Source organism: Larus michahellis, chromosome 4, assembly GCF_964199755.1.
Source record: "Larus michahellis chromosome 4, bLarMic1.1, whole genome shotgun sequence".
Lineage (NCBI taxonomy): Eukaryota > Metazoa > Chordata > Aves > Charadriiformes > Laridae > Larus > Larus michahellis.
The window spans coordinates 93401353-93519983 of NC_133899.1; the positions used below are offsets into that span (position 1 = coordinate 93401353).

The 118631-nt window shown below is 45.5% G+C and overlaps 4 protein-coding genes across 9 annotated transcripts; all 4 read left to right on the forward strand.

The window, feature by feature from the left end:
- Window positions 1-4327: 4327 nt before the first annotated feature.
- SCT (secretin) lies at window positions 4328-8101 on the forward strand. The gene is made up of 5 exons (XM_074582514.1): window positions 4328-4416; window positions 4768-4872; window positions 5162-5266; window positions 6429-6530; window positions 7584-8101. The coding sequence occupies exons 1-5, from the start codon at window positions 4328-4330 to the stop codon at window positions 7693-7695; spliced, it is 513 nt and encodes a 170-aa protein (XP_074438615.1). The 3' UTR covers window positions 7696-8101.
- A 2561-nt stretch (window positions 8102-10662) lies between these two features.
- On the forward strand, window positions 10663-25898 carry CDHR5 (cadherin related family member 5). Its single transcript, XM_074582515.1, has 14 exons — window positions 10663-10741; window positions 10958-11136; window positions 12049-12099; window positions 12452-12544; window positions 12670-12768; window positions 14132-14242; window positions 14605-14781; window positions 15185-15275; window positions 16836-16933; window positions 17695-17901; window positions 18946-19062; window positions 19900-19972; window positions 22541-22692; window positions 25314-25898. Exons 1-14 carry the CDS (start codon window positions 10663-10665, stop codon window positions 25896-25898), a joined length of 2112 nt encoding a protein of 703 aa, XP_074438616.1.
- Window positions 25899-41392: 15494 nt separating this feature from the next.
- On the forward strand, window positions 41393-68349 carry BUB1B (BUB1 mitotic checkpoint serine/threonine kinase B). 5 transcript variants are annotated; one of them, XM_074586627.1, is made up of 25 exons: window positions 41393-41504; window positions 41685-41707; window positions 42626-42788; window positions 44905-44964; window positions 45211-45355; window positions 46281-46477; window positions 46581-46759; window positions 46878-47071; window positions 49028-49122; window positions 51327-51553; window positions 51841-51950; window positions 53519-53616; window positions 53903-53955; window positions 54380-54490; window positions 54694-54778; window positions 55171-55273; window positions 56349-56635; window positions 57570-57760; window positions 59858-60004; window positions 60177-60289; window positions 60572-60733; window positions 61456-61598; window positions 62546-62717; window positions 63094-63200; window positions 66848-68349. In XM_074586627.1, the coding sequence occupies exons 3-25, from the start codon at window positions 42646-42648 to the stop codon at window positions 67035-67037; spliced, it is 3312 nt and encodes a 1103-aa protein (XP_074442728.1). In that variant the 5' UTR covers window positions 41393-41504; window positions 41685-41707; window positions 42626-42645; the 3' UTR covers window positions 67038-68349. The 5 variants fall into 5 exon arrangements, with proteins under 5 accessions (XP_074442728.1, XP_074442723.1, XP_074442727.1 ...); XM_074586622.1 differs by lacking the exon at window positions 41685-41707 and having other exon boundaries at window positions 41407-41504; XM_074586626.1 differs by having other exon boundaries at window positions 41413-41707.
- A 9220-nt stretch (window positions 68350-77569) lies between these two features.
- PAK6 (p21 (RAC1) activated kinase 6) lies at window positions 77570-117069 on the forward strand. Of its 2 annotated transcripts, none has more exons than XM_074586636.1 (12): window positions 77570-77768; window positions 89291-89616; window positions 89937-90137; window positions 90778-90842; window positions 99968-100176; window positions 104583-105200; window positions 107726-108217; window positions 108478-108611; window positions 111719-111845; window positions 112010-112135; window positions 112800-112934; window positions 114926-117069. In XM_074586636.1, the coding sequence occupies exons 5-12, from the start codon at window positions 99973-99975 to the stop codon at window positions 115091-115093; spliced, it is 2004 nt and encodes a 667-aa protein (XP_074442737.1). In that variant the 5' UTR covers window positions 77570-77768; window positions 89291-89616; window positions 89937-90137; window positions 90778-90842; window positions 99968-99972; the 3' UTR covers window positions 115094-117069. The 2 variants fall into 2 exon arrangements, with proteins under 2 accessions (XP_074442737.1, XP_074442736.1); XM_074586635.1 differs by having other exon boundaries at window positions 77586-77768; window positions 90016-90137.
- Window positions 117070-118631: the final 1562 nt, after the last annotated feature.

A 118631-nucleotide genomic window follows, 5' to 3' on the forward strand; every position in this document is an offset into this window, starting at 1 on the left:
AGTAGATAAATCAGGTTACCTAGTTCATCTTCTTCCAGTCCCCAGAAGCTTTTACCCTGCTGTTAACTCACCCTCTGCTGCCATCATGGGGCCACCTCGTCACCACAACCTCTTCTGCGTGCCTCTTACCTAGACCCGTTCAGATTCTCATAGCGAACTGAGTTTGCCCCAGAGTTTGGGGGCCTCTCAGACCCACTGAGGTTATCTGCAAAGGAAAGGAAAACAAATTAGTCATTTTTAGCTCCCTATATGTTATTTAGCCATTTTTTTATAAACTTTTTTTCCTCCTTGCCTTGCTCCTACACGGTCATTCTCAGTTGTAGATGACAACACCACCATGAGCCCAAGCCGAAGCCAGCCACCACCGATACAGACATAAAATATGCATACAGAAAATATGAAGATTTAAATGCAAAGAACAAAAATACAAGAACTGCGGATGTCACTAATGTCACTGGGGGCTCCCAAAGCAGGGCTGGGTGCCCAGAAGAGCTTTCAGCTGCCATGGGAGAAGGACGTGACTCACAAGGCATCCGTATCCCAGGGCATGCTCTAGTGGCAGAGATTGTAGGTTGTTTGGTTGGACTCGATGATCTTAAGGGTCCTTTCCAACCATGAAGATTCTGGGATTCTGTATAGAGAGGAAGCGCACTGAATAAGGCCATAACAGTACAGCACGTTGTATCAGAGGGACGGCGGGAGGGCTGCAGGAGGAATGCCAGCATGTTGTCACAGAAAGGAGAGGGAAATGGTTGGGGAATGCCTGGATGCGTGCAGGACTGACCCACCCTGTCTCAAAGGAGGAAACGGGCTCCCCTGTCCAAGCCATGGCCGCGACACCTCTCGATTCTCCAGTCCTGGAATGGGAACCCGAGTGTCCCTGCTGTTTCTTCCCCTCCCTTTTGCAGGGGTCTGGCTGCAGCCGGCACTCAGACCCAGTGGTGCTGAGGCTTCCTGCTCGCCAGTGCGTTGGTCACTCTTCCAAGGGAAAGCTGACAGGGAAAACCAGGACGCTCCCAGCCCTCTAGTCATGGGGATACCCTCTGCTTTTCCAAAGAAAAAAAGATAAGTAGACAAGAAAAAGTGTAATATAGCTCCTATTTCTCCATCTGGAAGATAAGAAGATTTATTTATAATGATTAATCCTTCCAAGCTAGTTTATACAACATAAAGAAGGAGAGAAAGGACATAATCCTATTTTCTCCCTCCATTTCCATGTCACGTTTAGTATCAGTATTTGAGAGCAACCAGCTCCAAACCCCAGCAAAGGCAGGGAATATATTCAGGATGTTTTTTATGCATGTGTAAGTATGCTTCTTTCTTTGAAGCTCTGATACAGTCTGTTCTCAGCGGACCCTTCGCAGACATGGCTGTGAAACCACAGCTTGAACGGTATTGTCCACTCATGCAAAAGTCAGCCCTCATCCTACTGATCAGACAATGTTTGCCCTAAAAAAGCGACGCATTGTTTAGCCAAATCGCAGGTACACACATACACTCACCAACAGTTCCCGGCAATTGCAAACAAAACCCAAGCCAGGATTAAAAAAGAAGAACAGAAGATTAAGCTCCTATCGAGAGGTAATTAAAGCCAGGAGGAGAGATAATGATGACAATCATAATGAATCAATTGGTACAGGGATGTTTGCCCAACAAATTACTGTCATTGTAGACAGAAGCAGGAATTATTACAAATCAGCAGAAATACAGTCATCAAACTGCTGCGAATGACCCGATCTGGTTTAGAGAGTAATTAAAAAGACATTCCATCCTTGACGCATTATTTGCTGTTAATCATGATTACTCATATTCGTATCTTTACCCAAATAATTGCTTCTGATAAGGGCTGCAGATTTATAGGGGGCCACGGAGAGGAGTGGGCCAGTGGTGCGTCGTAGCCAGCTGAGAGCCTGGAGTGCCCCCGGTTCGGTGAGTACCGCTGTGCTGACACGGCCAGGCTGGACCGGCTGCCTCCTTCCCTCTTGCGGTTTTTGGGTGGTGGATTTCAGGTTTCCGTGATGCTTTGCTGACCCATTGCCATGAAGCCAGCCATCTCCTGAACAGCATGCTGGCAATATGTGGGGTTTTCCTCCTCTGGAGCAACCAGAGGAAAGAATGGAGCCCAAAGAGCAGCTGGACCAGAAATACGTGGTCTTTAGTTTTAGGCAGAGCACAATGGATGGGCAGGAGCAAGAAGCTGCACAAACTGGCTGCGTACCAGCCTTTTTGTAAGCTCTCCTAGCAGCCGTGCTCCTGCAGGGTGACGGGAGCCTTGATTCAACAAAGCCTTTGGGCGCAATCTGAGATTTCAGCAGTAGGATTTGTCTGCTGGAAAGATGTGAGATGCGCCCAGCTCCTGGGCTGCCTTGGTGTGCATTTCTTTCAGCTGAAGGGCCCAGCTAGCTAAGGAGTTTGCGTTTATTGAAAACCAGCATAACTGGGGAGGGCAATAAAAAGCTTGGAAGTATCTTAAGAAGGTTAAAGAGCTCTACTGCGATGACACTGAAGATCTACCTGCTTCTGGGGTCTGACTGATTAAAAAAACCAATGCAAAACATCATTATTGATACACAGGAGAAGTTCCCCAGCAGCCATTACTGTTCCTAGCAACCTCAGCAAGACAAAGTTATGTCCAGAAAGGGAGCAGACAAGTTGATCCACTTGATTAGCAGCTAGAAAGGTTATGAAGAGAGGGAAAACTCTGGAGCTAGGGACGGGGTTTAAAAATGGGCTCTTAAATGCAGTGCTCCAAGACAAATGACAGCCCAGGTTTGGCACAAGGAAGGCCAAAATGCTGTGGTGAGATCCTGGCTGGGGGTCAAGGCATCGCGTGACAGGTATTGTACAGACTGAAAGACAGGCCCAGAATCCAGGTTTCCCTTCTCTGAAGGGTGCTGTGCTCTGGTTTTGGGGGCTGTTTTCAGCTCTTTCACATCCCTCAGCTGGGAAGCAGTACTGTGGAGTCTTCTGTTTCGTTTGGACTCCAATAAGAAACTGATCTTTGAAATATCTTTCTTGTATTACTTGTTCTGTCCCCCTCAAAGCCAAATCAGGCAGAAAAACACAACACTAAAGCATCAGAAGTGTGTGTGAGATGAAGCTTATGGCTCCTTAATCACACAAAACCTCTCACCCGTCTGCTCTGCAACCCCCATTAAATATTTGTGCTGTGTCTTACAGCGAATAAATTTCTGTATAAATCCCCCAGTCTTCTCCTTCCTCCTCCTCTTGCCTCTTCTCATCTTCTCACCAGCAAACAGTCCCAGAAGGGCAGCTAGAAAGTGTTTGGGAAACTCCGACAGTCCTTTAATGCTCTTTGTACTGTCTAGTTTCAGACTAAAATAAAGCCGAAGTGGGAGGACTTTGATTTTGAGTTAGCAAGTCCTATCTGAGAGTTTGCAGGACAGCAACTAAGAAAGCAAGGTTTGCTTCCTTGCAGGAGGAAGGCAGGTATATTATAAATTACAGATATGGCTCCTGTGTAATCCCCGGGGAGACGTGAGCACCCTCTTACAAAGGCACATACACAGCTCTGCAGGCACAGGGCTGCACAAAGAGCCTGGAGATAAAAGGCAAAAACATGCAATGGCTTGTGATAAACAAAATATGCTTCCCTTGTCTTTTTATTTCAGTGAGAAAACAAAATATAAGGTTCTGCTGTTTCTAAAACGTGTATTATTTCTTTTTTCCTTCTCGGAAGATTACAGGACAGGCAGATATTGGCACACACAGGAGCTTTTCCCTTCCCCTGTGTGTAGATGAACTTTTTTTTGGTACATGCCTTTTTTTTTCTGAAAAAAAAAAAAACCCGAGCAGGTTTCTCCTGGGCATCCTCTAGGTACACTAATAACTGTCCGTGTGGGATGTTTTCATAGGGGCTTTAAATCCTCTCCCTGAAGGCTCAGCTCTCAGAGACTTACAGTAGAATGGGGTTTATTCCCTGGTGTCGTGCCGCTGGTGGGTTAACTCACATGATACCTCCCCGTGTACTCGAGGCGTATTGTACTGACCCACGGCAAAACTCCAGCACAAGCATTTCACACAGCCAACCTCGGAGCCACGCTCTGGGGCTGCAAGGTGGTGCTGGTGACAGGATAACAACCACAAACAACTCCAACCGACGGGCAACACGAACGGTTTGAATTGTTCATCTTTTGTATTATAAAGAAGTACTGTCTTTGCTGGTAGGAATTCCTGCCTAATTTAGTTATAGTGGTGTTATTTATATAGCTATGTCTTCTGTGTGGCAAGTGAACTGTACCAGACAGAGAGCAAGGTCATTTGTTCTGCTGCTCAGAAAACCTTGTGCTTTAATTCAGGAGAGAACATGGTTTCCCGGATGACTGGTCTGTGGCAACTAATTCTTCCCATGATTATCCTATCACACTTGTCAGCATCTCTTCCATCCCGGGAGAGGTAAGCATTTCTTCTGCCTCTGCTTCCTTTTTCTCCGTGGCGCTTTGTTGAAAGAGCCTGCTAGCTATAAAGTCAGCCTTTTATCTGCCTTCCAGAACTCGCATCTGCTTGGCTGTTGGATTTTTTTTTTCTTCCCTAAATTGATTTAGTTAAATGACTGCAAATGTCGTAAACATTTTTCTTGCTTAAGAATGGAGACATTGATTTGACTTAATTCAGGAGAAAAATCAGGACGCCAAACAGATCAAACTACAGTAAAAAAAGACACTCTTGAGTCTGTTTTCCTGCTAGGTACTTCTCCGGTCTTCAAACCATCCCTTTTCACCTCTTTCTTCTCTCCTAACCTCCCAGGACTGAGAGACATGCTGATGGGCTCTTCCACAGTGAGCTGAGCAAGATGAATGGCAATGCCTACGTGCGGCAGCTAGTCAAACACCTGGTGGGCCTCAAGGAGAGGTAAGGACCAGCCAAACCCACACTCCTGGGGCATGGAAGTCTCGAGCAGGAGGTGGGATCCCAGCAATGGGGGGGATGCCCCTGCGGCTGAGCTGTCTCCAGCTCCAGAGCCAGTCTGAGCACTGGCTTCATCCAGAAGATGCCCAAGATGAAAGGAGCCAGAAGAGAAGAAGGGGAGGGATACAGGGGTCCTTGATGGTGGGAAGAGAAAAATTTCTGTGTCTTGTGATAAGCCCCACATCACATGGCTGGGAGGAGCAGCCGTTGCACTGTGTTTTCCCTGACGCAGGTCCCAGCGGCACTCAGATGGGCTGTTCACCAGCGAATACAGCAAGATGAGAGGGAACGCTCAGGTTCAGAAATTCATTCAAAATCTCATGGGCCGCAAGCGCAGGTAAGAGCTCTGTTTCCTGGGGACTGGGAAGGCAGCTTGGGCCATGCAGGCTGCAGGGAGGCAGGTCTCAGCTCCGAGGAAAGTGGGGTGGCACGACCAGTGGTTCGGAAAACCCAAGACAAGGGCAAGCGAGCTGGAGCTTGGTCTCCTCCCGCTAGGCTGTGCCTGGGGCTGCTCTGCAGTAGCAGAGAAATCCCATCAGCCTGCCTCGCCGGTCACCGCAGGCGGAGCAGGACACAAACCTTCCCACCGAGGCCATTTCTAAGCATAAACCGACATTTTCTGTTGCATATGCGTATCAAGTTTAATCCATAGGACACAAAACTTTCATCAGATCACAGCCTGGGATTTTTTATTTGCATTTTGATTTAGGCTTTTGGGGGAAGTTGTAGGTGATTTACCTACTTCAAATAACTACCAGAGAAAATGTTTGTAGATAAATGGGCGCCGTAGCAGAAGGAGGAAGACTCGTGGGTTTCATAGTCCCCACCCATGGCTCTGACTGCCAAACTGGGCAGGCTTTACAGATGATCATATATATGGCAAATATGAGGTCTTTCATCCAGCCAAAATATGGGACCAGTAGCTCCCACTGAAGCCACGTACGAGCACATCATCAGTTACAATATGTGGTGCACTGCGATACCGCTCACATCTGCTGCTGCCCTTGCTGCTGGTATGTTATGAAGGGACACCGTTGCCTGGAGGGGTTTCCTTCAAGCTTGGTCGTTTCTTCAAGGCAGAGACACAGCACATCGATTCCCTCCCATCTGTTCGGGGGGCTTTGATATTTTCTGGGACATGCACCACTAACAAAATCCTGGCAGATGCAGTAGATTTTTAATTTCCAAATGCTGGAAAAAGGTATATATCCATGGACGGAAGGACATGCCAGTACCGTGTAAAGAGGCAGAGTGCAGTGCATGTTAAAACTTGTCCATTTGCCAGTTGGAAAGAATCTGAGCCTGATTTGAAGAGGATACTTCTTTTCCTTCCTGCACATCTACGGTGACAGTCAGCAGGTTAACAGAGCTCGGACCATGGGACAGGTCGGTGCGGGGGTGAACCTGCCTTCCAGACAGCAGTGCTGCTTTACAGCTGTGGTGGTTACACTATTTGGGTTTTTTTTTAAATTACTATTATTTTTATTTATCTAAACCAGCTCTCCAGGCCCAGTCAACACAGATGTGCAGGGGAGAGAGAAAGAAAACAGCCATGAGGAACTTTGCTTTATGTGGTTGTATGAGAGCTTTCTGAACACCAGGTAGGTAGGACAGATTTGGCACCTCTGTGGCCCTGATCACCACAGTACTGAAGCCAAAGGAGGACTTCTGGTAACTTGTAAATGCCCTGGTTTTGCCCCAAGTGCAGAAATCTGAGGTAATGCATCAGATAAGAAGGGCTCAGCTGAGATCCTCAAAAATATCCTCAAAAAGGGAAGGGTGGAAGATTTATTAAATTGTCCGTATTTCAAGATCACTTCTGCCTCATCCCCCATCAGGTTGTGAGGCACTGTCTCGGGGACCGTCACTGCGGAATTGCAGCCCTCCACCGCACACTTTTGTACCTCCTGTCCCTCCGCCAGCCACCACGCTCCCGGGGCTGGTCTGCAGAGCTAGAAAAGCAAATGCTTTAGTCTAACTGCAAGGTGGCACGTGGCAGTGTGCAATCTCACCTGATTTCCCTGCCTGCCTTCACAGTAATCTCTGTTTCTACGTGCCAAGCCCACCTGGATTCAGTTTTGCCTTACCTAAAGCAAAGCTGGCATTGAGATTGACAGCTAAAACGTGCCAAATAAAAGCCAGTTATTAAAAATAATAAAACACAGGGAAATGAAATAGTATCTTTTTCTAATCATAGAGTTGTCATCCTGGGCTGAAACAGTTGTTCATCCCATTAGGAAACCCGATCTAACAGTTAAAATAGAAAGCCTTTGCTACCCTGTCTTGATTCAATTATTAATTCAAACAGCCGCCTCAGGATGGGGTTATCGCAGCATCTGAACATTGTCTCTTGCTAGTGAGCAACCACTTTCAATTAGACATCTCGCTGCTAAATCACTAAAATTTGGAGCAATAAGCTAGTTCTTAGTACCTCTTGTCCACATTGCCTAGAATCAATGGGGATGATAACACCAATGGGCTTGCCTGGGCATTTCTGGGGTGCCTGGCCGCAGCCAGCCATGATCTGGGTCCCTCTAGCATACATTTGCTCCTTGGAGTAGTCTTTGAATTTTACAGGGTGGCCTTGCAACACTTCCTGCAGTCCGCGCCCCCAAGGAAAAACAAACTATCGCTCGTTTTTTCCCTTCCAACAGCCACTCGGACAGCGATGCCAGGGAAGCTGCTGCAATTACCAGCCAGTACGTTTGCCCCATCTCTAAGCAGCTGGTTGCAGACATGAAGGAAGATACGGACAGTTTCGACTGAAGGTGAAGTGAAAGAAAAAGCCAAGGAGTCGGCTTTGCATGTATATAGCCTTGAAAATAAAACAAGGAAGCTACTGAATATGCTTAGGAAAAACTCTTGAGATATAAAAATAAAAATAAATATAAAAAAATAAAAAATATAAATATGAAAAAAATAAAAATAAAAATTCTGAAAAGCATCCAAACCCCTATGAAACCTCTTAGAATATCAGGAGTGAAATACATGTCAGTGTGAACTGGTGTCAGTAGATGGAGCCTGAACGAAGCACATCACTTCCACTTTGTGTTAGCATCTGGCTGCCTGCTTCTGAAGTCAAATAAAGATTTATGAGCTACGCCCGTGCTTTGGCTGCTTTGTGGGAAACAGTAATAAGGTCGGTACCATTACTAGGTTTTGGAGCATTAGGAATGCGGGGAAGTATTTTGCCAGGCTTCCCCCACCGGAGGGGGTGTTTGCCAGGCTTCCCCCACGTGAGGCCTGTCAGGACTAACTGGGGTCCCCGGCCACATCTTCTGTGGCTGGGACTCAGGACTGCTCACAATCCAGCTGCACAAAGAGGCCAGTATCAGGGCCTCCATTCAGCAGAAACTTAGCCACTGGCCAGGTTTTATTGCAGAGAAATGTCCTGAGTGCTGGGCAACACAGCTACACACTGTAAATATTGCTTCCACTCCATTCTGCCCCTGTATTTACTGGCCCAGCTTTCTCACAGCCACTAAAGACAAAGCTCCACTAGGAGGAATTTGTTCCCACCTTTTAACGAGGTTTACATATTATCCCTGGCAGATGCACCTTCTGGCAGACACTAGCCGGCAGGTTCCTTCCTCTGATAGAACAGCAACTCCACCTTTCCTGTAAAACCAACAGATTTTGAAGAAGAGCTCTAAAATAAGGAATCCTCAGCTGCAATTACATGTGCCTACTGCAAAACTGCTCAACCCATCCTGCACCATCAGTTTTTACCATTTATGATGTACCTGACACCTGGAAAGAAGCTAGACTCTCTCAAATGTTCATCTAAGCACTCATTCCCTTACAGTGATGCTGAAATACTGTTCTCGCAGACCTTGACATTTGTTTATTTTCGTCCATAGGAAATCTCTGCTAGGAAAGCAACCTCTTGAAGGACTTTTGGAAGGAGTGTTGACAGTCTGTATGTTGTTAAGCCAGTAATGGCCATCTGGCAAATGCAGCACCTGAGAGCTTTCTGAAATCAATTGGTATTTTAAAAGGAGAAGTCAGAGCAGCTGCCCCCTTTCTCCTCCTACACAATGGGCAAGTTGAAAACAATGGTGTTTCTTTGCACAAGGGAACACACATCTTGCCGTGTGATATTTAGCTTAGAAAAATTTACACAGGCTTAGAAAAAGATAGAACAAGGCAGCAGAATAGCATGCTATTGAGGCTTCAGGAAGGTGCCGAGATGTAAATAATCGGAGCCTGGATGGAGATTATGGGGAACGTGCCTACAAAAACCCTACAAAGTTGTTGGGTAACCACTGGGCTGAAGCTGACCCCAGCTGCCGCTCCTGGATCCACTCTGCTCGCCTCGTGAGGGTACCGCAGGGTGCCTGGGAATAACAAGATCGTCTCAGAAACATAACTGGTTATCTCAACCCAAGGAGCTACGCAGGGCCTAGCTCCTTCCTTTACCATCCAAACAAAAGAGCATCCAAGATGGCTTTGTCTTCACTGAAACCTTTGCCTTTTTCAGAAATAAAGTTACGACATTTGAGAAATATCTTTTTAAACTCTTTTAAAAAAATCTGTTCTTCGGGAACAACATGATAGACTGCAACTAGAAGAAACCGTAAGTCGTGGGCTGGAGAACAAAACCCGTTACGAAAAGGAATGTGGGTGTCACGGTCTCACTTGGGATAGAGTTAACTTTCTCACTAGCAGCTGGTGTAGTGCTACGTTTTGGATTTGGGATGAAAGCAATGTTGATAGTGCACTGATGGTTTTGGTTGTCGGCAAGCAGTCAAGGCCTTTTCTGCTCCTCACACCGCCCCACCAGCGAGCAGGCTGCAGGTGCACAAGAAGTTGGGAGGGGACACAGCTGGGACAGCTGACCCCAACTCACCAAAGGGATATTCCATGCCATATAATGTCATCCTCAGTATATAAAGCTGTGGAAGAAAAAGGAAGGGGGGGGACATTTGGAGTTATGGTGTTTGTCTTCCCAAGTAACTGTTACATGTGATGGAGTCCTGCTTTCCTGGAGGTGGTTGAACACCTGCTGGCTGATGGGAAGCAGGGAATGAATTCCTTGTTTTGCTTTACTTGCCTGTGTGGCTTTTGCTTTACTTATTAAACTGCCTTTATCTCAACCCATGAGTTTTTTCTCACTTTTACTCTTCTGATTCTGTCCCTATTCCAGTTGAGGGGGAGTAAGCGAGCAGCTGTGTGGTCCTAGCTGCCAGGTTGGGTCAAGCCACGACAGTGGGCCATGCAGAAAAAGACTGACTAGATAAATAAGATACAGGAGGTATAGTAGCATCATTATGCCTTTTTCCAGGAAATGATCTGACCAAAACAGATCTGGCACATCAGAAACATAAATTTGCCTACTTCCTCCCCACTGGGAGAGGCTGGAGTATACAGACAGCTTCCCGAGTGTCAGCCCTGTCCTCCTTCATGCTCACCTCAGGGGACTCGGCTCTGAATTCTGAAATGCTTTAAATATATCCTTGTTGCTACAGAGAGTTTAGGATAGGAAAGACCCGGGAACAAAGTAGCGACAGGAATTTATGCGTTATCATGTTCCGTGACTGGTTAATATTGTTTGACAAGTCATCCAATGAGGCAAAGAGGCAAAGGTTGTACCGCAACAATCCACGCCAGCCAGCCAGTGTTTTTTGCCTTCATGAAACGGTGAACGCAGAAGACGGCACTGGGAAAAACAAGGAGAGAAGAGGATCAGCTTAATCAGAAACAGGGATTTTTTTCAACAACTGGCAGGTCACCATGGCTGTTTCTTGCTGGCTCCTCACTCCTGTGCTCTCCCTGCTGCCCTTCATGACACAGGTTCCAGCACAGCAACCAGGTAAGCTCTTGCAGGAGGTCCATGAACACAGAGGAATAACCCCCACGGCAGCAGGTTGCACCATTATAGGTGGGAGACTTTGACACTCCTGCTCTGAGACAGCTTTGTTCAACGACCTTCCCTCCAACGATAACGAGAGGGGTCTCAGGTCTCACCCAACTCTGTCACAATGTGAATCCCTGGGCAATTTTCGGTATTGTTTGTGTGTTTTTCCAGGATGTTCTGTCAGTAATAACAGACCAGATGTTTATGAAAATAACCTTCCTGGCCATGTGGTGACCACTATCCATACGGAACCAGGCTTCACTGTAACAATTGATCCCAAATCCCTTGATGCCAGATTTTTCACTATACAGGGGTCTGAGCTGCAGCTGAGCCAAAGTGTGGACTATGAGGTAAGCCTTCAGCTGACAGGCTGTAAGGATGAGATGGATAATGCTGGGATGCAATGAGTTTCACCCTGGGGTCTTGGACTTCGAGGGATTCATAACCTGTTTCTAAAGGATCTAGGAAATAACTTTGAAAAATAAACCTATTTCGGTTGGGTTTGAGTTCATTGCTTGGGAGGTCAGCCCTTCCACAAGCAGAGTACAGGGAGGAGTGGGATGCATGGAATGCCTGCTGTCACCTCCCTTCAATGACTCTGTATGAATTAAAGCAAGGGGAAGTTTTAAAACCAAAAATGTGACAACTGTAATGTTCGGAGCTCCAGGACTCATGTAAAATGATCCCTGTTTGCCTGTAAAAAACACAGCTCTGAGCAGTGAGGTGATCCTGTGTGAAGCATAAAGTCAGTATAAAAGGTCAGTGTGTTTAGTTAGGTTGCTGGTAAATTATTTTACCTTCCTGGAGCCCTCTGTACACAGCCACAAGCATCCTTAAGCTGCCTTTCCCCTACTGTAAAAATCCACATTTATTTGAGCGAAGAACAGCAGAGTTAACACCCTGCAGGTGACACTGTACTTGCTGCATGGTACATTTCTGTTTCATTCAATTTAAAAAGAAATCTCTGTTTGAATTCACCTAAAGTGTGAGAAAATGGCCGATTAGCTCTGCTGCCATGTTACAGGAATCACAGGGAGAGAAGCTGGAAGATTGGTCTGCTTTGACTCCATCGTAAACATGACCCCAGCGCTGATGGACGGCTGTATAGCAAAGAAAGGAAAAGCTAGAAATGCCTGAAAGCAAGATAAAGCCCAGCAGTGTTTCTGATTCAGCAATGCGTGTGTTTGTCTCATTTACTTTAGAAAGATTTAGCACATTTTTGCTTGTCTCTACAATGGCTGGGTTTTTGTTTTTGCATACAGACAATCACCTTGCTGCTGGTGACCCTGATTTGTCAGAACAACGCTGGGCAGGTGAGTGCTCTTCCAAACACTCAGCCCTCTTACAAGGTACCGCAGGGCAGCACGTACTTCCCTCTGCTCTTCCTAGTCCACAGACCAGGGCGAGGAGACGTCCTTTTCTTTTCGGGCATACGCACTCCTCTCACAGTTCACGAGAGTGCCCAAGGCTCCGCCAGTGGGGAGGGGGGAGGGAATAAACCCACAAACGCTACACACACTATGGGCTGGCTGCAAGCCCCAGCCCCATCCAGCCCCCATCCAGCTCTGCTCCCTACACCATCCCCTCTGGTCACTCTGCAAGTCAGGATCAGCCTCTAACAGTCTCATTTTTGTCTTTGAATCTCTCACTTTACCCTTTCTGCAGAGCAATTATTTGGACATTCAAGTGACCATTCTCAACGTGAACGATAACAGCCCAGTGCTTAAGCAAACGAATATCACCGCAGTTGTTCCTGAGGTAAGCATTTTATGGAAGTGAAGAGAGCACTGAGTCACCCAGTGCTGCGGGACTAAGGAAGGGTTAGCAGGGAGAAGTCTTCAGCCCATTCCACAGAGAGAATAACCACAGCAACTTTGTTTCAGGATACAAAAGTGAATGCAATCGTTGTACCCCGTAAGGATGTAAGCGCTAGCGATGCTGACCCGGACACCATATACTATGAACTCACAACAATAGTGACGGTGAGCATCTTTGCGCTTTGGGGAAAAATTGGTAGCTCTGGAGAAGTCTTTGTGTTTAATTCAGAAGAGCTCAGCTTTGAGGCCAAGGCCACCGTATTGCATTTAGTTCTCTGACAGCTTCTGGAAGAGGTATGTCTTTTGCAAAAACCAAGCACTGGTTCGGTTAGCAGAACAGAGCAATCAACGTTGCAGGTATCGAATTCTTTTACTGCTGACACTTCTATTACACTGTACAGATTAAAATTTCATCTAGGATATTGTGAGCCATATGATCGAGGGAAGTCTTGTTGGGATGGTCTGTAAATATATCAGGAGTGACCTTTGTACCTCACAGAGTTCAGAATTGCACTGAGTCAGATAAGGAAAGAAAGATGTCCTGTTTGCCACCAGCATCCATGCAGAGTGGAGATGAGATGAGCTGCCTGAGATCACACAAAGAGTCTTTCTCAAAGCCAAAGGCAGACACCGCTTTCCGCAGGTCCCACTTTAGTGCCTTATTTGCTCTTAAGGAGTTTGCTTGATAACGTGGGCAGTGAATTGTATGCACACTTAAATTGACACCAGCCTAGAACGCAAGGGCTAGACACACCCCACCCCCCTCAAAAAGTAAATTCAAGAGAAAACCAAAATATATATTTACATTTTTAAAAAGCATTGTGGAGTGAGCAGCCAGTGTCTGACATTGTGCCTCCATTACCTCCATAACACCAGGGATTTTAAGGGCTGTGAACAGAAACCACAAATTTTTGCATTTCAGCTATGAGACTAAACTTTGCACTCACATTGATGTAAATCCAGGCGGATTTAGAAATCCAGAGGAATTCTAGTCAAGACATAAGACTAAAGGAGAATCAAAGCAAGTGCAGAAGGTTATAGATTAAGATGCAACTTGTGTTATTTCAATTTCGCTTTACAGCTGCTTCCAAAGTTCAGCTGTGCTATGGTAAGGCAAGTGATCTTGCCAGCTCTCAGATGCTGAGACATCTTTGACCTGTTCTGTGCATGGATGTGAGATTGCTTGGCCGTCACGGACATGAAATCAAGGATTGTTGGCAACCTGTTGAGTGTAGGAAATAAATGATGTAAAAGATTTCATGCAGTACCTGCTGAGCAAGTAGTCAGGCAAAGCAAGGGATCTTGGAGAATAAAACTCACAGAAACATGTACAAACGTTTCTGACAAGCCAGGCAACTCCAGTGTGTAATACCAAAGACTAAATAGATCTGGCACCCTCACGCTCTGCCCCCCTCCAGGTCCCCAGGCTTAAAGGTCCGATTGGGATGACAAACACAGCAATGAGCAGTACTTCGAACGTGTCTGTGATTGACTCTGCTAGTACGGTTTTTCCTTTTCTTCCCCCCAGGGCACAGATGGTTATTTTGCCATAAAAGGAGTTAATAACCCAGAAATTTATCTACAAAAAGCATTGGACTATGAGAAATTTAATTTGACAACGTTGGTCTTGTATGCAAGGGTAAGTTCTTTAGGAGAAACAAAATGACTTGTTTGCTCCAGTCTCTCTTAGCTGAAGGGTAAGTCTGAATGGGAGATCTCTGGGATGGCAGGAGGGAGGGTGGATACTGGGGGTGGTGATTTTGGAGCAGCCTTCCTCCCTCCATAATTACACGGTGATTGTGTCCAGCCTTACGTTCGGCCCACCTTTGTCAGTAGAATGAGATAATTCACTGCTTTAGCTAACCTCACATGAACTGCTAAACCTGAGACAGAATGGAGTCACAACAGCTAAAAGCCCTTGGCCCACTGGCTTTTGCAGATGGGTTCTTCTTTTGGCAGTGAAACCCTCATCTCATGAGTACGCTTTTCCTTTGGATATAGGACAGGCCTGTGGGCAGCCTGGAGGTGACCAACACGGCTACTGCAACAATAAACATATATATTGAACAAGCTGACACCAAACCACCCTGGTTCCTACCCTGTACTTTCATTAACACGGACAAAAGCATTTGCATCAGCAGCCGCTATACTGGGACGGTCAATATCTACGAGGTATCGGTAAGCAGGCATGATCGAACAGTGTCCTTGATGCCGTTCTCAAACAGCATCCAGATGTTATTTCCAGTGCATAGTGCCTAATAATTTCCATGAGCTCGTGCTGATCTCCAGTCATAAATGCATTCAGCGTGACAGGGAGCCTGCACCATCCCGGAAAGTGGAGGTTCCCCCCGCCAAGCAGCACTGCTTGTCCTTGTTCCTGCAGCACGTCACAGGAGAGGCAGGAGCTGGAAAACACTGTGCTCTAGGCTGTCTCACCTCTGCCCTGTTACAGCCGCCTCCCAGTTAATAAGTGCCATTTCGGCCAGGCAAAACCACCAGAGCCATGCTGGGACGGGAGAATGCTGCAACTGCTAATCTGGTGCTGTGGTGTGCTGTGTAATGCTTTGCCTTACTATCGCAGACGGAACCACTCATCCTGGAGCCGGGGCCTATCTACGCTATCGATCCTGACTACCTTTTAAATGAAAAAATCGTGTACAGTATTGTTGGTGGTGAGTAGATGTTTCATCTTCCACAAACCACGTTGCTCATGTGTCCCCTACATTACCTGCCAAGAGGAGATACCCTCTTGACACCTCAGAGTTGAGGGCCTGGGGATTTGCCCCTCTGTTTCTCCCACAGAAACATAACTAGATCCACAGAACATTGTGAATTAAGTACAAGAAACAGACTGTACAGAGAGAAAGAAAACAGGAATTACAGTCCCAGAAACCGATCTCCTTAAAATCTGTTTCACAAGGGCTGTTTTGGGGGGGTGAAGTGAGACATGTTTTATCTTTCAGCTTTTAGACTTCATTTTGCCAGTCTGGTCACACCACTTTCATACAGTCTTTGAGCTGAACCTAAAATTCTGACATCATCATCATCATAATTTTCATTCATTGTCAAGAATTATGTTTTTATCCCCCAGTACATTGCCACTATCTAATCTGGCCTATTTTAGTCTTGATTTCAAAAAGATTTCTTGAATACAGTCAACTGATTGCCCAGTCATTGACTGGACGATTTATTTCATTCCAAGGATTTCTTTTTTTTTTTTTTTTTTTTAACAATAAGGGGGTTTGAATAACTCTCAAGACAAAGGTAGATCACATTGGTCAGGTGCAGTAATCACTTACCACATCTGTGAATATCCTCCTGCTAAAGAATACATTAAAGAACCTTAAATTCCACTGGCATTTTGGATACAGTGTGGCCTCCCTACCCCACAGTCAATAGGGAACCCCAGACTGGGGGTTCCTTGTCTAAATACAGCCCCCAGTATCTCAGAGTGAGGATGAGAACTAAAATTTCTGCTTATATTTTAACATATATCCAACATAGATGTTTTTACGATTCAAACACACATAAGAGATTTAGGAAGCTGATTTCTACCCCTGCATCAATACAAGAAGGTTTCTGTGTCCAGGCTCCTTTTGTAGTCAGTAGAGAGAAATAAGCATTTCCAGAGCAGAATGCAGCTCACGTTGAGGCCAATGTTCACAATAAGTTGGATAAATCATGCACTGAGATGCCATTTTCTTTTCACAATACAGGTAACAATGTCAGGTAGAGATGTCTTCCCTTTAGATGCTTAGAGCTATTCAAGACAAATCTCCACCCAACTATTCTTCGTAGGTTGGTTTCTTGCCTTTAAAATTGGAATAATTCTTCCCTTATCTCTCCTGAACTACAGTTTGGGTTCAGTTAGGGTTTGGGTTCAGGTTAGGGTTAGGGAACTGGAGACCTTCAGTCCTCAAATGGCAGCAGAGTCTCTAGGATCTAGGCATGTAGCAAAATTTAAGCTGGCTATATCTGGGCCTAGGCCCTGGACGTGCAAAACTTTGCTGTCCTACCTCATCTAGTTGGGTTCACACACATCTTCTCGATGTCTTTTGAGTCCCTATGAATACCTGGCCAGCACTGCCAGCCCTCGGAGGCAAGGCAGGCAAGGAAAACAGCATTATGCCCTGAGGGTATTATCACTAGGATGTGAAAAAGCACGTGTCAATGAGCTCCAGGTCACTTTATGAAGGTATCTGATGACTGAATAGTCTTTCCATTTTCTTTAGGGGATCCAGACAAAGTATTCTCAGTGGATGCAGACACAGGGAATCTAACTATGAACAAAGAAGCAACTTCCCTAGACTCGTACCTACTGCAAGTCATGGTAAGTCTGATGACATTGCAGACAACAACCCAGCACAGCTGGCTTTCTAGGAAACAACAGTCCTGATGTAACGGGAATCCATTACATTAATAATTAAAGCTAACTTGGTTATGCCGTTTCTTTTGGAAGAGCCTAGTATTCGACCAGTGTCTCATACCAACTTCATGCAAAGCTCTTGCAGAAGTTCATAGGTATTTTCCCTTATGTGTGGATTGCAACATCAAACCAAGTTCACTGAAAGGGGACATCCTGCTGAGTCGAAAGTATAGAGAAGCATAACTGGAAGGCTTTCTTTAGGCATGACTGGAGCTTGTGTTACAGTAGTTAATGTAACTCAACCCTAGAGACAAGCTCCGTTTTTGGCTACAGCTCAAGAGGAAAGGAGGGAGTTGAAAAGCACTCCCTGCACATATGTACCCAGGAAGATGTGGACTCTCAGGCAGTAACTGAATTGACCCAAACCCCAAAATCTCACTGCTTTGTACTGAAGCATGGCAATTTGTCCAGACGTGGCCCTTATGGAGGGTCATATCTAGACTTTAGGGCTAGACCAAGACCGTGTGGAGGGTCAGCAGCAGAAGCAAACTAAAACACGAGGGCTCCAAACCATAAGGCCACTTGTGACAGGCTTGTCTCAAAGCTCACTGAATATGATGGAAAGAACCCCCTGGGCTGCAAAGGGCTTCAGATCAAGCCTATCCTTTTATGTATCATCACTAACAGGAAAAGGCCAGCATCTCCCTCTCTCTCTTTCTCTCCAGGCAACCCAGGTCAACAACATACAGAAATACTCCATAGCCAGTGTAGAGATTAAAGTCGTCAGTAAAAATAATCACCCACCATACTTTAAGACAAGGATCTACAATGGGACAGTATTTGCTGGTCTGGACCCGAGAAGCTTTGTCTTCCAAGCTGGTGATCCTTCGACACCACTGATGATAACAGCAGAGGATGATGATTTCCCTAATGTAAGAAACTGAAAATGCACTGCATTCTTTCTCACTGCTTCAGGCTTAAAGCACGATCAGAAAACATAAGGAAGGGGAGCTGGCGAGGGGCAAACACATGTTTTCCTCTAGCGTTCCATATTATATTTACCTGGAAATTCCACATAGATCAGAACTCCTTATGGTATGACGTAATGCGGAGAAGCTGTTGGACTCCTCTCTTCCAAAAGCCAGTCCCACCTAGATCTCTGCGGGTGAGCTGATCCACTGCCAAACAGCACGCTGAGTAAAGCACGGGGTCAGCATATACTGTGAACAGGTCCGGATCTGAATTAGGGCTGGGTGAAGTGTTCCCTTGAAGAGTTAAGGGTGTCAGGATCCCAGGCAGAGGTGTCCTCTCTCTGCCAGGCCAAGGAGAGCTATTTGTGGACTGGGAAGAGGAGCTGGTCCAAAGACAACAGACTAGCAAGGACCTGCAGTCCTGGGCTGCAAATTGTTAATCTTCCCCCTGTAAGGACTCATTTTGAGAGTGCCATTCTTGAATAATGTACTGGGAGAAGGAAAGCCATTCCCATCCTGCCCTATTAAATAAAGAAAAAAGTGATGCTTTTATTGATGCCAAGCCTTCCATAACAAGACTGGGGATCTGGTAGAGGAATAACAGCCTAGATACAAAGGAAAAAATTGTGCAGATCTCAGCAGGGGGACTATTATCCATGTACATCCCCCTTTGGCACTGTATTAAAGGCAGAACTGATCAAATTTACAAGGTCCCTTGCATAGATTTGTTTTGCTTGGGCAAATACTAAAGACACCAACACAAGCTCGGTAAGACTTGGGCTTTTTCTGGAGTCAGTGCTTTCAGAACACATTCTTGAATTCTGAGCAACAGGGTGAACACACTTGAGTTCAACCTTTCTCACCTCCTCAGTCTAGATTTATTTATGCACTACACACCTGCTTGTGCTTCAGGTGTATTTGACAAGTTCTGCCAATGGGTTGTTATGAAGACGCACGCAAAGCACAAACAGTGTAGTTTAATCATTCCGTCTTCTGGCTTTTCAGAAAGTCAACCCAAGCATTGAGTACTACATAAAAAACAGCACTGATTTCATCGCAACCAAAGATGGACTCATCTTGACAAACGTGAAGCTGGAGTCATCAAAAACTGTAACCATTGAGGTAGGACAACTTCCTTTGGTATCTTGCCAGGGTCAGGGAAGGAAGGGGTAGTTTCTAGCAGAGAAGCACCAAGAGTGGAATTCCATTAGGTAAGGGATATAATGAAAGGACAGTCCTCGACCCAATGATTTGCATTGTAAATGTATAGGGATGGAGGGAGATGAAGTGAGAGCATATTTACTCTCCACGATACAGGCTATATCCAGGGCTAGATGCAAAATTGTTTCTTCAATCCTATGGAAAATATCATTGTAGACAGGCAAAAGGTCAGATGGGGAGATTTTAGGAGCCCCCCTCCCACAGTCTGATTAACAGAAAAAGGAGGGTAAGCATGTGGGTAGGAGGCTGATGTGTAGGTAGGGGTAGAGTATGACTGCTGGCATATACCCCAGCTCTAAAGGCTAGAGCCCCAAACTTGGAAATCCCTTGGTACATCCAGTACTTTTTTTGCTCAGGTCAAAGGAAGCAGTTAATCAGACTTTCTAAGCAGCTAGATGTTCACTCTGTCCATCTGCCTGCCAGTGACAACTGGCTCCCTAAGACTTGCCTGGCACAATGCCATGCCCTATGGAGCTACCTGAACCAGCCTGACTATAGCATTGGTTTCGCTACACAGGCAGGGCAGAGAGAGGTGCCAGCACGCGCTGCTGCCTGCCCCGCACTACCTCATTCTCTGTGTACAGCACTGTGCTGCAAAGCTGTGCTCAAACAATGCACCTGGTTCTGGCCCAGGCCAGGGACTCTTCAGAGCTCTTCTTCCGCTGCCCACCACATAGCTCGAGAGTGAGTTGGAGATCTAGGAAGTTCCTCAGCTCTCTCTTTCCCATGTTCACACAGGCTGTTGGAAAAGATATGGCGAGCATGCAGCAGGCAAGCACTGTAATCATGGTGGAGGTCACCCATAACACAGGTAGGCTTGGTGTCTCTTTGTTTTCTGCTTTGTGGAGATGGCTGTGGAGTCTCTTCCATTTCTGTGGGCAAACTGGCAATGACAGGTCACCCACTGCAGTCTGGGGACCTGGGCTCAGGCCAACCCCATACCTACAGGAGGTTCCATGGTGGCTATAAGAGAGAAAAGACTCAAAATACATCCTTACGATGTGGTCACCACATGCCTCGAACAGCTTCCTGAGACTTTAAGTAGCACCATGTATGTAGTGTCTTTTCTTGTTATTCCGAAGCTAAATCTGGGGTTGCTTCATGCTCATTTGTGGGTCAGAGATAACCCAGGATGTCTTATGGCAAAGGAGGGTTGCCCTCACACCTTGGTACATCATTGTTCTTTTTAAGCCAAAAATAGAGAAAACTGCAACATTCTTTCCTGTGTTATGCAGAGCAGACAGAAGTTGGCAAACCCCCACAAGGCCTGGCTTTCTCATGAGCCAAGGCATTTTCCACTCAGGTCAGGTTCTTATACTCCAAGATTTTAAGGTCTTACCAGAAGAAATGACCCATGAGAAATTATATAGACATGACGTTACATACATAACCTTCCAGCTATCATTTGGCTTTGCTGACTCAAAAATAGCTTACGCTTCCATACTTCTTAGGAATGGCTCTTAGATCTTATAAATCAGTTAGATTTGAAGCTTACGAAGCCTTTCATGATTTGGATTAAGATGAATCAATATCACGCATTTTCATATCAGAATAGGCATATAATGCCCAGACTCCATTGGTTTCTACATGATGATTGTGATTGAAGTTCCCAGTTGAGCTCTTCCATTTCTTCACCCTCTGAACCACAACCGTCATGGGGATTTCTGGAGGAAAAAAAAAAAAGTGGGCTCCTGGGCCTAAATTTGAATTCCCTAAAGGTAGTGCCACTTCACAGCTAAATGGCTGCATAAAAACTACCTAAACCCAATTTAAGGATGCAGTCCAGCTCAGCAGAAAGCTAGTTCAGGTGTCAGCACACAGGGCTGCAAACACTCCAAACAGATGTACCAACAATTCTGTGCAACTTTTAAATGTTGCCCTTGGTATTTAAACACCACAAAATAATGATGCTCGTGATTATGCAAAAAAGTAGATTGAAATTACACTGAATGACTCAGACCCTATGGGGAGGAACTGTACTTTATTCTATACTATTGCCAACACCCAGGAATGGCCTAAAGAGAGCTGAAATTACCATTTGCCTGGCAAATCTGTAGGGTATTTAACCCTCAACTCTAAGACGTGGTGTTAGAGAATGTGCATGCAACGGGTTGGAGAGTGCTTTACTGAGCGTTCCAACATCCAGGGAGAAACTAGAGTTGTTTTTAATATCCACTCCTTCTGGGAAGTTGTAACTGTACATTGGCCTCTGGTTTCTGAGACACCAGTGCTCACAGAGATCTCAAGGTGAGTCACTGCACCAAGCTGAGCTAGCTTTCACAGAGGCACTGCGTGCTGCACAGCACAGGAGGAGTTAAGGGCGATGGAGTTTCACATAGGCTCTGTGGGCTGCGGCTCCCTAGGAGACATGATTAAGAAGCAACAAGTCACTGAGTCCTAAACCTTCAACGACGTATTAATGATAAACTGAGGGTGCAATCAAATGCAGAGGGACTACTCAAAGTCCGTTGTCATAAACAGGTCAGCAGGAGAACAAGACTGTGTTTCATTAATCGTTAAACTGTAAAGAGACTAATTTACACTACAAAATGAAACTAGAAAACTTAAAAATAAAGAATCCCACCACCACCATCAAGCAAAGCTGATTTTAACTTCCTTGAGGAAGTTACTGTCTTTCTGCTATAATGTTGATCTCTCTACAAATACGCTTATGCTGACCGGTGGCTGAACGCATAAGTCACTCCTGAGAAGGCTGGTGCATACTGCTAACCGCTACAGAAGGGCAGGAAAGCGTTTCCTGTCCTAAGGACCTTCTAATGCGTTTCCTATTCTCTATTATACTTTTTTATTTCTGATTTTAACGTGCTCATCGGTGTCAGAGGTGATGTTCTGGTTAACAGAAGCTTTGCGTTTTCACACACATACGTACAAACATACCTCACTTTTGCATGCTGGTGTAAACGAAGTGGGAAAGTAAAAGACCTACCCCTACCTTCCTTTACTCCTTGTAACATCTGCTTGCCTAATACAGTCACCTCTATATTAGCTTAGTTAAATCATGGGGTAGAAGTCGTTGTCCTGTAAATGGATGCTATTTCCACTTCACGTAACTTATTGGAAGTTATAATATTCTGTGAGCGGTCACCTTAAAAAACAAAACAAAGCAAAAACAAAACCAACCAAACAAATAAAACAAAAAACAAAACAAAAAAACCCCCAAACCCACAACCCTCTGCTTTTAGGACAGCAAACAAATAGCTTTCTGTGACATTAAGTATATTACTGCCACGTTCTGCAGTGCAGGATGCTTCTTTGCCCTGCAAAAATTGCTCAGAGCTTCTCCCACAATGAAGTGTTGTGATAAAAAAGCCAGCTGCCATTTTTAGGCTTTTGTAACACTGGTTTGTTTTTCTTACAGCTGTAATCCTCTCTGATAAGATATACAGTGCGCAGGATATGGCTATCTTAGGTGGTACATTAGCAGCACTGCTATTGATTGCCTTAATCTTCCTTGGAGTGATGATATATAAACAGTATGGAAAACCAGCCAAACACCTGATACGGAAAAAGGTAAGTGCCTTGTTCATACCTGAATTTCTTAGAGTTAGAAAGTGGGATCTGAGGAGGTTTTGAAGTATGGATGGGCTGTCCAAATACTACACATCTTTGCGTGAGGGTGACTTTTTGCAACCAAGGATGAGGAGAAGGCTGAGATACTTAATGCCTTCTTTGCCTCCGTCTTCAATAGTCAGACCAGCTATCCCCAGGGTGTTCAGCCTCCTGAGCTGGAAGATAAGGATGGAGAGTGGAACAACCCACCCATAATCCAGGAGGAAGTAGTCAATGATCTGCTTCTGCACCAAGACGTACATAAGTCTATGGGGCTGGATGGGATTCACCCAAGAGTACTCAGGGAGCTGGTGGGAGAGCTCACCAAGCCTCTCTCCATCATTTATCAACAATCCTGGTCAACAGGGCAGGTGCCAGATGACTGGAGGGTGGCTAGTGTAATTCCCATCTACAAGAAGGGTTGGAAGGAGGACCCAGGGAACTACAGGACTGTCAGCCTGACCTCGGTACCAGGAAAGATCATGGAGAGGATCATCTTGAGTGAGCTCTCACGGCAAGTGCAGGGCAGCCAAGGGATCAGGGCCAGCCAGCACGGGTTTAGGAAGGGGAGGTCCTGCCTAACCAACCTGATCTCTTTCTATGACCATGTCACCCGCCTTCTGGATGCGGGGAAGGTGGTGGACATTGTCTATCTGGACTTTGGTAAGGCCTTTGACACCGTCCCCCACAGCATTCTCCTGGAGAAGCTGGCGAATCCTGGCATAGACAAGTGTACTCTTCGCTGGGTTAAAAACTGGCTGGATGGCCGTGCCCAGAGAGTTGGGATTAATGGGGTGAAATCCTCTCGGCGGCCGGTCACCAGTGGTGTCCGTCAGGGCTCAGTTTTGGGGCCAGTTTTGTTTAATATCTTTATCGATGATCTGGATGAGGGGATTGAGTGCACCCTTAGTAAGTTTGCAGATGACACCAAACTAGGTGGGAGTCTTGATCTGCTGGAGGGTAGGAAGGCTCTACAGAGGGCCCTGGACTTGCTGGATCGATGGGCCAAGGCCAACTGTATAAGGTTTAATAAGGCCAAGTGCCGGGTCCTGCATTTCGGTCACAACCACCCCAAGCAATGCTACAGGCTTGGGGAAGAGTGGCTGGAAAGCTGCCCAGCAGAAAAGGACCTGGGAGTGCTGGTGGACGGCCAGCTTAACATGAGCCAGCAGTGTGCCCAGGTGGCCAAGGCGGCCAATAGCATTCTGGCTTGTATCAGGAATAGCGTGGCCAGCAGGAGCAGGGAAGTGATGGTGCCTCTGTACTCGGCACTGGTGAGGCCTCACCTCGAGTGCTGTGTCCAGTTCTGGGCCCCGCTGTACAAGAGGGACATGGAAGTGCTGGAGCGTGTCCAGAGGAGAGCTACCAGGCTGGTGAGGGGTCTGGAGACCAGGGCATATGAGGAGAGGCTGAGGGAGCTGGGCACGTTTAGCTTGAGAAAGAGGAGACTGAGGGGAGACCTCATTGCCCTCTACAACTCCCTGAAAGGAGATTGGAAAGAGGTGGGGGTTGGCCTCTTCTCCCAAGTAAATAATGACAGGACCAGAGGAAATGGTCTGAAGCTGCAGCAGGGGAGGTTTAGGTTAGATATTAGGAAGAATTACTTTACTGAAAGAGTGGTCAGGCACTGGGACAGCCTGCCCAGGGAGGGGGTTGAGTCACCATCCCTAGAGGTGTTTAAGAAACGTCTCGATGTGGCACTTCAGGGCATGCTCTAGTGGCAGAGATTGTAGGTTGTTTGGTTGGACTCGATGATCTTAAGGGTCCTTTCCAACCATGAAGATTCTGTGATGAATCACTCCTGAGACAATGTTTGCAAAGGTAGCATCACTTCAGTGCTGTTTGCTGTTGGTTTTGTCCCCTTTTTGGTCCCCTGCGGCTGGAGCTATATGGTAGATGATGAGCAGACATGGTAAGGAGGGGAGACTGCAGCTCCGTGGAGCACAAAATCTAGGATGAATGTGACACATATCGCAGGTACTCTCTTAAAAATATGCGTCTAGTATAAATCACTGTTCATCCTCCCTCTATAATCAATGGAGACAAAGGTCTCTTCAGATCCTATCCTAAAGCCTGGGCTTAGACAGTTGTCTGCACCTGAGCTGTTTACCTTTGGCTCTCTCAAGTCGCTGGCAGTCTGGTTACTTTGAAGTTTAAGATGTAATTCATCTGACCAGATGCTGGTCTCTGCCTTAGGATAGGACTGTCAGGAGCCTAGACCCCACTGACTACACCACAAGTCCAGAGCACATAGCTCAGGGGAATAACAGTCTTTCACCCTGAGTGAGGCGAATCCCACTCCAGAGTGATACCTCAAATGGATGGGTACAAATCAGTATACGGTGCTCAGTGCTCCTGGAAAACATGCCCATGCCTATCTGAAAAAAATCCAGAAAGGGATTTAATAAAAAAAAAGCTGTTCAAAGGAGCCATATCTTTCCCAGGCTTCAAATAGGTTTAACTGCAAAACAAGCTGAAGCTCTCCTGAGCAGGAGCTCAGTGACTTCAGCCACCCTTTCCCCCGACCCATACCCTGTTTCTTTTACTTTCACTACAATCACAAGGTGTCTCTCCTCTTGTAGTTCTCCAAGAAAATCTCTGGAGATTACCAGAACCAATCTTATGAGCAAGATGAATACCAAAATGTGAACACCGAACAGGACAAAATGTCAGAAAATGGCAGTGTCCAGTCCATGACACATGTGCTACAGCCAGCACTTTCCTTGCCCTCTTCCAATGTGGAAGAAACTGATAGCCTCCCGAAGGTTTCTATAGCTTCCACGATCATCTTTGACCAGGAAGAGAAAGAGAAAGAAATGAAAGAAGAGACTGAGCATGAGAAAGAAGTGAAGTCCATCCTCAAGACAGACAGGCGCATGGCAGACGATGGCTACAAAGCTGTGTGGTTTAAGACTGATGTGGATCCAGATGCTGGAGAGAGGGTTGAAGTGATTGAGGACAATGCATCAGATGGTGATGATGACAGTGACCCAGATCTGCAGAAGAACGACGAGGAGGAGGAGGAGGAAGAAGATTATGACAAGGACAATCACGACAGAGGGCTGGGAGTGTCCTTTGTCTCAGAGAGCTCATCACTCCCAGCTGCAGAAGTGACAGTTGACATGTCTCACACAGACACAGTGACAAAAGATGACAGTCACTTGTAATAGAAATAGGCCTGCACCCTCCTCCCCACAAAAAAAATGGGGAAATCTCAGCTGCTTTGCCAACATGAAGCCCACCTTTGTGTTCAGGGGGCAACTGGATGGGGAAATCTCAGCTGCTTTGCCAACATGAAGCCCATCTTTGTGTTCAGGGGGCAACTGGAATGCAGGACGATGAGGTTGCCTGTCCTGCTTGTCTGAATGCAGAGATTAAAGTTGGAAGAGATTACAGCTAATTCAACCTTTAGTGAGACCTTGAAATATCACTTTGTATTTTGAGTGGGGGGAACACATGTCCCATCTCTCAACCTTCCTGCCTGTTCCCCCTGGGGTCCCTTACATCACATTTCCCAAACCAGCTGCAGGTACAGCAGAGATGTAGCTGAACTGACCTGGAAGCCGTTAGCCCAGTTTGCGGTAGCAATTTAGTTACACAACCGGTGTTCGTCTCCTCTTGATGGGCAAATAAGCCAGCACTGACTGCTTGGCTGTTCCCTTTAGGGTGTTAGACTTTGACGCCAGCTGCCAGCGCAAGGCACCCTGACTCTGCAGTTGCTCATACGAGTATCCAGGAGGTCACTTCAGGGCTTGGCTCCGCTCTCTGCCATGCCAGACTCTGTCCCCAGCACAAGCAGCTGGCATGTGCCACTATGGTCCTTGCCCTGCCAGCAGCCAGGAGTTTTCATGCTCAGGAGCTGCTATTTCCTCTATCAGTGGTAAGCAAGGACTGATCACATGTTCTTTACTGAAGGACTTTGTCATCAATTTTTCTATGTCATAAAACCACTAATTGTGCAGTACTTCTTTAGCTGTCTGTCTCCTGCCTGTCAGAGAAAAGAAGAGCTCCTGCCAGCTGTTCCCAGCTCCCTGGGCTTTTTGCAGCAATGGATATCATTCCAGGGGTGCTGGATGTGGGGTTAGCATGTTTCCCATTGTTTCCTTTGTCCGACAGGGCTCAAAGTGTCCCTTTTATCACTGCTGCTGAAGGAGGTCAGCATTGCCTCCAAGTGCCAGACGGCACCGCCATTTCTCTGCTGCTCTGGTCTCAGATGCCAACCCCTTTGCATACCACCTTTCCCCATTCACAAGCTGGTAAAATACCATCTTTCAAACTTCACCTAGAGCTGCACTGCAGCCTGAGAGAGGAGGTGATTCCAGTCAGCTCTGCTCTGCTTGGCTTGAGTCCAGGCTTGAGCTAGAAAGCCTGCTGACCTCTGGATTGACTTCATGGGGTGAGACCACCATAGCGTGTTGGACCCCTCCTCCCTCAATCCTCCCTCATCTTTCAGCAATATTGTCTTCAATTATGGTCCTGTCGTAAAGCCCCAATTCAGCAAAATGAGCACATCGTTTCCAGGTAGCATGGGGAGTAAAGTGTTTGATGCTCTGGTCTAGATTTATACCTCCTGCCAATCAATCTCTTCCCCCAGCTGGTAACAAAAAGCTGGCTGAGAATATGGCTGTGTGCGTTTGCATCTTCTGATCTATCAACACTAGGTTTGTGCTGCTTTTGGTTTTCTCATTTTGGGGCTAGCTACAGAGTAGACATGGGCATTTGAGTATTCGATTTCCAGTAAAAAGCTCAGGAGCCTCTAAGACAGGGATGCAGCAGAAGGAGCTTGGGTCACTAATGTTTATCTCACTTTCTCAGCTTAGCACAACAGCACAGGATTGCAACAAGAGAAGTCTCATGGTAGAGAAGCAAAACCAATAAATAATCTTGCCTTTTCCCTACAAGCCCATCTCCATATCCCTGTCATTACTCCAGACAAACCTTGAGAGAGAGAAACCAAAGTATGGCTGCTGGAATCCACAGGTACACCAAAGCACAAATCATTTCCAAGGAGGCTTTTATCCTCTTAGTCCATACTTTATTTCTGTACATCTCCCTGTCGCAGTGTTGCTATAGCTCAGTTCTGCTCTCCTTTATCTGAGGAGAGCTGCCCTTCCTGTATGGACTTCAGGAGCTGCACTTTTGCTGGAGGTGGAGACTGAGATATGGAAAGCTTTCCTCCTTACTGCAATAAAGGTATTTGCCCAGAAATTACAAGTGTGGTTTGTCTGATAACAGAGGTCGGGGAGTGTGCCCTGTGTTTGACACGTAAACATGGTTCCTCCAGTAGCTTCGGGTTATCTCCAGCAAACATTTCCCACAGGACTGTGAGAACTCTCCAGTAGTTGCTAATTGCCAGCCCAACGCCTTCAGTCAGCAGCAAGGGTGAGGGTAAAGCCCAGCCTGCTCTCCACGCTGAAGCTACCCATAGAAAGATTGCTGATGGGTGGGCGAAACTCAAGTGTTTCTACTCTGACCCTCTCCAGCCATTTGCTTTTTGACCTCTGACTAAAGGTCCAAAAGCGTGCCACCAGCTTGCTGTGCACCAAGAATCAGCATTTATGATGGTTCAGTAGTGCTAAGGGCCCAGATGTTTAGGGATTGTTTTGGCAGTGCAGGATTGCGTCCCAGGCCAGTGGCTGACATAACCCAGCTTACACGGAACAAAGGATGATCTCTGTGGAAGCAAAGCAGAAAGCTGGACTAAGAAACAGACATCACACTACTGCAGCAGCGAGTGTCCCCCATCAGAGAGGCAAAGGGAACCGACACAGCACTGTGCTTTCTAACCCATGTGGGTACGGGAGGAGACTGGAAAGGACAGAGGAGGTTTGAGAGAAGGAACAAAGCGCAGATAAAAGCAACCTGGTGTTCACCAGCCCCTTTGTCCCAGTTTTCTGCAATTGGGACCAGTGCTTACCAGAACCCAGTTACTGTTATCCACAGCTCTATTACATGGGTTGCAATTGGCCGATCCTGCCTCAGGAGCTTTGAATTATTTTAAGCATAATGACCTGAAAAGTGACTGACTGGCATTGGGAAGAATTGCTGATTGCCAGATCCCGCCTGCCTTCAATGAACCAGGAAAAACATTTCTGAGAGAAATGCTGACACAGACAGGCCTGTTTACTGAAAGCAAGGGACAGGCTCAAATCAGTCCTGGTGCAGCTGGATGTGTGCAGTCAGGTAGTACTGGTCTGGTATCTATAGCAGCATGGGGAATTTGTCCCCACCAGCTGTTACCAAAGATGATGCCACCATGGTGATGAAGGGACACAGACATACGCACACACAACTCCCCTAGACCAGCTGCCCCCTAAATGTGCAAGAGCAGAAATACCTTCTCATTTCCTGCAGCATTTTGCCAGCCTCAGGACTACCTGAGGCACAACTTTCCTCTTGCTTTTACATTTACATAGAGAAGGATTTACATCTCCTTCTCTAACTCTTCTTTGTACACACCTGGAGAAAGGAAAAAATCTTTTCTGCCTCTCCAGAAGACTCTTTCATGATACCTGTGACCAATGACTGAACTGAATAGTTTCCAGCAGAAGGCAGTTCATACGGGCTGACACAGCGTAGCTGCTCCCTTTCCCTCATTGCTGTGCCATATGTGACCTATTCCTGTCAGTTGGCACACTGTTGTCAGTCTGTCTTCCCTCTGCTGCTGTATTGTTTGGGCTTCTGGGCACATGTGTTGGCACACTGACTTATAAGCTCCCTTGATTGGCAATCTGTACCCATCTGTTGGTGCTTCACCTTCCCCTCATTGCTGTGCTTCTCCTGCTTTTGGCCGTTTGTGTTGGCAGGCTGTGTGAACTGAGGCAGCCCCAGTTTGCAATTCGTTGGCTGTTGGTGCTCTGGCTCCCCTCCGCTGGCGTGCAATTGAAATCCCATCGATGTGCCGCTCACCTGCCAGGCTCCCTGTTGGCAGTTCATTCCGCTACAGCCCCAGCTGCTCAGTCTGTCCCCCCGCAAGCTTTTATGTTCTTGCTCTTTTATCCTGCAAAATTCCTACTGGAAATACCCAGAAGTTTGTGCTTGTTAATACCAAAGTTAAACTGCAGCACTCAGAAGGGAAAAAGCATGTTCAAATAGTGCCATCACACGGACACCAAAGGCATCTGTCTTTTAATCTACACAGCTTGAATGAGAAAGCAGAAAGTGAAGGCAGCTTCTGCCAACTCCTTCCTGCACTCGACACTTCCTTCAGAGCCTTCTGGTGAGCTGGGGGGTCCCGTCAGCAGGAAGGTTTCACTGACCTTTCCTCTCTTGGGGTAACAGCCCCACACAAAGACAGCATGCATTTGCAGAACCTAATTATGATTTGTACAGTAAACGTATGAATCACAGGGCTGGCTGCAGCCCTGGAATGAGGGTGTTGAGATGCCACCAGCTGTGACTTCATTGATGTGCCATATCAGGAGATCTCACAGGACATGGCAGGGAGAGGGACGTCTGGCTGATGGTCCTCTTTATGCCATTTTCGAGGTACTGAAGCCAGGGCTGCCAAAGCTAGGATGGCGCTGAGAGGGGGACAGCAGGAGGTTGGGGACTGTCTTCCTTTGCCTGCACCTGGATGGGCAGGACTGACCAAGGGAAAATGTTCTTGAGCCATCGCTTATGATGCTGATCCTCACCACCACTCCCCTGACCCCACATCCTGTTTCAAACTTGGGTCTCAGAAGGGGTTTTGGGTACCTCTTTCTTTTGTTCTCGCTGTTGTAGTGATGTCCAAGGACCCCCATTTCATTCTGCAGCCTCTTCCCTGCAGGTACACTGTAAGCATCGGTGCCATGCTCAGCCTGAGAGCCATCCCCACACCCTGCCACATGGTTTCTGTTGTTCTGTCCCTCCAGGAGACTGTGGAAGTCCCTGCTGTTCAGTTGGAGCGCCAGCAGGGAATTAGTCTTATTCCTCCTTCCCTTCAATAAGTTCCAAGTCTATCTTTAAGATTCATCTTTCAAACATAGAAATCGGACAGGTCCAGTTAAACCAGTCTTTTCATTACTTTATTCCATTTCTAACATCAGTACATACAGGCACAGTATTTCACATTTTTCAGGGTGAAGCTTGTATCCATTCAAAGGAGATGATGTTTTGTACATATTATGTCTAATGTAATGGTGGTTGTTGTTGCTGTTCTGAGGAGAGCTAATAAAACTTTGCAGCAGACAGAGCTCTGCCTCTTCAAGTTATTGCCTGTTAAAGCCTCCAGATCCCGTGTTCTTGGGTCTGCCCTGACAGTATTTTTGGTTTAAGAAAATCGTTGGAACTGGATGAAAAAATAGCAATGACTGAAAAATGGCAAACAAAACCTTTCATTTTTATCTTACTTCTAATGTGTTATGGCTATTTCTGATTTGTTTGGGTTGGTTTTTTTTAATGGAAATAATATACAACAAAGAAAATTACTGATTTTAAAGAGGTAGAGTCTTATTCTCCTTTCAATCTCACATTATGTTTTAAAAGGAAATGAAGAAAAAAGTGAAAGGAACAAGAAGAAAATGTAATCTTTTAAATTCAAACCCATCTGAGATAACACCAAACCTGGTTGGATTTGTTTGTCTGGGAAGGCTGACTAGCTTTTTGCATTATTGTACAACAACTATTTCATTTATAAACATTTGTATGAGAAAGAAAAACATACTAAGTGACAGAAATGTTTTTATAAAATTATTTGGATCAGTCAGAAGAATTTTCATAAAACAAAGTAACAAAAATAGCGTTTCAGTAAGCTTTTAAATAAATATCATAGGTTCAGATATGAATATTGTGAGGAGCACTATGACATTTCTGAGACAGACATAAAGTTTCATGCACTGGTTTCTATATGGACCCTTTTCTGTGCAGAACTGAAAAGCAGATAAGTGTTTAAGCTGAAGTGGGTTTTTTTGTTGGCAAATAAGCATCTAAGTACTTTTAAAAGCTCATTCTTAAACTCCAAAGACGTGCAAATATTTTTGAAAGTTTACCTCCCCAGGTAGTTTTCAGAAATCTCTTTCACCCCATCCACAGTCGTCTTTACCAGCTTAGAATAATATTTGTTTAATATCTGTAATGCAGATCTATAAAAAGCTAAATCTGGTCTTTGACTTGGGCTTTGCAGATGACTGCCTTTCTCTACCGATTATTTTATCTGACTGTTACAGCGATGCAAACATCAGCCAGGGCAGTCTCTCTGATAGATGCAAGCCACTAAGGAACAAATTACACAGAACTAGGAATCTTCAAATGCTTACTTGCTGGAGTTAAAAAGTAAATAAACAAAAAACCCACCCCAACTTCTTATAATCTTACTGCAGTTTTTCTCCATAGGTTCAAAATATTGCCTCACAAACGCATATTAGTATTAGCTAAAAGACAGAGAAGCAGGAGTGAAAAACTGTCACATAGCTTGCATTATGAAAAGAAGCATTAATTGAAGAATCTGGATTCTCTAAATGTGTGTCAGACTTAAAATATACTAAAGTACTGCATGTAATGCAGCAATCTGGCTTAGACGAGTTCTTGTTTTTCTTCTAATGGAATGCCAGTTCTAGGCATTGAAAAATGTGTTGCAATGTAAGATGTGCTGTCGGAGGATGTCGGAGTGGGAGACGGACCCGGAGTAACGATGGAATCTCAATATGAGTATGATCGTTCTCCCTTTATTCAAGTTTTCACAGAGTATATATAGACAGGCAATAAGAGCACGCGCTAGCGGCAGCTATATGATTGGCTTACAGTCTCTGTTCACGCGCTGTCCATGCAGTTCATTCACAGATCAGGTTGGTTACAAGAATTCACATAGTAAATTGCTTAGTCATTAGCACAACATGTTTTCTACCTTCTCAGTCCCCGTTTTTCCCATGTACTAATTCCATCTTCTACCACCTGTTTTGCTCTTAATCTAATCTCTCATAGTAGGGAGGCTGGCTCACGTGATCATTTTCTCTCAGACACATTCCTACAATCCCCCCTTTTTCTTCTTGAGCCAGCCAGACCTTATGCATGGCATTTTCTATCATGTCAGTCACTTTGCGGAGAACACACGAGGCTACCATAATCAATAATAATATAACCAACAGTAGCATGAGCCCTTGTTTTAGTAAATCTGATAACCATCCCGTTATACCCCATGAGCTTAACCAATCGAAACCCTTTTTAACCGCTTTTAATTTGGACATGTTATCCTTGTTGTGACGCTCTTAGCAGGTTATATACTAAACACAATTAAAAACAGAATCAAAAAGAACCCTGCTGAGGCAATAAATACCCAGATTCCTAAATTTAGCCCAGAAAGCCAATTTCTTTGGATTTACCCACGAGAAATCCTTTTGTAATATTTCAAATACATTGCGGTTGCTGACAGCACAAGCGACCCTGGAAAAACAATCGTGGTAACATTTCAATCATCATAGTTACTGGTTTTGAAAAGGTATGTGGCAAAAATACCCACTCTAACGCAGTCAGGCTCTTTGCGAGTGCATCATCCCACTGTCCTATCAGGGCATAAAGTTGAAATTCTTGTAGGAAGGTGTTCAATGCGTCTTGCAGCAGTAGTAGACTATATCTTATTTTTCAACATGCTGTGATGCCTTCTGAGGTGTTGGGGTTAATGAACATAAAACTTACCGGGGGGGGGGGGGGGGGGGGGACGGGACAGACACAGTGCTTCAGGGCATCCCCTGTACCTTCAAAGTGTGCTCATGTCTCTCTCCCCCTCTCTGACCCGAGACAGCCTCCTTATATCCTGCACTGGACTGAGTGGAGAAGTACAGGCTAGAGTCGCTGCATGCGTGGCCAGTGCACGCAGCGAGTCCCACCAGACTCTCCTGCGCTGGATCGAGTAGAAAAGTACAGGCTAGAGTCGCTGCACACGTGGCCAGCGTATGCAGCGAGTCTCACCAAACTCATGATCCAGCTTCGCTAACAGCAGCTGTCTGATACGTGACTACATTGTTGTAATCCCTTCTTGTTATCTTCTTCTGTGAAGGTCGGGTTCTCATGGATACACACATAGTTTTTAGAGCAACATATTCTACAACTCGTACAAGGGTACGATGCAAAGCGGCATTTACAACTGATCATATAATGCTTATTAAACACGGCAAACAGCATACTAAACATAACAGACAAATTCCTTCAACACAGGCGATGAGTATAATTTGCTTCAACCAACCCCATCCCCAAGTCCATCCAGCAAAGAGATTTCACCCAGTGGTCTCCACAAGTTGCTGGTTCGGTCGGTGCAGTTCCTGCAGCTGGGCATGGATGGATTTGGAGTGGTCACTTAGATTCATACAATACAGTCCTTTAAAATCTTGACAACCATGTCTGTGAGCTGAAAGCAAAAAACCAGTAGCAGTTCTGTTTTGCAACATCGCATATCGAATACTATCTACATCTAGCAATAACTCAGAAATAGCGGTACTAGTAGCATTGTTAAACTTATCCTTGGCAGCAAAAGAGTCCTTGTTATCACGAATGCTTGGCAGCAAAAGAGTCCTTGTTAGCAAGAGTGCATGCGGACTCCCTGTTCTTGCTGGTACTGTGCTTTGATCTTCTTCCACAACAGGCCAAGATTCTCAAGCAGCTAGATAAGGTGTCTGTGAGTCCATTACAGGCTTATGTCATCCAAATGTTTTTCTTGCAAGCACCCGAGACTGAATAACAATTGGTGTGATATATGTGTTTTCCAGCACCCAGGTGCGAGTCCCTTGCGTGTATTTACAGTCCTCCTCGCCGATTTTCTGTTGCTTTCCCATATTCCACCCCCTTGCTCAAGAGACCGCTTCTGCTGGGTTCATTTTAGTCTCGCAGGGTATAACACAGAGCAATCTACTAAGGCATGCAATAACATATACACATATAGGAAAAAACCCAAAAACATATCTCTATGGTACTGCTTTGAATCAGGTGTCCTATTTCTCTTTCTGATGCTTTCTCGTAATGCTTATGGCATACTTTTGTGCTAACGTGGCACATTTCCCATCTAATTGTTCCTGTTTGGTTTCTTTTTTTTTTTTTTCTTTTTTTTTCTTTTTTTTTTCTTTTTTTTTTTCTTTTTTTCTTTTTTCTTTTTTTTTCTTTTTTCTTTTTTTTCTCTCTCTTTTTTTTTTTTTCCATCACTTACAACTGACATAAAAGTCTGCCTTTGCAACAAGAGCTCAGTTTCTCATTTTTCCTTAAGTTTCTCATTTTCATACAGAGCATCCTATAGATTTTGTCTCAACTCCTTTTCCCAACCAACCACGATCTTATAGACAAACAACAAACAACCAGCGATACGCCCTGCACGGGCGAGCTGTTCCCGAGAGTGTAAACGTGTCGGCTCATGAAAACTCCCCCAATATTTCAGGACTTCCATCGGTTCTACAGCCCATCCTGGTGTATCTACCTGGGGCGCACTCGCCTTACGTCTAAACATTGTGTGTATACAAACTTCTTCACTTGACGGAGTGTCAGCCCTAGATGCATACGAGAACAGTACCACACCGGGCAGAACACCTGCTCAAGTGGAGTCACCTAACGACACTGCACACAACAAAAAGCAAATAGTAGCACACATGCTGATCAGCAGGTATAAGCTGGCGCCCACACACACTTACACAGCAGACATACAAAAACAGCACTTTTATCTCAGGGAGACGACTGGGGAGGGGAGGGGGCGTGGGGGTGGGGGTGGGCAATGTCAGGAGCAAACAGCTCCGGCTCTGTCCTTCTCTGCTGACATTCTGCCTCCTCCATCGGCCTCAGGTGGAGCAGAGGGGATCAGCAGGGGATTGTCCCAGACCTTCGGGCCTGGCCTGTTCGATCCCCCTCCCGTGGGTTGTAATGCTGCAAAAGCCCCGGCTGCTGTGGCTCGCTCCACGTTCATATCTTGTAAGGTCGATAACACCAACCACCATGTCGTCGCTAACGGTGATGCCTCTTTGTCTCCTTTACTTATCACTTCCCACAGTTTATTCCCAACAGCCTCCCATATTTCTGGTTTAAAAGCTGTCTGGGGCTCTGGTGCGAATCTGTTCTCTCTGCACCAGGTTAACAACCTTCGGAGCATACGCTCATCGTATTTTACCCCTCTCTTAGAGAGGATATGCAGGAGAAGTCTTAATATAGCCCCTTCTTCTTTTGTTACTTGTTGCCCCATCTCCTGCCCCAGCTTAATCAGTTTGAGCAACAGTTTCGCTGGTGTTTCAATCCCTCTCTTAGAGAGGATCCCAGCGAGTAGCGTGGCCGCAGCTTCTGTTTCCATAGCTGCGCCTGGGAGGTGAGGAGCGACCTCACGCCGTTGTCTGCTCCCGCTGATGCGCCCAAGCAGCACGTCTCCCAGCCGAAGTTTCCCACTCCCCTCCTCTAGCTGCTTACCGCAGTCTCGGAGAACTCAGTCGCGCTGAACCATCCTCTGCTACCAGATGTCGGAGGATGTCGGAGTGGGAGACGGACCCGGAGTAACGATGGAATCTCAATATGAGTATGATCGTTCTCCCTTTATTCAAGTTTTCACAGAGTATATATAGACAGGCAATAAGAGCACGCGCTAGCGGCAGCTATATGATTGGCTTACAGTCTCTGTTCACGCGCTGTCCATGCAGTTCATTCACAGATCAGGTTGGTTACAAGAATTCACATAGTAAATTGCTTAGTCATTAGCACAACATGTTTTCTACCTTCTCAGTCCCCGTTTTTCCCATGTACTAATTCCATCTTCTACCACCTGTTTTGCTCTTAATCTAATCTCTCATAGTAGGGAGGCTGGCTCACGTGATCATTTTCTCTCAGACACATTCCTACAATGTGCAGTTATTATGATATTTCTTTTCCCTAGAGCGGCCTGAAGTAACACTTTGTGATCTAGAATGAATGACCATGCAGGATACAATTCTAAGGAGTTTGGTCCACCGTCAGTATAACCCTGGCTTACCCGGGTAGGAAAATATCTTTGCGGTTGTCAACAAATCTGCAGGGGGAAAAACAGCAGTTTCAGCGTGTCAGTGGTAGGTCTACTTTTGAGATTACAGATGGAAGCTGAAGGGAGACTGAAATGCATTCCAGAGATGACACAGCTGCCAAGGGAGATGATGCTCATGACGCTTCTGAGCTTTGAGCACCCTCTTCTGGAGTAACACACACCTAAGAAGTGGCCATTTCATTTTCATTCTTAGTCTCTACAGAGAAAAGAGGCAACGTCCTTTCTTGGCTGCCAGGGAAAACTAAAGCTGAATTGAAATCAGCAGATGCAAGAAGGGAATTTAAAAAATCAAGTAAAATACAAGCATTTTACCTTCAGGAAGTAACAGAAACGAACAAAAAAATTCCCACATGTCTGAAAATTCGTTTCTGCTAGCCCAAATTCTGGTACCCCATTTAGAACTGAATAACTTCACAGATTTCATCAAGTCTTCATTGGCATAGCTGACAGCAAGTGCATCCTTTTGCCTCTTCTGCCTCCAAGAGAAAAATGGTTTCGGTACACGGCTAATCAGAGTCCAGAGGACACTTCTTTGTTCAGTTTTGAAGGGACGGAAGATAACTGGAGACCTGTTCTCTTGGTATGTAGGATAGCAGAACTATCCAGCATTTATCTGAAGCAATAATGAACCCTGATCCTTCAATCACATAATCCAGAGAAAATTATTCTTGATCTCAAAGAACAACTTCCAAATGATAGTCAACTGTAGAAGATCCGCTTTAAACTGATTTGCCTTGAATATACAGTGTCTTTAGCTCTGAAAGGATTCTTTTTCCTTTAAAAAAAGTCGATTCAATTTTATTCTGGTTTGTACAATTTATTTTTTTCATTAGTTGGTTACTAATTCCTCATAAAACTGACCTCAGCAGACCTGCAAATGGAATTTTAAAGAAATGGGTCAACTCCATCATGTGGACTTCAAGCAAATTATGGCCTTTAATTTTTATAAATATGTATTTTATCCAATCAGTAAAAACAAAGCAGTCCACCAAATAGATTCAAAGGAACAGATTTGGAACTGTAATAAAATCTGAGGCTGCAGAAATGACCTGAGGAGAGCAGTCACCCAGTAGTAATACTTAGAAATTGTATTTCGGAGAGTACAGTCCCATCTTTCCCTCCTAAAAGAGAGAATGATCCAAAAGGTGGTGTTTACAGCATCAAAGGCAGTGGCTGAAGCAGAGTGAAAACAAGCACAAAGATCTGGTGGAGGTGGGAAATGTGCATTCCTCAATGCAAATTGCCTGTTCTCTCCATATGTGCAAGAAGTTTTCCTCCTAAAGCCTCCTCCCAATGCCTCTTTCCCCTTTTTGTGGCTCAACAGAGTGAAACTTTACATTATAAAATCAGAATTTCACATAAACTCACTGACTCGCATTCAAGATTTCACAGGATTTCCTTCACTACCGTCTGACTAGATAAAAATGTTGTGTTTCAAGACTTGTGTGTATATATGATTAAAAAAAGGAAAACTTTGATTCAACTCACACTTGGAGGACTGTGTACAAGACAGTCACTGTTGTAGAAAGTCAGGACTTTCATGAAATTTAAGCATTTGTTACTAGGTTTAGCTTTGGGTTATTGCCCTCATCTCTGCTAGCTGGACATGTTGCAGCACACACGTATGGCTCTGCTTCTGAGCCAGAATTCAAGAATAGAATGAAAACCAGGCCCAATTATCAGAAAGGATACAGATTCTCAGAAATCTTACTCAGGGCAATATTCAACAACAGGTGATTCACCACACAATTCCATAGTTTTATAAACACATGCTGACCACAACATCCCAATACAAAAGTTCTACTTATAACAATGGCGATACTCGTCATATGGAAGTCCTGCAGAAAAATCTAGGTGGAAGGACTGAAATTCAGATTTAAATAATAATCTTAGAACAATAGGGATTTAGCATTCAGTCTAAACATGTTACGTCTTAACGTGTTGTACCTTCTTCCCAAGAGCTGCTCAAGAGCTCTGCTTTCATTCCTTATCTTTTCCTCTGTAAACAGCTTAGATAACAGACTGTTTTCAAGCTTGGAAACTGGTTATTATAACATGGGTTAGTCCTCTCTGAAACTCCACGGGATGAAGGTCTTGGAGTGCTCCTGTAACACATCAAACAAAAGATATGCTAGAAAAAAAGGAGTTGCACCCTCACAAAGATCCCAGCACTAAGTGGATTGTCCTCGCTTCTGAATGTTGTGAAGCACCCATCTTAGGCTAAACCTTTGGTGTCTCTTGCAACCAGCAGCGTCAGCTCTGTTACCGAGTCCTTGAGTTACTGCATTGTGCCACATTTCTGAAACACCCTACATTCTCCCTTGTGTGCAGAATACCAATGAAGATGGATTGATGGTATTAGGCATTATGTTAAAATACTCCATATTTATAGAAACAGAAAGGTCAAGAGATCGCATTATGTGTCATCCTCTACCTGTTTCTTCAGAGGTTGTCTGAGAAGCCCAAAAAGAATAAGAAAGAGGCTTTTGTCATGACTCTGGGCACGTCTGAGTTTTCATTCATGGACATGACCTTAGACACTGAAAGTTCAGTTCTGCTATTGTTGTAAGAGCACCCGCAGTTCTGTAACAACTTGTGTGCAAGCCATTCATTCCCACAACAGCATGCAGCATCTAATTTACCTTAAGTAAGGCACAGAGAGGGTGCTGTAATGAATGATAGAGACTGCAGCTCTGTTTTTCACCTTGATGTTTTGTAAATTGAGATTAAACACTTGTACAATAAGTGTTAATGGAATAGCTGAAAAATTTAAGAGACCGTATTATGTCTGATGTTATGCTTGGATTTATGTATCTTTATGCATACATTATGTATTTTATTGTAGGATAAGTATGTTAACTGTTCAGGTATATAAGTAACAGATGTACTAGATGCATATAAAGCCATCTATCCCTTTTAGGTGTGTCATGTGAAGAAGCAATCACCCATCAACGGCATGATCACAGTTTGTCTTTAATATAGGCATCTTTTCTCAAGAAAAAAAAACAAATCAAATATCAGGCTCTGATTATCCTATGTGTTTACTTTGAGTACTTGCACTCACAAGAGAACTCATGCCTTTTATTGATATCATATGAATGCTATGGAATATCTAATGAGTGAAGGGCGATTATTACATTTCTTCCGTGAGTATGAAAGTTTCATAACTCACAGGCATCACAAATGCCTTCGGAGTCTATGAGTTACTAAGGTTAGTTGTGAAGAAAAAAAATCACTTTTTACTCATGAAATATTCAATTTGCTTTATGAGAAATATTTTTTTTTACTGATCACCTTTCCAATAATAGCAGGAAGCTAATCTATATTACTCAGAGGAAATTTCTGTCCATGTCTAAGGCATTTTTTTTTTCCAGCTGCTTCATATTTCAGTTTTTGCAGATATAGAATGCAGAAGGGAGCAAGACATCTGTATAATTAAGACCCTGAAGATATTGGGTTTTATTTAGATCTCAACTTTCACTAAAAGAGAGGTAAACAACTAGCCTTAACTCATAGCAGTTAGCCTGCAGGAACACAAGCCAGTGCTGAAGAACAACTTGAAACTAGTGTGGGGAGCTCTAAATCACTTCACAGAATCATAGAATGGTTTGGGTTGGAAGGGAACTTAAAGGTCGTCTAGTTCCAACTCCTCTGCCCTGGGCAGGGACACCTCCCACCAGCCCAGGTTGCTCCAAGCCCCGGCCAACCTGGCCTTGAACCCCTCCAGGGATGGGGCAGCCACAGCTTCTCTGGGCAACCTGGGCCAGGGGCTCACCACCCTCAGAGTGAAAAATTTCTTCCTCTTATCTCATCTAAACCGTCCCTCTTTCAGTGGAAAACGCTTCCCCCTCATCCCATGGCTCCCCTTCGTGATCCAGAGTCCCTCCCCAGCTTTCCTGGAGCCCCTTGAGGGACTGGAAGGTCTCCCCGGAGCCTTCTCTTCTCCAGGCTGAACCCCCCCAGCTCTCTCAGCCTGCCTTCAGCCATCTTACTAGGTTGCTAACTCTGAGGACATGCCTGTGCCGTGTAATTAAGGGCAAACGAGAAGAATCTTGCTCTGGCACTGGAAGCAGCATAGCAGTATTACTGCAGCCTGTTGGGCTAATTAGTTCTCTCTTGCAATGCTGCAGGAGAGAAGGCAATTAACCGGGCTGAGCACCATGTTAATACAGCAATACCGCCGCTGTGGGCCGAGATAGTTAGTACCTGTGTAATACCCCCTTTTGTTTTGATCACAGAAGTTACTTGGAGGCAGCTTGGGGAGCTCAAACACTGCATAGTATTTGACAGGGATACCAGAAAAGCAAGGTTCTCTGGGATAACAAAGCCAAGCTAATGGCTAGTTGCATGCCGAAAGGCATGCTCCCCTCAGAGAAAACACCACAATTATTTTCTGGGAGAGAAATAACCTAGAGAGAAATCAGCAGATTTCGGTCGCCAGCAGAGCCACCGTCAGGCCACAACTGGGCAAGGGAAACGAAGGGAACACATACGAGCAGGAATGCTCCTTGTGGTGACAGCTGCTTTTCGGATGAGATCAATTACAAGGTCACTAATTACAAAACTAACCCTGCACTTCGCCCCGCCGGCACGCGGCGGCGCGAGCCGCCTGAGGGTAAGCGGTAACTCCCATGATGCAGCGGTGCGGCGGGGCCGGCTGCCGGCGGGGCCAATCAGGCGGGGCGTGGGGGCCGGCGCTGGCCAATGGGGAGGCGGCTGGCGGCGGTTGGAGTTTGAATTTTGCAGGGGGCCGAGGCTGCTGCTGCCGTTACAGCGCGGGGCTCGCGCGCTCGCCGCGGACTGGGGATCGCCGCGCTCGGTGCGTGTGGCTGTGGCGGGCGCTGCGGCTGAGGGAAGCCGCCCTCCTCCCGCTGCCGGCAGAGCGCGGGGCTCCTCCGCCCAGCCTGAGGGAAGAGGAGGCGGGGGTGCGTCCCGGGGACGAGCCGCCATTCTGGAACTGCGTCGCGAACGGCTTCTCCTCTCTCTCTCTCTGTGGTAGTGGAGCCTGTTCGCTTGCACGGGGTGCGTGAGAGTCTCCGCTGCAGCTCTCTTCCCCTCACCGCAGGGAGGCTGGGGTCGAGACTCGGCCGTGCTACCAGTCCCCTACAACCGCTCGTAGGTGAAGAGCCGGAGGGGCCTGGCCCGGTTTGCGGTGCCGTACGATCTCCCCTCGGCCGGAGGTCGCCGCTCGCCAACCTCGGAGAGGGTGGTAACCTCGGGGGGAAGGAAGGGAGCACGCAGGTGGGGTGGAAAGATTTTAATCTTAGTAGCCTTTCCTGCTAACATCGCCTGCCCGAGATTCTAGATCGTAAAGAAGTGCTTAGCTCTTCTTTCATATCATTCCCATGGAGGGGAATTCCCTCTAAAAGTTGGGGGCCTAAACTTACAGCTACACAGAAAGCGTGTGGTAGATCCACACGAGTCCAGAGGCGGCCACGGAGATGCTGGGAGGGCTGGAGCCCCTCTGCTGTGGGGACAGGCTGAGAGAGCTGGGGGGGTTCAGCCTGGAGAAGAGAAGGCTCCGGGGAGACCTTCCAGGCCCTCAAGGGGCTCCAGGAAAGCTGGGGAAGGACTCTGGATCAGGGAGGGGAGCCATGGGACAAGGGGGGAAGGGTTTTACTCTGCAAGAGGGGAGATTTGGATGAGATCTGGGGAAGAAATTCTTGGCTGTGAGGGTGGTGAGCCCCTGGCCCAGGTTGCCCAGAGAAGCTGTGGCTGCCCCATCCCTGGAGGGGTTCAAGGCCAGGTTGGACAGGGCTTGGAGCAACCTGGGCTGGTGGGAGGTGTCCCTGCCCAGGGCAGGGGGTGGCACTGGGTGGGCTTTCAGGTCCCTTCCAATTCTATAACCATTCTATGATCACCTAATGACAGATCTGTCAGGTTTCAGGTTATTATCCTGCCTAATGAATCAACTCCTTATTGTTTTTGTTGTTAATGCAGAATTTAAAGGAGAGGCTGTCATGTCACAGGACTGCAATGATGAGTGGGAGCTGAGCAAAGAGAATGTGCAACCCCTCCGGCAGGGCCGTGTCATGTCCACCTTGCAGGAAGCACTGGCTCAGCAGGAGACCTCCAGCCACACAGCTGTTCAGCTCAAAAAACAGTGAGCAATGTTTTGACACCTTCTTTCCCCTTGTCTTCCTGCCTCATCAATTGTTCTGTCTTATTTAACTGTTCTACTCTCATAGGCATTAATAAAAGCATAAAAGAACAGAAGTTTAGTAACTGATGACTATGCTACTTTCACATTCCAGGTATTTAGTACTACTTGCTGAGGGTGCTGTACAGGATAGACTACTATTTTTAAGTTTGCAATGGAGTATTTAAACAACAAACAATAGGGAGATTTGGTTGTGCTTTTAAACATACTCATTAAGAAAAATACAGAAAGGTTACAAAGAGGAGAGGTTTTTTGTCTTTGCTACAATAACCCATTGAAGCAGAGCATTTCTTTGGAGATAAATGATTCCTACTATCATAATGTAGGCACAATAGGCACAATCTCTGTATGTCTTCTCTGGACTGCAAAGACACCTGAGTGGGCAAAGTCAGCTTGGGTTTGGTCTGTCTTGCATACAGTAGTCCCCAGCTATGTCTGTGTGACTTCAAGGGGCATCTTGTGTCCCAGACCTATTCAGTTATATTTCTATTGTCTGATCCTCAACTTTATGTGCCCTGTTGTGGTTCAACCCCAGCTGGCAACTAAGCACCATGCAGCTGCTTGCTCACTCTCCGCTGCAACAGGATGGTGGAAAGAATCAGAAAAGTGAGAAAACTTGTGGGTTGAGATAAAGACAGTTTAATAGGTAAAGCAAAAGCCACACAAGCAAAGCAAGGAATTCATTCACTGCTTCCCATCGGCAGGGAGGTGTTCGGCCATCTCCAGGAAAGCAGGACTCCATCACACATAACAGTTACTTGGGAAGACAAATGCCATAACTCTGAACATTTTCCCTCCTTCCTTCTTGCTCAGCTTTATATACTGAGAATGATGTCATATGGCATGGAATATCCTTTTGGTGAGTTGGGATCAGCTGTCCTGGCTATGTCCCCTCCCAACTTCTTTTGCACCCCCAGCCTACTTGCTGGCGGGGCGGTGTGAGGAGCAGAAACGGCCCTGACTCTGTGTAAGCACTGCTCAACAGTAACAAAAATATCTCTGTATTTTCAACACTGTTTTTCAGCACAAATCCAACACATAGCCCCATACTAGCTACTATGAAGAAAGTTTGCTCTATCCCAGCCAAAACCAGCACACCTGTGAAGGCCAAGTTGACTTTGTGAAGAGTCTGCATAGTTGTGTTGGTACTGTGTTGTCAGAATTGGAAGCACTGGTGCTTGTTGTGTTGAACCGTCTGGGTGGTTTCATGTGAAGTCAGCAATGTCTATGAACACTTACTCAGTACTTACTGAACCAGTGCTTGTCAGCTGGATCTGGATTTTTTTCATGGAAAGCCACGGAATCATTGTACTGGACTCCGCAAGAGGGTTTGTCTAGCTTGGCTTGCTATGTTTATGAAGTGGTATGGTTGAGCAGAGCCTTCAAAGAACAAGGGACTGCCTGGGGAGCTCTACAGGATCAAGTTAGAGTCACTGCTAGACACAAGCTAATGCTCTTTGTCAAACTCAAGCTGCAAGGTGGTTTTCTTTCTTGATGGGCTGCCTGAGGCTGAAGTCATCATGTTGTAGGGATGGAATGATGCACGGGAGTTGATGAATTAGACGAGATGATGACTGTCAGTGTGGTCACTTAGATGTGTCTGGTGCAGTTCTGTAATTGTCACATCATCAGGCTGTTCCATCATCATTCCAACCTCCTCCTATACTTAAATAAGGGAAGTTTAATGCAAAAATTAAACTTCACAATGTATCTGTCTGCTACTACCTCTTCATAAAAAAAACAGGCATTCTGTCAAGGGAGACCATATAAGCTTCAGGGTCATAGACACTCTTGGAAATATCCTTTGGAAAGATTCATGTCTGTTCTTGTTAAATAATGATACATTTCCTAGTGCTTTCACTTTGAAGAGGAGTGCCAAAGCTTATATTTTTTGATTGTTCTGGTCTCAGTAAAAGCACAAGTTTAAATGCTAACCTAGCCTTTTTTTTTTTTATACCTAAGAAATGGTACAAGCGAGCAAAGGTCTTAGTTTACAATGTAAAAAGCATCTTTACAGTTATACACATGTATTAATTGGTTGTATAATTTTTTTCGTTAGGGAGTTCGAATCCGAAATCCGATTCTACACTGGAGATGATCCACTGGATGTCTGGGACCGGTAAGTCTTTGTTTTATTTCAGAAGAAAGAATAGAAATGTCAGATATCCTTGTAAATGCCTGGGAAAAATATTCTAATTTAATAAGAAACTCATTAAAAGATAAATTCTATAACAGTTTTTTTTGAGTAATGTGTTGTGTTTCAATACCATACCTAATTTTTTTCTAAATCCCCTTATGTTGTGCAGAAACAGAAGCCTTATGTCTTATGCAGAACTGACTTCGTGTGAATATATTCCATCTCTAGGTATATCAAGTGGACAGAGCAGACCTTCCCCCAAGGTGGGAAGGAGAGTAATCTTGCAGCAATATTGGAAAGGGCAGTGAAAGCGCTCAATGAACAGCGGCAATACTACAAAGATCCTCGCTATCTTAATCTCTGGCTCAAGTTTGTGAGTGTTTTGTGAATATCCCTTGGGTGCTCCTTTTTCTTGGTAGTTGTCATGTTATTTGCACACAGTTAAGTTGATTTTTGTAACAGAGTCAAAGAGTATGTTGTACAACTGGTGCAATATTAGAAATATCTCTCTGCAAACATGTTACCTACTCTTGAATTACACATCTCATTTTCAATAGGATCTTCAGACCTTTTTTAGGATTTTTCAGTCTGGACAGCTACAAAGTCCATAAGTTTTCTTTTGGAAAAGCTAGTTAGAATGAGTAGAGCTTGAATATTTATTTAAGGAGAAAAGAAAGTGATTTAAATATATGTTTTAGGTGTTATATCTGTCCTAGCAATTATTTTAATTTCTGTCTTTTAGCCACATCCTGCATTTAAGCAAAACCAAGCTGAGTGTGTTCTGGTCTCGCCCTGTCTCTCCATTGCTATATTTTTTGTTGTTGTTGTCATCGTCTTAAAGCAGCTTTTCTCCAGGTTTAGCTTCCTGAGCTGATTTACCAGTTCTGAAACTGGTAAGAAATATGCTGTACTTGAGATAAAGATACAATAATTATTCTAAGGAATACTAATATGATGTAGTTCAATCATTGAATTATCTAAGATTAAAAAAAAATAGATATCTAAAAAACGACTGAACATGCAGGCTAGAATTAAGGGATTGGTAATAATTGGTAATAATAAATATATACATGCGGTCAGAGGTTTTTCTCGTTATTGCTGTTTTTCTCCTACTGAATTCCTTTTCTTTACTTTGTGTGCTGTGACATGATACGATTATATGTCCTAGCCTTACAACTGCTCCTGTAAGACTTGTACTGAAATCAATGGGGGAGGAGGCAGGAGGCATCAAAATGCAGACGTCAACTTGAAATCCTCTGTAGTCCAATGCAATTACTGAAGTAATTCGGTTGTTTCAGGGAAATCTTTGTAATGAGCCCTTGGATCTGTACAGTTATCTACACAGCCAGGAAATTGGCACAACACTGGCGCTACTCTACATCACTTGGGCAGAAGTACTGGAGGCTAGAGGAAGTTTTAAGAAGGCGGATCTTATATTCCAGGAAGGCCTTCAGCGCAAGGCTGAGCCTTTGGACAAACTCCAGTCCCATCACAGGTATGCTTCCTGCTAAAGTGAGGAATTTACAGTAGTCGTATGTGCTTCAGTGCATATCTGGTACGATGAAGTTTATGCTGAGTTCTCCAATATTTTTTTTCAGGCAGTTTCAGACCCGTGTTTCTCGGCAGGCGCTACTGGGGCTTGAGGAAGCTCCTGATGAAAATGATACGGATCTTCTGGGAACTGCAGAACCTCAGAGAAGCTCACTGGCAGATCTAAAAGGCAGGGGGAAGAAAAAAGTGAGAGCCCCAATTAATCGTGTAGGAGATGCACTTAAAGGTACATTCAGTTGCTGAAGCCACATATTATTATTGGAAGAGTTACATCTTTTTGTTGTGGATTTTGCACTTGAGTGTGATAGTTAAAGGTTAATTTGCATAAATCTTCTTGCTTATAGCCACGAACCAAACCAGAAGCTCACGGGGTCTAAATTCCCAGCAACTTTCAAATAATCTGGGTTTTGCTGTGTTTGATGAAAATTCAGCTTCTGGACCTGAGATTCCCGTGCTTACACCACAGCCATGGATAGCACCTCCAGCTCCAAGGGCCAAGGAAAATGAACTAAGTGCAGGACCTTGGAACACCGGCAGGGTAAGAACTCTCAAAATAGACTGAAAAAAATGAGGAAGGGGTGTGTAAGCTGATGACTGCTTATGATCCCTGAGACAGAGCTCATACTCTTTTTCCCTTGCCCGGGGCTCGTGTCTATTTGTAACCACAGATCTTCCTAGCTTCTTCCTACAGAATCTCTGGCTATGCATAACCTATTCAAGTTTAGCAAGCCGATCTTGCTAGAATAAGTTTTAAAAAAGCTCTCTAGAGTTCTTAAATCAAGAAATTACAGTTCCTGCTAACCAGAAAAATTGGTAGAGATGGCCTACCAAACTGTTGGGAGGGCAGAAAAGTAATGTAAGAGGGAAAACACTAGCCAAAGAAGGGTAGAGAAGTTAAGTATTAGTTAATTACATGTGCAAGAAGAGCAAGAGTTAAACTGATATCATACAGTACCACCTGAAGGAAGAACTTGTTTACTATCTTATGAATAAGGCCTGTACAGTGTTCTGCAAGTCTGTTTTGAAGTGCTTGTGAGGAAAGCAGAAGAGTGGAGATCAAAAGAATTGAAGAACTACTGTATCAATGGAATAGTTATCCTGACAACAGGATGACAGACAGTAGGTTCCAATGGTTTAAACTAATGCTGGAGACATGAAAAGAAAAAGCTGTTCTACAGGTGTTTAAGCTGTTCTAGAGAAATGATCCAAGACACTATCTGAAGGAAATTCATCTTATGAAATCGAGTTTGTTCCGTAGGTCCTTAGACAACCCTCAGTGTTCATCTGTTCTTTGTAGATTAGAGGGGAAGAATAGAAAGTAATTGGGTGATAAAATTATTTTAGACTTCTCAATATGGAAGTCATTATAAATGAAGCTTAGAAACAAAAACTAGAATGAGGGGACAGAAGCAAATGGGCTGAAATTCATGGAAACTCCAAGAATAATTACTACCAGATACAATGCAATTTTATTAAGTGAATGGAAAAGTTTAGTAAACCACAGGTTTAATTTGGCTGAGAAGAATGAGAAGGAGGAATCATTAATGTAAAACTTCTTTTGTCAGTTGCCTTGCTTTGGGCTGCTTAACACATTCATTCTCGTCCCCAAAAGCTTCTGTATTCTTTTAATGTCTGTCCTTAGAGTTCTCTGTTTGCCCTTTAATGAAATTTGTTAAATGTAATTTTAAAAAAAAAAACCTAAAAAATCTGCAACTAGCAGAAGAGTTGAGGATGTTTATTTCCTCTTCACTGATGTGTGATGCTCATTCTGGTTTGTATTGCAGTGAAAAAATAACATTTTGTGAATGGGCTGAGATAGTAAAAGCCACACAGAGGAAAGAGGCTTCTCTTTTATTGCCAATGTGAAGATGGCAATGTTTGAGAACACTGAAAAATGGTGGAAAAGAGAAGTTGCTTTGTGAAATATCCCCACCATCTAACTTTCTGCTTAAGAGTCTACTACAATTCTGTGATTCTGTGAGAGTAGTGTGTTGCCAGATTAAATTCCAACTCTTCTCTTAAAAAATGGAGCCCAGAATCAGATAAAGGAATTATTGTGGTGTTGGAATAGCCTCTGAGAGGAAAATGGAGAAGTCTGGAGGTTCTTGGTGGACAGCAGTAGAAATACTGTCATAGAACTGGATCAGTCTTGGCTGAAAAATGGGGACTGTAGCATTTCTGGAAAACAAACAAGAGGAGCAACTGGAATACCCTGCTTGACCAGCATTCCCTCAGAATAACAGAAACTAGGAACTGATAAGGACACGCAGGAGTGTGTCTTGCTTTTTTTTTAGGTGCTGGTGCTCAGCTGATGGTCTGTAGCTGTTTACACACCAGAACATAATTTTAGAAAAGTCTTATCAGGTTCAATTTTTTTAAATAACAAAAACTACAAATGAGCCAAACCTTGGGAAAAGGGTGATTCAGAGCACAGAGGAATGTAGAGTCTAAAAATGAATCCTTAAGCTGTTAACATTGACTTTTCCTTCCTCAGCGTCCTCGCAGCACTGCCCATTCTGGTATAGAAGTGCCCTACCCACTGCCCAGTTTCACCCCGTACGTGGAAGAGTCGGCTCAGCAACAAGTCATGTGAGTCTTCAGTTTGAAATCGGGTTTGCTTTTGAAGTTATGAAAGCTGCTTTGGAAAATTCTGACTTGTTTTGCCAAGTAGTCAAGCCTCTGGATCTATGAGAATTTAAAATCCGTCAACCTAGAAGCTCTGTGCTTTAGCTTGATGGCAGAGGCTTCAGTGGAGGATGCATAAGAACATGGGAAGTGTTTGACTATAGCTGCTTATAACGTGGGAGCCTACATCATATTTATATATGCTAATTAGTTTAATAGCTTAACTCAGTGTGTTTACACAAAAACAGTTACCTCTCTTAGGATGCTGGTTGCTATGAAAGCAGCCCTGAATTGAGACAGGCTTATTGCTGTTTTCCTCTATCTTGGGAACTCTGTGCTCAATCTATTTTTTTTTATTCTGAAACAAGCTATAAAAGTTTCCATGACAACAGTGTTGCTTAGGGCACGGCGGAGTGTGTGCTGTTTTGCCTGAAATTACCTTCCTGCTTGTACAGTGCTCACTGAAATGCTGATAAATCCCAGGAGATGGGGTTGCTCTGTTTTGTTAGAGCAGAGGAAAATGCATTATGTTGCAAAGCTGCTTACCTTTCCTTTTCTGGGGCTAATGATGGCTGTAGAATATGTAGGCTCTTCCGAAGAGAGAAGTGGAAAAGAATGTTTGATATTACAGCTTCCATGGCTCTGAATTGCATATAATCAAAGAATGCTGAAAGATGCCTAACAGCATGGATTATTCCTGTGGGTTTTCATGTTGCATGTGGACTGCAGACTAGCTCTGACCAAGGACACATCATAATTTAGTCTAAGAATATGTAAAAATAAGTTTCTTTCTAAGCTACAAGGCTATTTCTTGCTCTTGAAAGTCAGTGATACCAAAGAATTAAATCTCCTGACATGCTGGTCTCATATGAAGCCTTATTATTTACAGAAAGCGGCTTCTTTTTATACCAGGGAAAAAGGAGTGGGTGGGAACTGAACATCATGCTAAATTAGCTGTAAGCAACTTGAGTGGAGAGTTTCTATGTAGTTTTATGCTATATAGCTGAAAGTGTAAAAGCAGATCTATTTATTTTTTTCTGCCTTTGAGTCCGTTTCCTCATGATGCCATGGTCGTCAACCAAATCAAGTCTGACAGTGTTGCATTGAATCTGTGTAGACATGATGCAACTCATGCCATCAGTTGCCATCCAGAGATTTGGTCAGAAGGAACCTGTAGTGATCTTGGTAATAAGCCCCCACCCTCACAAAAAAAAGCTTTAAAAAAAATCCTCAACCATTAGGAGCACCTGTGAGCCTCATAACCTCCCAAATAGGTTCAGGGTTGAGTCCATTCACATGCAAACCAAAACAGATGTCTTAGAACTGCGTGCTGTGTTTTCTTTTGAGCTAACTATTTACCCAGATAACAGTAAACACATTTTTTAAGGTCAGTTGTTCATATCATCTTTTTTGATGTACAGATAATTGCTGGAATCATCTGGATTACTGATGTCTGTAGAACTGCACAAGTTCTGGTTCCTCTCTCCTGAAATTAGTATATAGCACTTCCAGGAAGCGCTTTCAAGTTAAGGAATTGGCTGCTACCGACTCCTTTGCACAGTGATGGGTTTTTTTGTATTTGTTTTTTTGTAATGGGGCACTTCATTTCTGTCACTCAGCATGCAAAACACTTTCCTTGAGCAAATTCCCCCCTTATTGCATCCTCAATCATCCCTTTTTTTCTTAACCTAAAATGCCAGGCTTAATTTAGTCCAAGATCTACCATTTTTAAGTCCCACCAGTTCTCTGCCCGGCTCCCCCCATGCCCCCCATCCTGCCTGATAAACTGTTTTGTAGGATGATTAGGGACTTGTCACCTGCGTGGCCACACAGATCAATGGAGATAAAGTAAACATAGATCCTGCTCCAGGATGCACAGCAATTCCGAGTAACATAAGAATTTTATTTGCTCTTGACTGGGCCTTATTAATCTTTTGGATTGGGATTTCTTTGTTGTTTTTTTTAATTATACAATTCTCAGTTGGTATGCTTGCCTTTTATGTGCTATCATTCAATTTTTCTTGTTTTTTTTTTCTGTCAACAGAACAGAAAGTCTTTACGCTATTCTACAACTAGATTCTGAAATTAGCTATTTTCTCTCCTATGATTGCTTTTCTGTGTTACAGTGAAGTATATATAATCAAAGTAATAACTGCATGTTTTTTCAGGACTCCCTGCAAAATTGAACCCAGCATAAACCATGTTTTAAGTGCTCGCAAACCTGAAAAAGAGGAGGACCCACTACAGCGAGTGCAAAATCATCAGCAAGGTACTGAAGAAAAGAAAGAGGTGGTGATGTACTGTAAAGATAAAGTTTATGCTGGAGTCGAAGAATTTTCTTTGGAAGAGATCCGAGCTGAAATCTACAGACAGAAAGCAAAAAAGAAAACTGAAGGTATGCTTCAAAATGGGATGACATAAGATGTTCTGAGACGGAGTAATAAAAGTATAGTTACTTCTTATCAGCATACATCTGTCATTGCAGCTGCTTTTCTCTTTCTGCTGGGAGAGTTATTTAACTGCTCTGAGGTATAGAGAAAGTAACATAGCTGACAGCTTTACACGTAGGCTGTGAAACAGGGAAAGACGACCAGACGTTTTAGCCCCATTAAAAGTAATTTAGGATTAGCCACAGATTACATGTGAAATATGCATTGTGTCTTATAAGCTTTCCTTCCTTAGAGGAGATGCAGGCCATAGCACAGAAGAAGGAAGAAATCCAAAGGAAAATTGAGGAGTTGGAGAAGAAATTAAAGAAGAAAGATGACAAGCAGCAACAACTGCGTGAACAGGTATTGTCCTCATCTAACTGTTCTTTTATAAACAGCTACTATTTCAAATGAAAGTATCAAAGCATGAACAATCTTTAATATGTTTTTTTTGGCTTACACTAAGTTTTGTAGTGTTACTTTACCGTATTGTTAAGTTATTTAACAGTTGGACAAGTTTATACCTTTATGCTAAGGTATAAACTTGTAACTTATTTTTTTTTTTAAGTAAAGGTATACCAAGTGCTTAAGGGCAAATTGCTCTTTCTTAAGCTCTGTTAATGGCGTTTTCCTTCTATATAGATAATTTGTAGTGCAAAAGGCAACAGGAGAAGAATCTGGAACTAGGGAAAGAAGCAAAGGGTTGTGAAGTGGTGTGGGCTAACCCCAGTAGGCAACTAAGCACCACATACACCTACTTGCTCACTCCTCAGTGGGATGGGGGAGAGAATTGGAAGGGTAAAAGTGAGAAAACTCATGGGTTGAGATAAGGACAGTTCAATAGGTAAACTAAAAGTTGTGCATGCAAGCAAAGCAAAATAAGATATTAATTCACTACTTCCCATTGGCAGCCAGATGTTTAGCCATTTCCAGGAAAGCAGACCTTCACCATGCGTAGCGGTTACCTGGGAAGACAAATGCCATAATTCTCTGTGCCCCCCCTTCCTCCAGGTTTTATTGCTAAGCATGATGTAATGTGGTACGGAATGTCCTTTTGGGCAGTTTGGGTCAGCTGTCCAAGCTGTGTCCCCTCCCAACTTGCTGTGCACCCCCAGCCTACTTGCTGGGGTTGGCAGCATGAAGACCAGAAGACCTTGATGCTCTGTAAGCATTGTTCAGCAACAGCTAGAACACCACTGTGGTGTTAACATTGTTTTGGTCAAAAATCCAAAACCTAGCACAATACCACTGCTATGAAGAAAATCAACTCTATCCCAGGCAAGACCAGTACACAAAGCCATATCTGATTCGTCTCCAAGTTGTATAGAGAGTAGCATGCTCTATTATGTGTTAGGTTATTGTTTTCCCTTTTCTATGCAGACAAGTCCTAAGCAGAGTATTTTTCAAGCCAAGTATACTTTGGTCTGTCACTGCTAGGTAGTGTTTAAATCCCAGTTTTCTTATAGGTTGCAAATAACAAGTAAAAATTAATCATTTTAAAGCTTTTCCTTTTCCCAGCTTCATCAGTTGGGCTAACAAAGTATGTTTTCTCTCTCCCCCCTCCTTCCCCATTTCCTAAACAATGGCCTAGTAGTAAATATTTTAAATAATGAAATTCAAAGTGTTACGAATTTGATGTAACCTATGTAACTGCTTACATGTGTCTTCAATAGTTGCAGTATAACCAAAATCTCCTGTGAAAGTTATATACGGTTGCAAAGAGTAAAATTATGCATTTTCACTACACTAAGCAGTAAGAATGGACTTGTTTAATGCAAGTAAGCTAAGTACAAATAAAAATGGCTAAAGACAACTAATAATCCATCAAGGCTTTAAAGACCTACACAGGATTATCATTATGTTCTTGGAACCTTGTTGTATGGCTTGTGATTCCATCACCGTAGAACCAAAATATGGTTTTGTTTCTACAGCCAACAGAGATAACAGAAGCTTTGCCACCTTCGGGAATGCAAGGATTTACTTTTTCCAGTGCAACAGAAGTTGGGGAGAAACAGTCTCAGTTGCAAAGGTAATACAGGATTTTCTTTGCCAGCAATGAGAAAATTTGTGGAGATAATTAATTATCAGTAACATAGATCACTAACAGCCTGGTTCCGCAGGCAGAATGGAATATACCCCTAGGCATCAGCCTGTAACCAGGATCTGTAATTTGTCTTTATTTTTGATTATTTGTTGGAAGGATCTTAACTCTTACAAGTAGTATATGTCAGCTTGGCTTGCCTTTTTTACGAAGTTTACTTATGTTTTGTGAAGGTGTGTAAAATATAAAAAACGAGTTTGTATCTTTTTCACAGTGAATTCCAGGTCTCTGAAGATACTCAACCACATAAACCATCTTGTTCTGAGGGTAAGATTTTAATTTTTTTAGGGAAGTGGTGGGTTTTTTTATATGAATGGCAAGACTGCAACAAACTGACAAAAAAAGTCTAGGTGGATTAGAAGAACATTCTAGTAGTGCCTTTAACCATATTCAGCAAAAGACCGAGCATCTGAGGTCTGAGAACTGTCACTATTTGAAAGGACTTTCAAGCAGAGGAGCATATTTCTTTTAATAGCTGAAGAGCTTTCTTCACACTTTCATATATGCAGTCTTATTTAAATCTGTAAAAGAGTTTAACATTAAGATTGATAGTGTCTTAAGTCCTTTTTTTCCTCAGAGGATTTGGTAGAGGAATACAATCAGAAGTCATATATTCGGTTTTGTTGTTGGGAAGGGTGTGTGGTGAAGAAATTTACTTTTGACCTGAATTGACTCCTGTTATTGTTGACAGAGGTTTTCCAGTCTCTTGATGAGTGCCCAGATACACAAAGGGGAAATGTGCTTTCAGACTCTGAGGATGAACAGGAGAAACTGAGACCTGAGGCCAGCCTTGGGGGAAAAGGTACAAATTCTAAAGCATATCCTGCACAGAGCAAGCTAGCTAACATAATATGGTGGTAAAAGTGTGGTTCACTAACACAACAAAACCAAACCTTTTTAATACATTTCTTTAAATGACCATGTATTAAATGTTTTAAGTAGCATTGGATATGCTGTTGTGGAAAAACTGTTAATATAATAGAGCCTCTTGGTTTTTCTTTACAGATGTAGGTCTCCTTCCCCAGCGGGATCCTGCTATGTTTTTCTCCATATTTGATGAATCCTCCACTTTGGCAAATCAGAATACAAGGTAGAATTATTCAAGACCTAGACTTCAGAGGGAGGGAAAACTGAAGTATCAAACCACTTTCTGTATCAGCTGAAATACAGTACTGTTTCTTGTATGGTTGTGGGGTGGTTTTTTGTTTTGTTTATATATGTATTTTTTGTTTTATTTCATTATTTGGGAAGTCCATGATGAGGAAATATTCTCATGTTGTTTCTCCTCAATCTAGAATTATTTAAGCTGCTCTGTGAACTTTCTTCATTCTGGAGAGCTGTATATATTGCAGTTTACTGGTAGTTCTGTAGTAGGGAGTGGTAGATTGGAATTGTCGGCAGACTTAAACTATTGAGAGGAATCTCTGTTGAAGATCAGAAGCTACACTAACAAATATTTAATGGAATGTAACTTCATCTTAGTTGTTCTGCAGATCATACACAGAAAAGTGCGCGGCGCCCTCTTGCTGTTCGGAAACCTTCAGATTCTCTAACTGCAAAGGAAAACATATCACCAGAAGCCTGTGTAAGGAAACAATTTACCCCATAGAGATTTTCTGTCAAGGAGAAACCAACATAATGTCCTGCTGTTGAACTGAGTGAGATTGGCTTGGACTGACATGATTTGTGATAAGCAAGGATTCTAAACATCTGTCTGGCACGACAGTATTTAAATTGGGTGATGCTAAGATTACACTGGAAATTTCATGTTTTTATTAGGCTTTAAAGGTGGCCAATATGGAGGTGATGGTAAGGAGTCTTCCAAATTTTCAGCAACTGATTAGTGGACCGGATCACTCACACTAAAACTTTAAAAAGTTTGTGTGTTGAAGAGTTGGACTCTTAAACGTTGGCTCCTGATTCATCCGCTTTCTTGCCATGCATCCAAACAAGCATCTTGGATCTTGTGTTCCTCAGCCAGAGTACCATATGCTTGACTCCCTTAAACCTTTGTGTCTTGTTTCCTGAGCTATGTGTCTTTGTGTGACAGTTTGCAGGTGTTTGTAAAGCTTTCAGCAGAGGTAGTAGTTGCTGTCTCACCAAAGGACTTAGTTACTGCACGCCACAATAGGCCTTTAAACTGGTTGCGTGAGAGGACTTTTTTCCGAGCTGAGAAGGATTTTATGTGCAGCTACAATATGAAATACTTATCAGGGTTCAGCATGGTAAACATCACACTGATTTTGGTTGTGGAGTCAGTTTGGGTAACTGCGTAGGTTCTGCTTTACATGTTCTATGTCTCTTCAATGCCAAATGTTTTAGTAAACTCTTCAATAGTGTGCGTGTAACTGAACTGAAATGTGCTTCTGGGATGGTAGATAGTAAGTAGGCTTTAACAGTTCATGGCAGCTCTGCAGCACTCTAGAGGGTAACAAAGCTACCCTTTCTAGCTGGAAAAAAAATATGCAACTATATTACAGTTAAGGTTCAGTTACTCAATTTGAGCAACGTATGTAGAGTACATGAAGACTGTCCAATTCATGTTGGAAGATGATGGGATGGAAGAAAGAGGAGAGAGAAATGCTTAACTTTTAAATAAATCAAAAGAAAATTTGACATAAATTTACAGGCTTTTCACTGTCTCTTCCTACTTCTTTCAGGATGAGCTGAATGGAATTGAGCCTTTGACTGAAGATGCAATTGTGACGGGCTCCTACAAGCACAAAACCCTTTGTGCCAACCCAGAAGACACGTGTGACTTTGTTAGGGCTGCCCATCTGGCCTCAACGCCCTTTCACGGGGTGGTAGCTCAGAGAGCCCCAGATCCTGCTTTTGCAGAGAGCGTCCTGAAGGAAGACTGCCCGGAATCGAAGAGTGCACCTCTGAATCAGGAAATGCTGGTTTGTGAGGGAGTGTACAATGAAGCTCTGTGTGTAAAAAAACTGAGGTAATTAACAGCAAAGCATCTTAAGCCCCTTTTCCTGTGTCTCTCATTGGTTGTGGTTTTACTGTTCTTTTGCTGATGAAACAACTTTCTGAAGAGATCGGAATATACTGAAGACAGCCATTTCTCTAGCTTGGGATCTGTTTTGCCTTGAGCAAATTTAAGAGGTAATAGCAAGCCCACTTGGATTTTCAGCATTACTGCTGTGGGACTTAACCCCATGTTTTTTCTACCAAATAACTTGCAAAGAAATTAATAAACACATTCTGTCTTTGTAACCAGAGATTAAAAGTAGAATCATCAGTTCCTTTCATACTCGTATGCTTCTGTAGTTATTTTAGCGTATGGAATCTGTTATTATGGCTTAGATTTCTCTACAGAGGAGAAAAGCTAAAGAGAAGAAAACTGGCAAACCACCTCCTTTTTCTCATCATTGTAAAGAGAAAAGCATCTGTTGTATGGTGTTTTCTTAATTTAGGACTGAGCTTGATTTGCTAGCTGTTAGCATGTAAACATGTATACCATGCTGGAGGTGTTTATTTACTTGGCAAGTTCCCTGGGAAACCGTGCTGATTATAATTAGGAAGGAAGAGCGAGAGTTATTCCCCACCCAACCCTCTGCTGCTTTAAAAGCTCTGCAGGTCTGAATTTTGGTAGCTAATGGAGTAATAAGCATTTAGTATGTCTTCTGTTGTGGCAGTCATATTTAATGGAAGAGAAAACAAAATTCATCTGTAGACTAAGGTTCTGAGTATAAACAATCATTGAAGCTAAAATGAAGCTCTGACATAACTACTGGTTTTCCACTAAGGATGGGAAAGGATTTCTGAAACATAAAAAAGTCTGGGAGTGCACAGTATCCTTTCATAGTCACTAGGCTGGCATTATCTAGACACTGTCTTCTGAAAGTCTGAACACTTGATGACTTTATTTACAGCCCGATCATGGAAGCAAGCGTGGAAGATACTCGCTCCTCAGGTTCTTCTGTCTCCTCAGGATCTTCTCTTTCCTCTGTTACGCAAATATCTGCTATTAAATTCCCACATATCCCCGAGAAACTGGAACTTGCCCAGAGCTTGCCTGCTGAAACGGCTCGTGATTCTGGAGGTATCACTGAGAACATTACTGGTTAGTGCTAAACTGAGTTTCACTCACAACAAATAACTTGCAGCTGACACTAACCTGTGGTGCTTTTTCTGTACCTCCTATATTCTACCTTGCTTTCTGCGCATTTACCATTACTTTGACTTGTGACTAAACTTGTGGCTCCCTTGTCAGAAGCAGTAGTGAGGTATACGGTATAGCATGCTTGTCAGCATCCAAAAGATGTAAATATTAAGGTGATGGAGAAGTTATTTAAAGTATTAAAGCAGGGAGTGTGTAGGTGTAATGAGGTCAAATTCTGAAATGAAAAATTTCAAGGACGGTAGTGAGAACTTCTAAGACAGCTTTGTTCTGTTTTGACACTTTTTCTCTCTCTGTAATCATATTTTGTGTTGGCTGGATGTGCTGAAAAGTGCTACATTGAAAAAGGTGAATATGAATTTGAAATCTAGTGAAAATTGTATAACTTTGGCTTTGAATTTGTACTCAACTTTTCTATGAACTATTGTGCTGCTTTGCAGTATGTTTCCTTTTCCTATTGCAGGAAAACAATACTGGTACTTAAATAGTTAATTTCTTTTTTTTTTTTCTTCTAGCCCAAGACCCTTGTTTCTCTCTGTTATAAACCTTTATATTACAGCTAGAACAGGAATGGTTGCAAAAAGCCTTCAAAATCTGGCCTGTTGAATGATGGTTTTCAAGGTGTTTAACCTGCTTTAACTCCTTTGATTTTTGGATTATGATATTTTAGTTAAAATTGTGTATCTGAAATTCTGGGTGTATCTGCTCTAGAGAAGAATATGTTGTTGTGTGTCTGCAGACTATTTTGTGGTGAAGTTGGCTTGGGACCTGGAGTGAAAATACAATTAGGAGAAGACTGTTGTCACTGAAAAAGCTGAAATATTTTGTATAGATCTTACACTTGTTTTTTGTGATATGCACTAATCTTTAGAGCAAGAGGAAGAATCTTTACAGATTCTCTTCAGAAAAAGAAGGCATTTGTTCAGATGTTTTAATGGTCCTTTCTTAAACTTTTGATCATTCCTGTTGCTTTTTTTCTTGCTTCCTGCACATCTCCCTCGAACTGCAGTTCTCAGCCTGGATGCAGTAATTCTACTGAGGACTCCTTAATGCTATATAGAGCAGAAAAACTACTTCAGATGTCTGTCAGTTTATTCCTGTAAAATAGGCCATAAATTTCGTAGGTTTGTGATAGCAAAATATTGAAGTGCCTATTTAGCCTTCAACCTACAATGTTTCCTGGATCTACTATCATGGAATTACTTCCTGAGCAACATCTTACTGCAATGCTTTTCAAATAAATGTAACAGTAGGTAACGATACTCTTGATTCTTACCTTTGTATTGTGAAAGCTTAAAATGCTGCCACATGTTACTAGTCTTAGTCTTTGGGAGAGGAAGTCAGTAGAAGCCATCTAGTTCCGCTGTGTCTTACTCTGTCTCATCATTTGAGATCAAGACTTCTCAGGCTACCTTGATACAGATGAACTCGTCTATTGAATGATTTGCTGTCTGTCCTATTATGCAGGAAAATAAACCCAGACCTACGTGTCTGGGTTTATTTTCCTGCATAATAAAAGCCTTAAAATTCTTAGTATTGCAATGAGCAGCAGAGCTGCAAGTCCCACTTTGTTTTCCTTTTCTTAAACATAAAACCTCTGCTGTATTTGAAGGAGTGAATTTCAATAAACCCCTTAATTTAAAAATCACAAACTGATCACTTACTCTGGACATATATTTAAAAGAGTGTTAAGTTGCAAAATGAGTTTGAATTCTGCTGTGGCTGAGCAGAAGTACGTAATCTAATTCAGAGCTTTCTCTCTTGTGAAAGATACATTTTATGTGACACTACAGTAGAATTATTGAGAGCTCATGATGAGATAGTCTGTAAGGTAGTTTCAAAAATGAGTGTTACGTTCACTTCACAGAACAAGAAACTATTGGAAAGAGATTAATTGACTTGCTGAAAGGTGATGCAGTCTATCAGTATGCAGATACAAAGCTTCCCATATCAGGTTACTTTTTCCTGACAGATGTAATCAAGTCACAGACACTCAACACCTAGTTTCAGCTCATCTGTTTCTATTGCTTGTCTTCCTAGATGATGATAAAACTCAGTCCTTATGGAGCGCTGAACAGCGTAAAAAGCTTTTAGATCCTATGCCAGAGTCATTGACTGCTTCTGCAGCTTTTCATTTGGATCCTGGCACTCTGCCGGTCATGGGGCTTGAGAAAGACATTGAGCTTGGTAGGTACACCAGACGCTCTCCAGTGCAAGGGATCTAGTTATGTTCTAATCGGTTTAAAATATGCTTCATATTCACCCTCACTAGCTTCATGTGGTGTAGATGGGGAATAACTTGAACAGCCTGGTACGTATGTTTGCTGTGACAGCTCATGAATGTGAACTTTCGTAACAGGAAATGAGACTTACTGTATCAAATGGGAATATTGGACCAATGAAGAATACAAGATGTTTTTTGCTATTCCAGCTAACTTTCCCCAGTTGGATGCAAAGGGATTTGCAATAAAGGTAACATATGATGGGTGTTATACAAGTGTGAAATGTTAACATCTCCTCGGCCAATACAAAGTAAAACGTAGTAAGTTTGGCTTTAATTTCTGAATTCCATGCATTAAGTTTGCTACTTCAAGCCTCTTTCTAATTGTTGATACAGATTAAAAGTTTCTGACTGTAGAAAATGTCGTCTTTGGTAAAGGAGGGAGGAAGGAAAGTGGATGAGAAGCGTATAAAGAGAAGCAATTTTTGCTTTATTCCAAAAATAAATGTTCCCTCTTATGTACCTTCTTGTAGGTGTATTCTCAGCCCGTGCCTTGGGATTTTTATATCACACTTCAGTTACAGGAACGTTTGAATACTGACTTTGACCAAAGCTTCAGTGAGAATTGCAGCTGTTACATGTATCGAGACGGCTGTGCTATTTTGCACAGGGATATAAATCACTTCACGCTTGGGGTCAGTACAGATATAAACAAAGTACAATTGCAGAAGACATGAACTCTTTCATAGGTACCACTAGTGAGTTTTGTTTGTCGCTATGCTACTGCTCAAGATAGTTTCACATGTTTAATCCTGCAATCTAGATCCTCTGTTTTGTCTATATACAAATTAGGGCTGTTCATTACAGCCTTAGAGCTGGTTTCTCATTCATAGATCATGTGTTTCTCACAGACAAACTTGAGCCAGTCTTTCACATTTTCTTTATTCATGAGTAATAAATGATCTGAGCCAACAACCACGTGTTATTCCACAACAAGGTTTGCATCTAAAGCTCTTGTATAACTTGACATCTTTCAATGAGTTCCAGTCTTCCAGTCTGCTATAGCAAGGTCATAGCATTTAGTGCCTTGCTGAAGGATTTACATTTTAAATACAGTCTGGTAAGTGCATTTTGAATTGTTGCATATAAATAGGATACAAATTAAATAGTGATTTCAGTCTTCAGTTCAATTTCCTTCTCCTGATCTTTTGTCTATTGCTGAATAATAGTGCCTCCTAAGAGCTCATGCTTCTTCTAATTCTGGCTAGGCTGATCATGGGCAAAATCTAATTATTCTGAATTTAGGGTAGGACTGTTATCTCTGTACAGATGAGTAAGGGAAAAAAGCGAGCTATAAATATTTCACTTAATCTGAGGTAGAATGGCATATACATAAATGTTTATTCCCTGTTTTCAGGATGTTATTCGTGAGTGTAAGTCCATCACGGAGGAAGTTATCCTACTGGTTGTTTATAATCTTCTGGGTGTGGTAGAGAAGCTCCACAAAGCAGAGATTGTCCATGGAGATCTGAGTCCAGAGGTGTTCTTTCTGGGAGACAGGTTCGTCTCTTTGTACGAATATGGGAGAATATATAATACTGAGTTTTAGCTACAGCTCTTGTGCTTTTGTAATTTCTCCTCTTTGGTTGGCGTACTGATACTGCAATCCTATTTTTTAGGCTACAGTGTATGCTGAAAATAGTGAAAATAATTTGTTTAGGAATAAACCTTTCTCTTGTTTATTTCTATAGAAATAGCATACAATGGTGTTGTAAAACTTAAACTAAACGAAATGTTTTTGCTGTTGCCTGTGTTCTCAAGTTCCTACTTTACCAGTGTTCTGGACAGCTGGCTGGATATTGTTAAATAGCTTGCCTTCTGGTTTTATGTATCCAAAAAACAGGAAATTATACAAAGGGCAGGTGGGACTGGAATATCCAGACAGTTTCTTAAACAAATTGCACAGCCTGCACTACAGTCCAGCTCTTAACTTGGTGCACAGATCTAGTTTTCGTCTTTAAGCGCTTTCCCATATTATGTTAACAAAGTGACATATCCCTTGGAATGTGATCTGTGAACCAAGTGTGGGAAGATAGTAACTTCGGAATGTGTAATGATTCAATTTATTAAGGAATTATGAAGCTTAATTCTTTCTTGTATAAAGCATTCTGAGATCTTGAAGGAGAGGGAGAAGTGCTAAACATAACACTGTTCTCCCGTTCCACCAACTGTATTTCAGATAACTGTAACAAATATCAAAAGATCGTCATTTTTAATCCTTTAGCATTCCCCATTGCTTACCATGGAGATACCAGTATCATCTCTCAGCTTCAGGCTGCCAGCTGGTTCTCCAACCAGGGGTAGTCCTTTCAGCAGTAGTTCTTGAGCCAACCATCAGAGGGGAGCATTGACATAGCTAAGACTCACCTTCACTATGCTGTTAAACTTCATTTAAAAAAAAAAAGTTTGTTGGATTGTCTTACACTTCATTTGCTTCCTCTGCTCAGGATCTGCGATCCATTTGCTAATGATGAGATGACAAGAGCTCTGAAGATAGTGGATTTCTCTCACAGCCTAGACTTGAGATTACAGTCTCAAGTAAGTTTGCCCAACAGCTTTCCAATATCTCAGACCCCTCATGGACAACAGCTTCTGGCAAAAAGTTCTCTTCCTTATCAGGTGGGTATCTATTTAGCAGGACATCTTAGTTCCTGTGTTTCCTTTACAAAATCTCCATTTTCTTAAGTTACATTTTTGCCAACTCTGGGGAAAGCTCTGATTAATACATACTGAATAAAGAGAATTTTTCATTTGATTAAATCTCTGGCATTAAGTGAAGGGACTAGCAGTGCTGCTGAGTGCCTGTGATTACTGTGTTTATTTAGGAACCTACAATAAGACCAGAATTTTACTCTTTGAAGTTTTCTTGCTTAGCAGGTCTCCAGATGATTCTGATACATAAACCAATTCAGACTTAAATGTGTAAAAGCACAGACAGTAGAAATCTGTAGTGGATTGCAGAAGTTCAATTTTCTGATGTTTGTTGTGGTTGCAGGTAGACTTGGTTGGCATTGCAGATATAGTCCATTTGATGCTGTTTGGGGATCATGTCCAGGTCTATCAAGAGAACTCCATCTGGAAAATCGGCCAAAATCTATCAAAGTAAGTCCTTTTGCAGAGGAGGCTGCTGGGAAAGAACAGACTACTTTCTAACTTCCTTCACTTTCTTTACAGTGGTACTGTCTTCAAAGCTTAAAACACAGAACTTAGTGCTGTTGTTGCCAAAAGCATTTGTTCTGTGGGGACGTAAATTTTGAAGCTGCTTGACTTGTTCATTGTAGCCTTAGTGCTGTGTAGGAGACAATTCTAAGCTCAATATGAGCCCAACAGTCCAGTTAGGATGACTTTGCTTTTTCTATCCTTTCAGACCAGACTGCTTTAGTCTCTCTTTTTACTTGATAGACCAAGCTTGGAGAAATTTATAAGTGAGTGGGTGGTGAGGGGAAAAAAAATTCTGTGAGCGTGTTGCTTTAGAAATAGAGATTATTCGTTTTTTCTGCCTTTTTCATTGTAGGCTCTGTTGAAGGGCTACTATAAGACATTGATGGCAGGGTTCTGTCTGTAACAGTTGCAGAAACAGTACACATGCACAAGAAGGAAAATAATTTAAAATTATAATTTAAGATGTATTGTTGTCAGCTATTAATTTCTACTGCTCTCTTTTAGCAATGTGTTTTGGCTATAAGATTACTCTGCTTTCATCTACCCTTTGTTTGTTCTTAGACTAAACACTTGTTCACTTTGTTAGTCACATCCTGCAGAATTTTATGCCTTCGCATTACATAAGGATTTTCCAGAGTGCTCTGCTCGTGATAGAAATTAGTTGACAGATCAGGGTCGTGGTGTATCAGCTACGCTTGCTGTGTGGATGTATTCCTATAACCATTGCTTTAAGAAAAACTACCACCAATCTGGGAGTTGCCCGGTTCCCTAGCAACCTGCATTACTTATACCTCCAGTTTGTTGTATTCAATCTTTTTTTAAAAAAAAAAAATCTCATCTTAAGCTGTGTACAGGGAAAAAACGTGTTTTTCTTTACTTGGCGTATATCTGTTTTTCTGTATTGTTTTAGTCTGGTACCAGTAGTTAATGAGGCTATGGCAGGCTCCTGTGAATACTGACTACGCGTGGCCCACTGTACCCTGTAGCTTTTGGGGTTTTTTCAGAGGACCAACTTACAGGACGGGGCGGTGAAGAACAAAACCACCGAGGGTGATTGTTCTCTGAAGAGATGAATATCAATGATTTATAGGTTGGCAGTAAATAAGTATGTTATACTGCCTTTGTTTCAGAAATACTAAAAAAAAGAAGGCACCTAAATCACTGATGGAGATTGGCTTTTGCTCTTTACTGACCGATATTCTAACATTACATATCTTTGAGCTAAGTAAATATGGCCTGCTCTGAAAAACAGGGCTCCTGCACATGAATTTCTATATGAACATGATCTGGTTTTTACAATATTCTGTTGGGATAGAGAGACAGATTTCTGATAAGTGCTGCCACTTTTTAATTTAATTTTTTATTATTTAATTAATTTTATAATTTTACAAGAGATTAAATTGAGCTACTGCAGATGAAGGCCACACAGGGCCTGAGTCGAGAAGGTAGAACAGGGTGTTGGGGACCTGATCGGGATGTGGGTATGATGAAAAATAGCAATAACTGGAGCAGGAGGAGCAGGTATAGTAAGTCTGTGTTTGGAATACAAATAAGGAATTTCTGTTTCCCATCCCATCAACAGTGTAAACAGGGTGTTTCATTATGCAGGAATAAGGAACCTGCACTGAATCTCTTTTTTCATTCACGCATAGATCTTTTAGTGTGTCTGGCTCTTATTAATTGATGACATTTACTCTAGTCAATTTGAAGCTTTCAGTGAATTCTCAAGTAATCTCTGACAAGCGAGTTTACTGCTACAGGGAGTCTTCATTCACCAGGAGAGGCTGCACAATTAAGCACTTCCCTGTGAGAAGAGCCAGCTGATGGATATGAATCTTGTGCTTTAGCCTTTGAATACGGCCACGTGTGGCAATGACACCTGCAACACCCATGAAGGCACAGGATTCTCCTTCCTGTTGCTTTTAGTAATTCTAGCTTTCAGATATAAAGATCGTGTTATTTCTGTCCTTTCTGCCAGAAGTTCTGTAAGTGACTTGAAAAGTGGTTTGTTTTTTTCTTTGGGGTTTGGTTTTGTGGTTTGGTTGGTTTTTTGTTTTGGGTTTTTTGAGGGTTGTATTGACAGGATAACTTTCCTCAAAGAATGTTCTGAGAATTTAGGCAATAAGAAATAGAAAGAAGGCTTCGTACTAAAAGGCTGACTGGTGTTAAATGCAACAACCATAACCTCCTTATCTTAGGAAAGCTTTTAAAAAAGGACTTAATTATTTTTACGTATTAAACAAACTTAAAGACAGCAGAATGACTGGTAGAGCCACAGATTTTACTACCAGTTCAACAAAACACCAAAGCAGTGGGGAATTGCAAGGCAAAGCACCAAATGGTTCTTCCAAGGCCAAAGGCGCTCAATAAAGCTAAACCCACTTAAAAGCTGACAGAATGACCGCAAAGCGCTTAAGTCCATGCTGCAGTAAAGACTTCTGGAAAGGCAGAATGTGAATTCTGATCAAGTGGGGTTTTTTTCATCTGAGCATTACTAGAAGTTTGACAACTTGTTTTCAAACTTGAACACAAACTTTACCTGTGCAGGGTTATGTGAGGTAGTACACAGAAGCTGTGTTTGCATTTTTAGGGCTATTTCTGTCACTCGTAACTCCTTAGACATCCTTACCAACATGTAACCTCCTCTGCCATGCCTCTTTCTTGTCTAAGTCCAAGAATGAAATGGCCTCAAGTCTTGCATTCTTTTTTTTTTTATTGGGTCCTGTATGACTTAATTATTCCAGAAAAATGTAAGAGTTACTAGTATAATAGTACAGGCCAGATTCCTTCTGAGACTATGGCTGCTGCTGTTTTGTGAGTCACTTCCAGAAAGCCGAGGCAGATAACTTGTTCAAAAGCCAATGTAACTCCTGGCTCGATGGCGGGGGCGGGGGGGGAAGTGCTTCAGGAGTCAGCAGCAGCCCAGTCTATGGACGCCGGGGTTAGCGCTGATATCAGTTTTCTGAGACTTTAATGAGTCAGTTAACCTTTTTATTCATGTTGTGTGGGTATAGCTGTGAGAGAGGGGATTTATTGCTATTAATTGTCTTTGAAATGTTATCTATATGAGAAGTCTGGCAGCTGGAAGGCAGGGGAAAAAAGTGAAAGTGGCTGTAAACCATTTTTTTTCCTATTATTTCTCTTGCAGCTTTTCTTTAGTATTGATTTATGAACTTAAGGTGCAAGTGGGGGAATAAGATTTACCTCTACCCCTTATTCATGAAAGGAATCTGCCAACTTTGTTGGCTCAAAGAATGCTCTTGATAACTCCTTTGATTTAAAAGTGCTGTGGCTGAGTGTGAATGGTGGTAGGGATAAGGCTCACTAGAAGAGACAACTTTAAAAATAGTGGTTTTGATAGACCTGTGAAACAGCCTGTCTGGTTACTCCCCAGAAGCCTACTGGAGAACGGCACGTGTAAACTCAACAATACATTCCTAGTTTTCCTTTACATTTACTCACGCGAGTGGAATTATTATTTCAGATTTGGTTTTCCCAGGGCCTTCAGTACTGAATATAAATGGAAATCTTGACAGATGTGTCGTGTATGGAGACTGTTTCACTGAAAACCGCTCTATTTGTTTCAGGACTGTTGACAGTGATTTCTGGAGTAAACTTTTTGGGAGAATCCTGAATGCAGATGGTAAGTCCACAGTGCCTCTGCTGAGGGAGTTAAGAGAGGAAATAAGTGACATGTTTGACAGCTGCTTCCAAGAACGTCTTTGTGAATCCTTAGCTGCACTGGGAGAAACTTTCCTTTTGGAGAACTTCCTGTGATTTCGTAGAGGACAAATACACGTTTGTATTATAGAGAAGGATTTGTTGTTAACTTTTAATTTAATTTTTGTTCAAATGTAAGCATGATCTGTGATTGTAGCTGTTTCTGCAATACTTCACATGGGACTCGCTAAAGAATGTTGATGTTGCGTCAGTGCGTGGATAACTCCTGCTGCATGAACTGCTCTGTGTCTGAGCGCTTTGCCAGAGAAAATTGGTTGTCATAACTGCCCCCCGCCTTTTTGTACAGCTCATTAAAAATGTGTTCGATACCAAGTTCACCCTGCCATCTCTGAAATGTCTTTCTCGTATGTTTAGCTGGTCAGTTAATCAGTGTTTCATCAATAAAGTTGTATTTTGATAGCAACTCTGTCATATTAAACCCTACGGTCAGATGGTTTCAAAAGACTTGATTGAGCATCCGTGCTGGAGTGCTTCTGCCTGACTGGGACTAGTTTGTGACTGCTAGATACAAAAGCTCCTCCATTGGTGGGGGCTTTCATAACCACACAGGATTTCCTGCGCACTTCAACACAACTTTAATGATCCTACTTGGAATGTGCTCCCATGGATGAGTGTCAGAAGAAAAAGTAGATGAAGTCATGAGTGAAAAAGATGCGTACTTAACGTTTTTGCTTCTCACTGCAAGTGTTTTTTTTTTACTTTTGTAGGGGCTAGAGTTACTGACTGGATTGAGCATCTTTCAGAAATGTCACTGAAGTCTAAATTTGCCATGTGTTCTGAAGTGTTTGCAGGTGTTTTGGGGAGGTTTTGTGGATAGATATTTGTGTTAACCTTTTATGCACTGCATTATTGAAACCAATGCAAAGGCTTCATTTTATTCAAGAGAACAGAAGTTACAGGATCCAAACCCACCACATACCTTAAGTGTAGAGGAACTTCTCAGACTTGGGATTTACTTCCTCACAGCTTCTCCCATGTATGAAAGGGAGAGAAGATGACTGCAGCACTAGTAATTTCTTCTCTCTATAAAAACAAATTGTCTTTAAGCGCTTTTTCATTTAGTCAACTTTTTTGGCCATCATTTTGTTTGATTTCTCCCCTCTTTCTCTGTTATCTCTACATTCTGCTTGGCCATTCCAAGGGCTTCTCTCACAAGACACGTTTCCAGCCACCACAACTTCACCTATTTAATAAACCTCTTTCAGCCAGAAAGCTTTTTGAGAACAGTCCGAACACACAGATAAGAGCTCTCAGCAGAAGTTCAGTAAAGGAAATTTGTTCCCCAGGTCTTTAAAATCTGTAAGTGAATCTATTTGTCTTTGCTCTAATGAAGTCTACTTCAAAGCTGAAACACTCTCTTATTACTCTTATTTTCACTTAGCATGTTTTCTTTCTGAGCAAAAAGTGTGCTAGCCCTCCATCTAATAAGACCGTCCTTGCTCAGCTGCATGAGAACATCTCGTTACTCTTCATGTTTATCCCAGACAACACAAGCACCTTGTGATACCTAGAAAATTATTGAAGTTTTGTAAAATAAGAAACGCTTAGCAATGGCATTGCAGACTTCTCCATAAGAAACAAACAAAAATAATTAAGAGGATTCCATTACTGTATTTTTTAGTGATAACCTCACGAGGACTTCTAGGCCTGGACATCAGACGTAATTTCATCTTACCCTCTCCCCTTTGTAGCGCTTCTTGGCATCTACTGATGCCTCTTTTCTTCCCGAAGATTTTAGGACAATTGTGGTCTCCAAGCATCTTGTGGGCAAGGCTGTCCCTCCTCTAGTTGATGACTGGTCTATTACAATGCCGGCCTGTGAGGACTCGGAACAGGGCTGCCTTTTACACAATGATTCAAAAAGCAATGCTTAGGAAAAACTTGTCTAAGGTTGGAGGCAGGAGAAAACCCCAACCACAACATGGCTTCATGGCTGCCAATGTGTGCTTAATAACAGAGAGTAAATAGGTTTGATCATGTTCGTTACAGGAAATAATACGGTTGGCATCTGGAGACGAAGGTGCCAAGATGACTAATGGTTCCTGGGGGAAATGCCACTCACTTGAAATCTTACACATCCGTTCTGGATTCTTCTGTAGCTGATGAGAAAACATCAAACTCTTACTAAAATAAAATAAAGGTTATCTTCCCTAAGTAAACTGCTCTAGAATTTTCCAGCAGAATGACGTTTCCTTAATTGCATAGTTGGTGGAGATGACACAAGTTGTGTGATGTTTGTCAATAGGAATGTTAGTCAAACAAGGTGCCTTACTCAATTTGGCAAGTCTGTGGTTAAATTTCAGAGTTGGAAGAGCTCCGTTGTAAATGTAGATGACAGACAGAATTGTAGATGATGTACTATTTCCATGTCCTAGAAAATCAATTATTATTCTTTTTTCTAAAAAAAGGGGATCTTCTAATATAATTTTTAAATTGGAAAATGGAATAAATTTCACGTAGCTGAGAGAAGGAAAAAAGGTATCTATGATGTCTGGGATGTTGCCATTCTTCTTGAGCCTGCGTTTTGTTTGAATACAAAGTTGGGTTTGCGTGTGTATTAACTGGAGGTACAGCAGCAACACCCTACTCTTTGGTTGCTGTGTTGGAAATAAATTTTCTTCACTGAAACGACTAATTAGATGCAATTCAAGTACAGTCTAAATGCTATGCGTAATAGTACACTTGGAATAATATTATTATCCAGATGATGCTTTTTCTCCTACCTGGGTAACCTGCCATAGGAAAGTAATTTTTTTTTTATGCACAGCTTATTTCCCTGCTTCTGAAATGTCTCAGTAGTGTTTGTGTGTTCAGTATCACAGGTGTTTGACAAGAAAGGTCAGAAGAATTGAAGGGATTTGTAATGTTGGGCACTACTGGAAAGCACATACAGATCGTGCTTCTAAAGCCTAAGAATCATGTTTTTTCTTATGATCCATGTGCCAGCAGCAGCAGGGCTCTGAGCTTTACATCTGTCCCTGCAGTCCCGACTGGCCAGAGAGTAGGAGGGGAACAGGGGACAGAGCCTGCCCCTGATTCTATTTTATTCCTTGCCGGGATAGCGCTACAGCGAAAGGTTCTCCAAAGGCTACAGAAAAGGGTAAGGGGACAGAAAAGCTGAGCTTTTAACTTTTTCAGAAATTAAGAGCTACTTGACTGATGCTCTGGATGCCTCGAACATGCACGTCACAGAACAGCCCTGTGTGCTGTAACCCACCCGAGACTATGGAATACTTGGTCTGCTTGAATGCTGATGAGACTCTGGGATGTTCGTTCTTTGAATCAATTTGTTGGTGTTCATAGGGACCCCCCTTTCCTCTGCATCCATATAAACTGTCTGCTTCGCTTCAGAAACAGCAAAAGAGTGAAGGCGATAATGTTGTCCGCTCTGTTAGGTTAAGTGGAAAGGGGTCTAGAAATAATGGCAGAAAGTCATTGAGCCCCAACAAATGCTGCAGATAAAACAATGCTGATCAAATGCGTGTGAGATGTCCGTGTACTGTGAGTGGGGCAAAACCCCCAGCTCTGAGCCATTTTCTGCTCATTAAGCTCTGGTAGCTGCATCTGCGTTCAAAAGAGTTGCTTCAGCTGTGTCTAGGGCTCATCAACATCACTGTCTACACCTGTGAAACCCAGATGATACCAGTTACCTCGTTAGTATTTATGTATGACAATGACCAGCAATGTTACAAAACCTTATTCATTCTACTTGACTATGTCAGTGCAAATAATAAGAAAAAGCAGATCTTGATAGTGAGGAACAGAAAAGTGATTAAAAAAAGCTGCAGAAGCCAACAATAAGAATCTAAACCAATAATACCAAACCAGAACGTACTTTTTAAAGCATATTTACAGATATTTACAAAAAGTCTGTTGCAAGCTCTGACGCTAACTTGCTAATACCTTCCATCTTAAGAGATCATTTTAAGGAAATGTGTCAGCTAGCAGTACCCATCACCTGCTCTCCTAAAAAGATATCGAATTTGTAGGAGATTCAAAATCCTAAACCAGAGGTAATTGGTAAGAGTATTTATCAGCTCAGATAGATATATTCCGATTGCATGAATTTCTGAGGCTTCTCCCAGCGTAGGGTCTGTGTTAAATAGAAAAATAATGAAAACCCCGTAGGAGAAGTAATCACCAATTACTGACTAATCCATCGTCAGAGGTGTGAGCTCATACTTGTGTGAGCACGGGAGGGCACGTAACAGATTTCCAGAATGATCTAGAAACGGTTGCTTGCACTCTGCCTTCACGTGTGTCCCCTGTAATACTTACATCAGGTGTTTCTGTAGAAATTCAGCTGGTGAATAGGAGAATGCACTTCATGTGGCTGGTGCATGAAACCCCACACTCGTACTTACAGCTTTTGATATGAAGTCGTACAATTATACAACGTTTTAATGATAGTCTGTGTTATAGTTTCATATAAATTCAGGAATTCTTAAAATAACAAAAAATTGGCAACACATAAAGGATTGGATTATAGCAGCAGCCTTAAATTTATATGGGACAGTAGTTAGATAGTTTCAAGACCAAGCAAAATTGTTACGTTTATGACTCTTGTCAGGCTTTAATTCAGCAAAATATTTCAGAACTTGCTGAGTTTTAGACACGTACAGAACCCAGATCTCGAGGGCTACATCTTGCTTGTACAACAGTATTTGTCCCCCCGGTCTTCCAGACTAGCAACCCAGAGCTCCTCTTCCGCCTGATAGAGATCAAGGTGCGAAGAGCAGGAACCAGCACCTTCTCCCTGCGCTTGGGACACGGCCAGGGTGGGCTCCCCAGGCCCACGGGGTGCTCACAGCCAAGGCATTTTTGGTTTCATGGCTCTCCTAAGCATAGGGTTCTCCGAAAATTGCATTCTGGGGACCGTGAACAACCGATGTGACTGGAATCCGAATGCTTGGAAGGGTCTGAATTATTGCAATAAGCTGAATTATTCCAGTTTCCAATATCTTTATATTAATTTGGAAATGGACTTCCATTATTTTCTACCGCTTGGATGCGGCATTTTGCTCACCACAGTCTTACATATGGTCTTACCTAGGAAAACAGTCTGTTCATCTACCTCATCGAAGATCTGCAGAGTTGAGAAGAGACAATACGATCACGCTTTAGAAGAAAATTTTAAAAGTGCTTTGGCGAGGTGTTTCTCTTATCTTTAGTCTAAAATTGAAAGAATCATAGAAGAAAAAAATCCTCATTATTTTTTATGAAGAACACTCTCACATTTTGTGTCATTCTGGCTGACCTACCAGACCGGGGATTCCATACATTGATTAATTCTGCTTTAGTTCTACCAAATCTACTATAAATCCGATCCAATTGGTTTTAGTTCATGAAATTTATGAGTACTTTTAAAAGTAGAGAAATTACACCTCCTGCATGTGCATCAGCAAATAGTTCTAAATCTTTCCTCTGTGCTGCTGCTGATTTCCCAAATAATAAATATTCCAAAATGGCTTTGGGCTAAACTGTAGCTTCTGAGGTGTTGTGCTCCGCACTGCGCACTAGTGATTTCCCCAGCGAGGCTGCGGTGTACAAAAGCTTAGTGTTCTTATTCTAAGTGAGTTATTTGACTGTGGGCTTGAGAATTGGTGGTTAGAGCCTCTCATTTAGCCTTGGGCTATGGGCACTGCACTTACATTAATGTGCGTGTGCTGAGAAAGATTGTCCTTAAAGATTGCTGAAGGAAGACGGAGGCTCCTTTAACAGTTTCATTCTCTTGGTTCTTATTATTTTACACTCCTTGCCCCTCTGCCTGGTTAATCTAGCACCATGCCACGTTTAGAAACTTAGAAATAAGGAGGTTTCATTTCCATTCGTTCTTCATCTGATAGAATATTTTAAATTATTAAACAAGCAAGCGAACATTGAGGTCACTCAGTGAGACCAGGGAAGAACGCTCTTCCTTTGGTTGGTTTGAGAAACATTTGTTCCCTACTCTCCTTTTGTAATAAGTACCATCCAAAGCTATTTAATTATTGATCCCGGGGCTCCAGCTGGGATGGAAGTGTGATTTACAAAGCAGGATCAGCAGCTCAGTGACACAATGCTGACGAAAGACAAATGTTAGTCTTGTGTTCTCTCTCTGTGCCTGAGCTTTTGTTTGTTTTTACAGTACTTTGGCTTCTCTTGTCGCGCAGTTCCTCCGAATCTCTTCAATTGTATAGTTCCTTTCTTGGAGCTAAACTAGTAATGTGTTTTGATGTAGTGTAGTACTTTAAATAATCATTTCATAGGGGAAAAAAATGTTGGAGTATTGCAAAATTCAGTGTTGGTCCATTTCCTTGGTATCCAGGGAAGACATTCTGGGCCATCCCGCCACACCGTTACATCTGCGTGTACTCCTGAAGAGCCAACCTGGAGCAGGTCTTTGTACTGGGAACTGAACTGGCTACAACTGGGAACTGAACTGGCTACAACTTGTCCTGTCGTTACTCTGTTCCCGTGGCTCCCCGGTGCAGACCTGCCGAGAGCCTGCTGGAAAAGAGGAGTACGGCAGGGATTCAATCCGACCGTCAGCAGGCTCCTAGAGTGCCTGCTCTCTGTAGGGGAACCACAGAAGACTTTTCTTCACACAGCTTTAGCGGAGTCTGCCATATTCTTATATCTTGGAAACTATCGCTTAGGTCCCGTGCAACTAAAAGCAGCAGTTTTTCTATGGGGATGTAAAACATCAGTGTCAGCTGAAAGTAGCCTTGCCTAGCCTGACACAGAAAACATGGCTGGCAACTGGCGGGGGCTGCTGGAAAGATAGTCTCTCCTTTGCTTAACATATGGGGAATGTGTAACAGGAATAGGCCATTTTTATGCAATTAAAAAAGTTATTATTCTTCCTCATCTCCTGGGAAAGCATATTTTTCACTGGGTGAGCTAGACAACAATGGGAAACGCGCTGTGATCCCGTTCTTGGTTCTTTCGGCAGATAATTCCCACACAATTGGACACTGGAGCCATCTTTGCTGCTGCCTGTTTCTGAGCGTTCCTTTCTGCTACACGTGTGCTCCAGGCACCGAGCTCAAAATGGTTTTTTGCTTCCTATCAGCTAAACTGAGATTTTTATCAAAGTGAGCAGTGCATCTATGTACTTTTAGACTGTCCGCAAATCGCTTCATAACTTGCTCAATTACAAGCTTAAGTTTCCGCAGTCTTTCGCTACATGGCACATTCTTCACTTTCTCAGGCTTTATGGTGGCTGCCGCAGCGATCTTTCCTGATGTATCAGTTATACCCCTTCCAGAAAGGGAGGCGTAGCAACAGAGGTGGAGGGGCAAAAGCAGAACAACTGCCCTGTGATTCCAAAGTTTTCCCTGCTTCCCTGGGGAATTCAGGCTGGGCCTCTGCCAATGGAATGGTGTTTGAGCAGTTGGACTTGTGAAGGAGAGGTAAGAAAACCATGCTTCTCCTCAGTCTTCTTACCTATTTCATTTTGGTAAACGCCAGGCTGTTGGGTATTGTGCTGCAGAAGCTGTGGACGTTTTGGCAAAGCCCTCTTAGTGTTTCTGGCATTTGTGGTTTCGTTAAACTTCTGTTTCTGAGACAAACAGGGGTCCAGACTGAAGACCTGCCTCCCGCTGTCACCATTGCTCCTGGCTTTGCACGGGATACGGGACAAATCATTTAAGTCCTGGGGTTTTCTCATTTAGAAAACTGGTATTATACTTTTATGTATATTTTCGTACTTAAATATACATATTTATAAATGTTTCACCTTTGTGGAGGAGAAATGGTTCATAAAAACAAGGTAACACTTGTTTTATGTGATATATTTATCACATTTTTGTGATATATATTTAGCTGCTGGTTTCCTAACCTGCATCTGGATTAGTAATTCCTGTTGCTCCCCGTCACTGTGGTGCTTCTGGGCAGTTGACGTGCACAACGCAACCAGTAACGTTTCACCAGAACACTGGTGAGATGGGTTTGGGGTTTGGTGTTAGTATCCAGAGCGTAAAACGGGACCCTTGCTCTGACTGGTGCTGCTGTTTAAGCTGGAGTGCAGTTGTTCTACCAGCTGTTGAGATCCAAGCTGTTTTCTTTGAAAACTAAGCGATTTTTTTTTAACTCAGAACTGAATTTTGGACCTCGGCCTGTATCTTGGTGAAATAATTCTTCTCAGCGTGCAGCTTTTAGGAACGTCACTGTCCTGTCAGATTTCGGTGTGATAGATGGTCGCATGGTTGGTTTAGGTCCATACACATAAATAATACTCTTTTGACACCTACGATAGCTCCCCTGTCATCTTCTTAAACCACCCTTTATTCCTCCCAATTTATTCCAAATGCATTTTAATTTTGTTGTTGTTGTTGTTCACGTCTATGGTTATCATCTTCCCTTTTCTCTCTCTTGTGTTTTGCAATTTTATATGCGCTAAACGTTCCATTATATGAGGGCTGCGTCAATGTGCACTGGCACCCCACATAGTCGAGGCAAAAGCAACGGTCGCAGTTATTATTCAAAGCGATTATAAGCCGTACGAAGCCTTTAAAAGAGAGGGTATCTGTCCCCTCTCTTTTTGTGACACGCTATTGTCTTTCCTTTCAGATGCGGCTGTATTTCGGTAATGCTGCATAGATTTTTCAGGGTAGAAGTTACTATACAAACAGTGTTATATGACCTCAAAAATAGCTATAAGCTGCAAAGCTAAATCCAGCTCTAATGAATGAAGTCCGAAAGCTGACAGCATTCACCGATTTCATGGGGCTCCGGATATTTTCTAACAAGAAAATTCATTTCTGAGACTTGTTGACAGAAACACAAGAATGGAGCTGCTGCCTTTGCCTCCACCCACCCCAGCAAAGAGTGGGGGGAGAAAAGCAGCTCTTTATAAATAGCTCTGTTCCTGTCGTATTTGTAAATTCAGTGCTTTTTGTGTCAATGACATCACTCTCTTCTCCATGGCAACTCCCTACGATGTCAAAACTGCAGGGCACCATCAGAGAAAACTTGAACCAGCGAACGAACAGGTTGATTCAAGATGATTTAATTAAGAAATAGTGCAGGGGGTGGGAAACGTGAGCACACGGGCTGCCGGCAGCTCCGGAGAGCTTGCATCTGGAATGATCGTCTCCGAAAATTCTGCCCCTTCTCTGCTTTTTTTAAGCGCTTGTCAGGAGGAGGAGGAGGTGGGTGGAAGGCAGGCAGGCATCTTACTCTCCATCTCCGGTGTGTCTGGAGAGAAGCACCACAGGTGACTAAGCAGGAGGAGCACGACTGACTCACTCCTCAGTTATTTTCTCACTCCCCTTCTCTCCCCCCTCCCAGCTTCTCTGTTTGTTTTTTAGCTTTAACCCAACAGCTTGTATTTTTCCCCAGGCCCTGATGAGAAGGAATTAGCAGCAGGCTTGCTTGTTACCTAACGTTCACAAAAATGTGCTTGTGGTTATCCAGGTGAGGAAATAAAAGCCAGCTCTAAAAGCAAGAAAAATGAGTTGTCTCTTGGATACAACACCTTTATGGGGGGGGGGGGGGGGAGAAGGAAAAATGCTTCTCCTGAGTGTTGTCCAGGAAATACTAAAGTAACTGACATGCCAGGGAACTGTAAGTAACTGGCTTCTTTATCAGACTACCTATGGAAAATACCTAATTGCCTCACTGGCAGCCCTGCTGGTTTGGACTTGATTTCTAAAGCGACTGCAGTGGGGGGAAGCGACTTCCCTCGCTGCCTTGATTGCAGAATTGGATTCTGCTGGGTTCCATTTGGGACTCAAGTAGCAGGAACATAATGGTTACATCTGCAGAGTTTCAGCCAGCGTAAACTGTCACTGCTTCAATCAGCTTAATAAATCTGTCCTCATTTACATCCCTGTGAAGTCTAAAGCCTTAGAACAGTTTACCTTCCTCCTCCTGCAGGGTGCCGGGAGAGCCGTTGCTGAAATTTAGCCTGCAGAAGCGTCAACTTGATATTATATTTTGCATTTTTGAAATTGCGTGACATGGACGCGGGCAAGTTATGCCAGATCAGCACGACGCCCGCAGAGTTCTTGTGTCCAGAAAGGGACACGGGAACGCTTCCCGGGCTGATAACCAACACTTTGGTTTGCCTGAGCGATGGAATGACGCTGTATCTGCTGCTCGCGCTCTGCAGTTTGTACCTCCACAGGGCACGGGCGTCTTTAATCTCAGATTCTCAAAGTGCGAGGCTTTGTTATGGCTGCGAACTCCCTCCCCAGCCCGGGGTGAAGCCAAGCCAGCCACCCGCTGATGTCAAGGCTTCGTCGAGGGGCAACGCATGTGTAGTCTTCCTGTACTAGAGTCTCGGTTAGTGTCTTGCTCTTGCCTGTTGTGCGAGATGTCACTCAGCCCCAGTCCCGTCCTCTCTGCTGAGATCACGCCGTCAGCCCACCCGAAAAAAGGTCCCAGAAAACACCGATTCGCCGCCTTACGGAGCCGTGCTGCTGCTGCGGGGCTGCGGCGAGCTCTCCTCGGCTGCAACCGCAAGCCGTCCGCGGCGTTTGCCCCCCCGCTCGCCCCAGCCCTCCACCCCTGAGGCCGCTGCACCCCCGCCGCCCCCCGCGGGAGGGGGCGTGGGAGTCGCCCCCCCCCCCCCCCCCTCCCCCGGCGACGGCAGCGCCCGGTGCCGGGGCTGCGGGACCCCCCCGGGACCGGCCCGAAGAGGCTCCGAGACGAAATTGCTGAGAATTTTTGCCTGAAGCCAGGGATGTTTCCCGTGTGAAGACAAGCAGCGACCTGCAGTCAGGAGGAAGAAGGGACTGACTTCGCTCCAGAAGCTTTTTTCCCCGACAGCTTCTTGCCAAGGTAAGGCTGAGGGAGGCAGGTGGGCACCGGCGCTCTGAAGGCTAAAATTGGGCTGGCTTCTGAAATTTTTTTTTACCTTCCCGAGCTGTAGAACTGAGATAAACCCCTGGCGCTGCCTTTCTAGGCTGGGAATTTACATCAGCCAGTTAGAACTAATTTTCCGAGCTCTGAAGACGTAAAAAAGGGGAGAGGGGGATGCTTTTACCACTGCCTCTTGCCTGCCTGCGCTCCAGCGGGGAGTAAATGCTGCTGACCGTGCTTCTAAATCACACGCTTAAATAGTAGAATGATGGGCGTTGTAGGAACAGTGGGTGAATAAAGGTAAAATTTAGTAAATATACGTGAGCATATGGTTTATTAGTTTTATTTAGTGCTTTTAAATATCGATAGAGTATGTGTTGTTCTGTAGGAGGCAAAATGAAGATGGTTCCTGCTTTGGGAACTTGAACTCAAAGGTTTTTAATAGGCTTGGTTTGAAGAAATGCTATTGAAACAAGAGCAAGGAGATAGGATATTTTTTCCATCTATTTGATGCACCTGAACAACCAGTTTATCACTGCTGAAAACTATTTGTGGAAAGGCCAGAAAGTAGTAGAGAGCTCCTTGTCCCAGCTGCAGGCAACCTGTTTGAAGAGCTTCATTTAAGGTAGGACAAAAATACTTTGAATGTAGAGAGATGGCTCTGGAGAAAAACTGGTGAGTAACGTCTGAAAAATCTTTTATCATCACTATCCCCTCCCCCCCAGTATAAACCAGAACCTGAAACTCCTCCTAGTTGGGAACCCTCCAGACTGAGAATTGTATGCTTAGGTTGTGGTGTATAAATTATAGTCCTTGATTAAAGTACAGCTGAGCACGAATCTTCTAAAGGTGCTGGGGCCATTAAGGAATGCACTTGCTGAGCCTGGAAGCGCAGGGGAGAGTGGAGGCGTGAGTCTACGCTTTCTCCTTGCATGCTAATTCATCTCGTGCTTGTGTGCAGTTCCATTTCGCTCTTGGAAAAGGAATCAAAAAGCATAAAACATCTTATGTTTAGGGAAGTAAGTGTAGTTAGTAAACTTTTGCACCCAAAGCTGAGGAGGAAAAAGCCTTGTCGAGTCTGAGCGAAGTGATATCAAAATGATCCCTGACTTGTTGCCTCCCCTTCTCTTCCCTGTGCCGGGCGAGGAACGGAGTGATGCCGAGCAGTTGGGCCCGGGGAAGGGTTACCTGTGCCCGGCGTTCAGGCAGGGGACGACGGCCAGGAGCGGGTTTGGTGCCAGCAGCCGCTGCGTAACTTTGTGCTGTCTCGGCAGCGGGCTTTGCCAGGCGCTGGAGCAGTTAATGCAGTTGGATGCTGTTGCTGCAGTTTGATTCCGCTTTGTAGGAAGAGTTGAGATGAGGAAATTCCTGCCAACTTCACAGTCAGGAGTCATCAGTTCTGCCTCTGACACTTGGGGAACATGAATGAATAACTCTTAAAACATTAATCCAGGGCAGCTTCCAAGAATCCTGTGTTCTGAAGTCTAGAATACATTGTGATCTGATTCATTACCCAGGGACAGCCGAGGCTTTGAAGAGGTGTTTATCCAGTGTGTGTGGACACGCTGAAACTTCAAACTCCCAAAGAAAACCTGCCTTGGCAACTTCTAATGGTGTCTTTGGAGAGGAGAGGTGCAACATCAGAGGGCAGGGGAGCAACGCTCGTGCAAGCAAGGCTGGAGAGGAGCAGGGAAAGCCGAGAGGAGCAGCAGGGGCACCGTGCCGTGGGCTGGCGCGCGGGACAGCAGCAGCGAGGGTTTTGGGGGGATGGAAGATGCTGGCGCTTTTGGCAGCGTCACTTGGCATCGGTTTAAACTGGAATTCTGCATAACCAGTGTTAAGCACCATATTATCTTCCACGTGATGGTTCTTTGCTTTTGTAAAATCTTCTATTTCTTTTTGCCGATGGGATTTGGTGGGGCAGGGGGCTTTTGAAGTTCCTGAGAGAACTGTGGCGGGAGGGATAAATAGGAAGAAGCAAATGATACTACTTTAGAATACAAAGCTTAGCGAGCTAGATAAAGGTGATCCTAATTGAGGAGGAGGATTGGTATTTAATTAAAACTGCTGCTAAAAACCAGGCTCTTAGTAGTAAAATAAATAATAGCAGGACATGAGTAATTCCTCTTGGGGGAATGTCAGAGACAAAATTACACTAATGTAATAATAAAAGGGGCGTGTGTGCAATTGCTCAGAGGAATAGTAACAGGATGGAATGATTTTTCACTGTTGAGAAGTTCAAACGCGGTTCAAGTCAGAAGGGACCGAAACCTGTGAAAGCAGAGGCTCCTCGGGGCTCTCGGGCCGTTTCAGGAGGCAGAGGTGTCGGAGCCACTGAACCCGCCGTTGATGCTGCACTTGGCAATCCCAGCAGAGGCGGGGGATCGAGCTCCTGCTCTGCTTTAGCAAACGACGGCGAGTGAAGTGTGTCGCTTGCACTCCCGCTGCTCAGCCAGTGTGTTTTCAGTGAATTAAAAATAAGCATTTCAGGCCCAGACTTAGGACAGCTGAGCCATGTGTCATGCATCTGGATGGAAGAAAGGACGTTAACCCATCTTTTGCTTCCTTATTTCCCTCCCACCCCTCATTTCTAATCGTGAAATCATTTCAGAGCTGTCTGCATTCCTCAGGCTGTGATGCCCATTCTAGTAAGGTGGTTAAATAGCGTAAACTCATTAACCATTCTCAACTGAGTAATATAGAGTGACATAACATAATTTCTTTTCCATAGCTGTCTTGCATAATGCAGCCCTTCAGTTTTTGTTGCTCTTTCCATTTCATCCTTTTCATTTCTATGACGTCCATCTGTTTACCAGACAAGGTTTAGAAAAAAAAAATAAAAATAATAATCCCAGAATACAAAAAGGAAAAACCACACAAATGAGCATAAAGGGGATTTAACAAAGAACAGAGGTATTGGGACACTGGAGTGAGAACTGCTGTTGCCCCAGGCAGGCAAGCGAGAGAAGATCCTGGAGACTCGGGGACCAGAAAAGCAGGTCGTAGAACGCTCTTCTCTTTTATTTTCTTCCTCCTTTCCTCCCCCCTTACCCCAAACTGGAAAAAGAACCAACCAACCACCTCCCCATCCACAAAAACACAACCAGCCACCCTGGAACAGTTGGCATTCTGGCTGTCGGAAAGCTGTCTTGGTTGCAAGGACTGGCATGCCCTGATGTAGTCGGTTGTTGGTCACAAAACTTCCTAAAAAAAAAAAAAAAAGAATTCATGTTCCTCTGGACTTGCTTAAAGTCTAACAAGGAATCGAACTGCTTCAACCAAAGAGCGCTTTGGAAACAGTTGAGTGATGTGTTTTTCCTCCTGCAGGTTGCCAAGGGGAAGGGAGAAGGTCTTGGGCATCTCCCAGACACTCAGGTTGCCGTTTGCAACAGCAGAGCTTTGCAGGAAACAAGCACGGCCCCAAAAAACCCAAGTTGAGTCAAAGGAGAGTAAGGTAGTAGTGGTTTGTGGTAGACGGAAGGTAGTTCGTAGTCTGCTCCGACGAATCGTGGTGTAGCCAGACTACAGCTCCGAGCAGTGCCCTTTCTAGTGGGGACCCAGCTGAGGTCCCGCAGGCAGGGGCCAGGGGCAGGTGTCCTGCCGATGCGATGGGGAGGTACTCGAAACACCACTGTGTAAAAAAGATGTTGAAGTTCTTAAAACGAAACACACTGTAGTTTCTGCAGAGACAAGTGTCTCTATGAACTGATAATGTCAACTTGACGGCTCTGAGCTCAATTGTTTTTTCCCCTGAGAATCTGGTTAAATTGGGCTGTCTGTAGTGTCAGTGTTATCTTACCGATGGCCTTCTGGTTTTCTGACTTTCCTCTCTGCAGTGCCTTATAAAGAGCTATATTTCTTTTCAGTTTTCTGTACTCTTGCCTTTTTCATTGAGATGAAAATTTCCATAGATCTCACTTGCTAATCTCTTCTATATGTGATGGTATTCCTGTTGCTGTGTCCGGAAGACAGCGCTAAATAGGCTGCAGAGCCTTGGTTGTGTTGCTAAAAGGGTACGGATCAACCGCTGTCCCCCCTGATGCGTTGAGGGTATGTTTTTTTTCTCACCGGTGCCAACCTTTGAGTCTTCCTTCAAAGCTGTGACTTCTCAAGACAGAGCGGGGCCTGGGGGTCTTTCCCAGCGGAGCTGAAGAGCCGAGATGGGGAGAACTGGTATGAAAGTCTTTGCTTAGTCTGGACCAGGAACAGAGGAGTTAATGTCTGTAGTGGCCAGAAGGCACTACACAGAGCTTAAAATAACCAAGATCAGGATAATTTGGCTTTAAAAACCATCTGGGGTTTGATTCAGTGCTCATTAAAATTCATAGTAGCCTTATGATTGGCTTCTGGAAGAATTAAGCAGGGTGTTACACTTTATAATGAGTACTTTGGGCCTTGTCCAAGAAAGTACATAAATGCATACAATAATGTCAGAAATTAACTTCTTTTCCTGTAACATCCAGCTTACAATAAGACTCTTTTTAGGACTTGTGGAAGCCAGTGAAAAAAACCTCTGGTTTCCAAGGGACGTTGGATTGGATCTGAAGAACAGATGTTCCAGCTGACTCTGGAAAGAACTCTCTCTGGGCAAGTCATCGCTGAGCCGTTCATGCTACGGCAAGCTGTCCAGTTTGGGTACGCGCATAATTAATTTGCAGAAATTGGAGCTCCCGAGCGTGTAGTGAGAGGTGTGGAGAACCAGCTTGCAAACCTAGATGCTGTTAGGGACTATCTGGGCCATAAAATGAAAAATGCACGCTGCGTTTATTCCATTAGAAACCCCAATGTGTAAAGTAATGTCACGAGCAGTTTAGATCTTGTACCACCTCATCAACCGTAGGTGACATTGGTAAACAAGATGCTCCTGTTTGCGACTGCTACTGAGGAAACTTGCTGATTTCTGACAGTTTATTATAAAATACGTACTGTTTGGTGTTAACAGAGAAGAAAATACTAGTTCTGCAGCTTCCTCCCAAATCAGGAATTTGCAGAGCTCTTTGAGCTTTTGTGTTCTCTTCCAAGTTCTAAATATGTTCTCCCTAAGCTTCTGCAAAAACCCAGCCTGAGTGACGTAAAGCTGAGCCAATAACTTATTTAAAGAACATTACCATTTATTTCTGTGTCATTTAAAGGCAAGTGTTTAAAACAGTCGCTTAGAACTCGGGGTCACCTACATTATCTGGCTACTTCTAATTTGTGGTCTGTGACCCCCTTCACAATGCGTTGTGGCTGTTCTTGGGCTGAGAGAGGCTGTTTGTTGAAGGAAGGAACCGAAAGAATCTTCCAGATGACTCCCCGAGTATTTCTGTAGGGAATCTTTGCTTAAGTTCTGGGGCACAACTGCTAGCCAGGCTTTCAGTTTTCATCAAAGTTCTGAAGAACAAAACAAGAAAATGCTCATTTTGAGCCTTAACCAGCATTTGTTTCTAAAGGTCACATGTGGAAATGAACGAAGTTAATACTTTTTTAATTTGAATGCGTTTCTCTGAATTCATTTATTTATAGAATTTATTTGGCACTCCAGAGAGCACATGAACAAGAAATGTGGTTTCGAATGAGCAGTTTGATGAATGATGATTAAGTAGAAGGTTAACAGAATTTTTTTGCTGATTTTTCTGATGCCGTCTTCAGAATCTCTAGATCTGCAGAAGAGGAGACACACCATTTTATTTACAGCTTAAATGGCTATGCCTTATGTTGCTCCTTTCTTAACTTCTTTAATAATTATTATTACTCAGAATCTGGACAGTTCCTTTAATTTTTTGTCTGTCTGTCTCAGTGGATTAGTTTCTGGTGTTACCTTGAAGAGGATTCTGGTTCCGTTGTTCCCCTGTGGTTTCGCTCCTCGGAGCAGCCAGCAGGACCCAGACTTGTTCCAAAGGCAGGACATTTATTACGGTTGCAGCCACACGCCGGCAGGTCCGTGTGCTCGGGCAGACCCCGTGACTGTTCCATTTGGACTCCATCAATCAGGCAGTAGGGTTTTGGTGTAAAAATGTTCTTACAACACCAGAAAGAGCCAGCATGCTGCAGTCCTTTGTAACACGCGTTGCCCGACCGTGCGCACGTTTTCGTTTCTCATTGTGGAATCTGGCAGCGTTAATAGTTGCGCAAATGTTTTGGGTAGTTTTGAATTATTGTTTTTAATGGAGCAAATGGTGGTTGGAAGCTTCATCGCAAGGCCACCGGCCTGTGTTCTGCTGAAATGGGGTGCCCCAGAGCAACCAGCGCCTGATTCTGTCTTACGCTAGTATTTAGGCTATCGGAAATTGCAGCCTGAATGAAGACTGGAGGAGGGAGCTGAGGATAAAGAAAGTAAAGGCTTCTCTACTATCAGCAAAGACCCCAGATCACTCTTGGCGGAGGCAGCAATTAACAACTTTTTCCTCTGTTGTAGCAGTTAGCGCACAAGACGAGGATGTCACAGCTAACGTATTTTTCTACACCCTACAAATAAATCTCTTACGCGGTGATTATAACCATTAAATCCTTTGCAACCCATCCTGTGGGCTCGGGTGCATTCCCAGCTCGTGGCGACGAGGGAAACGGAGGGTACGGTATTCTGACGGGCTTGTCTCGGTGGCAGAACGAGAAGGCCCGGTTCCTGCCTTGCGGGCTGCTGGGTCGTGGCGGCACGACTGCGTGGCCGAGCCGTGTGCCAGGCTGCTGAACCAATCCGAGCTGAGAAAGAAATTAAATATTAATGGAAGAAAAATGGAATAGCCAGGTTTAACCCTTCATCTACCTCCTGTTCCCTTTAAAAGCGCGAGTTTTTTGATGCAAGTAGTCGCACTGATTAGCGGCGTGGCGTGTTCCGCCGGCGGCTGTACGGTTATACCAGCACAACTGGGGGGAATGGAAGCGCGAACGAGCGGCACACAGCCCGCCCAAACGCCGGGTCCGGCCTCAGGGACTGCAGGGGGTTCGAGATAAATTCCGGATACTGCGGAGGGCAGTTGTTCCCAGCCTCCGCAAGTGGGATGGAGCCTCCTCTGCCGCGCGGAGCCACGTGGCTGCAGTTTGACGAGCACAAGCTCCAGCCCTCAAATTATTCCGGGCTCTTGAGAGCTGGGTTTGAACGTACCCAGAGGTAGAGCGTGACTAATAACAGCAAATGGTGTTAGACTTTTGCTACCGTTATTTTAGCCACTAGGAATTCTCTGGATTCTGGTTAATGCGTTTGCAATAGCTGCCTGACCTAGTTATTCTGAGCAGAAGCTGTAGTCTGTATTCTCTGCTGTCAGCCGGGGATTTCAATCTGCATTTCTATAGCATCTTTAAGGATCGCAGCACGCTTGGGAAAAAAAAAAAAAAAGGCCAACAGATTAAGCCGCCTCTGTTCTGTGGGAGTTAAGCATTGTCACAGTCATTTTACCAGCGTGCAAAATGACTTTCCCAAGGTGACCTGGCGAAGCTGTGGAAAAGGGAGGCTGCCCTGACCTTCTGCGGCAGCGTTGCCGTCGCAGGAGATGGCCCCGACTCTTGCGGGAAGCAGCAGATACACCTTTTGTAGAGGGTGGCACAGACTTGTCTGGTGGAGCATGACGTTACTTCTATTATAACCTAACAGGTCTGTGAGTTTTTGCAAGTAAAAAGATCTGGAAGAAGTGCGCGATGGCTGGGATCCAAGCTGCATTGATAGTATCTGCAGGGAATGTCTACCAAGCCACAGGAATTTAACCAGTAGCAAAACAGCGTGTGCTGTGTTCAGGTGATCCTCTCGAGATTTAGGTTCAACTGCTCATCACTGGGAGTTAAAATTTTTTAAAGAGAGCGTGCTGTTCTCTTCCTGTCTTTAAGCTTAATCCGCTTTCTTGCGGATGTGCTCAGCTCGTGCTGCTCCTGTTCTCAGGCCGGTGGGACTCGCAGGTCCCCGTGCTCCGCCACCGGAGCTGCCTGGCCCGGGAGAGCCTGGCTGTCATTCTGCCCTGCTGCCGATCAGAGCCTGGAGCAGCACAAATTTCCTTCTTTCGTGTCACCCAGCACGTGCTGTGTTTGGCGTACGGTGAAGAGGGACGCCAGGGACTGCGCTGCCCTGCCACAGGTGAGCGTGGGGACGTGTCCTCGTCTCTAACAGCGTGCAGTGCACTGGCAGAGGTGATGAACTTGCTAAACCGACTTCCAGTTCTTCAGCTCCGGTGCTATATTTTTTTGGGGTTTGTTTTGAACCGGGACAAAAAAATGGAAGCTGGGCGAGACTGTAGACCTTGGAGACGCTTAGACGCGCGCCGAATGAGCTCGTGCAGTGGGAGTGCTGATGGGGCTTTGTCCTGCTGGGATCTCCAGGACACTGCCTTGATAACGTCAGCGACGCAGAGCAAGCAGGAGGAGAACCCTAACATTAGAGCAAGCGATCCAGATAGCGCTCTCTGGAAATTTTCTGCCCACCTCTGAATGCAATAGCCCCGGGGAAAGGTAGCTAAAATGTAAGCACTTATTTAAAGCGAAACTGCCTCTGGATTGCTCCCTCCTTATCTCCAGTCCTGGCTAATGTCATGTGTTGATTATGAGACTTGCAGAGTCGATTCCTATCTGGTGTTTCCTCCCACCAGTTGATGCTGATGCTTTGTGAATTTGCAACACACCCTTTCTCCTAGTGACCCCTTCGTCCCAATTGCCGGTGTATTTTTCACTTCCCTGGCCAGCTTACTCTGGATTTCAAGAGCCATGAAAGAGGAGAGGGACCACGCTGCTTTGATGGAAGAGCATTTGTGCCTTCTAGCAAATCCCTGAGCTCAGAGGAGCTCTGCTAGAAGGTCTGCCTCTGAACCACAGCCCAGCTCCATGGCTGGAACAGACTTAGTTCTTACTGGGATTCCCTGAACGCAGCCGATCTACTGTGCCTCGGTACTGGGCTTCTCCTGGAGGCTTTGTTGATGCAGGTTCCCAAGTACATTTCTCCTGGCTTGAGGCTGAAACAAGACATCGTGTATGGTAGAGTTGGCCTTGGTGTCTCTAACGTTATTTTTTTTTAAGGTTAGAAGTGCCCTGTCTTGCCTTTTGGGATGGTAAAACATTGAAAAGGCTTTTTCTCACACAAAATTTTGCTCCGGTGGAGATGAAATGGCCTTAAATGGAATCTATTGCAGCAACAGCTCAGGACGTGAGGTGCTGGTGCCTTCCTGACGCAGTGACGTGGATGGGCAGGGTGAGAAAAGCGGCGAGATCAGCAGTTTTGATCTGAAATTTGTTACGCTTTGTGTCTGGGGAGGGGACACGGAGCACAGGATGGCCTTTGCTGTGTAGATAAACGGGGCAGTCTGCGACGCAGGCGTTTAGGCAATGCACCCTGCAGCGCTTCTGGCTTGCCAGCGGTGGCTGCCATGGCCAAGACAGACGGGACCTGAATGAGCAGCGCAGAGCACAGCAGCCGTAGGAGTGGGGTGTGGATGCGTGTGTTTATATAAATGTGTGAGTATAATTATTTATATTATCTTGTGCAACTCTCTAGGTAAGAAGGGAGCAGTGGGCAGGGAAGGAGCAGCGAAACATTTCATAAAGGGACAATTGCTAAAGGGGAAAATTAGAGATGTAGCACTTTTACCGGGAGATTTTTCTTCCAAGTGTGTGGGACTGCCAGGACCAAACTTGTGAATAGAAAGACTGGAAAGTGTTCTAATTTTTCATTGAGATTGTAGGCAGCGGAGGTTCACACCAACCCAAAGCTGCCGTGGCTTCATCTAAGCTTGTGTCTTGACAAGTAAAATCAGGCTCTTCCATTTCTAAAGAACTTGCGTCTTGTTCTAGAAGACTGTCTTAGCATGTAAGCCCAGGAAACGTAATACTTATGCAAACCTGAAGGCAGTTCCAAGCCTGGGTGACTCCTTGTAGAATATAAATGACGTTTCTCTGTGATGCTCCCAAAGCTATTGTCGTGTAGACGACTCCTGTCCGACTGGCACATCAGCAAAGCGCAGACGCAGCAGGTGACGATGACGGCTTGCACTCGCCGTGCTGTTTCCTCCACACCTAGCAAGATTATCCTCTGTTCCCTCATCTCTGCTCCTCCACCACGCTGCTTCTGCCTCGCGTCGTTCCAGTCTTTTTGGAGAAAGAATGCCGTCCCCCTCTCGATTGTAGTCTGTTGTTCACTACTATTAACGTGAACTTCCCTTTTTTTGATTACGTCTGCGTATGGGGCCTGTCCTGTAGGAGCCAAGCTAATCCCCAGACAGAAAGGAACCTGGCTAACTTTATTTCCTATACCCTCGGGACGCTGCTGAGAGGTAACAGGCAGGAAACCTCCGTCTCTCTGCAGGCTCTGGCAGGCAAGGACCTGCCGCGCAGTGGAGAAGCGGTGACTGCGCTTTTGGGAAGGAGCCTGCCACGACTTAGCTAGCAGGTCTGGAAGGGAGGGCTATGAACCTCCCACCACCAGCTGAAATGCCGGGGTTTCCTTTACGTTCTCTGTATGAACCCCAGTTCTTCTCCTTCTCCGTAGTATTCTTGTAGGTCCCGTGTGTTCCAGCTAGATCTGCAGCTCTGGGTGTTGTGCAAAGATACCGCAGCCTCGTTAGGCGGGATGAATAGCTAGGAAGGAAAACGGGAATGGGGGAACGTGGCTAAAAGGTCGCTGGGCTGGCCCACCTCTGCTGGGTGAGCCCCTCCCGGCAGAAACGGTGACAGCCTAATGATTATTTGTCGCGTGCCGTTCATTTGTTTATTTTAAGGGCAGTTCAACAAAACCAACGTTTGAAAAAAAAATTTAAAAAGAACATAGGGGTGGATTTTTAAGGGGTGGATTTTTAAGGCTTTTATCTCTGCTCTTTGGCCCTAAAAATATCTTAGGGTTAAGCCGGCATTGTTAGTGGTGGGGAGAGGCCAAGAATCCTCTTTATTTGCAGAGGAGCGAGAGCAGCTGATGGGTTTGCTGACATGGACTCTGCCCCGTCCTGGGCTGTAATCCCCACAGTGTCCCCCGACGATGCCCCCTTCCAGCTGTGCCCACCCCCTGTGCTGGAGCTGGTGTCCTGCCGAACGCGTGTCGCTCGTGGAAGCGTCCGTTTCCGGGAGTCGGTGAACCCCGCGGCAGGGCACGGGCAGCGCAACAGGATTGCGGGGTGATGCTGGGCTTCCGACCTCGCAGCCCTGACTCACGCCCGGCGACAGGGGAAGGGCAGAAGCGCCCGGTCATGTGCTGCTCATCTGCAATGCAAATAAAGGGGTGAATTCTTCTATAGCCAGTCGTAGAGCCAGCAATCCGAGCTTTCCTGCCGGGAATGGCAAGGAATCGGTGGCAGGTCCTGAAATCTGCAGCCAGGCGGCACAGGCGGAGATGTCGGGATGCGTTAGAAACTGCAGCAGCTCCAGGCCCCGAGGCTGTGGAGCCGAGAGAGAAGAGCTAACGAGCAAGTCAGCGCTTTAGTAGGTCAGCAGTGAAGTGGGGGGGTACAAAGGGTGGAGGGGAACGGGAGATAATCTCCCCAAGGTTCTTGCCTGAGACCCAGCAACCCTCGGTGCCCAGGTGTGACTCCAAGCTCGTTCTCTCTCGTCCCCTCTAGGGACCAAAAGGAGACGACTGTTGGAGAAGGCAGGATGGTCTCAAGGGGCTCCGCTGCCGGCGTGTGTCGTTTTCCGTGGAACCAGGATCTGAGGCTTCTCCGCGTGGAGTGCTGCTGTGTCCCATCTGCTACCACACCCTGAAATCAAACTCGGCAGCTTGGGTGAACCGGGCACTGCACAAACATGTCAGACTTGCCTCCACCCCTTTCTCTTCTCCCGCTTGCTCCTGCCGTCTTTCTCCAGCACCTTCACCGGCCTGCCAGCGGATTCCAGCGGCCCAGCGTTCCCACCTCGCCCCTGGAGACGGAGCGATGAGGAGTCCGGGGTAAGCTCCCTCCTGCAGATGTGGGGCTCGGCACTGGCTCCCGTGCTCACTTTAAAGCGATGCCAGTGCTGCCCTAATGGCGCTGATTTGTGCCGTTTGTTTCCTCTGTTTACAGAGGACTGGGTTTGTCAGTTTAAACTAACATCTCTGCTCCCCAGTGGCTGGGCTGCCACGGCTTAACCCCTTCCCTTCGGAGCCAAGCCTTGGCACGGCCGAGAATTAGCGTAATCATCACACGTGTGTTGGCAGCGCCAGCCTAGGGCAGCGTGGGAGGGGAGTGGTTTGGGGCGGGGGGGTGTCACACAAATTTTTCTCTCAAGGGATGGTTGTGGAAGGGAAGAAAAAAACTGGGAGCTGGATTCCTTTGGGAAGGAGTTCACTTCATCTGTACTCCTACAGCCCAGCAACACCGTCCTCCAATCGGCTTTGCTGCGCGACAGCGGGAGCGTTTCCCTCCAGACCCTTCTTTCTCCTCTCACTTGGAGTTGTCCTCTACCGGCATCGTTGCAGCAGGACTGCCAGTAAGATCTTGAGGTTTTTTTGCTTTCCCGTGTCTTTCAGGTGGGCCGGCGTGTGGCTCTGCGGTGTCCGGGGCCTGGCGGTTTAGCCTGTTGACACCCGAGGTGATGGGGAAGGCGGAGAGGGAAAAAAAAAAACGCATTGTTGAATCTTGCAGGGTGAAACACTGGGGTGAAGAAGGGGTTAAAAATTACTCTGGATGATGTTTGAGAAATCGGACAGCATGTCAGGAACATGCACGCTCATTGCCTTTATGCCAGACAAAGCCACGTCTCCTCTGAAGCCTCCCGTGTCTGCGAGGACCCTCGCCGTACCGCGTGAAGAGGGTCCGGCGGAGTCACCGGTGAAACCCCCTGTGGCTGTTCTGACCTCCCGGGTGCCCAGCTAGCCAAGACGCGTTCCGCGCGCCTCCCGACGCCACGGCGTACTGCTGGCGCGTGTATGGGTGCGGGAGCGTATTCTGGTGATCCGAAAGCTGGCTAATCTCCTCCCATTTAAGTTACAACCGACAATTCTATTGGGCATTTGCACCGGATTATTTTTGCCGGGTGGTAACCGACGTACGCAGCCAGGTATTTACAGCTACGGAGAACAGCCCTGGCCACTAATGTTTCCTGATGTGTTTGCTTTCTTCTTTGCCAGGATATTAATGCCTTAATGTATTTTGGGACAGACTGCTGAAAAACCAGAAGAGAAGTTTGTGGCGGGTGAGTGCGGGCTCTCAGGTGAGGCTGGGGGATGTGCGCGGAGCAAGAGATATTTGCTGAGTCTTCCTCTGCTTTTCTGAGTGTTTGTGCTCGGGTAGAACCTGAGCCGAATGAGCCCCTGCGCAGCTGCTGGGGAAGGCGACGCTGCTGCACGGCGAGATCTCAAGCCCCGTCCCGCTGAAAAAAATCTCATTCCTGACGGTGTGATGAAGCTGTGTATCATTGTTAATATTCCACTGCCTTGGTACGTGCATCCCGTGTGCCAAGTGTGAGCAGTGGCTTACGTGTCTAGGAGCAAAGCTGATCAAATAGTGGAAAGAGCCATCAGCAGATAGTTTGCTGGATTAGTAACTGTGCCGCCAGAGGGACAGCCTGTTCCCTGTGCGGGGTTTGCTTCTCTCGAGATGGCTGAGTACGTCTGTACCTGGAGAGAATATCCTGGGTCCTGCTGCTGAGGTTTGCAAAAGTGAGAAACCGAGCTCTTGCTCGGTCACAAAATGTTTTTCATTCACGAGGAGAAGCACTATAAAAGTTTGGCTGTCCCGCCTCCAATCAGAAAAAAAAAAAGAGCCCTTTTTTACTTCTCTGATGCGCTTAGGGAAACTCACAAGCAGAGAAAAGAGCTAAATATTTTGTGCGAATTGCTTAAAACAGCTTGGAGTAGCCTACTGCAGTGGCGAGTAAAACCTCGGCCAGGTTCGGTGTTCTGCGTTGCACACCGTGTTTTCTGCAGGGCGCCCATGGCGGTTTCGTGCCGAAGTTCCGTCGCGTTCGGGGCTGCGCATCGGTTCTGTTCGTGTGCGGGACGCCAGCTCTGAAGCTGGCGGGAGCAGCCGAAGGCTGGCCGGTACGTTGCTCTGCGCGGCCGAGGGAGCGCAGCAGCCCTCCCGAGCTGGCCAAGGGGGGCTCTGGGCTAGGGGACCGGTCGTCTCGGCTCTTGTACTAGCCCTGCTCCTGCGCAGGCTCGTTGGCTTCTAGGTGATGACGGTACAGAGTCGGTGCCGCGGGGTACAGGATCGGGACTTGGCTGGTGCAGGTCTGGTTTTTAAGGAATTTTTCAGCGTGGTTTCTGAAGCTGCAGGAGGGTTACCATGTGCCTCGAGGACCAACGCACTGAGATTCAGTCACTAGCGACGATATTGTTCTTTTGAGACTGATCTTGCGTTTGTCTGGCATAAGAGAGCAAAGTGAACGTGGGGTTATGATACGCTGGAAGTTCAAGTCTATTTCCCTCAGAAAAACCTCAGGGAATTACGTTCGCCCTAAGGCTGAGCCATTTTAACTTGTAGTGGTAGTAAGTGGATTAATGGATGAACAGAGCACGGCTGTAGACAGCAACAGTTATTTATCTTCACTCGCGTCAGGAGCGCACCTCGAGTTTTAGTGTATGGAGTGCTCTGTGAACATCCGTGCTCCCGGCGGGGGCTTTCCCTTTCCAAACGGAGCACAATAACTCACCCTCCCGTGGAGGAGACTTGCCTGCTGTGATTTAGGTTGCCGCATCGGTGTTGGCAGCAGGGAGTAGGAAGGCACCGAGAGCCAGCCAGGTTGTGGGGTTTGAGCTCGTCCGTTCGCCCCGTGTTTTGGGGCACGCTGCCTGGGCTGCCGTTTTCCCGTCAGTTGTCCCATGGGGATAACGCAAGCGAGCTGCCTCGCAGGCTGTCGACAGCAATTAAATATACGCGTGTCTCGCTTTGGGAGAACATGACGACCATAAGTAGGGGCTAAGGTGGTTTGGCGTTTGGGAGGAAGTTGAACTCCTGCGCCTCTGTGCCAGCGGGTGCTCTGGGGAACCGCTGGGGTGTCTCTGCCAGCCCTTCGCCGTGCCGCTGGAGTGAGGAGCGTGATCCCGGAGGTGTGGGATCACCTCTGCTGGGCCGGGCGCCCTTGCGAGCCGTCGGCCACGCTGACGGAGTGCGCGACTCCTGCTGGGCTCCTGCCTTGTGCTTCCCCATGGAAAAGTCCGTCTCCCGCACGGTTTGCGGCGCGGGGCTGCGGCTTTCCTCCCGTGACCCTCTGTGCTCGAGGCGCTGGCGCTGCCGCCCGTGACGTGGCACAGCGAGGCTTCGGAGCCCCGCGGAGCCGCAGGACGGGGCGCCCCGTGTTCCCGAGCGCTGTGTTTGAAATAGCGCGTTTGTTCCCCAGATGCAGCCGAGTGCCTTGGCTCCCTCCTCTGCCATGTGGCCCGGCGTGCCAGATGTGGCCCCTTGCACTTGTCCCGACATAACCTCCTTCCTCTCTGCTTCGTGAGAGGTTGCCATGCATGGGAATTTCTGGAGACAGAACCTTGCGTTCTGATCTCGGTAGTATTTTAATGCTCATTTTGAATGGGTCTGTCAAACAAGGCGGAGGTGAGCGAAACCCTGTCTTGAAGCTCTTTGGTATTCTGGATTGACAGCAAGATGCAGCCACTTGTTTTTAACCCCGATGCGTCCTTTGTGGCAAGATAATGTCAGCAAACCCACGTGAAGCAACGCGGCGACTCTTCGGAGGTGGAGCAGTGAAGCGTTTCTGGGTAAGGCAGGTGGCAAAGAGATGCGGCGCCGCGTGGTTTTGTATATCCACAGCAGGGTCCAGTGTTCAAAAGGTGGGGAAAAAGGGTCATAGTGGCCTCCAGTGGCTTCCGTCTGAGCCTCACGACCTGCAGCGTGTGTCCGGCTCTCGGTGCTGCGGGGGTGTTTGTAAGCTGTAGCCCTCTCGCACACCAAACCCCCGCGGGGAAAAGGCAGCTCGTACAGGGAAGGCGCTGGGTCGCAGCTGAGGTTTGGGTGGGATTTCTGTCGGTGCAGCTGGTTTCTGTCACGGTGCCCAGACCTACCCGCTGGGGTCGAGACGAGACGTGTGGCCGGAGCGCGTCCCGGCGCCCGTGTCTTCCACCCGCGGAGGGCAGGGTGTGCTGGGCTTGGGGCTGGCCTTGATCGGGCATGAAAAAGCAGCCAGGAGACGCGCCTGGAAGCTCTTTTAGGTTTGCTAATCTAGACATAGCTGGGAAGAAACCGAGCTAGTCTTTTTTTTTTTTTTTTTTTTTTCCCCTGTCTCGTCTGCAAATGAGGGTAATGATTCCTTTTCCTTACCTTTCGCCTGTTTAGATGACACTTCTGTAGGGTGGGGCCTGACTTCAGAGACCGGCACAATGGGACAGTGACTGTAGCTGGGATTTTTAGGGGACTGTAAATAATGGAAAGCTTTATTATTTGTCAAGGCAAAGAGCGCATTAGCATTTGGGACGTGCCTGTACTGGTTTCTGAAAGTTCAAGAGGTCTTTTCTTTGCAAGCACTTTTATAAGTCCCAGACTGAATTTGGGCTCGTATAGCTAAAACGCGCCTAAAAGTATGTCACTGCAGCGTCCAAAACAAGCTTAGCAAATAGGCGTTCACTGTGTTTCAGGTTTTAATCCTAATTTATGAGCAAGGAAATGGAGCGGGGCAGAAAGAGGCAGCACCATAGCCTTCAGACCCTGTTCGGTGGAGACACGGCAAAAAACGTTGGGCAGTTGTGTTCTTTTTCTCCTTCGCCAAAAATAAACCCACCAATATAACAAATATGTCGCTCCCTAAGCTTATTTCTAATGTAATATTAATCTGTGCGCTCACGTGTGTGTTTGGGCAGGATTTAGAGCATTACGTGGGTTTGCTGCCCTGTTCGTGTGCTCCGGCGTGTGGCTCTGCTGGCGGGGGGCAGGGAGGAGTGGAAGGAAAGGCTTGACCCAGGGGAAGCGGTGGCACAGCGGGCGAATAGCCACTCTTCCTTCAGGAGGAAAAAAAGTACCTAAACCAGTATTTCTGAAACCTTCCAAACGTGGAAGGTATCGATGCGACAAGGCTCTGTGCTCTCGGACCCCATTTCAGATCTCAGGCCATTTTCCTCCCCTTTCCCCCTTTCGCTCCCCCTCTGTTGGCATTTCTCGCTGTGTGAAGTCGCATTTAGGCTTGCGAGCTCCTCCGGGAAGTAACCTGTCATTTTTCTTTGTCTGCAAAGTGCTATGAGCGTTTATGGCTTGTTATAAATAACAATCGTGTCGGCAACCTCAGGAGGGCAAACGTTAGGATTTTAGCAGGTATGGAATGCAGCAAAATACCGTGTGTGCGCACTGGCACACGCACACGCATGAACACGTATGTATGTGCGTACAACATGCGTTGATAGATAGTGGCCTCTCTAACGTGCGCTGCATTGGAAATGTGTTATTTGAACGGTATTACACGTCAGCGACCTGTACAGCAGAGCACGGACATAGGTTTTTCCTTTTAATGGGTGGGTTCTCCGGGATCTTCTTCATCTTCCTACTCCGGACTCACTCTGCATCTTGCAGTTCCCCAGGTCCTGTAGGAAGAGTTCTCCTCCTCCCCCTGCCCTTGCAGCTGGCCAGAGGAGTTTGGCTTCGGGAGGGCTTGGAAATGATGGGAATTGCTGCCCCCAGCCCCGGCGTTATCTCCGCTTGGGGCGGAGGAACGCAGGGAGCCGCGGCCGGAGCTGCGATGGCCGCGCAATAGGCACCCAGGAGCGAGTTCGGGTGCTGTGGCTGGGGGGGGGGGAGGGAGAAAGAGCTTATTTTTAACTGGAAACGGTGCGAGTCGGGCCGAAGCAGCTCTCCGCTGCCTTGCTGTCGTCGAGTGCGTGTGAGCGAATGCACCCGGCTCCGTACAGCGCGTGTACCCGATGGAGCGTGGAACCGCGTGGGGTGGCGGCCGGCCGGATGAAATGAGCTGCTTTGTCTGGCTGTTTGAGCTCCTGGGTTTGCGACGAGTGATTCCTGATAACATTTATCTACTTCACCCCCCACCCCCACCCCCCGTGGGGTTGATTCCCGTGCCCTGCTCCTCGGTTGCCCGTCTCCCAGCCGTTCCTCTTTCCCTCCCGAACTCTCGCTCCCCTCTCTGCCTTCCATCCTTCATCTTCCCACCCCTTCCTCTCATCCCAGCCTGACCCTGCTCCTCTCGCCCCTCCTTCCCGGCTCCATCCCTCCCCTGCTCCGGACCCGCCGCCTGGGCATTTTTTCCTCCTGCTCCCTGGCAGATGTGACAGCTGTTGGAACTGAATCGTCTCGGGGCGGCTCTATCTGGAGTTGAAAAATCTGACGTGGTTTCCCAGGCAGCAGGAACGGATCGCTGAGAGAATTTCAATCTCCGACTGCTTTTGTCTGGTGGTAGTGACTTTTATTATTTATGTTTGTGACATTTCTTGCCGTACAGTTGTCAGCAGGGAACGAAGGACTAAAATCTAGTAGATTATTATAAAATCAGTGTCACGGTCTTTGTATTATTGTATTAAAGGGACGCTGTCTGCGTTTAAATACAGGTTTGGCTTGATTTGCAAAATCTTATATGCATAAAATATTCTTATGAATTTCTTATTGAATTAGAAAAGGCCTGTTTTATGTTTTTTATATAAACGCTCTTTAGCTGGGTATTGGAAATACAAATAAATAGCTCTTGCGTGAAAACCACAAAGTGAAAGGAGACTGGTTAAATACAGACCTTCTCAATGAAATGCAAAACCTGCACAGATTATTACAATCCCTGGGATTTCAAATAACTATTTTTAGTGTATGAATTTCATTTGATCTTAGCGCAGTGTACCTTTAAACCACCCGTCTGGTACGGCAGTGTCTCTGTAATCGAAGATCGATGCTGGTCGTGTGAAGCAAATGTCACTGGATACCCAGGGTTATGTTGCGTTCGGAGTCGATTACGTTTTGTGGTTTTGAAGATGTGTATTGTAAACCGATGAGGTAGATGCAGGCCATGTCAGCTGCTCACCCTAAAATTGACCGTGAACTTGGTAGATGCTGCTCACGGGGTCTGGGAGACGTGCTGTCGTGTAAGGGGTCTCGGCGTGGTCCAGCTGTTGATGGCAGGTGCCGTGATTGACTGTAACGGTACAAATACAGTGTTTGTGCTCACGCAAACTGATGCGCTGCCGTGGAGCCACCGTTCTGTTTGGGGCCAAAATATCACCTGAGCTTTAAAAGTTTGCGTTTCGAAGTAGTGTAGCTAGAATCATTCTCCTTACGGGGAAACGATTGAAGTGTTCAGAAAACAGTTGTTACTGCAGGTGCTGATGGTTGTGCGTTTGTAACGTCGCATTTTACAGGACCCCTTGCCACCTGAAGCAGTTAAAGAGCAAACTTGAAAGACACTGAATATCTTCTCATTATGAAGATGAGACGAGGAATGAAGCTGTGAGAGTAGAAGCAGGAGGAGGAAAGACGCTGGTTAAAATAGTAACGTTGCTCTGTCTGGAAGTGTCCCTCTTCTGGTGGATCCAGCGGCTGTCGTGACTGATGTGTACTCGAGGCTTCAGAGCTGAAGCACTTTTTATAACTCTGCAGATCCACTTCTGCTTTCCTCGGAGGCTGTGGAGGCTCCTCAGCAGCACCAGCTCTTGGTTTGAATAGCACTGACACCGGGAGCTATTAGAATATCGTTCCAGCATTGTCTGTACCTTTTTTTTTCCTTAAAGAATTGCCTTATGACTTTAGTCTTGATTATTGGTTAAGAGGCAGCCCCTAAGGGGCCTTAGTGATGAGTCGCCGTGTTTGAGCAGTTGCAAGAGAGACCTGGAGCACAGACGCTCTCCATTAAGACGTATTTGGGTTTTCATTGGAACACGCTCTGAGCAAAGATCCTTCTGGCGGCTGCTCCAGGCAGAGCAGTTGCTTCCAGCCTCTTCCGTAAGTGTGTTTTCGGTTGCCTAGCCTTCTGCTTTCTTTTTCAACTGTAAGGTGTCTTTAGTCGGCTTCTGGACGCAGCCAGTGTTGCGATGGGCATTGTCAGTGTGTTAAGTCTGGATTTCGTCCAGGATGGATTGCATCATCACGGGCTTAGATGGTGTAAAGCTCCTTCTGCGACAGACGTACAGACACTTCCCGTCCCAGGGACTACAGCATCACGGTAACCAGATTTTAAGCAAGCGCGTATGTGTGTTCAGGATCTCAGTCTAGCACTAGGAAGCGAAGTCGTCGTTCACCTGCAGTCCTTTGCTCCGTAAACAAGTTCTAAGTGGAACAACCTGGAAAATGTTTGACATCTATTTCACTGTGGGGGAAAGAAGCACGAGGTGTGCTGGTTTTTGAGACCAGCGTCCTCTAGAAGTGTGTCCATATCTACACCACAACACCTTATCTCTGTGTGCGTTCTCTGTCTCTGACCCTTGTAAACGTTTATTCAGCACAAATGGGTAGAAGCTGAGGCCTTGTACAGGGGAAGAGTGGTCACTACAAAGGCCAAAGTCCTCTACCTGGTTCCAAGGACGAGGTGGCATTCATTGCTTTAAGCAGTATTAGTGAGAGGCAAATGCTATAACATTGAAGTTGTCAGTGGACAGGGAAGAGCATATACTTTTATTTTTTTTTTTTCCTACTGGTGGATATTAATTACTTTAAAGAAACCTGTACAGCTTTTTCCCAAGCTAGAGAGCCTTAGGACTGAACTACCTAAAGCATTTTGGCACTGGGTCTCTGTTTTGTCTCATCTCTCTGGTGGCTCTCGCTGCGCAGTTCACCCTGGGCGTTGGCAGAAGGCATCTCGGGGAGGAGATGATGAGCTCTGGAGCGCGCCAGCTCCATTGCGTCCACACAACAGCAGTCTGCCCGTTAAACGTGCTTTTCCAACAGCAAATAGGAAAATGTGACTTGGAATACTTGTAACTTTAAAGCCACCGAGCCAGTCGACAGAGTCATAGAACAACTCGGGGGAGAAGGGACGTCGAGACATCCCTGTCCAACCCCCTACTCGGAGCAGGGGCTGCTCTGAGGGTCAGACCGGGCTGCTCAGGGCTTTGTCTTCAAGAGCAAATTTGCTCTTGAAAACCCCTGAGGATGGAGACCGCGCCACCTGTCTGGGCAGCCTGCTCCAGTGCCGGACTCTCCTGGCCACAAAAAGGTTTTTCCTTCTTTCCAACCGTGACCTCTCTCGTGTCGGTTCACGCCTGCTGTCTCTGACTCCCATCGCTCTCCACTGTGAAAGCCCCCACAGAAAATCTCCCTACCTCTGAGCTGTTCCTTCATGGGAAGAGTAACTTCCCCCTCACCCTGTCTTCCCTGTCTGTCTTTTGTGAAGGGGTTGTGTCCATCCATCCACTTATTCAAGGGTTTTTTTTTATTCTGGTCCTCCACTTATTCAAGTTTTCCCGTCATTGTGACAGAGCGCAGAGCTCTGGTTCTTCCCTTTCCTTCATATCTTCCCAGTTTCAAAAAGGTCTAAAACTTTTTGCTTTCTATCTACATCTCTTTTATTTATTTATTATTTTTTGGGGGGTGCAGGGGAGGTATAAAGTCTAAATTCAGGTTTTGAACTTGTCTCCTGTTTGGGTGTATTTAAGTGTTAGCTGGTTTTGGCTTGTTGCAGTTGTAATGGCTGTTCACACAAACTGTCTCTCTTGTCCCCCAAGGGAAAGGAATCTTAGTTTTTAATTTTAGCTCCTTCAGCTACCTGCTGACAGTTTGATTTCCACCTACCACCTCCTCTCTCTCTCCCAAGCCCTCTGCCGAAGCTAGAAAAACCGAGATCCAAAATCAGCCTTGGGCAGCTCTTCCTTTGGCAGCAGCTCTGTCGTCTTTAAAGGGGAATTAAATGTATGTGACTTGCTTGGGGTAACCAGTGAGAGGAGAGCCCGGGCCCTCTTCGTAACCACCCTTCATTCCATGCTTGTAGCGGAATCAACAGCATCTTCAGTGGCTGGACTCCAAAGCCATTGAGCCGAGGTACAAGCCTGTGAAATGTAAATAGGTATCTCTTACGTGTATTTAAAACACTTACATCGGGCGATAAAAATTTGTAGAAATGAGGGAAGCCAAGTGGTAGGAGATCAGCTATAGGTGTACCAGGTGTGTGTTTCTTTTCTGAAACAGGAGGGCTGTGGGCAGAGCACTAACAAGGGCACTGGAAATCCTCGCTCAGCCGCCCGCCTGCTGCGTGGTCCTGAGCGAGTCGTTGCTCTCTTGTTGCCTCTGTTTCCTCATCTGTAACAGCAGATGATCAACTCTGTTGTTAAAGTGCTTGTCACTGGAGAATGTTCTTAACACGATGCAATTAACTAATATAGTTGATACGTGATATTACTGAGTTGGCTTATCTGACCTAGACACGCAAGAGCACTGACGGCATTGTCTTCTCTGGTTCAGGCATCATGTTCCGCAAGAAGAAGAAGAAACGCCCGGAGATCTCGGCTCCGCAGAACTTTGAGCACCGTGTCCACACTTCATTTGACCCAAAGGAGGGCAAATTTGTGGGCCTGCCACCTCAATGGCAGAACATTCTAGACACGCTGAGGCGCCCCAAGCCAGTGGTAGACCCTTCAAGGATCACCAGGATGCAACTCCAGCCTATGAAGGTAAGAGAGGAAGACTACTCTCCCCTGTCCCTTGGGTTTGCTGTTCCTTGGGGAACGTTTCCATTAAACATTCCATGTTTAAAAGGGGCTAGGGGTGGGATGTGTAAGGAATTCAGTGGATAGCAGCGTCTGGGCTTTGATAACATTGTCTTTTTTTGTGGCAATAGTAACCTCATCAGAAATAAGGACAGTAGTGTCACTGCTCAAACCCCCAGCTGGCTGCCGTCACCACAAGAAGGACCTGTGAAAGCTCCCGAGGTAGCTGCCGGGGCTGGGATGTGCTCGGCTGTTGTACAGGGAAGCAAAGAGTGGAATTCCTGGGGAGACCTGCTGTAGCAAGTTTGTCGTTCTCGTGCGTGAGCAGGTTCGGCTGGCGATGAGGCTGACAGGGAAGCCCGAGCAGGGGAGAGCGGGGCAGCGCTGGCTCGCTCTCCATGGATGGCTGGGTGAACGAGGGACAATGGGGAGCGGGACTACAGGAGGGTTTAGGCTAAAAGAGTTTATAACGGGCAGTTTAACAGAAATTGGGATGTGGCAAACAGGAGAATGTCCTTAAAGCAAGTCCTTCGGCAAGGAGAAACGCGTTACTGGTCCTTGTAGATGGGTGGATTTAGATGTCTGGCTGGCCCGGGTGGTGTGACGGCAATCTGGACGATGGCATCTGGAGAAGGGGGTGTTCCTGAGTGACTGCGGGGACCTCAGTGTGGAGAGAGGCAGATCCACCATGACCCCTTGGAAAAGGAAAGGAAAGATGGTGACAGAATTATTGTGTTTAAAGCCTTGCTAGCCTGTGGGAAGTTTCTGTTCCCAGGTTAAAAACCCTACAGGGGCCTAAAAACGGAAAGGTAAGTTGTAAAATAGAGATGTTACTGCCTGGATTTTAGGAGGCACATAAAAGAAAACAGTTGTCTCTCTGATTGATGTTTTTAGCTTTTCGTGTACAGGTGCTTAAAACGTGGGCACTAAATGGGACTGCATTTTAGTATAATGCAAGTATTAATGCAACATCAAACCTGCAACTTAAATGGCACATCAAGATCTTTGAGGAGAACGCTGCTTTAGAAAGGAAAAACTTGCTCAGGAATAACAGATAAAAGAAAAAGGGAGGAGGTATTGGCTTCTGTTTTATGGTGTCCTGAATGCGCTTTGAGGTTCAAAATGCAGTAGGCGATAGGACCACAATCCAGAGAAGAGACAAAAATGTGTAATAAGAGACTAACTTGGTTAGATCAGGAGCTCTCTAATGAGCTTAAACTGCGGGAGGATTGCTCAGAAGGGTGGAAACTGGGTCAAGTTGTAAAGGGCAAATAGAAAAGAAATTTATGTAGGGACAGAACTGGAAGGCCAAGGCACAAAAAGAGATGTTATTCTCAAAGAACATAAAGGGCGCTAAGGAGACGTCGTAAGTACACCGAGGAGGAGACGGAGGGTGAAGGAAAGAATTTGTGCACTGCGCATTGTGGAAGAAAGTTAATAACAGACGACACTGAGAATTCTTAAATGTTTAATGATTTTTCTTCAGTCTTTATTGAAAAGGTTAACTACGATCAGTGGGCTAACGCAGTTAACGCGAGCGTGAAGGGATAAGAACGCAGGCTAGAATAAGAAAAGAACATGAGCAGAAATGAGCCTTCTTAGATAAGTTACATATTTTCACGTCGGCTGGGCCTAACGAAATTCAAGGGATTGCAGATCAGTCAGAATAATTTCAGTTCCCAGAAAGAGACTGGAACAAACAAGCAAGTAATCTATCTGCAGCCACTTCCTAGGAGATAGCAGGGTAATAGCTACAGCCAGCATGGATTTATCAGGAACAAATCGCGTCAAGCAACCCAATTTCCATCAATCACAAGGTATCAGGCTTTGGGTCAGGGAGAGGTGACGGCTCTCTCCTGTATCTTGCCTTCACTGGGGCTCTTGCGCTGTCCCTGTGGCGTTCCCAGAGCAAACTGAGCAAGTTTTCTCAAGTATTAGGAAAAGCAAACTCAAAAGAATAGCGTGAGGCATCGCTGTCCAAATAGAAATGTGTGTGAAGAGATTTACTGGAGTTTGTCCCGAGTCTGATACTGGTCGGTACTTTCGTGTACGGCTTATTAAGCCTGTAGATGGTAAAATCTGAAAGGAGGTGCAAATCTTTGAGGAGAACAAGGATAGAATACCCAACAGTCTTTAAAAACTAGAGAAGAATCTTAAACTAATACTAGGGGTTTTGACCCAGTGAGTCCAAGTGCAAGCACTCTCTTAGACTGCGCCACATAATTGATAATTTCTGGTAAGCTCCATTTGAACCAATTCCTGTTCAATGATACCAATCAATAGTAAGATTTTTATTTTTTTTTTTTGAAGTGCTAATTGTCCCTATTAGGCCAAGCCCTTATACTTAGAGTCCTGGATTCAACTATTATAGTTTATCCTTTTTTTGACGTGTACTACGTGTAGCTTGTAAAAGGTCGCTTTTCTTTTTAAAATTATAAGTTCTAAATCTTGGTCAGTAAGGCGTGATCTTTTTGAGAGCGCTCCGTATAGATTTGGCTCAAGTTTGGATGTTTCTTCATTAATCCGATGCAGCCTTTAAGCACAGATGCGAAGTGCAGCTAAGTCTCATCTCTGTCCACTGGGACAGGACTGACTTAACGGAGAAGTGCAACAGGAGTGACTTGAGTCTAATTTTAGGAAGTTTTTAACTAGGAGGTGAGGTGAGCTCTGGAATAGATTTTCTAGAGAGGCCGTAGCATCTGTTCTTGGAGATTTCTTACTTTGAGAACGTGTTAGATGCAAGTCTTCTGGAATGACTTCTGTCCACCTTCGTTGGACCAGCTGGCCTCTGGAGATTTCTTCCAACATCATTTTGAGTTATTCTTTTTCCCAGTTTGTAGAAATGCCGAACCACCAGCGAGGGTGGGAGGAGGGCCTCGTTCTCTCCCAGGTGCGAGGGTGCGGAGGCATCCTGCCGAGTGCCCCATCACCCGGGGGTGCGTTACAGCTCGCCCTGCTCAGACTCATTGAGGAACTGGTGCTCCTCATTGAGTGCCTTGCTGAGATAAGCTGGTACGTCTGGCGTTTCTAATGGATTAACTGGAACGGACGGAAGACTCTTCCCACCCAACTGACAGATTTCCGAGACTGGGCTTCTGACCATTTCCTTTTGGTGGTTTTTTTCCCTGTTGGGTTTGGCGCACAAGCGATGGGAAGAGTTGGAGGGGTTGGTGTCCTCAGCATGCCATGCGGAGGAAGGTGCCCGTGTGTGCGGAGGGAGGGGTGTTGGCGGCAGTCGGGCTGAAGAGCAGAATGTGATGTGCGTATGATGATGTGTATGCAAGGATACGACCCAGATTGTCCTTTCTTCACCTTGTTTGGCAAAACCTTTCTATTCTGCCTCTCGTTCTCAGACGCTGAGCAAACGGGGTGCTCATTTTGTGCACTGTGGTGGCATTCTGTTGAAATTACTGGAGCTGCTGTTTTGCACCAGCTAAATATTAGGCTCGATGTAATTAATTCAGCATCTTTAGAAGATCCCTGGAGCTCAGTTAGCAAACAGGAGATTGCCACCGCTCCAGGGAAGGATTTTCCTCAGGCGGAGATTTATGGAAGTGTAGGAGTGATCCTATGCTGTGAATTTCTGTGAAGAAATGAAACATTTTGGTTCCCAGCAGTAAAAAGCCTTCTGTAAGCTTTTCAGTTCCAGAATAAACAAGGTAGAGCACTACACAACATACCGACAGCTCCAAGTGTCGTACTGGTGTAGTGCTGTTGCGTCTTTGGATGGAAGCCTTGTTCTTCATGGCTTGCTTACGGAGCAGTTGTGAGCTGTTGTGACCCTTTGTTCATCGTTTTTAATTGTAATGGCTTGGCAGAACAGAGGAGGGACGCAGTGTTGGAACAGTGCGGTCTTCGCTGGTCAGGATTAAGATGCGTTAGCAAAAATTGTAGAGAACCGGACTAAAGGAGGCTGATTACAACGTTATGGAGAGTGGAACAGGGGAGAGACGAACCTTGTATTGGAATAGCAAGGTGATTTTTGCGGATGGAGCTTAGGGCATGCTGTAACCTCTGAGAACTAATACCCTGGGGAGGTTGTTGGGGCTCAACTTCAGCACAAGAGAGTCCGGAGTGCTAAAAACGTCCCAGTTTTGCCATAATGTCCTTCAGGATGTGAGCGCAGCAGCAGAATTCACTGTTCTGGCTGAAAGCGCTGCTGCCTCTGACAGAAGGATGTAACCCAGGGATTCCTTGGGGTTTTTTTCTTCAGTAAAGGACAGTTAAAAAAAAGACAGAAAGAAGCATTTCTCTTTTTTCCTAAATTCCCTGGGTAGTTTTTGGCTAGACAGTAACCTTTGTCAAGATAAACTGAGCCGTAATTTTTCCAACTCTGACTTTTCTTCCCCCCTCTTCCCGGTATGTCTCAGACGGTGGTGAGGGGCAGCACTGTGGAAGTGGAAGGCTATATCTCCGGGATACTCAACGACATCCAGAAGCTTTCTGCCATCAGCTCAAACACCCTGAGGGGAAGGAGCCCCACCAGCAGGAGGAGAGCGCAGTCCCTCGGGCTGCTGGGGGAGGACAGACCCCCGGACATGTATCTTCAGAGCCCCGAGGCTGACTGGGCAGACAGATATGGAAACTACCTCAATTGCAACGGTGGGACCAAGGTGACCCGGCGGCAGACTATGTGGCCGGATTACAAACCCCGCCTGGAAGGACAGTCCCACCCCAACGGGATGGTGGTGAAAGCACAGTCCCTCGGGCCGTCGGAGTTCCAGGGCGCCGACGGGAGCTGCCTCCAGCGTGTCCCTGGCTTGCAGCACATGGCAGCGCTGCCGGGGGAGAGCGAGAAGACGGGAAGAAAGGGCTCGGAAGAGTGCTGGCCTCAGCCGTGTGCCCTCCGGCAGGCGAACCCCAGGCCGGCAGGGGAGGGCAGCCCCAGCGCCAAATCCAGGGAGAACAGCTTGAAGAGGCGGCTGCTGCGCAGCGTGTTCCCCTCCTCCGGCGGCTCAAACAAGCCGGGCCCTTCCCTCCAGATAAAGGTACAGTTGTTCGGTGTTCTTTTGGGTGAGAGCGGTGTTGACTTCACGGTTCCAGAGGTTACTCGCGCAGCAAAAACCAAATGTAATTGCAAACATCATGCAGCCATCTGTTATTGTTATGATTAACGCTGGAACCAAAATGGTCCCGGACAGGGGAAGCGTGTAGTCCCCCCCACAGGGTATTCTGCTGGGCACGGCTCGGGACGGCAGCCAGGTGTCCGGGAGAAAGGCTTGTTCTTGGAGCCGAGCTCGCGGGGGCGTCGGATGGGAGGGAGGGAGGGGACTTACTCATTTTTGCCCGTCTGTAGTAGTAAAGGCACAACTTCAATGCCGCGATGCCAGCACAAACGTGCTTTTGCCATTTGGGAAATTGCCGTAATTTACATTAGTAATGTATCCTTTTGCCTGTGCAAAACAGAACTACCTTCTTGGTTATAGCCGTATCTGCCAAGCCGCCTACGGTGGGAGCGTCAGTGTCGGCACCCGCGGTGCTGTCGGTCGGGGGATCCGACTGTTGGTAGGGCAGACCTGGGGTTATCTAGTCCCTGCTCCAGCGAAGGATCTGCGCCATCGCTGGCAATTGTTGACCTCGGCTGTTCTTAACAGCCTCTGATGATTAAAACCTTCCTCTGCCTCGCAAATGACTCCATGATCTGAAAGGTCCCCACCAACCTAGACAATTCTGGGAGTCTGTAATTCTATGGATGGAGGCGATGATGTGTAAGTGTGACGTGCAATAAACGCATAATTGCAGGTGGCATGGAAAGGGGGTACAGCGGGCTGAAAATGGGGAGGTGGGTGCCTTGACAGGCTGCCCACGGTCGCCGTGGGAAGCTTGAGCGCTCTTCCCTTTCAACCTAGTATGGAGGGGAACGGGAGAACCAGCAACATCTCAGAACCTCCAGAGACTGAAAATGCGTATGCAGGGGCTGTCGGATTACGGGAGCAGGAAATAATTCTTGCGCGTGGTTAGACAAACGTGTGTCAGCTTGCGCGCGTGTTCTGTGCCCTTTCGCGTGCTCTAGGTTATATAAAACCTTTTTTTTTTCCCCTCTCTCCTGAGATAAAGCAAGAGTTGGGAAATACATACTTGGCTTCTCGGAGCGTGTCCGTGCGGGGGTGGGGGGGGGAAGTTCTCCTGACGGGCAGCTCGTGTTTGCGCTCCCGCACCCCCATCGCCTCCCGGGGCCTCCGTGTGGCTGGAAACGAGCGGCGTGTCTGCCAGCCTCCTGCAGGCGTTACTGTTGACAAAAATCCTTGATTAAAACCCAAAGTGCATAGAATTAAGTTCTATACAATTATTATCTGAGACAGAGAAAATGAGTGCTCTTTTAAATATTTTTTTTTTTTTTTTATTGGCAGGTTTTTGGTTCCCGTACCCATATTATTAACTTTATTAATAATCTGTCTGAATTGTGAGAGACAAAAATCTCGTTGCTTTGAAGTTTTTATTTTGCCCTATAATATAAATGATTGGCTTGCTCTTTCTGAAGTTGCTACTTTGTCAGATCCACTATTGTTTTCCATATAACTATGTGTGTGATGTATTTTATACCTAACCTGTTGTTGAATTTGAATTAGTCAACGTTTCCAGGGTGGGTATCAGCACTTCAAGACTTGTCCTTCCTGGGAGACCCGTGCGTGGTGCTAGCGTGGGAATGCGTATCCTGCAGCCGCGTCGCCCCGGGCTGTGATCTCCCCAGATCTCAGAAACTCTCCAGGGTTGGGCCAGTTTGGTTCTCGAGTGGGAGGTCTACGGAAGCCTCGAGTGCTCTGGGAAGCAGAACTGCGAACCCAAATGGTCGGTTCTGGGCCAGCAAGGTGGCAGGTGGCTCTGCGTCACTTGCTGTCACGCTGGCCTCCCCCCCCCGTCCTGGATCAGGGTGCTTTTCCCAAAGATCTGTGTGCGATGGACGGGAATGCTCCGCAGGTACCAGCGGAAAGCGCAGTGCGAGTTTTCAGTAGGCAGAGCGTAATTACCCAAAGGGAATTAGGCCAAGAGATCAAAGTGATTTACAGCTTTGGCATGAATCCTCTTTCCTTTTATATATAGGAAGATCAGAGGCGCAGAGGGATAAAAGATTTTAAAATTCTCTGCAACACAGGTTGCCCCTCAGTTTTGGTGGCAAGGTTGGAATGCTTTTTAGCAGCTGCTTTTTTTTCTGTGGGTTTTGTTTTTGGTGTGTGTTGTGGGTTGTTTTTTTTTTTTAATTTTTTTTTTTTATTTTTTAAATCATGTGCTTTAAAAGGTCCCTTTTAAACTGCCTCAGTTTGGAGGTCCTTAAAGCATAGCATCCATCCTGCAACTGATTCTTGAGAATCTGCATCCGGGTGGCTTCCCCTGGTCATGCAGCGTACGTTGGGCAGACCCGAGACAAGGACCTCCAGCTCTTGACTCCCGTCTGCCACGAAACGTACTACGCCCGAGTGGAATAACACCCAACCGATTCCTGACAGTTCTTTCTTCCTGTTAATCTAACCGTCGCTTCTTCTTTCTTCCACTTTGATGTTTGTTCTGCTCCCAGCCTAATGCTTTCTTCAGGCCCCAGCAGTGGGGTTCACCGCGCAGCCCCGCGGCCAAAGCCCAGTCTCTTCCACCAGATCAGCCTGTCTCCGACCTCCCCAGGATGATCTCCGAAGCCAGGACCCCCCAGAAATCCCCAACGGTGGAGAAGGCAGCTGCAGTGCCGCAGGGCAGGCCGTCGCCCGCCGGCTCTCCCAGGAACCGGCAGACGCAGACTAGTTCTAGCAACCTTCACCTTCCCCAGGACTCCTCTGCGAAGGGGCAGCTGGCCAGCGAGGACCCGGTGGTTGTCACTCATGAGCAGTTCAAAGCTGCCCTTAGGATGGTAGTGGACCAGGGGGATCCTCGGACGTTGCTGGAGAATTATGTGAAGATTGGTGAAGGGTCCACGGGTATCGTCTGCATTGCTCGAGAGAAGCACTCGGGGCGGCAGGTGGCGGTGAAAATGATGGATCTGAGAAAGCAGCAGCGCCGGGAGCTCCTGTTTAATGAGGTGAGTGTCGTGACGAGAGGTGGGGTTCTGCTGTCTGCCACAAAGCCGTGGTGACAGTCGGTGTGGTAAAAAAAAAAGGGAAGAGCAGGAGACACCTTCCTTTTAATTTAATAGAATTATGCCAGTACCAAGAAGAAAAACGACTGGGGGGTGGAGGCCACTGCCTTGTACTCACAGGGTTGTGCACGTTTGCTGCGTTGGACGAGATTAAGGGTTGTTAGCCATTTTGTGGCCGTCAGTTGTCCACTGTGTTTTTACAGGTGGTGATAATGAGGGACTATCAACATGTCAACGTAGTGGAGATGTACAAGAGCTATCTCGTGGGAGAGGAGCTCTGGGTGCTGATGGAGTTCCTGCAGGGGGGAGCCCTCACGGACATTGTGTCTCAGATCAGGTACGAAGCAAAATCCGAAACATCGGTGCTTGTGTTCCCACCTGACAGGCAAGAGCAGTGGAGGGGAGGTTTCTGGGAAGAAGAGTTTCCCTCAGAGATCTTGTGATTGCGGTGCCCTGAAAGTATTACACTTTATAGCTGTCATCCATTTGAAGTACGTGATGATACTTGTGGTGTAGAAGAGACCTCATTTACAGTACTGGCCCCTTTAGAGACCCGCTAGCCATCTACTTGATGACCTTCACCGTAATACAAAGTACTCATGAAAAGTATTGTTTACTATATCTGTTGTATTCTGGCCAGGAAGCTCATTGAATGAGTATTAACGAGGACGCAGAAATAGTTTTCAGTGGTACAGCCTTACTGAGGTCGAATTTGTGGCTAACTCCTCTGGAGAAGTGCAGCAGAGCCTTGAGATCTGGACTCCTTCCCAAATTTCATTGCCTAAAGATAGTAACTGCTGGACACGCTCCTAAATTTGTTTTCTTATCCACACCACTTCATATTAATTAATGACCGAAGCGTTCCTGTAGGGCAAAGGAGTTGTTCTCAAATGGCCTCTGGAGTCCCGCTCACACGGTGTTCTGGTGATGCCGTTCCGATGATCGTGTCTTAGCCATGACCCTGGAACGCCCTCCTCCTCCTTCCAGCAGTCCCGCGAGGCTGAGAACTGGTGCAGGGACCGCCAGTGAAAAGACTGACCGAGAAAGTCTGGAGGATGAGCTTTCCTTTTTTGAAAATTCAGAATCTTAATTGGATTACAATTAGGTAGTATTGCTAACGCTAATCGTATTTACCTTTTTTAATCATACTATGCCTTTAATTCACTGACATGCTTTGACTAGCCTTTACTCATCCTGTGGTGGATTTAAGGCATACGGCTTGCTCTGCTTTGGATTTGCATCTGCGATGTGTTTGGGAAGCATAAAGAGGCACCTTGTCCTTTGTAGCCTCCACAACGCCACCTGTAAGGAGTGTCTTGGAGACACTTAGATGGCCGAGCCCTCCAGCGCTGAGGTCGGAGGTGCGCCTCGGGGTCTGAGAACCCAGGTTTCGCTGTAAGTCCTGTCCCTGCTCCTGGACAGGAAAAAGAACATTTCTTCTTAGAGAGTGCTGAGATACGGCATGGCAGAGCCGGTGAGACTCTTGTAGCTCTCAGCGGGTGTTAGAACCAATGGAACTACAGATAAAACAGATGGGAGAGATGGGGAGGGACTCTCTATGAGGGAGCGTAGCGATAGTACAAGGGGGAAGGGGTTTCCACTGCAAGAGGGGAGATTTGGATGAGAGCAGGGGAAGAAATTCTGTGCTGTGAGGGTGGTGAGCCCCTGGCCCAGGTTGCCCAGAGAAGCTGTGGCTGCCCCATCCCTGGAGGGGTTCAAGGCCAGGTTGGACGGGGCTTGGAGCAACCTGGGCTGGTGGGAGGTGTCCCTGCCCAGGGCAGGGGGCGGCACTGGGTGGGCTTCAAGGTCCCTTCCCACCCAAACCATTCTATGGCTCTATATTCTGAAGAGGTTTGTGGAGGGTCTGAGTAGTTTATATCCACCAGCGAGACTGAATTCCACTGTGGGACCTCAGCCTAGATTTGAGTTATTTTACGAAGCCTTCCTTTGAACCTTTTAATGGTTTTGTTTTTCCACATAGTGAAAACAGGATCTGTTATTTATCAAAAGTAAGCTGCAAGCCTTTATCAGTTTTTCACAGGGAGGAAAATACCCTCATTCCGCTCATTAAACATTTGCTGAAGGTGATAACTGATTTGCGTCTCCAAGACTGAGCTAATCCTCCAGTAAATCTGTTTGACACCATGCAGTCACTTGACTGAAACCAAATTCCATACGTGACCAGCTGGAAGCACACCTCTTCTTATCTTCTAGAACCACAGAGCTCAGACGCGTGTCAGCTTTTCTTCTAGCTCATGCGCTGCGTGCTGTTTACGAATAGGTTTGGTTCTGGATTGGGGAAGTCCCTCTCCCTTTAGAGGTTAAATCAAAATGGCAGGAGTAGCCTTCTGCCGTCCTTCAGGCAGCCACGGCATGCACCGTCCTCCTCAGGGGGTTGCTTTGGTGTAGGGTGAGACACGGAACACACAGCAAGTTGACGGCGGTATAAATTTCTCAGCTGTTGGTGCAGCCTCCTTCATGCATACGTAGAAATTGCTCTTACCTATCGAGAAGGTCGTGGTGGGCTCGGCACCGTCCTGCCTTCCGAGCGCTCTCTTCTCCCCAGGCTTACTTGCAGACCTGGATTTGAGGAGGTATCATTTCTGTGCCCTCAACCAAGAGTTGTTTGAAACAACTGCTGGAGACAGGCTGAGACTCAAAAGTACTCAAATTGGGAACTTCAGCTATTCGTTGAAATAATTAACTTCTAGCATTGCTCAGTATAAATGCGCAGGGGACGCTGTCACTGTCCCCAGTTACAGGAGATAATTTGCATTTCTACCATTTTCACTGATGCTTGATCATGGAAGTGTTTGTGTTGGCATTCCGAACAGAAAGAGCTTCTAAAGATAAGCTTCTTGGTGCTCATCCTCGGTGTGTTCCCAGGGAGAGCGGTAAAATTCGGGAGCGTCTTCCCTGCTTGTAACCTGTGCTACCATTGCCGGGCTATAAGAGGATCCGAAGTGTCCAGCAGCACGAAACCTGTAAAGGATCCCTATATTCTCAACCAAATTACACATGTTTAGATGCTTTCGGGATAAAGGTGCACAATATGCCTTGTGAACAATAGCTTTACCATATTTGCTTAAAAAAAAGCTGTCTCAACAGTTACCGCAGCAGCTCGGCATGAAGCAGCAATCCTGCCTATCGGAACTGCTCGAAACAGCATCTTGCAGAATGAATTTAGACACAAGATTTAAAAAGCAATTTCTCTGTATTAGACTTAGGAAAACTTGAAATTGCTAACTGTCCAGACAAAAAGGTTTTCAACAGTAAAGGATGGTCATAGAAGAACAGTAAAAGCGAGACGGTGGTCATGGGGAACCAGAATACGTATCTGCAGTTCGACTTCAAAATCGCGGTGTGCCTTTAGAGAGGCCCTGGGAAGGGGCACTGTCTGCTGCCCGCTACAAAGCGGTTGAACTCCCCTGTCTTTAATTTCAGGCTAAATGAGGAGCAAATTGCAACAGTGTGTGAATCGGTGCTGCAGGCTCTGTCCTATCTTCACTCTCAGGGGGTCATTCACCGAGACATTAAGAGCGACTCCATTCTCCTGACGCTGGATGGACGGGTGTGTTTCCTCAGACAAATCGCTTTCTGTCGCCTTTGTCTGTCTCCTTATTTCTCTTGTTTGTACCTTGTCCTCTTACTCCCTTTGTCATCTTTGTCTTTGGCGTTTCCCTCCATGTCGCTTAAAAATTATTTTTAAGGTTGGCTGCTTTTCTCTTTGTGCAGGTCAAACTCTCAGACTTCGGTTTCTGTGCTCAGATCAGTAAAGACGTACCTAAAAGGAAGTCCCTGGTAGGTACTCCCTACTGGATGGCTCCAGAAGTTATTGCAAGGATACCGTACGCTACCGAGGTAAGGGACCGCTTCCCTCAGATCAGAAGAGGTTGCAAATAACATTCTGAAGTGTCACAGGACAATAACTGTTGGCTTTTCTAGGAAGAGCCTCCAGAGTCTGTTTGAAATATAAACACGACTACGACTTCAGATGTGACTGTGGCGATATCAGTATTTCCTAAAACAGTAGAAAAACAGGTTGTTCTGCTTCCGGGAACAAGGTGTAAACTCACTCTATTCTTATACCTGAAGCTTGGCTCAGGCTCGAGTCTGCTGTCGTGTGGGCAGATGCGAGCGAGGAGCAGCCCGGGATGTGATAGGGATCGGTAAATCTCTCAGTGCCATAAAGGGAGGGAGGAGAAGGGGGGAAGGCGCGGATGGGAGCTCTGAAACGGGGGGCAGGTGGCAGCAGACCGATTAGTTGCGTTTACCAACCAACCAGGTGTAGCACAAGCAGTTACTTGCAGACCTTCGCATGTTGCAACACCGGCGTGGCTCGGTCCTAGGTGGAAAGTTGTCTTTGTTAAACTGCGGGAAGGAGCCCAACAGCATTGCGTGGGTTCATGTTTGACTCTCTTGGAAGTGTTTGTCATGGGTGGGGTGTTGTCATCTTTGTGACAGCGGCAATGCAAGGACCTGTTGCTCTGAACTGTGTGTATTGATGCAACATTGGCTCCCGCAGGTGGATATCTGGTCGCTGGGGATCATGGTGATAGAGATGGTGGATGGAGAACCCCCCTATTTCAGTGATTCTCCAGTCCAGGCAATGAAGAGGCTCCGTGACAGTCCTCCTCCCAAACTGAAGAACTTCCACAGGGTGAGCATACTGGCGAACGCTTGTAAACCCAGAGATGATGGTGGGGAAACATCCAGGTCAGCCGTGAAGCTTGCTGTGAAGGCTGATCTTGCCAGGACATGTTTCTTGGGGAACTTCTTTGGCCCAGGTGCCTCAGTGGACACAAGCTGCTGCCAACAGCTAGTGGCTGCTTTGGGAAACAGCCCTAATAACGTAAGGTCACTTGGGCATAAACCTGGTAATGCAAATTAAAGCTGGTTCAGGTGGACCCAACAGTTAATATCTGGCTGCTGTCGATAGAGGAGCTCATCTTCTAGGGAAGCAAATAGGAGGCTCCTTGCTCTTGAGTTTCTGGCTCCGCAGCTTTCAGAACCGCAAAGACGGCGTTGTGTGAGGGCAGGAGAGCTCTGGAGAGACAGGAGCTGTGGAGACATGGCAGCGGCTTTGAAGATGAACTCAGCTTCATGGTGTCTTATGAAAAAGCAGCAGTGACACAAGAAATACAGTGATTACCTTTTAGTCGCCACTTAGAGCCAGTCCTCCTTTCATTTCAGTCCAAGCCTCCGAGATCAAATAGCTTCTGCAGCATTCTGAGCTATCCGGCCTTTCCAATTAATCAGAATATCTGCAGCTGCTAAAACTGAATTATTTAGCAGAGTAGACTGCTGAACCAACAGCATATGCTCAAACATCAACAGCTGCTCTTTCCTTTTTGCCTCTGCCACGCTAATTAAAATGCCAAGGTCATGTTCTGGACCGGGTGCTGCCCTCCTCGGGCCTGGTAAAGCCTGTCCTGGTCCGGATCCCACACCTCACCCCGTGAGATGGCCCTGCCACGGGCTGTGACAGCCACAGCCATTCACAGTCCCGCTCTGCTCCACTTTGTCCTGGGAAGCAAAGTGGCTTCCAGCAGACCTGTGGGTGGCCAGGCTGGTGGCCATCCTTCCCCAGGCGGGTGGCGGGGCTCAGCACCGCCTGCGGGTCCGTTCTGATGACGGTTAATGGCTCACTGTGGTACTGGGGGCAGCGGGGTAAACGTTTGCCACCTGGGGTAATCTCTGCTGCTTTTCTAGAGCACGGGTGGATTTCCTGGCAGGGACAGAGGCTGCTCCCTGGCACTCGCACTTGCTGTGCCTTCTCCCGCTGGCCATCGCTGGGAAGTCCTTCAAACCACGACGAAATAGGCAGTAGCTCAGTGTGAACAGTATTTCATGATTTACTTCTAAGTTAACCAGAGCCGGGAAAATGTCCCCAATCTAAAGTGGATGTAATTAGCGGCATTAAAATAAATAAATATGTGCCAAGTTCATTTTTTATTCAGTGTTAACGATGCAGAGGGTTACCACCAGCAAGAGACGTGCAGCGCCTTTAAGTGGGTCTTGGCTCTGGCTCCTCAGCAGCCTCTTATGCCTCTTCCAAAGGCCAAACCTGCTGAGGTCATTTGGCTTTTTGATAAACTGTTCTGCAATTTCTTCATCTTCTTGTACAGGCACCATCAGGTTTCCAGACTCTTAAAAGCTATTTGGGAATCCTGTTTAACTACTTTTTCCCCAATCTGTGGCCAGTAAAAGAATGAATTGATTGACCCTTCACACCCAAGCGTGAATCTCTTGAATCCATTTCATGATCTTAAACTTTTTTGGGGGGGAAGCCCTTGGATACAGGCCTCAAAACAGGAATTCTGTTGAATTTTTGAGCTGAAATGCAGAAAAGATTAAATTACAAAATGGGAAACAAAGTGAACTTAGATGGAGGGACGTGGCAGGCAGTCTTGTCTTCATTTGCTGGGCCCCATAAAAAGGAAAACAACCTGTGTAAATGTTGTGCCTACTGGGGACAGAAAGTTATTGCTGCAGCCTAAAAACATGCTCTCTCACGTTAGGTTTCTGTGCAAAAGCCAGGTTACAGAGCCAAAATGTCCTTTTTAACCAAACCTGCCTCAGCAGCGGGCTGTGGCGCGAGCTGTTGCCCGGGTCCGTTGGGGGCTGACTCGGCTGCTTGCTTTTCCACAGACCTCCCCGGTTCTGCGAGACTTCTTGGAGCGGATGTTGACGCGGGATCCACTAGAAAGAGCGACGGCGCAAGAACTTCTGGATCACCCCTTCTTGCTCCAGACAGGACTTCCAGAGTGCCTGGTCCCCCTTATCCAGCAATACAGAAAGCGTACCTCTACCTGCTGACTTTACGTAAGGGGAAATGCTAGCAAAAAATAATGTTTATTTAAATAAAAAAAAAAAAGAATAATCAAGAAACCAGGCAATCTTGTCCTTTGAATGGTGCTTGGAACTTGTCAGCAATCTTTTTAGAGGATGAATGTGAATCCTGTCCTTGCGTTCTCAGCCTTTTGTGGCTTCTCTTTTGCTGAAGACAATCAACGCGTACAGATCCAAATCAGACCCAGTATGTCTCAAGGATGAAGCAGGAGTTTCCTGACCTGTGGATCGCTTCTTCCGAGGAGCGGCATTTTAAAGCGGAGTCTGAAGTTGCGTATCTGAATGTCTGCAAGTTCCTGCAAACCTTGGCTGCTGACTACTGAACTGGAACAATATTTCCCAGTTAGAAATGTGATCTTTGTTTCCTTAGTTGTACACTGGAGCCTTGAGCTGACCCAAACGTACATTTTTGGGGCACGGGCCCCTTTAAGCTCTCAAACAATGCACAAAGACTTGACAATTTTTTTCCTCTGAGACTTTTTCACAGACTATTTTAATTTCCTCCAGTTAAATGTGGACCTGGGAAACTGTACATGCTTTCCTGGGGAGCAGATGTGATATGTATATATTTGTTCCTAAATGGCTCTCTTGCATCAACGTGCTTCTCTTTGGCTGAGGAATATGTATGGTTTAGTGGTCAATCTTGAATCCATTTCATGATCTTAAACTTTTTTTGGGGGGAAACCCTTGGATACAGGCCTCAAAACAGACTCTGAAGACGGGTGTTCTTGCTGCTGGGATCTTGTGGTTGAAAATTCACAACGCGCGACACCTGCAGTGCTGTTGGATGGAGCCCGTGAAAGCTTGCTCCTGCCTTTGGTTTCCAGGCGCTTTATTTCCAAGTCCTTTCTCCCAGGAGAGGCCAAGAAATGCTGCCCTGAGCCCCTTGCTGGGTGTCTCTTTGGAGATGCTCGGGGAGACTGAGTGGAAGAGTTTCAGGTGTCCCGTGTACCCAAGGAGAGGTTTTTGTGTGGATGTGAGGTGGTTTGTTGAGCCTCTGTCTCCCCTGCTCGCTACCCCAGAACGCGGGGAGAGGAGGAACTTCAGATTATTTTTCGTTATTGGTATGACCTTCCCACCACCCCTTTGCCCGTGCATTCGGGAGGTTACTGGTTGTCTAAGCGGCTCTCTCCGTTATTTTAAAATAGATTTAGATATTTTGTATGATACACTTTCTGAGCAGTGAGATAGTCGAGGTCATTGGACTCTAGGTCAGGCTGTAACGTTGTACAGTGATGGTGTGTGTTGTTGTGAGGTCTCAAGAATATAATCGTACGTGTGGAACTGGGATCCTGTTTTGAAACTCCAGATACAAATTTATTGGAATTTAAGTTATTCTTGGGACAGTCCTGCTGTCTCAGAAACTAACCTCATAATTGCATTTTCTTCAGAAGATGGTAATTATCCCTGTCCTCTGCTACTTACTCCAGTTACAGATCCTGCTTCAAAATTGAAGCCACCGTTGATTACTTGAAGTAATTTGGGACGGAATTCATCTGCACTGATGGCAGCCATCTCAGTGGCGGGTGCCCAGCCTGCGAAGCGGGTAGCTCGGCTCTGTAGAGTGCGGGGAGAGGAGCACGTCCGGAGGGTGATCCGTCCCCATTACCCCGATACCTGCTGAAGGGCGAAATCGCTGTTTCTGGATGTCGCCCTCCCCGTGGCCAGCGGAGGGGCCGGAGGGGTTTGCCTGGACTGGATGTCGAAGTTTGGGGCTGATGAAGTTGGTTGAAATGAATTCATTTAGCTCCTCCTTAACTGCACTGGAAATTTTTTTTGATGTAAAATATTTCTGTATTCCAGATATATTGCTTTTTTTTTTTATGCAAAAGAGTGGGGCTTTGAAAAGATTTATAATTTGAAACAAATGATCCTGCTCATCTGTAGTTGTGAATCCTTTGCACTTGTGTTTTAAATTAAAGTAGATCTTGATTTATTCATAAGCCTGTTGCGCTGCTGAGATGCTTTAAAATGTGTCTGTAGTTCAGAGATGTAGGAGAAGCGTGAACCTTGACGTCTGGACTAACTCACCTGCTCTGTGGCCACGTGGCTTTTAAAACAAGAAGAGACTATAGCAGAAGCCTGGATCCCGAAACAAACATTTCTTGGGGCCAGGGATGAGAGGTTTAACGTTTAACGGCGTTTTCTACTGTGGCCCAAGTCTGACTAAAGGCAGTGAGGGAAGGCCCTTGAAAGATTGCATTCAAGTATCTTATAAAATTTTAAAGCCCTATTACCATATTTGTGAAGAATGCAGAGAGTATCCATCTTCCTCTGCAATACAGAATCAAATATCCGATCCCTGTGTTTCTCTCTTTACAGTTCGCGCGTGGCCTGTCACCAATTAACTGCTCCATTACTTAGATGAGTGTGGAATCAAACATAGAAATCCTAAGATAAACGCAGATTAGTTAAAAGACTGAAGCTCTGTCTCCAGGGCCAACACCTCCTTCCCAGGAGCCAGGCAGCCGGGCGGGAGAGCGCTGATGAGCAGAGCAGGTTTGTGATTTGCATTGCGGTGGAATTCAGGAGCGAGATTTCGTGTATGCGAAGCGATACCTAAGTTTGTGACAAAATGGAGCCTCTTCTCTGAAGAGCTCAGTGGGTAATTACGCTTTGAGGTGGTGTTTCCTCCGAACATCTCATATATGCTTTCAACAAGGTTACACTTACGTCTCGGGGTTTTCTCTTGTTTTGTGTCATGTTTCACCCGAATCATTCCCTTTTATTTTTCCTTCCTGTCAGCTTTGCTAGTATCGAGTCTTTTCCACGCTGCCACAGGCGCGGCAGTCAGCATGGAGTGGGCCTTTGAAGGTGGCAGCTTGAATTTACAGCAACAATTTACTGAATCAAAGGGGGAGTCTGTGACTGTCATCTCCCAGTTGCACTTGTTTATGTGCAGCGGTGTCTGTCCTCCTCAAACGGGGCTCTGCGCTACCAAATGCATCCCATTTATTCCAGAACAGGACAAATCTTTCTCTAGAGGTCCCTGTCTTTTAAGCAGCGATTACAGAAGGACCCTGGACCAAATAAGCTCCCGACTTTTAAGACTGTTCAGTCTGGTGGGAGGAATCCCCCGCTCCCCCCGCGGGCCTGGAGAAGGGCCTTTGCTGGTGGGGTGGATGTTGACCATGAGGGGACAGGTGTGGGGCAGGGAGAGCATCCCTCAAATACAGAGCCACCGTGCAGCAATTCCTCCTGGAGCAGCAATGGTCACGTCAGCACCATCTTTATTGCAGACATAGAAGACAATTTTGGACCATTCAGTGCAGATTGAGCCTGAACCGTAGCTCTCAAGGGGACATAGTTTGTAGGAACGTCTAGAGCAGCTCGTGGTGTGCAGCGCGGCCATGAAATACTTGAAGGCAGTTTGCTGTAACTGCAGGAGAGGGAGCAGAGGGAACGGCCTCTACGCACCCTCCACCCTTCTGTCAAAACCCAGGGCACTGCTGTTGTGCAAACGGGAAGGAAATGAGTTACCGTTGCTTACGAAGGAGGAGAGGAT

What these genes read in the sequence shown, in the direction of transcription:
- SCT (XM_074582514.1), top strand. Translation starts at nt 4,328, where the DNA reads ATGGTTTCCCGGATGACTGGTCTGTGGCAACTAATTCTTCCCATGATT. An exon ending in CTGGTGGGCCTCAAGGAGAG is followed by an intron (nt 4,873 to 5,161) that starts GTAAGGACCAGC and finishes TCCCTGACGCAG; the next exon opens with GTCCCAGCGGCACTCAGATG. An exon ending in CTCATGGGCCGCAAGCGCAG is followed by an intron (nt 5,267 to 6,428) that starts GTAAGAGCTCTG and finishes TATCTAAACCAG; the next exon opens with CTCTCCAGGCCCAGTCAACA.
- CDHR5 (XM_074582515.1), top strand. Translation starts at nt 10,663, where the DNA reads ATGGCTGTTTCTTGCTGGCTCCTCACTCCTGTGCTCTCCCTGCTGCCC. An exon ending in AGGATGATGATTTCCCTAAT is followed by an intron (nt 17,902 to 18,945) that starts GTAAGAAACTGA and finishes CTGGCTTTTCAG; the next exon opens with AAAGTCAACCCAAGCATTGA. An exon ending in AACACCTGATACGGAAAAAG is followed by an intron (nt 22,693 to 25,313) that starts GTAAGTGCCTTG and finishes CTCCTCTTGTAG; the next exon opens with TTCTCCAAGAAAATCTCTGG.
- BUB1B (XM_074586627.1), top strand. Translation starts at nt 42,646, where the DNA reads ATGTCACAGGACTGCAATGATGAGTGGGAGCTGAGCAAAGAGAATGTG. An exon ending in AAACAGTCTCAGTTGCAAAG is followed by an intron (nt 53,617 to 53,902) that starts GTAATACAGGAT and finishes TCTTTTTCACAG; the next exon opens with TGAATTCCAGGTCTCTGAAG. An exon ending in TTGGCAAATCAGAATACAAG is followed by an intron (nt 54,779 to 55,170) that starts GTAGAATTATTC and finishes ACTTCATCTTAG; the next exon opens with TTGTTCTGCAGATCATACAC.
- PAK6 (XM_074586636.1), top strand. Translation starts at nt 99,973, where the DNA reads ATGTTCCGCAAGAAGAAGAAGAAACGCCCGGAGATCTCGGCTCCGCAG. An exon ending in TGCAACTCCAGCCTATGAAG is followed by an intron (nt 100,177 to 104,582) that starts GTAAGAGAGGAA and finishes GGTATGTCTCAG; the next exon opens with ACGGTGGTGAGGGGCAGCAC. An exon ending in GGGAGCTCCTGTTTAATGAG is followed by an intron (nt 108,218 to 108,477) that starts GTGAGTGTCGTG and finishes GTGTTTTTACAG; the next exon opens with GTGGTGATAATGAGGGACTA.